Source organism: Dromaius novaehollandiae, chromosome 23 (assembly GCF_036370855.1).
Source record: "Dromaius novaehollandiae isolate bDroNov1 chromosome 23, bDroNov1.hap1, whole genome shotgun sequence".
NCBI classification, from domain to species: domain Eukaryota; kingdom Metazoa; phylum Chordata; class Aves; order Casuariiformes; family Dromaiidae; genus Dromaius; species Dromaius novaehollandiae.
The window spans coordinates 10,699,693-10,840,113 of NC_088120.1; the positions used below are offsets into that span (position 1 = coordinate 10,699,693).

Consider the following 140,421-nt stretch of genomic DNA (forward strand, 5'->3'; position numbering starts at 1 on the left):
TGCAGCGTTCCCCCTTCCCCTGGCGTTGGTTCAGCCTGGTTCCCTTTAGCGCCCGCGGGAAGGAGCCGCCCCGAACCTGGCGCTGCTTTCTGCCGAGCAGAGCATCCTCGGGTTGTGAAACGCTGTTGTATCGCAGTCACTTTGCGAATCTGCAAAACCATTTCAAGGCGCATTGTGTACAGAGCCCATATGTTATTTCAGTGCTGCCAGAAGAATTCTTGTTTACTAAGATCCTGCTTTCGCTCGGTGTTCGGAGCGTACGAAATGGCACCACTGACGCTGCTCGCAGTGAACGGTGTCGGCACCCCGCCTGCCCCGGCAGGTCGCTCGGCACCTGCAGCGCTCCCAGCACGTCCCCCTGCCCCAGCGCCTGGAGCTGCTCCCCTCGCTCGGTCTGGAGGAAGCGGGGCCGATTCCTCCGCGGTCCCGGCTGCATCCTCGGTGCTGCCTGGCATCGTCACGACCGTCCTCACGTGCCTCCCCCGCCGCCCTGGAGCTGAGCTCCCAGGCGCCGCAGTGCTCGAAGCAGGAGTGGCGTTAGGAAAGTTGTCCTCAGGGTTTGTTTCTTTTGTTTTGGGTTTTTTCCCTGTCTTAGTGCTTTTCAATGTCTGGAAATGCAGAGGAAAGCCAAAGCCGTATGTCCGCAGCTGCTGGTGCTGTAAGCAGCTGGCAGAAGAGCATCTTCTCCTGGGGCGTGAGGAGGAGCACGGCCCCAGCCCGGCGTGCGCGGACCTCCCGCCTGCGCTGGCGGGGAGCCTGGGCCAAGCTCCCCGCGCTGCCCTGTCCCCTCGCGCCCAGCCCGCCCTCCCGCCGACGGCCCGGGACTGCTGCTCCCCCCCCTCGGCACAGGATGAGTCTCGGTTCCCCAGTGCCTGTTCTGCTTTTTCCCCTCCGCTGTTTACCTGGGCTGCGGGGAGAGGGACAAAAGCTCAGCTGCCCTCGCCAGAGCCCCAGGTTTTTCTAGAGGCAGATCTTTAACGTACACAGCTGGCCCCACGGATGGTTTGATGTTTCTGTTTATGGCTGAAGATATTGGATGCGGTCGCTTTACTGCTGTCTCTTCTCTGTGCTGGGGGGTTGGAGGTGCGAGAGCCGTGCTACCTCCTGGCAGGCTCAGCAAGCCCCTCCGAGGGTGAAGGCAATGCTGCTTCTGAAAATCCCATCGAGATCCTGAGATGCAAGGGCTTCTCCAAGTGGGAAGTTACTCTGTTATGTGTAGTTACAGCTCCCTTTTTCCACGGTTGTTATGGGCTATGGCTGTTACCTGTTAATGATGCATACCCAGTTATTCTGTCTCTTTGGTCTGTTGAACCTACCGCATTGTAGAGGAGAAACGGGATTTTCCTGCTGCCATATACTCTTCTTAAATAAACTGCCTTTGTTCTCCCTCTCCCCTCCCCAAATTTCCCTTAATAAAATCAGATCTGTTTTGCTCATGGCAAAAACCTAGGGCTGAACTTGACCCGAGGCCTCGGTTCGGGCTGGGGAGGCTCGGAGGAGCTGCTCTCCGTGCTGCCCGGGCAGGGAGCGGGAGCGGCACGGAGGAGTCGGGTTTGAGAGGCGCGGTTGTGCCGTCGCTTCCCTGCTGGAAACCGCAGGAATTTTCTCCCGGCCTCAAAATAATAAAGTAGAATCATAAAGATTTCAGGCTAATAAACATTGGCGTCTAGAGTCCTCTCAGCTTTTATCAAGCTAATAAGATTTCTGACCTGCATCAAAGAGGAGAAGAGGTAAACGGAGCTTTTCTGAGCCTGGGAGCCCGGGGGGACCTGCCGCCTCGTCGGAGGGTCTCTGTCGCGGGCACCTTTCCGCGGTGGAAGGACGTGCGCAGCCGCGGCTCGGTGGTGCTGGGAGAGCGCTTCTGCGGATGGCTCTTCGTGGGAGAGCTGCCTCAGCTGTTCGCTGGGCGCATCGCTGCCCGGGGTGCGGGAGGACGGGGAGAGCTGCTCTGCGCCGCGTCCTCCGCTCCTGCCCTCGCTGGGGTGAAGCGAGCGGGGACGTTCGTGCTCCTCTCCCCGATGCTGCTCGAGTCCATCATCGTCCCCAGGTCCCTCTGCTCCTTCCCGTGAGCAGGACGAAGGACTCGAGGTTTGGGGTTAATTGTGACTTGTTTTGTCCCTGGATTTTTGTGGCTGATTATCAGGAGAGGTGGGGGTGTCACTAAACAGCTTTCGAGAATTACATCGCAATATGGGAAAAGGGAGTCACTGAGTATAAACAGGCACAAACTCTTTTTTTTCTAGAAATTATTTTATTTAAAATTTAAAACCATATTACTTCATACAGCAAACTGTGCACTTTGATATATCACAGTGTCTTAAAAAGGAAAATAATCAGAATTTTTTCTGTTTTTTTGGAAATTTTATTTACATCAGCCTAGAATGATCAGCAAGTAACACAGTTACTATGAAACCAAAATTGTTACAAAATGTTTACAAAAAACTATATTCATAGAAATTCTGCATGTCCACAAAGGAAAATCCCCTGAATGTCACGGAGACCAGTTTTTTTTCCTTTTTTCCCCATTCTTTGTTTTTTGTCTTTTTTTTGAGAAACATGTCAAAGAAAGGTACAGACAGCGAAGGGCTCCCAGCGTTGGTGCCCAGGCCGGCCGAGCCGTCGCCTCGCCTCGCCGCGCCGCTCCTGACCTTGGTCTCGTGCGGGCGGGTGCCCGGTGCCCTGCGCCCGGCGGGTGCTGCTCCGCGGGGTGCTCCCGGGGGCTGCGGCTCGGCCCCCGCCTGCAGCGAGTGCCGCGAGCTGGAGCTCTCCCCTTTGCACGTCGTTTCTCTGCGGGTCCCTGGTCTCGGCGTCTCACCCAGCGCTTGCTGCTGGCTCTTTTAGAAGGAAAAGCAAACCCAGACAAACCTATCCGCCGCGTCCCTGCCCTGTCCCGCAGGAGACCTGGAAGGAGAAGGCAAGCGCTGTGAAAGAAGGGGACCCTGAACTGAAATGGCAGCAGCTTTGGTGCAGTTTGATAGCCAAAAGCTGCCTGGGTTTTGTCCCCTCACTGCCTCCGCCTGCCATGCAAAGAACCGAAGTGATTTAGGCAAAGTTGGAAGTTGGGTGGTTTCTAAGGTGTGAGTTGGTAGGAGGCACCGACAGCTCACCAAACGGCTTGCAAAAGGCTTCGGGGCTTTGCCGTGGCCCCTGCCCCTCCCGGCAGCTCCCCGTGCAGCACCGCTGGGCTCCGGCCCTCGCTCCTGGCTGCTTCGCTCCCGCGCGAAGCCCGCGGGCTGGTGGGAGCGACAGGAGAGACTCCGGTCCCTTAGGGCATCGCGGCAATGGAGGAAGCTGGAGCCCGTTCTGGGGGAGCCGCCGCTGATCTGCAGCGGGACGGCAGCGGTCAGACCGTCCCGGCCCCCCCGGAGCAGCAGCTGGCGGGGGGCGCGAGCAGCCCTCCGAGCGCGTCTGCTCCCCGCGCGGCAGCTCTCCCGCCCGGACGCGCGGCTTTCGGCTGTGCAGAACGTTACGTTGTGGTTAACTGTGTTAAGTGTTTAATAATCAGGATCTTAAATATAAAACCATAATATAGATGTATGAAGCTGTCTAGTATTTCATGGCTGATTTGCTGTCAGTGCAGAGAGGGAGGAGGGAAAAGGTCAATCTGCAGAGGTTTCTCTTGCTGGCTGGTAGCACTGGCAATTCCAGATGCTCACCTGTCCATCGGGGACACGAGTAAAACCAAATGCAACTGGCGTCAAAAGTGAAGAAATGGTGTTTAGGCTGTTAATAATATTTGTGTTTAAAAAAAATCAACTAAGAAGCAAAATGGATGCAATCCTCCATGGTATTTTACTCCCAGAACATTTAAAGCCGGTTACAGGCTTTGTTTTTGTTTGCCTTGATTGTAAAAATTTGTTTTTAAGAGCTTAGAAATTTGTAAAGAAAACAAAGCCTGCTACTCCGGCAAGCCTGAGGATCTGCAAAGAGGTGCAGAAAGCAAGCTGTTAGTTTTGGGGAACGGGCCCATTTTTTCCAATCCATACTCTGGGATTGTATTTCACTGAAGTGGCTTTCAGGCGTGGGTGCGGGTGGACTCCAGTCTTTGCAGCAAGCCCAGGTCTGAATTCAGCTGTTTCTCTGGGCATCAGACAAAAGGGCTCTGGACTCAATCCCAGGGATGTGGGAATGGACGCGCGCGGGGGAGAGCTGCTGGGGAGCGGGGAGAAGGACAAAGGAAAAAATCCTGCTTTGTTGCAGTTAAACTTTTGATTTTGGCAAGCTAGCAGTTAGTATTGGGAGCTTAAAATTCGAGCTGAACTTCTCTTTTTACATTGCAGGAGTCTGTGAAAAGACTGTGCTCTGTGCCTGTCCTGCTGAAAACCTGTCTGAAAGTTGGAAGGATATAAGTGAGCTTTATTTTTTTGTCAGCAAATTATTAGGAATATGATGCCCGTTGGTGGCAGCTTTCACCTCTAATTTTTCATGGTTTATATGAAAGAAGGTGAAAATAAGCATCAATTCCCTGCATGTCGTTGCTGGAGTTAAAATGCAACAAATCCACCCTTATGTTTCAGATCACTGTGTTGCTTGTTGTCATTACGGAAAAAGAAAACAAGGACAAATTGTGTTCCCTGATGGAAGCTGTCTCCCCTTGAGCTAATTTGCTACTTCTGAGAAAGAAACAGGTGGGGAAAGAGAATCTTAAACAGCTATGAACAGGTTTGTCCCTTTGGGCAAAGGCAAACTTTCCAGAAAGGCCTTGCAGTTAGGGGAAGGCAAATTAGGTCAGTTGAGCTGCTGATTGCTGCGGACCCGGCCGACGGGGCGATGCTGCGCGGCCCGAGCGGGGCTGGTGCCCGGGGCTGCTGGTCCTGCCGCCGGAGCGGGCGGCCGAGGCGTGCGGCTGTCGGGCAGTGCTGCAGCCCAGCGCGGCTCAGTTGCCGCTGTGTTTGCAAAGGAAGGAGGGTGCCGTCTTCTTCAGCGCCAGTGTTTAAATCAGAACTTTTAAGTGCCTTTACAATACTGTCCTCGTGCTGTTCCGGGTTGCGATACGCAGAACTATTTCCCTTTGTTTCATTTTGCAAACGTCCAGGAAGAAAGCTGTCAGCGGGGTGTCCCGCCGGCCCCGGGTGCCCTTGCTGCGGAGGGGTGGGAGCGAGCGGCGGCAGTCCGGGACTGCGCCTAGCTCAGCAGAGGGGTCTTTGGTAGCTCTGACTAAATCCATCTGCAGGACCAGCCTTCTGGGTTGAGCAACCTGAAAATAAGAACAGTTCATGGAAGATTTCTTAGAAACGTTTTCGCGTGCGTTTGCCTGAATCCCCGTGGGAGGCTGCTGGAAGGGCTGCCGATGCGCCGGGCAGAGCAGCCAGGGCGTCGGGTTTGGCTGCCACAGTGCTGCTTGTCCCAGGGCCGGCCCTGGCCCGGCAGGCTGAGGCTTCCCCCCTCGAACCTCCGGTGCCGCGAGGAGCGTTTATTCCTGCACAAACACAGTCCTCTCCTGATCGAGCGCGAAAGCAGCAGAGCCGCAGTTCAGCGCTGCTGAATTTCATGGGAATCAGTAGCGGTGGAAATGGCTCGCTCGGTGCTGCTGAAGCCTGTGGACGTGGCTCCTTTACGCAGCTCTGGGCAGAGGAGAGCGGCCTTTGCAGAGACGGTGAAGGAGCTGAAAACCTGGAGAGCGTGGTGTCACCGGGGGCTGGCGTTCGGTGCAGGGCGTTTGGGCGGTTTTGCTCAGAGATGGCAGCAGTTCCCACGCGCCCCCGTCCCGTTCCCGTGGCTGGGAGTTGGTCCGCGTCCGAGCTGGCTCGCCTGCCGCTCCGGTTGCTGTCTTGGAGGTACCTGCGAGCCTCCTCCCGCCCCGCGCCCACGCGGACGTCCTGCTGCGGGCGGCCGCAAGCCGGCACAGCCCGAGGCGAGGGGCCGGGGGCTGCTCGAGAGAAGGCACGGCTTTGCTGACAGCATTTCACAGATATCTTCCCCTTCCCGGACCGTGTATGCTGCACGTGCCGCGTGTGTCAGCTGGGAGCGGATGCTCGGACCGTTGCTCGTGCCACACCTGCACGGACGCAGCGTCCCTGTTTATTGCCATGCTGAAGAAGCCTTGCTCTGGGGCTCCTGCTCCCCTGCCGAGGGGCGGTTTGGCTCGGTTCTGTCCTGCCTCCATGTGTTTTCAGTATGTAAACATTGGACTCGTGGACAGTGATGTGTTTGGACCCCATGAGGCTTGTAGGGTCTAAGCTTTAAAAGAAAAAAAAAAAAAAGAAAAATAACAAAAATAAAACAAAAGCCCCAAGACCCACGGTGCAGTCCATGCTTTGAAGTTCTTGCTTCTGTGCCGGTGACCGATGCAGGTGTGTTCTAAAGGCCTTGTTCTTGAAATGAACCAAACCAGGCTTTTTTTTTCTTTTTTCTATTTTTTTCTTTTTTTTCTATTTTTAATCCTCTCTTCCCTAGTTAAGAGTGCAACCAGCCTCGTCTGCAGCGATTCCTTCCCACCCACCCCCAGGTCCGACTCCCTATGGGAACACGGGCGTCAGTCCGGTGTTGCACGCCATGTTGTCCTTCCCGGGCAGTCGGCGGTCGTTGAACGTGTGCATGTTGATCACCGCATCCGTCTTCACCATGACGGGGGGCTGCGGCTTGTGTTTGACCCGCCGCTGGCAGGTGAGCGACAGCCGGAGCTCGTCGGCCATGGCGCTGCAGAAGGAGCGCTGCGGGGAAGCGGGGACAGCGGTTACCCCTGGCAAAAGCTTTAGCAACCCGGCCTCGAGCAGGGGCGGGCACAAGGCTCAGGCTGCGCTGGAGGCACCAGCTGGGCTTGGTTGGCCTTCAGTGATGCCCAGGCCTCTGAGCCTCTCCCCCTTAGGAAGCACTGTACCTTTGACATAATAAACCTTGCAAAAAGAGCCGTGGGTGACTGCCGGGGGCCGGAGCTCTGTGCTCCCTGCTGGCTGCTTGGGCAGGGTGCTGGCAGATTTACGTGCTGGGGTCAGGGGGCTATTGCATCCCGTTGGGTTGCTAGCGGGCGGTTTATCTATCTAGTCCATCACACAGCTTTGCTTTCTGGTCACGCACGTGAATGCAGTGTCCAGTTGTTGTACTGTGACACACAGGGAAGAGGGAAAAACGGCAAAAGCAGCCTCATTTTGTGGGCACTCATCAGCCACTGAAGGTGGGATGGGCCATTTGCTAACGGTGCTGTGAAAAGTGTTGAAAAGTTGATAGAAGAGCATGAGGCTTCCTGGCCGGTTCCTTGCTGTTCTGCAACAGTCTCGTAACGGGAGTGGGGACATGAGGACTTAATACTTCTATACGTTTGTTTATGCACTTATGCATAGAACATGCAGCACGGTTGCCTGCGACAGTAGGATGTACCAACTTGGGTCCTGTCTAATCCTGACTTCCAGTGCCACTTTTTTCCCCTGTTTCCTTGACTTTACGCGTAGGTTGCTCAGAACTGCCCCTGCTAGCGTTTACTTGTCCTTTTTCGGTCTAGCTGCTGCGGGAACGGGCCCCCCGGATTAGGCTGGTAGCGGGGGGCGTTTTGGTGGTGCCGCGTGTCAGCCCCTACCCGAGCTGCGGGGGCTCTGCCCGAGTGCAGCCGGGACGGTCAGTGCTGACCTCCCCCCCCCCCCCCCCCCCGAGTGGCTCCCTGCCTCCACCAAGGCGCGAAGCACCCCGTGCCGGGGGGAGCCCGGGAGACCCTGCCCGGCGGCGGTGCGGGGACGCCGAGACGGTCGGTACCTGCTCGCGCTCTGCCGTTTTGCGCAGCTTGTAGATGAACTCCACCACGGCCACGAAGACCGAGAGCACCAGGCCTGCGGCCAGAACGATGAAAATGCCCCCGATGTTTTGGATGCCGAGAGCGCTGGCCTCCTTGGTCTCGTCCTCGGGACAGCCGTTGCCCCGCCACCACTTCTCCTTCATCACGTGGAGCTTGTCCTCCTCTTGGAGCTGGAGGATGGCGATGGTGATCTTGTCCCTGTACGGGGACCCTGGGGAGGGGAAACCATTGCACAGGGAGGGGGAAGCGGGACGGAAATCGCACAAAGCAGGGAATGCGCCCGTGTTAAGCAGGGCTGCTCAGACCTCTCCTCAGCAGGCTGGCAGGTGAGCCGTGTTACTCGGAAATACGCCGCTGGGAGCGGGTTATCTCGATCCCATCTGGTGTTTGTGGTAGCCAGCTCCCCTCCCGGGCCACCCCAGCAGCGTCACTCACCCATGGGAGTGCCGATCCCGTAGCCTTTGGTGTCGATCAGCCCCCCGATCTGGGTGAGGTTGCAGTTCCTCTGCGTGATGTACTCGATGGTGGTCGACTCCATGAGCAGGGCGTAGTCGGCCGTCAGCGTTCGCTGGATCCCTTCCTCGTTGTTTTTGACAAGCGCCGTGGGTTTGCTGCTCATGAAAGCCCACATTTTTTCAAAGGTGGAAATTTTGGATTTCTGGAAAAACAATAATCCCCACCCCCAAAATAAGAATTAATCTTCTCATTGCTGCCAGAAACACCCCCAAAACCTAGCATCTTTATGGCTAGTAAATGAAAAACATCAGTTTGAGAGCAGGTCACGTGTACAACAAAACTATTATCAATTTGACCATGTCTCAAACATCTCTCAACTTCTGCCCAGCGTTGTTTGGCACTAAATTGCCATAAGAAGAGGAGAAGATTCCATAGTGGTTCATGTTGTGCAAACACCGGACAAAAACGCAGTCACTGCTCCAGAGACCTTATGTTTTAAGTGGAGATATTCGTTCCCGTCAATAAGGCGCAGCGAGACCCTGCCTCGATGCCCTGCAGGACTTGCTGAGTGACGGGCTATCAGTGTATCTGCTTAAACTTATTAGTTTCCTAACTGGAATTTTGTTTATCCTGTAATGTTTCTGCACAATGAGAGAGGACAGAGAACATTGCAGAGGGCATGTTTTTCCTCTTCTCACACTCTCTATTATATTTTTGTCTATCCTCCAAGCGTCACAAGGAAACGTGTCTCCTCTGAGATACGTGCAACTGCCAAACAAATTTAACATATCCACATAAACAGAGGCGTAGAAGTATTCAAGAAGATTTTGTTACAGCTAAAAATAAACGTGGATATTCTTCCACTATCAGCAGTCTATTGAAAAAAGAGGAGCATGTTTTCTAGGTTACTATTAATATGAATGCTTTTTCATTTTTCATTTTTCATTAGAAAACATGTTGGGTGAGATGATATACAGCTGTTCTGTATCTTTCCATAACACTTCCAGTACACCACTGGCCGCCTGTTGTGGGATTCAGCCCCATGGCCGTGCTGCCGTGAAGCGGCTGTTTCCTTCCCGAGTGGTAGGAAGCTGCTCGTGGCTGTCCAGCCCGGCCGGGGAGCCCCGTCGGCGCGTGAGCCCGCGGCTGCAGCGGGTGCCGGGCGGTGCATCGTGCCACCCAAAGCCACCGAAACCGGCAGCCCTGCGCCTCGGAGCTCATTGTGCTGCCGCTGCAGAGGTTCCTCCAGCAAATCCCCGCTCAAAGTAGACAGGAGGAGGCAGGAAGGAGCTACTGTCGTTTGTGTTTGTCCTTAATTTCAAAGGAGAAGGAGCCCCAGCAAAGGTGGTGATGCCGGGACTCCCCGCGGCTGGGCCGGGAGGGCAGCCCGGGCGGCTCTGGGCTGCGGGGGTGTGAGCCGGGTGCACGGTGCTCGCCTGGGGCACAGTCCTCACCCGGGGCCCTGCGGCATTCAGCCTCGCCCGGGCCGTACCCAGCGCGGACGCGGCCCGGGAGGGGAACCGGAGCGTCGTCCCCTCCGCCCCCGCCGCGGCTGGAGGGGCACTCGGGCGTCGAGGCTCGTGTTCACGCTGCGGCCTGCGCCTTTACGAGCCGGTCTTCTTTTCTGCCTGAATTCTTGTTTTTCCTGGATCTCCTTCTTCCTCCTGGTTTAGGAAGAGGCCGGCTTAGTCAGCCAAAGCATCCTCCCCGCAGCACCGCTCTGCGCGAGCCTGAAGCGGGCTGATAAGTCGGAGGGGCTGATAAGTCTGTGCTTTGCCTGGAGTAAAGCCAGCGGCTCACCTGCGGCTGCGGGAGGGGCTGCGCTCTCCGTTTTAGCCGTCTTTTATCTTCCTTTTATGTTTGTGCTCTCATATTTAAAAAAAGAAAAAAACAAACACAGAGGCCCTGGAGCCCTAGCCACTCTCAACGGCTGTTATCGCATCTCCCCCTCCTTTTTTTGGTATCATCTCAAAGATGCCAGAAGAGGTTTTCTGATTAAAAACTCTCTATAATGCATGGTGAATGAATTAAGATATAGTTAAGATGAAAAATCCCTCATAACATTTCATATTTCAGATGCTTTGCCTTTGTTGTCCTCCTTTTTCTATATGTTCAGTGAAAGTTGAGCAGTTTTTGTGGCAGTTGTCATGTAACTTAACGTCCCAGATTTGGTTCGTATTGTGCAGTTAAAAGGCTATTTCTGTCTTTAACCCTGTTGGCTCGTTCTCCTGACTCAGATATCCATGGACTGACTTCTTCGCAGTTAAAATTCACGCTTGCTATAAGCCACTCGATGAGCTCTCTGTGGTGGAGGCTCCGGAGCAAACTCCGTCCGCGAGGCAGGATAATCCCCTCCCGCGGGAACCTGGTCCGGTGCCCGCAACGGGGATTTGTGGCGTCTGTCAAACCTCAAAGAGCAGCAAGAAATGTAGCCTTCAAAAGGATTATTAAATATCCGCGCATTACGATGGGTAATTGAAATGACTAACGCACTGGACTTGCTGATAACGACTTGTTTAACATTTATACAGTTCACATCAGAGGCCTGGGAGCTGGCTCGCCGGTCGCTCCTCCTCTTGCTGCACTTGCTGCTCCTCGGGTGCTGACATGACACACAGCTCTTAGACAGCATCGCCGTTCCCCCGGTTTAAAGCATGGAGCAAAACAAACTGGCAAAAAATCAATAGGCTGCATTTAGTGAAGCTAATGGGACTTGCATGAGGCACGGTAGCTCTTCAGGCAGCTTAAATTACATGAGACAGGGCTCCCTGGAACAGAAAAAACCACTTTTCTCCTCTCGAGTCACTGCTTTGGACCGTCCCAAAGGGGTCGATTGCGTTAGAAGTGCCGGGACGACCCCCGCTTTCTGCAGCCTTGCTGCGCCCCTTCAGCCACCCGTCGCGGGCGGTCGCACCTGGACCTGCACCGCTGGACACGGTCCTTGCACCTGCACCGCTGGACACGGTCCTCCCGTCGGGGCGATGCCCGGCTCTCCCGGCGGTCCAAGACCCGCCGCCGGCTCCCGGGCGTTGGTTTGGGTTGCTGCTCTAACGCTCCCTCTCCCAGCGCAGACGCGCCAGCTGTAATCCTCGGCACGGCGCTGGCGGTTTGATAGATTTGGTTATTTGTTAAAAGTCCAATTTAAAAGCGACTGTCAGTCATCGTGAGAGCACTCATCCATCACAACGGCGGCGCGGTACCCGGCTCGCGCCAGTCCCCACAGCCTCGGCCGCGGCCCCTTTTCCTTGTTAGGAGGAGAAGTTGCTCACTTCTGGAGCTCATTGCTGCAACTGCACCTTCCTCACCCTCCCTGGCAGGAGGGACCAAGGCGGCAGCGCTGCAGCCACGTGGACCTGATCCTCCCTCCCCTTCTCCGGGGAGCCTCAGCTGTGCTTCACCCAAGGCCGGTCGTTTATGGGGAGCGGGACGATGCCGCCTGGGAATGTGCAACTCAAAGGGGCAAAAACTTCTCCTTAGGCACAATAATTCGTTGGTAGTAAATTAATAGTCGGTAAGGAATGCACATGATTGTGTTTGTTTTGCTGGACCTTTATCCCCTCTGGTTCTATATGTAAAGTAGTTTACCTTAAAAAAAATCTTTGCTGGGGTTAATTACTGGTTTGAACTGATGTTTGCTGTGCAGGGGCTGGGTGCAATTTTTTTTGTATGGAATTGCCATTTTACCCTTACATAGGGGCTGCATAAAACCCCCCTGGAGCGGTGGCCGGGAGAGGCCGTCCTGTGGCCCCGCGTGCCCCGGGGGGGGGGGGGGGGCGAGGCAGAGCCTCCCCCAGGTCCACGTCTCCGGGTCCCCTCAGAGACCTCGGCTCTGCTGCAGAAGGCAGAGGAGGAGACGCTGCTCAGCAGCTCTGGAGCGCTGAGACAGAGACCATCACCCGACACCGACTCCTGCCCGACAAATCCCGGGGTGCGTTCAGCTCCCGAGCCCTTGGGATGGTGGAGATCGCTGCTAACAAATGCAGGCAGTAGCTCCGTGCCGCTGATGCAGGCACAGTGCGCGTCGGGGGCTCGTGTCTCCTGCTCGCGCCTCCCCTCCTGCCCGTGGAGCTGCTCTCGTTTCGGCCGGGGCAGATAACGTCAGCGCCTGCTCCGCCGGCTCCTGCGTCCTAACGCAATCCCGCTGTCGGGGAGAGGAAACGCCTGCGTGAGCGTCGGCCCAGGCAGCGAGCGCTGAGAGCACCTCTGAATTCATCCTTCAGAGCCAGAGCTCGGCAGCTACCTTTAATAACCTGTGTTTCAAGAGCAGTCGCCCAAATAAATTAATGGAATAGTTTAGAGGAGCCGATAGAAGGCTCTCGCCCAGACACATACGCGTTTTTATCAGTGGAATTGGCAAGAAAGCGACTTGCAGCTTGCGACTTTCAATTCCAGCCGGTATGAAAAAATAAATTGATTTTCACCCACTGAAGATACTCCTGAGGATTTAACATTTCTCTACAAGTGAATATATATGTACACACACGCGCCCGGGCCCAAACTGCACATTAAACCCAGCGTGTGCGCAGAGACGGGCAGCCTCCTTTGCGAGGTGCGAAGGATTTTTGGCGTGGTCCATAGTGGAAGCTAGACGCGGTTCTGAAATTAATTGATCTGTGCTTATTTCTGTAACCCATTCTGCGTTCCCGGGGAATAAATAGGTTCTCAAATGTTCTTTTCAGGCAGTCAAAATCTGCCAGTGCGGCTACTGAAACTCTCACTTCTGGTTTCCATTTGCTGTAGCTGGTTAGGGGAGAGCGGGCAAAAAGCCCCTGAGAAGGAGATCGCGCCGGCTCGATTCCGTGGTAGCTTCTGCCGGGACCGCGGTGGGCTCCGTCTAAGGCCCCAACCATCCAGAGCCCCGACGAGAGGCAGCGGCGTCGTTAACGTTGGGGGCATCTTCTCGGAGAGCGATCTGGGAGGCGTTTGCCTCCCTCTTCATCCCGTTCCCCCGCTCCCGACGCGGCAGCTCCCGGGCTGTGCTTTCCGCCGGAGCAGAGCGGCTGCACCGCGGTCGCTGCAGCGTTTGCCCTGCTGCTCGGTGGAGTTTGGTGGAGATCTGGCGGAGGGATGGAGGGAGTCTCCCGCTCGTTACACACGCTCCTGTACTTGCCTTTACGTGAAGGACGAATGAACATAGCGTCCCACGCGAGCACTCTTGCTGCTCCGGTAATTGAAACGCTTGTCAGAAGGGACATCCCTGGTAATTCATCTCCGAACAACAGTAGTAATAAAAAAGAAAAAGGAAAATACACTGCGTAAATAAACCCTGCCAAATGCCTGTTAGGAGCCTGAAGAATGGCTCTGATGGAGAGTGATATGAAGCAATAAAGATACTGTGTCCTTGATGATTCAAAAAAAAGACAGTTTTCTTTTATTTCTATATAAAACTCTTATTGGAAAGAGTAGTTAAAACACAACAGTAAAAGTCAGTCTTCTCCTAATAGCTTTTCTAGGTTTATATTGCTTTTGAAAGGTGATACGATGCATCTGCCCATGCCAAAGACACAATTGCATGCACCAGCTCCATTGCAAAAAGCGGACTGATCAGTGGCAGCCTGCTGCTCCATGCCGGATTTGCGTTTCCCAGGATTAGTTAAAGACCAAACCAAACAATCTTCCCTGTTTCCTTACCAATCTGCGTTACTGCCTGTCAAAATCAGCATGGGGATTTGGAAAGAGTAATGGCTCCGTACCCAAGTCATAGCCAGGGAAAGTTATGGATCTGCGGAAAAATGCCGTGTTCTTTCTTGTTATTAAAATTCAGCACGTTGGCTCCCTTTAACGAGTCTTGGCAATTAAACTGCTGACTGCCTAATCTAGCTGCCATTATACTGCAACTATTCAACTTATTGCAGCATTCCAGATACAACCTGCTTTTTAAAGCGTGAGCTATGTCACATGTTGGCCCATATATTTCCTTTGGAATTGGGGTGAGGCGGGAGGGCAGGAACGTGCCTCGGTAGAGGGGCGGCGGGGAGGCACCGTGCTCCTTCACCCGGAGGGCTGCAGCAGCTTGGGCCGCTTCCTGCTAGGAAGAAAGAGCAAATTGGAGCAGCTTTTTGGGGTGCGACTGTCTGGTCCGTGCTGCCGGTGCTCCTGCCGCTCTGCTGGCAAAGAGCTGGGGACGGGGGGGACGTCTCGCGTCCCTGCTGCCGGCGCGACGGGCACGGGGAGACGCGGCAGCGGGAGACGCCTGCAGCCGTCCCTCGACTGCGCCGCGGTCGGGCTCCGCGCTCCCCGGCCAGCGTTCGCTCGCCCTTCGCTGGGGGTCGGGCCCTGCACGCCCTGCCCGGCTTATTGCAAAGCCTTTTCTTGAAAGAAACCTTTTAAAATTCATTTTTGAATTTAAATTCCCCTCCAAGCCTTGTGTTTGCCAAGATGATGGTTCCTTAGATTAATCACCCTCATTTCTATTCCTTCATTCTCTCGCTCTTTTTTTTAACGTGTATTTTTACAGCCCAGCTGTGGTTTCAAAGGTCTTTTCAAGTCTCTCGGTTCCTTTTCATTTTTGAGGCAACAGCGAAATGCGAATCCTCTTTGCACCCTCCTCTGCGCTGTTGGTCAACTTCTGGAATTCACTACGCTTTCGGCAGACGCCGGTGATGTGTTTTGGTTCCGATGCCGCGGCGGTGGTACCTCGCGCGGGCTTTTGGAGCGCGGTCCAGCGACTTGAACGCGGAGCTGGCGGGGGGGGCCGGGGGCCGGTTCCTGTGCCGGCTGCCACCCGCCTTGGCTGCCCGGGAGGCAGCCGGTGCCCGACGGCCGCTTGCTCGCGGGGAGGATGCTGCTGCTGCTGCGTTTCTCCCCGACGAACGTGTCTCCGGAGCTGTGCGTTCTTTAACGCGCTTCATACGTGAAAGTGGAAATTGCTTACTCCTGGGCTCTTCCACTCCAAATTAAAGTTTCTCTGGTGTTCCTTTGACTCTAAGTTACTTTGATAGACCTTTTCTCCACTATGTTTGAACATAAGTAAGTAACTATTTCCCTCAAATTATTTATGCTAATTAATCTCTGGTTTATAAGGGATGTAATTCCATTTACGTGTATCCGCCTGCTGTGATCCTGGTACCAGTACAAGATCGTTCGTTTTAACTATCAATGCTGACAAATGCTAGACAAGCCCTACATCAAAGTAGACAGATAACGACCAAAGAGTGAATAAAAACAATGAAGAAAAAAGAAAAAATCTTTCTCTGTGTATAGGCCTTGCCTTTTCTCAGCATCTCTGAGAGAAGATGAGCATGAACAAAAAACAAACCCAACACCTAGTTTGAGCTGTTTGCTTTTTTAATCAGCGTTATCCATTGGGGGCTTTTTGTTTCATCCTCTTTGAATTGCACTGGTTAATAAAACTTGATTACATCAGCACGAATACTTGAAGGAGAAGAAAGGTATTTCAGCTGTAAAAACCACGGGTCAGGGAGCGCGCTTTGCGGCATCGGTACGGTTTTAGTTGTAGTTTTTGTTTGTTCTCGTCTCCGTTTGGATCGCGACGTCCCTGCGAGGTGATCAGCTAGCCGAGGGCTCCTGGGGGTCGGTGCTGCGGTGGGTGAGATGTGGAAGGACGCGAGATACTTGGGGAAGGCAGGATTTTTCTGTCGGGCTCTAATGTGAGATAGACCTGTCCTGCTGCACCTAGTGCATGCTGTGTTTTAGTGTACCTGATCCAACACTGGATACAGTAAGCTGTAAAATCAACATAATTTAATAATTGTGACTTCTGTTAGCAACTGGGAAAGGGGATTTAGTCGCAATGTGAATCTAGGTAAGCTACGCTGATGGGGACAAAGTCTAAACAAAGAGGCAAGACGGACACCTCCTTCTTGTAAGGAGGAGCAGCGGTGGCTTAATAGGCTTTTTGTCGTGGTTTTTGTTCTCGCTCGCGCTGGTCTGGGAACGCCGCGTCTCTGCCTGGGTGGCAGAAAGCCTGCGCTTGAGCTCACCTTGAAGAAGGTCATGGTAGCGCCGTCCTTCACTGCTCCGTACTCTATTTTTGTCTGCTTTGCCAAGTCATCCGCGGAGTCGATGGGGGACTCCATCCTCTCCACGGTCAGGAAGGCGGCGAGGTTGGCCGTGTAGGACGAGATGATAATCAGGGTGAAGAACCACCATATGCCACCAATGATCCGTGTAGACAGCGCTTTGGGCATCAGCTCGGAGCCTGGGGTGGGAGAAGGATGAAAAGGAAACAGAGAAAGGACCTGTTTTACATACACACACACACACACACGCAGACACGTTATATATATACATGTACACATATATGTGTGTGCATATATATATCTATACATATTTCAAGGACTAGGTTTCACTTTCAGACTGTAACAGCGATGCAATTAAAGCCAACTGTTTTAGAGGCAAATTATCCAGACATCTTGTGTGCAAGGAAATCAGTGGATTTTTTTGTAGCATTTGCAGAAAAAGCTTCTCCTTTTATTGCTGACCTTGGGTACAGTGCACAATTTACAGGAAACATTCAGACTGAAGTAATTAACTAGGCTGCTTTTATGAGATTTAAATAGCAAGCCATTTATGAACTTTTATGAGTGTTTTGTTCTGCCATTTAAAAAGTGCTTTGCTTTTTTATGGATTACTTTTCAAAGGACTGACTCTGGGGATTGTGTTCAAATACACAAGGTTTGGGGGAAAAAAAATCAAATGGTGTGAGAAAGGAGCTATCAGGGTCCAGCACTTTGAATAGCAGTTGGAAGTAGGGAAGCAGGGGATGTTACAGCATAAAAGGTGTAACAGGTCTGGAATGACTTTTATTGAGCAGACGTGAAGGACTAAACAGGTTGTGCTATTTTTGTAACCACCCAAGACACTTTTTAAAGCTAGGAAAGAGCTTTGAGTTTGAAACAACTGCATTCAGAGGATATATCCAGCCTGGAATTTGCAACAAAGATTGGGCTTTGCAAAGCAATTTTGAACAGCGTGGTATCAAAGCCTAGCATGGAGCGTGGCTTTTCTGCTATCCGAGTGCAGCCAGGAAGCTCCAGGAAGCGGAGAAGCTGCGGATTTTGAGGGCTGTTTCAGTGCTTGTCGAGATCCTGCTCCTTCCCGTTGCCTCTCTTGTCTTTTGATGCATTAGAAGGTGTGACATCAGTCTGGCTTTGAAATATTCTTCTTAGATGCAGAATAGAGTTAAAAAGCATACAGCTCTTTTCATTTATCAGCATCTGATAAGAGGATGATTCATCCTGCTAAATCATCCTGCTGGGAACCGTCGCTGTCCGTCAGGGCGGCCGAGATCTGGGAAGGATCTTTATTAAACGGGCAGAGCACGGAGCAGCGTTGCTGCGAACGCGGCCGAGCCGATGGCGTGGTCCTTTCGCTCTGTGTCCGTAACTGCTAATACGCGATAGAATTAGTGTGACAAATATTTGACATTTTCCACTTATTGCTATTCCTGAATTTTCTGTAATTAAATCACAGTTGAATTTTGTTCCTTGTTCCGAATTACTCACAAGTTCACCTTCTGCTCTATTCCTAACAAATCTACTCCGTTCCATCCCCGTAGCCCATTTCCACGGTTCCTGTCACTATGGTGTCTTACATCAGTAAAAGCTGAAACATTTGCTCTAGCAGAGTGTGACTGCTCCAGAGAGCTGCTTGCAAAGCTCCTCGCAGCCCGCTTTGCTGCCGCAGCCTTCGTCCTGCTCCGGGGAGGGTTTCGCCGCCGTCTGACAACGTGCAGTGACCAGATGAGGATGAAGGTAGGGACAGATCTAGGGCAGCAGCAGCCTCTCTCTTCTGTGAAGCCGGTTTAAAACGGAGCGGGTCAGGAGGGAGCTCCTGAGAAGGTGCCTGCTCGGGGCCCTCCCGGAGCGGGTGCTCGTCCCGGTGAAGAGCCAGCGTTGCCCCACAGCCGTGGGGCCAGCGGCTGCCGCCGGGGCTTTGACCCGCCGTACGTGGAAGGCACAAATAAAGGCAGGTGCCGAAAGAAAAAGCTGAAGACGAGGCTGATTTACTCAGATGTCCGTGCAGGACGAGGGCTTTGCGGAGGGGCTTTGTCAGCTCCGCCTCTCTCCAGGACGAGGACTTGCCCGGAGAGACCGCGCGTCTTCCAGCGGCACGAACGTCTTCCCTTAGATAATTTGAAACAGGAGCTGAGCGCTCTTCGTTGCCTTGTGCTTCGCGGGCTGGATAAGGTGCAAAGCGGCATTCCCGGTCTCTCTCGTGCTGGAAGGGCAGTCAGCCAGACCTGGCCTGATGGTTTTCTTGGAAGAAAAACCCTGGATCCTTTCCTGGGGTGCCTCGGAGAGGGCTCAGCCCTGGTGCCTGTCCCCTTCCTAGTTCTGCATCCCGGCTGCGTGGGCGAGCCGGCGTGACTCGAATGGACGCGAAAATGAAATTCAGAGCGAGTGAGTGATACCAATACACAGTCACCAGGATGTCCTGAACTCCGGATCGCAGCTGGTTCCGCCGATGAGATTAATCCCTGGAGCTGTGTATCTCATTAACCCTTTCGGGCCCCGCTCCCCCGGGGCCGAGCGTGAGCACCCACACGCTGAGCTGTTAGCAGGGTCCTGCCCGGGGCTGCCGGCCGCGTGCCCAGCTCCCAGGGAGCCGCGTCCGTGGTGGCACGGCAGGTCCCCGGAGCAGCCCAGCTGCCAGGCGGGAGCCACCTCCCCTTCCCGCCGCTCGTCGCCTTTCCAGCCGGGAGACAAGGCCGGTGTTGACAAGCGCTTCTGATTGTTGGGAGCCACCGCCGCCGCCCGGGCCCGCGGCTGTGCTGTCACCGCGCGGCGGGTGACGCCTGGGAGAGGACATGCAACGTTATTCCTTGTGCTGCAGCTTGTTTGTGACAGGCACAGAGATGTTTTATCTTGCTCCTGTCACAAATACAACTTAAGTTTAAAAGCAACAGCGAAAGGTCTGTGTTGGAGGGAAGGCGGGAGGAGGCAGGTGCCGCCGTACCTTGCTGCATCAGCGCTCCCATCCCGAACCAGAAGCTGTTCAGCAGGGTGAAGTTGTTCTCCACGACGTCTGAGCCGGGGTTGCAGGGATGGGCGTCGTACCACTCGTACGGGCTGAACCTGCGGCGGCACGTGCAAAGCGAGAGCTCGTTAGTCCAGATCTGGCATGAAAAGACCCTAAAGGAGCGTGAGGAAGAAAAGCTGTGATACATCTTGTAGTGCTGCGGGGGCTGCCGGCCCCTCAGGTGTGCAGCTTTTTAAAGAAAAAGACAAATTCAGACCGGGTTTTCGGAAGTGACTAGCGTGGCTGTGAGCCCCACGTCCCGCACGGATGGCAGGGAAACCCGGGAGACCAGCTCCTGCTGAAGCGTGCCAGGCTGCTCCGCACGGCTTTCGGTCGCCTCCGGGCGTCTGTGCAACGCACCGTGCGACAGCGGCGGGATCACGGGACCGTGGGGTGGGACGCGGGGCTGACACACAACCTCCAGCCCTGGGACACGGCTGTACAGTAACGCAGGGAAAAGAAGGCCATTTTCTATTGACCAAGGAAAGATGCTGCAGTCTTGGCTAAGACACATTGCAGTGTTTCAGGGCACTCTTTGCACAGCACCCGCAGGGATCCGTGCAAGATTCAACTACAGCGAGAAGCAGATTTTTCCCCCAACCTGTCCGGCAGAAACCCTGCACCGTGAGAGCACCAGCACAGTGGAAATCGCTGTGGATTCACCCTGGGGCCCTGACTCGCAGTAAGCGCTAGTCCTAGCTGTTCAACGCATCTTCTGCCGATTGTCACGTACCGCGCTGGTGACGCCGCAGCAGCTCACAGACTGCCCCTCTTTGGGACTGGTTCTGGGAACTGGGGTAGCTTCAGTTTCCTGGGCAGCCCTCAGCTCTTGGACAAAACGGAGGGAGTTTTCTGTGATCATCTCTCTGTAAATCCTGCCCAAGACTGGTAGGCAAGCACAGCCTCGAACGTAGCTCACTTTGCCGGGATTTGGGGAAGATGCTCAACAGGAGAGATGCTAATATTTTTAGACCTGTTTGCTTACATTTTCTAAGAATCCCAAATTTTGCAGAGACTAAATTAAAAAACTAATTGTCATAATTGCTTTTGAACCAGGCATTAATTATCATCTTTACTTCCTTCTGAAATCCCTGTAGCTTCGCAACAACCCTTTCTTGAAGCCCAACCCACGGCTAGTATTAGGAGGAATTTCTCTAGTTCTCTGCCAGACATCCTGCTATTCGAGGAGATCTCTTGCCGTTTAACTTCACGGGAGTCCCCAGCCAGAGGCAGCTGGATGTATTGGAGAAAAGAGCAAAACTCCCTCCCAGATGCCCCTCCTGGCACAAAAATCTCCCCCAAACAACTGCTCCTAACTTCTGTTCTCTGCACAGGACTTGTAGTTGCAATTAGAAACGTCCCTTCCGAGTACCTCCGTGCCACCTTCTGCCGCCGTTCCCGCGTGCAGGATGCGGGGCGACGGTCCCTTTGGCCATGCCTCTCCAGCGGCCCCGCTCTGCAGCTGGGGCCGTCGCCTGCCACGTGTTTCTGGAGCGCAGGAGCAGGGAGGTCTTGATTTGGCTAAGATTGCGCCCTGACAGCCTTGGTCCTTCGTCTGGGCAACAGCCGGTCCACCCTTACTGCCCGCCTCCCTCTGCTTTTTGAAAGAAGAATCAGAAGGGAAAAACAAAAATTAGGCTGAACTTAAACCTGGCTTTGCATGCTGTCCTGTCCCTTAAACTTGCTGTAAATTTATGCCAGAGGTGTGTAGAAGGTAGTGCCTAAGCCCTGTCAGTTGAATTAAGCCAGAGTTCAAGAATTGGATGAAAACTTTCTCTGCCAATGAAAGAATACGAAATGGAAGAGAAATTGGTAAGATCAGATGAGCCTGACGAGACGACACACTGAAGGACTTCAAGGTCTCTGAGCGAGAACCTACTGGTGCTGCTCGAATTACAGGGAAATATTCAGAAAGCTGCAAAGCGGAGGCAGAGTCTTGAGTGCTTGAGAAGCTGGAGGGACCGTTAAAGGAAGAGGAGCTGTAATGAGGGAACAAGCGAAGGAGCTCGTTGACCCTGCGTAGCTGGAGCCCCAATAACTGGGCGCTGCTCAGGCTTCACCTTGGGCTGGCTTTACTCTTCCTCACATGGAACAGGTTCTAAGAAATATTTAATCAAAAACTAGGATTATTTTCTTGTCTCTTTTTTTTGGCTTTGCTGGCAGGGAAAGGGGAGCATTTCAGAGAAGGTTTAGTAAAAAGATAAAGTCTAACGCAAAGTACTTTTGAGCCTAAACTGTGCGTCTCCAGAGAAGTCTTTTACGGATGACCAAGTGCTTGTTATGATTAAAGCGACTGTTAAGCCCCCCAACCCCCTGTCGTGCCCCAGACGGCGATGGGGTGTAATTTGAAGGCCAGGTGAAGCTGGGGACAGCAGGGGACAATCCCAGCAAAGTGCAGCCTTGCAGCCTCGTGCGGTGCCGCCTGGCAGGTTGCCCCGACGCTGTGCGAACGGCCGGTGTTTGCAGCTCTTTGGGGGCTGCTGTGGTTGGGAGCAGAGGCTCCGTCAATAAGCAAGAAGACTGATTAAAAGAGGAGATGGATCAAACGCATCCTTTGCCTGCCTCTAACTAGGCCCTGAGTTGGTTTAAAGTGGCATTGACCTACGGTTATAGCATCAGCAGAGGACTCTGGTGCCTAGTTCAGGAGACTCATGTCTCTGAATTAAGGCTTTGCTATTTTGACTGTGTTTTTCTCCTGAGAATTGAGTTTTAGAGGCCTTGCTGGGATCAAGAGCAGATATTGTTTCCATTACTACTGAATGCAATAAATATAACCCATATTTTCCTTGGGAAATCTCTTGCTCTCCATCTCTGTGTTAAAAGATCATTCCTGCACAGCCGTAATTACACTGAATACTTGATGTTATTTAAAAGAGTATCTGAAGGCAGAAGAAATGGCAAGAGCAGAACATGATAGTTAGAAAATGAAAGAAAAAGAAACTGTAATTGCAATTTTTTTCAGCCTGATAGGAAGAAAATGCTACATTACATTTTAACGGCTATGATGTAACTAAGACATTAATTTTGCCGCAGAACAGCTCATTTTGTCAGTGTAAAGAAGAATGAAAGAAGCTGAAAACTAGGGAAAGAAAGCAATAAAAATTAAGAGAGGGCGAAATCGGCGTTAGCTGACGTGGCGCTCTGATGGGGGCTGCCAAGCGCTGGGCTGACGTTAACCGGCCGGAACGGAGCTAAAGAAAGGCCGAAGGCTGAACTCGCCGTGCGTCCGTGCGTTTGCCAGCGGCGCGGCCGAGCCCCGGTCCCGCGGGGGCCCTGCCGGGTGGGAGGTGCGGGTACCCCGCTGCGGCTCTCGGGCCCGGGCCCCTGATGCAGCCCAGACGCGGGAAAGCGGTCCGATCGGCCCCTGCGGGCTGGAGCCCCGTCCCCGAACCTGCCTCTCCTGCTCGGTGCCTCTGCGGAGCGAGGAGCAGGCGAGGTGGCCGCGCCGCCGGCCCCGGTGCTCCCCTCTGACAGCTGCTGTTGTGTGTAATTAGGGTGTTATGTCCCACACTCAGGAAGTCATTTCTGAATGCCTTCCAGGACCCGATGGGTGCTGAGAACGGCAGTTTTGTTGTAACATGAGGGTCGGTGGGTTTGGGTTGCTGCAGTTGCATGCTTAGCGCTCCCGTTGAACACCTGGTCGGCGTTAGTGGGTCAGGTAGGAGCAGGTGCCTGAAGGATGCTCCAAGGGAAAGCAGCGCGTGAGCTCCCGGGGAAGGGGCCCGGGCAGCGCTCCAGGCCTGCCGGGCACGGGGGCCGGGCGGGGGGTTTCGGGGTGCTGCTGGCACAGCTCCCGCTGGAAGGCGGGGGGAAGGGAGTGTCTGGTGCAGGCCGTGCTTGGGAGACTTCCCCAGGCAGTGTTTACTCAGGAAAATTAAACATCCAGGAAGCAGAGCCATTATGAAATGAGCTGGCTGGGGATGCTCACCGGGGGGGGGGCTGGGGGTGCTGCACCCTTGGGGGGGCCCATGGACCGGAGAAGGGCCCGGCACCCGCGGGCTTGGCCGGGGAGGGCTGCTGCCCAGCGGGAGGGGGCAGATGCTTTGTTTTGGGTTTGAAGAGGTAGAGTCACGTATTCGAGGCAGCCCTGGACCATGTATCTCATCAAAGACTCTATGAAATTAATAACACATGCAAACATCTGTAAATTCTACTACTTTTAAATATAGAGGTTTTAAACATGTTAATTAGATGCACGTTAATTTTTGTAAACAGATATTGTTAGGTCCATGGCAACAGGTTCTCCACTCTTCCGATACACGGGCAGGTCTGCGGGGAGCTTTGTCGAGGGTTCGGAGACAGGAGCTGGAGCTGATGGGGGACAAGGCGGGTGGTGTGTCTGGGACACAGCAGAGAGACTGGGGTCCTTCTGGAGGAGAGGGGTGAGAAGTGACCTAACCGAAGCATGAGCAGTGATGAACGATACAGAGCAGGAGAGCGAGGTACCCCCTTACCCTTCATCACGCCAGGGAGGTGCTAGGGAAATGGAAAGGCAACAGACTTTCGAAAACCATAAAAGGAAAAGCACATTTTTAGTTCCTTTTTACTGAATGTATACTTAATTTCTGGAGGTGCCTGCCCTGGTATGTCAAAAGAGGCTTACGTATGTATGTTCATAAGGCAAACACACAAAGCTGCATTTAGCATGGTAAAGTAGTACAAAGGGTATGACATGAACTCTAGCTGGCAAAGAAGAAAACAGACTTCCCTGGTGGATAGCCCACCTTTAATTTTCACTGCAGGGTTTGTATCACCTCTGCAGCCACTCTGAGATACAGATCCTGTGCTCAGCAGCCTGCTGCCCTTTGGCAAAATCTATTTCCAAATCTCTTTGTTTCCAGTCTAAAAGGGAGCTTCTGTGTGCTGAGGCCTTAAAATAAAAGTCCTCATGTAGAGCAAGCTCCCAGCATTGAGCCGTTATGGCAAAGCTGGAGCGCAGACCCGCGCGGGAGCTCCCGGTGCAGGGAGCGGAGCAGCCCCCCCCCCGCAGCACACCCGAGGGTCCGGCCACGGCGCGAGCTGGAGCCCGGCGAGGCCTCCTCTTCCTCCCGGCAGCAGAGCAGCTCGCTCGGCTCGGAGCACGACCCGCCGGGAAAGAGACGCTTGAAGCCTCGAACAGCAAACCTTGGCGGTGCCTTTGCTCAGAAGGGAACAAACCGAGCAACTGCATTGATTTGAAGGCATGGTGTATAACCTGTATGCAGAAGGTCAAAACCAGACCCCTTTTAGCTTAATACTCGCAGAGCAACACCACATTTCAGCAAAAAGCCATTTGCGCTCTCTGCAAATCATGACAAACCGTAAGAAACTGTGCTTCATCTAATGCTTTGATTATCCCTCAACGAGCCGGGTAGAAACAAAGCAGAGCAGCGGTGTGACAATCACGAGCAACCCCACGCTAGCAGACCAGCCTGCCTTCGGGTAATGGACCAAGAGTAATTTCATTAAGGAAACAGGTTTAATGCCGAGGCTCCCGCTGGGTGCCGAGATCTCTGCGAGGCACCAGGCAGCAGAACGCGTCTGAGCGGGGGGAAGGCGCCTTGCCGCGGGGCGCGGAGGCCGGCTGGCGACGTGGCATCGGAGGCCCTTACCTGGCTATGACGAAGAGCACGCAGCTGACACCCAGGTAGGCGAGGAGGATGTACATCCAAATGTCGGGAGACAGGGGGTTGAGGAAGGAAAACACGCTGGGGTTGGTCCCGTTGGGCTTCCGGTAGAGGATGCTGATGCCCAGGGTCATGAAGGGCTTGGAGAAGTCTATCGCTTTCTCCCGAACGTGGGTGATGGTGAGAGGAGCCACGGCCAGGTCGGCTTTCTGCGCAGCAGCACCGAGGAGAGACACAGGGAGGAAGAAAGAAGCCGTTAGAAACGGAGGCGTTTCCGTCCTGACAGAAACCCTCTGCCTCCCTAGCACGCCCCGCGGGGAGGCCGAGCTTGCTCTTGGCACGGGAGAGCAGCCCAGGGCAGAGCCTTCCCGAGGCAGAGCCAGCGTTTGCAGGCTGCTCTGCTGCTCCGCGCCAAGCTGTGCCGGCCAGCCGAGCCGCTTCCGCGCCCGGCAGAAACACCCCGGGCTGCACGGCGGGCCGGATTCACGCTTCCCTGCTCTGTCCGAACGCAGCATCTTCCCCAGACCCCGAAGGGCTGCGTGAGCCCGCGGCCGCGTCAGAAAGCGCAGCAGAGACCAGGCTGCATCACTCAAAGGTTCGATCCCTGCTGCTTTCACCCGGGAGCTACAAACCCAGCAGGACCAGTCTACTGGGGTTCGGCTCCAGTGCCGTCCTTTCCTCCCTGCTCCCGTTCCCCGGTTAGCAGGGTGCAGGTAGTTTGCCAGAGCTCCAAGCAGAAGTCAGGCAACGGTAATTAATGTGCTCCGCTAATTAATGGCGATGGTGGAACTGCCCAAGAGGCAGGAGGAAGCTGAGCTGAGCGTGTTCTCATCCTGACTTCTTGTATCAGTTGCATTTCTTTCTATTCTTCTTGTTATTTGATAATTTCTGTGCTAGATTTAGTGAGCAGCCACGTACAGCCGCTTGCTGTTGGTCTGTCCTTGGTTAAGAGCTCTGTTCATTTGCTCACGCTAAATGTTCGTTCAGGGTCTTTAAAAAACCTTAAAAAAGGAAATGCATCGAAGGCCTACCTCAGTGACAGCTGCTTTACTTGGGCTTCCCAAATGACTCTTTTGGTATCATGACTTCAGAGGAAATGTGGGTACATAAATCACGTTGCTGACGTCGAGCTGAGCCCCCCCGCTGCAGGTGCTTAGCATACCCATGCAGGATTTATTTAACATCTGGTTCGGAAAATTAAAATACTAAATTAACCATGGGAGATAATTACCTGGAGATATAGTGGATTTGTCTTTACTTGCAACCTTTAAATCAGTAATAGCTGTCTCGCTAGAACATGCTTTATGTGCACAGAAATTACAGGTTCACTGTAGAAATTGGTGAAGATCTGTGGCCTGTGCTGTGGAGAAAGGTCAGACTAATGATCTCTTCTGACTGTAAAAATCTGTGAACAAAGTCGGTGGAATATTTTTAAATACAGGGATCTGTTTGTTTTTTCTTCTATAGCAAGAGCTTTTATCCATAACACAGAAAACAAATGGTTCTCCTCTCCCAATAACAGTTCTAGAGGTCTTAGAAGAGTTTCAAGAATTTTCTAACAAGGGCAAAAGTACTTATTTTCTTCTAGCATGGTTGTTAAGTTGAGCTGTGGTTGCTTGAATGTTCCCGGACCTTTCTTTGTCGCTTTCCAAATGAAAATAGAATTATATTTTTAAATCAGCTTGGTACAGAAAGTGCCCATTTGAATTGCTGGCGTTTGTCAAAACTTAGAGAAAATAGCGACAAGAATTTCCAAGTGAGACAGTCCGTGCCAGCTGTGGCCGTGAGGACGCTGGTGACAGCCCAAGGACAGTCAGTGCTGCCTGCCCGGCCCGAGACGGGGGGTCCGGCTCCGGGAAGCGGGTTTGCAGCTCTGTTGCGCGTGCCTGGCCGGGGATGCCGAGCCGGTGTGCAGCTCCGTTGCTAGCAGCTCCCCAAATTAGAGGAAACTTGGGATTTTTGGCTTCTGAGTCTCAAAGTCACAATGCAGAAGAAAGGGCAAAAGAAAGGCAGAATCTTAGCTCTGGCGTCGCTTTTCTGTGCGTGTCCCCTGCCTCCAGCAGTGGTGCCTGCAGAAGGCACTGAAGGATTGGGCTACTGATTTTTCTGAAAAAGTAAATAAATGAACACTTACGTGGTGGTAACTGCTCGTCTGAAAGATCCTAGGCCAAATATGTCAAAATGATATAGAAAGTTAAATAACAGAAATTTATGCTTTAACACAGAAAATGAAGAGAGAAGAATCTGCATGGATGCTCAAGGATGAAAATGCTTTTAGTGCAGGAATAAAATTTTACTGTGTCATTTCAGCAGCTCCTGTGATTTGATGGCAGCCCATGTCCTTGGCGATAAATGTCACCCACAGGCAGAGGAAGCCCGTGTCGGGGAGCCCGGCCTGCCGGCGCGTCCGGAGCCGCCGAAGGCAGCGTGGGGCCGCGCTCCGGTGTCCCCTCCCTCCACGCGGGTTTTTCTGAAGGTGGCCTCTGGTCACGCGTCTGCTGACGGAGAGGGCTAGATCGAACGGCACCGAGGGTGAAGCTTGCGGTTGTCAGGCTCCGACGTTACAAACCAGGCAGTCGATTACCAGCCGCCTCCGCTCACCCCCAACTTTTACACTGTTGCACAATAAGATGGCTTTTATTAAAAATGAGGAATTATAGCAAGTGCCAGTGACCGAAAGGCTCAGATCCAGCAAAGCCCCTTAAGCACGTGCTCGTGTCTTCCTGGCCCTTGCAGGCGCTCCAGGTGCCGTGTTGCACCTTCCTGAGCGTGCTGCTGAATCGGGGCCAAAAAGCTGGCTTTTGCCAGGCCGGCGGCACGGCGGGCGAGGCGCTTCTCCAGCACGGCTCGGAGAGGGGCCGGGTGGCCCTCGCCCGGCGGGGAGCAGCGTTCCAGCTCTCCCTGCAGAGAGATTTGTGTTTTATCAGAAAACGTGAAGTCTCTCTTCGGGGTCTCGGTTTTCAAGGGGACGTTGGACGGGTCAGAGACCCCGCGCGCAGCCGCGGAAGCCCTACGGCCCCGCCACCACCGCTGGAGCAGAGCCGCCGGCAGCGGAGCCGGCACGCAGCCTAAGCACCGGGGTAAATATTTATTCAGGAAAATAAGCTGCCTCGGTGCTTGTTTTGTCAGTCTGAGTTAGGTATTTATATAAACTAATTATGTACGTGTTGACTGAGAGACAGGTAAATAATGCATATTTTATGTATACAGTTAAGCGCTGCTCGGGTGCCTGCGTGGCAGCACCGCGACGCTGAGCCGTCGGCGTCTGGCCATTGCCATGGCGGGTGGAGCGGCCATGGCGTTTTCCTGCTTTTCTGCTCCCGCCGTCGTCCCTGAGGTGCCGTCGGGGCCCGGCGTTTTTGTCAACGCATTCGTTTAGTGTCAGCGGTGAGCGAGGACGAACGCCGGGAAAACCCGGCTGTAGGTGCAGCAGGGGAAACGAGGGCCCTGAGGTCCCGCTGGGCTGCTCCAGTCCCTCCCGGAGGGAAGCGGCGGCGGCTGCCCCTCTCGGCGCAGGTGGGCTGCCCCCAGGCCCAGCACAGGCCCGGGGGTCCCGGTGAGAGCGGCGGTGTTTGGGGACGTGTCCCACCCTCGGCGTTGCCGGCGGGGGAGCGAGCCGGGCGGGGGCCCGGCAGGTCCGAGGCGGCCGCGGAGCGCGGGAGGCCTCGGGGTCCCGCGTGCGGTTCGGTGCGCTCCCGTCGCCTGGTCCCGCGCTTAGGGGTGCGAATCCCCCGTGAAAGATGCCGAGACGCGAGGAGGAGGCGCAGCCTCGCGCTGCTTCCCGCCTTCTCCCTGATGCCGAACGTGCCGCACGCCTCCTCCAACGGGAATTGCTGCTGCTTTCCCGGCCCGGTGGCTTCCAAAGGAATCCCCGGCTGAGCAGCGCTGAAACAACCTTCCCCCAGCGCAGGAGCGTTGACGGGAACGTGGCAGCGTGGTGCGGTGTGTAGTTCTGCCAGAATTTACTGTCAATAAATGCCCATTTATTGTGGAAGTGTTAAATCAGCTGTCATAAATTGTCCCTAAGGATAGATATTACATCTTCTCTATACTTACTAGTTGGCAGGGATTTCCATTAGAAACCCTATTATTTTTCATGCCATTCTTATTCCCACGTGAAGTTTCAGACTGAGTGGAAATTTGGTGTGTACTGCCTCAGCACAGGGCGAGTTTTATTTGTGAACAAGTTTGTGCAGAATTTCCCAACAACCCATTCTGCTGGTTTTGTGTCGTTCTGCCCACAAACAACAGGAGAGATTTGCTGGCATCATTTTGCCAGATAGCTACAATTTATAAATAAGAATGGCTGGGCTGCAGAGCACAAAGTAGTTTCACTTGTATCAATAATAATGAATATTCTATGTATCTATGAATAAATATCTAAGTATCTGTGAATAAACAGCAGAGGCAGTTCACTGCTGCTGGAAGGAGGAGATGTGACGGTTGCCGGTTCCCTGTTTATTACGGATGCACGGCACAGGAGCTTCCCTGCGTCGCCTGGGTGCCCCAGACCTGCCCGAAGTGCCGGTGGCTGGGGAGAGCCGAGCCGCCACGGCCTGCTCCAGTTTAGTTCCTCTGCAGAAGTGGCCTGGCAGGGGCGCGAGGAGCCACCAGCTGCGCTGGCAAGAGAGTCCTGTCCTCCTGGGAGCGGACTGAACCCCACCGAAACGGGGGTTTTGCGGTGAAGGAAGAGCGGCACATGAAAAGCAGCGGAGCGGGACGTGCCGCGTTGCATCTCGCAGCACGCGGCCGTCCTGCCAGATCTGCTGCGAGGGACCTGGAAGAGAGGGTCGTGCTGTGCGCTGCTCCGGCTGCCGTCACTTCTCCTGTTTACGCTTACGGCCAGACTAGACATAAGGCAGTTTTACAAAGGGTCATAGCCTACAGCGTTATGCCTATGGCCAGGCGTGTCTGGATGAGAAAGGACGGCGGAAGGAGGATGATGCACGACTCCAAAAGGAGCAGCGGGAGCTGCCCGGGTCCTCTAGCAGCCCGTCCTCCGTCACGTTCCCTGCGATCTGCGCCTTTGCACGAGAGGCACCGTAACCCCAGAAGCGCTGTGGTCATCTGCCTTCCTGGGCTGCCCCGACGGGGACCTGCGCCCAGCTCCCTCGCTGGCCGTTCCACCGCCCCGGCGGAAGGCCATCCCGAATAACGCACCGTCCCCGGCTTTGCCCATCTCCTCCTCCCTGGATCTCAGCCGGAGATCAGTCTGTTCCTGGTGCACAGCGTCCGCAGCTCCCACGGCTCTCGGCCCTCCCAGGCGCTGACCGTCACCGTTTCAGCCTCTTCTTTCCCCTCAGGACCAGCCTCTCCTGTGCGCAGGGCTCGGGACCAAGCCTACCCATCAGCTCAGCCCACCCAAGGTCATGCGCTGCAGCAGATACGCGGGGCTCGGCCTCAAACGCCCGTGAACTAAGTGGGTCTTCAGCAGCGCATCAGACTCTTAGACTGCTTAGATTTAATCCTGGCCTGGGTATTTGCATTACGCTCTCACCTGAATGAATGATCCCAACTCTTTCATGAGAGGACACAATGAATATGGAGGAAAGCCAGTCCAGATATCAAACCGCTGGTGTGGGCAGCCCTGTTTTCATCGCTGCAACTTTGTTTGAGTGCTGCCTTCGGCACCTTCCCTGCCAGGTGTGGGAGAAGTTTGAGCTTCCCCATCGCGCAGCACCGATCAGTCGCTGTGCCTTTCCCCACGTGCTTCGACGACGCTTTGCTGCCGAGGAACGGCTCCATCTGGTTGCAGTTTCACTTTTTAACGCTTTACATAAACACTGCTATAAAAAGCAATGACATGAGGATAAAAAAACCAATGGCTTCGTATGGGGCTTGGGCAATGGCTGTAAATCACCCCCAGACGGGCGCCGAACCCCACCTGTTAGAACGGCGGGTTCGGATTGATGCTACAGCAAAACTTTCAGAAAAAGGGAGGGGGACGCGCTCCTTTCCTGTCGTTGTACGTTAATTAGCCTTTTTAATGGGTAGCCAAGAAATACTTTAGTGCAGGTTGACCCTGAGTTTAGGCTGCTACTTAATGAGGTTGTTCCCCGGACCTTTTTCCCAGCCCGGCACTTGAAGCTGACCACCGCCTTGGGAAGTGCCAAAGCTTCCCGAGCGCCCTGTGACATCTTGCTGGACGTGGGAAGTGACACAGGACCAGCGGCAGCCTAGCCTCTATTCCCTATGTCTCTTTTCTGGCTCTGGAGCTTTTTACTTCTCCAGGGACCTTTTAGGCTTTGTCTACATTGCAGATGCTCTGTGGTAAGAGCCAGAAACTCGTCTTGCAGCACTGGCTGCGGACTGAGGGGATCCAGGGTCTCGGAGCTCGACGTCGCAGTATGCAGGCCGGTCCGTGTCCGTGTACACGTATGTCAGATCCGTCGCTCAGCGGGGCAGAGCACCAGCTGCTTCTGCTGTGAGGCTGAGCGTCAGCTGTCTGGCTTAGCGTGGCAGTTGTGTAGGAAACCGCGCAAGGCTGTGATTTGGGCTGTGTGGACTTCTCCGGAAGCAGAAATGCAAAGGCAGATTTGTGCCGCCCGTGGCATGTTCCCTTGCGGGAGCAAGTGTCTCGTTCCCCCCCCAGGGCTGTCCTTGCTCGCCCTTGCCGTGCTCCCCGCTTCCCCAGGGCAAGCTGTCCAAGGACGGCAGTGCGCCTCACAAAGCAAGCATCACATTGTCCCTGTAAGGGACATAATCGTTAGCATCTGCATTTTACAGATGGAAGAAGTGTTGCGCAGAAGCAACTTGTCCAGTGTCGTTTAGGGGAGACGAGCCGAATCTGGAAATGCAGCCTAGGCTCCCGCGGCCCCCTGCAAGCAGCCCTGCCTTGCGCCGTCGCGGGGCCGCTCGCTTGCCGAGCGACTCACCCCGCAGATGCGTTCAGCCCACGCGAGCTGCCGGAGCGTCGCAGCTGCTGCGGACGTGGGGCTGCTCTTGTCTCCTTTCTGCTGCGGCAACGTTTTCACGCTGCGGCCAGGAGCCTGGGAGGTGCCTCGGGGGCCGCACCGCTCGAGCAGGGCGTTGAGGAGGAGAGCGATGTGCTTCAGCTCCAGGTCTGCATATGCTGCTACCCGTGAGCTGTGAGATGATAATAAATTTTGCCCTGATCTCTTCTTCTTGAGCCTTTTTCTGGGAATAAGGGATTCAGAGAAGCGCCAGCTTTCCTCGCCTCCCTAAGTGGGCTTCTGGGACCCCAGGACGTGCTAGAGGCGAAATATCTCATTAGGAGGCTGAGCAGCCTCTGGCCGTGAGCGGAGGGTTCAGACGATGCGACTCGCTGGCAGCTGCGTGGGTAAAGCTGCTGCCAGAGTTTCACTGGTGTTTAACGGGCTTTTATAAACGGCTGTGGGAGGAAGAGCACAGCTGCTCTGCGGAGGGGCGCGAGCTCCCGGTCTCAGGAGACCTGAGAAAATAAGCTGCATTCTTGAAAAAAATATATGGAACCGTCCCCTGCACACCTGCTCTCGCGCCCTCGCTGCGGCGAAGGGTGGGCGATGAGCGGGGCGAGCGCGTCGGTGAGGCGGGCGATGCCGCGGGGGCTGCGACCAGACCGCGGGCCGATCCGTTCCCGGCTGCCCGCCCCGGCGCGTCTGCTGGCGTGGGGCTCGGCGTGGGTCCGCTGCCGCGGCGTGGTCCGGGCGGACCCGGACGGCGTTCCTCCCAAATCCCACCACAGTCGTCGCTCAGCAGAGCCAAGCTGTGACCTCGGTGCTTTGCGCTCTCCCGCACAAATGTGTTGGTGGATTCCACGCCAGGAAAATAAGGTTAATGGCCAAGCTGTGCATTACACGGTAATTTGTGATTATTAATGGAGCGTCACTCTGCAAACCAGCCCAAATGGCTGTGCAGAATTTCAGGAGACACAACCACACGTTGTTCTCCTGCGTCATCTGTATGGGGATTAGCAGGGTTTGCTAAGGGGGGGGGATAGGGGTGGGGATCTGGGTCTCACCGGGGTGGGCAAAAACAGGAGGGAGTCTGCATCCCTCGGCAGCTGGGTGGAGAGACATGGGGGAGAGCCTGGGGAGCCGGAGCTTCGGTTTTCCCCCAAGGAGAGCTTTCCCTACGAGTGCCCCCGCATCCCTTCATCGCGTGCGATGCAGCTGGGAGGTGCTGCCGGGGAGGGGAGGCTGGAAGAAGAGAAGAACCCGGTAATGCGGGAGGTGGGTGAGGAGCTTTTGGAGAACTGCCCGTCTGGTTCCGTATCGAATACTTCCACCGCCTGGGTTTCCGGGGCTGTCCCCCAGTCCGTCCCGTCCGTGTGCCTGCCGGCAGCACGCCCGCGTGCTGGCCTCGGGGCACGAGGGGTTTCTGGGGACACAGCCACCCTCTCGGGCTGCAGGAGTCTTGCTCCAAACGCGGCAGAGCGGTGGTTGCTCACGCGCGTTGCAGTGTTTTTCCCCGGGATCCGATCAGCTGAGACTTTCCAGTTACCGAGCGGTTTGTCAGGCATAACTGTCGTGCGTTAGGAGCGACGGCAGCGCTGCACAGAAACACGTGCGAAAGCCGGGAGCTACAATCCGAGACCAGGTGGGCTGAGCGTGCTCCTCGCCTCCCCCCAGCCGGTGGGCGACGGCGGGTTTAGGCAGGCTTAGGCAGGCTGTGGGCCGTGGTGCTTGGGCAGCAGCAGGGCTTTGGTGGACTCTCGTAAAAGATCTCTCATTCTGGCAGGGAGAGAGACCAGGCTTAGATTAGCTTTGTGGCTGGGCCCCAGTTCAGCCAAGCGCTGGCTGAGCAGCTGCCTTCTGGCCTCCAGCACCGGTTCTTGCGTGCCTGGTTCATGCCAAGTGCAGGTCTCACTAACGCCGTGTGCAATGGCCACGAACCCCTGGTTTCACAGCAAACACCTTTCTTGGTGCAGCCTAGGGCCATCTGGACAAACTGCCTGTGCACATGCACCTGTAGTGGACCGTTACTCTCTGATACTCTTCTCGTTATGTCAGCCAATGACTTTATATAAACCAGCAAAAATTCAGGAAAAAAGAAGTAAAGATTTCCCAGGAACTGCACTGCTCAAGCATTCAGCACAAAGCTTCTTCCACCACATCGGGGACAAGGTCCTGTTTGTTCAGATGGGCAGAGGAGACCTCTTGGACTCCATGGTCTCACAGCAAGCAAAGCGGACACGCAAGATTTGGGTGTCTGTGTCGAAACGCACAGAGCAGCATCACTTGTCAGCCAGAGCGTTGCCTGGCTCTGTCACCGGGATCCAGCTGAGCTGGGCCTGGGACACGGCTGCTGTCCCGGAGCCCCCTCGACGCTGCGCCCGGCCCACGGCTGTGGGAGCAGAGCAGCAGCTTCCGCGGGGCGCGAGCGGACGGGCTGCTCCCCGGCAGGAGCCCTGCCGCCGGCTCGCGGCACCGATGGGCAGCGGCCCTTGGGGCAGCCCCGTCCCGCGTGCCCGTGTGCCCGCGTGCCCCGTTGCTGTGGCGGGGCAGCAGCAGGCAGGGACGGTCCGTGGCTGAAGCTGCAGAGCCCATTTGCGTGCTCTGAAAACGTCCATTCTCAGAAGACTCCCAGTGAACATTTGGAGTCAGAAATGGCGCTGGTGACGGGGATACACCTCTTGCACGCCGCGCAACATAGCCCCCGGGCCCGAGCAGAGCGGATGTGAGCTCGCTGCAGGTATCCCGAGCCGGAGAGCGGTCCCCCCCCGGGCAGAAGGCCGCCCCAGCTGCATGCGTGTGCAGACGCGCCTCACTCACGTGGTCAATGAGCTCCTTGACCATGCCGTTCCACTGGCCCTTGTCGTCCTGCGCGCCGTACTTCCCGTCCTCCACCAGCCGGATCTCGTAGGTGAAGCCCAGGATGATGGCCAGCTCCTTCAGAAGGTCGATGCAGTAGCCCTCGAAGCGGTCGTTCCCGAAGAGGGCCGTGTCGGACTTGCGGAACATGACGAAGGGCTCTTCCTGGACACCGGGAAGCAAAGAGTCTCCGTTACGGGCCGGCCGCCAGTCCCATTTCCACAGCACAGCCCCGGGGCAGGGCCGCTCGGCAGGTCGGCCTCAGCCGTGGGACTGGACTCTTCAGGCAGCGCTGGCACCGTGACACGGTTGGAATAAATTAACTTTGCACAGTGCATCAGCTAATTAGCAACCTTGTTTACCCCACAAAATTTAATTTTGTCTCTTCTGAGCAGCCAACTGTTTTCCATTTGGTGGGATTTCAGGGAGAAAAATAACCATTTCATGCTCTGAAAATGAAGAGCGTTGAGAAACAACAAGAGGGGGGCAGGGAAGGCCAAATGCAGCTGCAGCTCCGGCACAGCAGCAGTGGAGCTGCCCCCACCACGGCACCTCTGCCCACCGCAGCGGCGGCAGGGAAAGGCTGGCGGGTTCAGTACAAGTGAAGGGACCATGCTTGGCTGGTGGTCAGCTCAAAACGTTCCCCGAGTTTGGGTCATTTTTCTCTTTTCCCTGCTAGTTGATGGGACGTGAGAGCAGCTGAGGCAGGGGACAGGAGAGGGTCTGGAGGAGGAGAAGAGCGTGCTGAACGCGCTGTCACCGCAGGCGTCCCCTGAGCTGCCCCCGCCTCTCCCGTAGGTCTGGCGTCTGCCCTCCGCCCTTTACAGTGGGGACGGTCGGGGGTGCGTCTTTAATCGCCGTGGTCCCAAGCACTGCCACATGCCAAAAAATACCTAATAAAGTACTTCACAGGGGCTTTGCCCTATCGGTTCCTGCCTCCCTCGCTGAGGCCGGCAGGCGCGTTGCCCTCCGCAAGCCCAGAACAGCCGTCGCTGTCCTTCCAGCAAGCGTCAGGCAGGAGCGGTCGGAGAGGACCAAGGGCAGGGGACACCGGGGGAAGCCTGAGGCAGAAAACATGGAGAGGACAGATGGAAATGGCAAAGCGTGGCAGGCAGGAGCTGGAGGGCAGGAGGAGCGTGAGAGATCAATAGCAGCTAATAAATGGCCCAAATTAACGGTACTCGCAAGGCTGCGGTCCCTGCCTATGGCGGGGAGGATATGGAAATGGGGTTATTGCAGGAGGCTCGCGGCTTGCCCCAGGGGGGTCGGCTGCATTGCTTGGGGCGAGGGGGCTTGGCAGTCGCGGGACGGGAGATCTGGGATCCCGGTTAAAATACTAGCAAGATGCCCCGTTGCGCCCAGACTAGGGCAGGCACCCCGGCCTGGGGGGCTGCCGGTCGTCCCCCTCTGCAAGGCCGTGTCAGCCCCGCCGGTGCCGTGGGGACGAGCTCTGCCTCCTGCCCGGGGGGCCGGAGGTGCCTGCGTGGCCTCGCGGCGGGGTGGGAGGGGGCGAGGGGGAGCGCGCAAAACCAGGTTTGCAGAATTGCAGAGCAAAGCCGACAACATCGCGCCTGCAGAGTTTGGTTTGGTGCAGGCAGCTCACTTAAATCCTGCTCTCTGGCCTCCTCCTCGGCTTTCTTCCCTGGAATTAGTGCTTTGTTTGTGAATCGGCTGAATCTATGGATCTTGATATAAATACACCGGCTCCAGAGCAGCCATAAAGCACTATTAATTTTGGGAAGCGCTGTAGGGATTACATGCATATTTAACAGCTGAAGCACCGAACATTAGGACGCTGCTCGCTTCAGTAATGTATCTCCAGGTCTCAGACATTTCCTAGGGGGTAATTCTGAACTCTGTGAACCACTTATTCACGGACTATTTCACAATTTATTACTGAAAATGGCCAGACATCCAATTCACAAGCTCTCTCGGTTTGCTAATCGATTTCTCAGTGAAGGTGCCCTCAATTTCATAACTTCACAGTTCCCATATTGCTTGGGGAGAGCGGCACTGGCTGCTGGGGTAATATTTCTCTTCCAACAAGTCACTGCAATGTCTGCAAAAGGGGGGAAAATAACCTTTCATGCTTTTTCTTTCAAAGGTTCCTCCTATGGCTCTTCTGCAATCATTTACCCCAGTGCAAAGGCAGAAAGGGAAGCTGCAACTGCAAATAAAGTTTGGGGTTGTATTTTATTTTTTAGAGTCCAGTATATGAAAATGCAGTTATTGCAAAACTCGGGTCTAAGCACATTTCTTACTCTTACAGGCAACAGGACTGTAGGGCAGCTGTGGCTTCTGGGTGGAGGCCCTGCTGCATGTGTGCAGGCCCAGGGAATCGCACAGTTGATGGGAACCGATATCGCAGTTGTACGTTCTGTAATTTTGTACGTGCTCATGGGGTAGGAGATGAAAATGCTGCCTGAAAGGAGCACGTCAAGGGCAGATGGCTGATAGGTCTCCTCCTGGCTCTGTCATTTTGCATTAACCTTACTCTTGAGGTACAGCAATCGCGTTATTCTAGACCGAGGCGTTTCTGCAGCTCTAGCCGTGTACCTTATGCCTGACAAGATGCGTCTTTTCTGATTCCCCTCAGTCCTCGCCGTTCAGTTCTCACTGGTACCCCGGTCCTGGCTGTGCCTGGTGCCCCTCGGTTTCCCTCTGCGCGACCGGCCGCTGCCTGGGCCGCGCTGCTGCTGTCTCTCGCGGCTGCAGAGCAGGCTGTCCCCGCGCGGTGACGTTCCCGCCGCGCACGGCTCTCGTTGGGGACGGGGAGGGCGGTCGTTATATAACTTTGGGGAGTTTTCTCAGGCGGCGGCAGGGGTTGGGCGATCCCCTTGCAGCTGGTCCTGAGCCTCCACCCGAGTGCGGATTGCTGTGATGTGCTGTTCATGTTGCTCTGAAAATTTGCATCCCCCGTGTACGGGGTCTGGCAGCTTTTACCTTGCCAGAATGACCCGACCCTGGCGGGGTAGGTCTCTCTGTTTGGCCGGTTAGAAAAAACTACTTAAACTTCCTCCTCATAAGCATTTTGAGCACACCAAAAACACTTAAATGCAAAAGGATGAAAAGGGAAGCAAGCCGTACGCGTAGCGTGCCTGCGCAGAGGCTGCTGCCGGGGTCTGAGCCGAGGCAGTTTCTCCATCTGATGCTTGTTGAATTGTTAAAGCGCCTTTTGCTCTGTCATTTCTCTAATGCTGCTGCAGTAACTCCTGATGTGACAATTCGTTTGAATAACCGTAGCCAGTGGGGAACCGCCGCTGCTGACGCATATCACGCTGGATACCGCGCCGGTGCCGGCCCCCGCGAGCGCGACCCGCCTCAGCCCCGCCGGAGCAGCGCAGCCCGAAACTTCGAGGCGGAGAAGGGAACTTCCTCAGTCCCCCTTGCTCATCGGGACGCGAAACCAGCGTGTTGCAAGCCTTGGTCAAGGAGAGCATCCTGTGCCCGACTCTCAGGGAGGAACTCCAACAAAATGTTTCAGTGAACAAAGGCTACGTGATGAGGGGGAAGTTCTGAGTTGCGCTTTTTTGTTAGGTTGGGCGGCTGGTTTGCAAGGAGAGCAGCAGCAGCAGCACCTGTGTTGCAGCGGCCTTCTGTCTGCTCCCGTTTCGCTAGCCCCTTGCTGCCTGGAGCAACACCTTTGTTTCCAGCCTGTCTTACGCCCTGCATCAAGCGTTTCCTCACCCTCTTCTCCTCCGGGTGCGGAGGAGCCGAGAGGAGGGACCTCACAGTCTTGCAGTTCCTGCTGTAATACAAACCCCCTCTATACAAAGACGCATCCTTTTAGGGTGGTGAGGAGCTTTGTAATGAGGGATCGCGGGGCTCTGGACTGGGGAACGTGCCCCCCGGGCTGGCAGTCCTTTACTGTCTCTGCCCTTAGGCTCCCTGAAAATACGGAACGTAAAAGGGCCAGAAAATTCACCTAGGCGAAAACACGGTTCAGCCCCAGTCGCAGGTAAGCTGCGCGAGTGCTGACGGTTTTTGCTGCTTCCCGCAGGCATGCTCTAAGCCCGCGCTGTGTAACGCAGCCGTATAGAAACCAATGCCACTAGTCATAATTCATTAGATGTTAAATAAAAATTCATCCCGATCTGATGCCTGCCATCAGATCCAATAGCGAACGTGAGAACAAAATGCAGTGTGACAGCTGGAGGCGGAGGAGCCCAGCAAAGTACCTGTGGTTTGCTGGATAACTGCGTTACTCTTAGCTAGTTTATCAAATATGTACTTAAGAGGGGGGAAGAAACACGACTGTCACAGCTGAGCCAAGGTGTCTGGCTGCTCTCGGCGTTTTCTCCCGCACCAGGGATGTTTCTGTCCGAGGGAGAGATGCCGACCAGCTGGCGATGCCCGCTGCTGCGGACGAGCCGGACACCCGCGCGCTGCCGGCCCTGTGCGGTTTAAGGGCTTTTTTGGAGCTTGGCATATTGCAACCCGCTGCGACCTCCAGCGCGTGCAGGGAGCGTGGGGCAGCGGGAGAGCCGGGCGGGCCCCTGCCGCGGGGACACACGGCAGCCCGGGCACGGTGCTGCTGGTGCGGGCCGGCCGCTCGGGGGGCAGAAGCCTCTGCCGGGGCGGCCGCAGAGGACCCTGCACCGGGTCACGCCGAGCGGCTGTGGGGCAGGGCGGAGGGCAGGAGCCCAGCCCTGCCCCCGGGGCTCTCCGAGCCCTGGTTCGGCTTTCCGGGGGACCAGCAAATCTGGCACGGCGGGCTGCAAATTGTCAGAGACATCACACGTCCCAGAGATTTACACGTAGATGGAAAAGAGAGTCTGCAGTCTCCTACCAGGACGGTGGTGACAATCAGGGATCTGTTGCTCAGCGAGTCTGTGACGTTAGGCCCTCGTCCCTTGGAAATTTCCGTGATGTTCAAGCCGTCCGAAGGGCTCCATACTCCGACCTGGAACGAAGCAAGGGAAATCAGCACCTGCCTCACATTATTCAGTCACTCTCAGCATCCTGCTGGCCTGGAAAAACGGAGCTGCTTCCCTCGTCTGCAGAAAGTGGAAGCAAAGCTGAAATTATCATCTTGCATCAGCTGAATAGAAGATCTGCTTTAACCCTCAGTTGCAGGTCGCTCCACCTGCATGTGTATAACGACCAGCCCCTGTGCTGCCCTCAGAAGGATGCAGGTGCGGGAGAGGAGATGGTGCCAACTACCGCTTAGGAGCTGAATGAACAGTTTGCAGTGGGTCTGTGGAGCCCAAACAGTCAGAATGCCCGGAGGAGTCAACTCGGGCAAGAGCGAAACGGAACAAAAGTAAATAAGGAAAATACGCAGCTATTTTCTTTCATTTTCATTCTTTTGTTTTGATGGGAAGAATTAAAAGCAGTTTGACCTGCTTTGCACATCACTGGTACGGACCGTTTCTATGTTCCGCACAGAGGCACGGACTCGCTTTTATTACGCGTTCCCCTCGAAGGGCCCCGGTCCTCGGCCCCAGCCTCTCCTGCAGAGGTGACTAAGTGCACCCTGAGCTGCCGTTTGGGGCATCATTGGTTGAGCTCTTGGTGTGCTCGATCCACAGCAGAAACAGCTCAGTGCTGGTCCCTTACGGAGGCCAAGAGGGCGGGAGAACCCCCTCCCCGTCCCCCCGCGGCGGTCGGGGCACCGCTGCGAAGGCCAGGCAGCACCGCGGGAAGGCAGACCGCGCGCGGGCGCTGCGAGTGCTTCCCTTCCCCGTGCGACGGCCTTTACTGTCGTCGTCCCGCTTAGGGACACTGCAGTCCTGTGCCGGGAGCCAGCGGAGCCGTCGGGCCTGGAGACCTGCTCCGGGGGCCCGGGCAGCTACGCTCCTCATCTCTTCCAGGTGCGCTTTTTTCTCAGTCTGTCAATTTTGATGCATTTTTAGACTTGGAAGAAGTCTGCTGACCCGGAAAGAGCAAAACATGTTTCTGTTTAAGAGGAGTCATCTGGGCAGCTGTCGGCCTGTTAACCTGATCCCAGCAGCATCGGGGAGGCTCGGGACAAACTTTGGAGGCAGGACTGGCTAAAGGCCTGCGACAGGGAGATAAAATGCCCCGAAAGCTGCGGGGATGTGGGACTGCTGCCAGCGAGCAGAGCAGGGTGCCCGTTCCGCCAGCCCGGCAGCGAGAAAGACCAAAACCCTGCATGGAAATGGGAGCAGATAGTCCATCGTGGGGGTCACACCGGGAGACGGGGCTGAGAGAAACCTGCAGCAGTCAGCTCAAACCCGCTGGGGAGCCAGGAACTTCCAATATTTTATTTATTCCTATTTTTAAGATATTCCAGCCTCTTCAGCAGTCCAAGGAGAGAACTTGGTTTTACTGCATCCCCCAAAAGAGACTTTGTAATGAGGAATGCTGCCTGGCAAAAAAATTTCATAAATTCTAAAAGCGTTTCCGTGAACTTTGTGAAAGGCTCTAAATATTTCAGGTAAAACCCAGGCAATCCTCCTCGTCTCCCTTCAATCACAGAATAGCTGCAATGTCAAAAGATTATTACTGTGCATGGAAAAAAAGAAGCAGGAATCTAAGAGACGTCTACGAGTGCTGCAGCTAAGTTGCTTTAAGAAAATGAAATATATGGAACTTGAGACTGAATTAATCAGTTTTAAATATTGAAAAAGGAAAGAAAAAGAAAAAGAGTGCATTAAGGGAAGTGTGCGAGTCAGATAGTCAAACTACATGTAATTATGTTTAGTTAATGCTGCTGTAATCCCTGGAACATCCAGGCGGTATAAGGATCAGGAGTTCAATCCTGAAGCTCAGCGAACATAAGCTATTATACATAATGCAGAATCCGCGTGGGATTTGTTTGTGCATTTTGTTATTTCAGATTAACTATTGACAGAAACCTAGTATCAGCAGAGATTTGACATCGATACTTTAAAATCCCTCTAGAGTTGACAGGAAGCTTTTTAAAAAATAATAGTGGGAATTGCGAAATCTCTGAATTGGTGGAGATCAAACAAAAAAGCTGAGTGACTGCACAGAATATGCATCGAGCTTGGCAGCTTCCCGTGGGCCCTACGTGCCGCGCGCTGGTAATAAATACGGCTAGTGCCGGTCCCCAGCACGCTCGGGTAGTGCGAGTGTGACACGTAGGTGCTGTGGTTGCGCAAACATTTGGATTCACACCGTACCCAGATACCGGCCACGTTTTTCTGTTATTTTACCAACACGCAGCTCTCCTGCAGTCGGTGGTGCGCTGTGCCCCAAAAAGACGTAGTGCAGTTTCTGTGGGGTTTCTGAAAGCGAGTAGCTTCCAGAAAAGAAAGAGCCAAAATTCAGGGATGAATTTCCCATGAATTTAGCGTTGCAGATCCGCGTCCCCGTCCGGGGCAGTGCTGGGAGGAGGCACTTTGCGGCGCGCGGTGCTGCGGGCGCACGGCAGCCTAATGCACCCGGGGAGCCTCGCCGGCAGCCGGAGCTTTTACGCTCCCGGTTTTGCTCTATCGATCTCGGCCTGTGGATTAACTTCATGAACTCTTCCCCGAGTGCTGATGTCCTGAGCTATCGTTTTCTGTCCCTTGTATCATAAAAGCACCTGGGTTCATCTCTTCCCGTCTAGGAGGTTTTCTGCTGCTGAACAACTCCGGGGGGGAAAGAAGGAAGAGGACTTTCAGTCTTTGGAAACTGCTGGTTTTTCGGAACTGAAGGATTTTGCACGATAGGGTGATTTTGGTACAGCTTAGACTCTAAACGTTTCTGGTGATTTGATTTTGCGGTCCAGAGCCTGGCTGGACGGCAGCTGGGACTGAAGGTCACGGGGTTTTTTTGGAATAACGTTTTCTTTATTCTGTGTTTGACACCAAAACAGATCCCCTAGGAGAGGGCAGTGGTGACCTTGAGATTTTTTTGCATGAAGCAAAGAACTACCACTGTGGTGTGAAAGCACGGCAACGATTTATTTTAAAGAGAAGGAAAAGCAAACTGTGAGAAAGGGGGATGGGGCAGTCGAGTCCCCAGGCCCGGGAGCCTCGTGGCACGTGCACCTCCGAGCCGGGGAGCCCGGTCGAGCCGCTGCCTCCGTGCTTCCCACCAGCACCGCTTGAATAATTCCCCAGCCTTAGCTGGGAAAGTCATCCGTGCGCCCCGGGCTGCCTGCGGCAGGGCTAATTGCAAGCTCCCTCCCCGCGTTCCCGGCCGGCGCTGGCTGCCGTGCTGGACGCCCGTCTCCGTGCCCGAAGGTTGCGGGACGCAGTGCTCCGTCCGTAGCGGCCAGCAAGGCACTGCACGAGCACCCGAAGCAGCTCTGCTCTGGAAAGGGAACCGCTCCGGTAGCCGGCTTTTCCCTGTGGATCTGCGGGCGGGATGCCCTTCAGCGGGACGCGGACCTGGAGTTATCGCAGGAGGGTCAGACCCCGAGAGGGCTCGGTGGCCCCATCCGCGTTACCTGGAGGCGGATTACAGCAGAGCATCCCTGAAGCGGTGACCGTGGGCACGAGCTGCCACTGCGGTTCTTTGTTCGGTTTAGGCCACTTGCTGCTCTGTTTTGTCTATTAAATGAGTTGATCTCACCTTGAAAGTGGCATTTTAGCAGCTTTAGTGGTTCGCATATTGCTTTTCTTTTGGAAAAGTAATTGAAGGAAAGGAAATGAAATCCTCATGAGCACCTGAGAATCAGATCTGCACATCAGCATCGCATCTGCGTGCCCAGGGCAGAGCTGCGCTAATTGGGAGGGACGGAGCCTGCGCGCTGCGTGCCAGGGAAGGGCGGCCGCCGAGCGAAACCCCGCGGCCAGACAGGCCGGCACAGGCGCTTTGCTTTTTCTCTTACTGTTCCTTCGGTAACACAGAAAAAAAATTGAACAAAAGTACACGCTGTGTCCTCCTCCAAAATCTAGGCTGTAATAAGCCGGTGCCGTTTCCAAGCCTGAGGCAATTTTTATCGAAGGAACTCGCACCAAGGTGATGCTTTCAGGAAAACGTCAGTGTTTTGCAAGCAAGTCCAGCAGGATGGGACGGGGGGGACAGGTTTTATTCCCCCCACCTTCGGCCTGGGCAAGGAGAGGTTAACGGCTGCTTAGGAAGTTTATTCTGCCTCCGCTCTGCCGGATCCCAGCAAAGTGCCACAAGCGCTCGTGCAGCTGGGAACTAATCCCACGCACAGCACTTCAGGGCTAGTGAGTCACAGCCGAGGCATGGAAAAGGATCCAAGAAATCCCACAAAGTAAATATTCTTTTATACATAAAGCAATAAACATGGGAACAGTAAGGCCACCAACCGTTTTCTCTGTTGCCTGAGCAGATCTTTCAGAGCTAGGCCAGCCCGCAGTGCTCTAGGGAGGACAAGCTGCCTACCTTCTCGAGCCCATCTTCTTTGAGGCTGACGATGTCCAAATCAAAATCTGTCCGTAAGCCACTGGTTCTGTTGAAGACGATCCGTCCGGTTAGTCCTTCCCACTGGGCCTGTGGAGGGAGAGAAAGCGGCAGGGCTGTTACTGGGTATCACCGGTAATGTTTCTCCCTCTGCTGTACAGTGCACTCTTTTAATTAGTCCTTGCATCGGTACTTTCTCCCCGAAGAGCAGCATTAATTAATAAGCATCTCCATCACTGCTGAGACTGCAGACTGAGCTGGAGGTTAAAGTCCTTGCCACAGTTTTTGTTAGCACCTTTTGTGTCCAACAGCTGTTCAGGACATGGTGACTCAGTAGAAAACTCCCTGGGTTTATCGCGGCATCCTCGTGTGCGGCATTTATCCTCGTGGGGCTGAGAAATGCTGGGCTGCGGGGAGCCGGGCTTTGGGGCGATTCAGTCAACCCCGTAAAAGAAGAGCCCTTACGTGCATGGAGCTGCTGGTGCTGCCAGGGCGCGCGGGAGCTGCCGAGTGCCGAGCGCTTCCCTCCCTTGTTTCAGGTGGGAAGCCAAGACCTCGTCGCTGCCCGCCGGCTCCGTCCCCTAGCGCGGCGTGGGAACATGGGCGGGACAGCGCTGTGCCCGGGCCCCGTCCAGGCTGTGGCAGTTCAGCTCGAGCCCTGGGACCGGTGCCCGGAGACCACGCGGAAGCTCCGTCTTTGGAGATGTTCAGAGCTTGGCTGGCCGAGGGCCGGGGCAGCCTGGCCTGGCTTGGAGCAGTCCTGCTCGGAGCAGGAGCTGGAGTGAAGGCCTCCGGAGCTCCTTTCCAGCCAGAGCTATCCTGCGACTATCTCCCTTTCCCACTGCGCGTTTTGCAGCAGCACCAGGATCAGCCTGTCTGGTCTGGGAGGTGAGAGGATCCCCGATCCCAGACGCTGGTGCTGGTAGCAGAGTGGCTTCGCTAAGCGACAGCACGGTGTGACACCTGCTCTGCTGGGGACGGGGTGGGACGTGCTGTAACCCCTCCCCAACTGCACGATACTCCCGCGATGGTGCCGGGCTGCGAACAGGGGCTTCTGCTTCACGGTCCTGTTTCAGCAATGGGCAGTTTGGTTTCTGGCTCTGCGCAGAGCAGCTCGGCCGCGGCAGGTCCTGCCTTCCCCGGCGCGGGAGCCGAGGCAGCTGGGTGCCGGTCCCCGGGCTGCCGCGGGACACCGAGCACCCACGGGAGCAGCGCGGGCCGGGACCGGCGGCCGCGCCGAAGCCTCCCGCTCCGCCACGGTGCCGGCTGTGCCGGAGTTGAGAGCGCGGCTGCTGCGCGCCGATGCGGCGGGGGCGGCTGGTCCCTGCGCCCGGCTGACACCGCGCCGGCGAGGGAAACAACAGCCGGGCGCTGGAGTGGGAGGCTCAGGGTGATTTGCCAAAGGAGCCAAGCAAACCAGTCATTTACACTGTCTTTTGGCAGCCAGCTGGAGCAGCTTTCCGCAGAAGGGAACAAAACATGAAAATGGAGAGAGAGAGAGAGAGGCAGAGGGAGAAGAGATACAGTCTTCAGGGCCTGTTAAGAAAAAAGTTCACGCTCGCTCTGCAAGGGGAATAGTTCTTCCTTTCTGCTGCCCGGGGCCGGGCGGCCGGGGAGGCCCCTGCGTCGCGCTCCCGCTGCTCCGTCCTGCTGGGCTCTGCCCGCGATGCTGCGGCACGAATCCTAATGACAATTAGCAGTGTACTTCTGCTCTTTCATGTTGAAAACTTCAGGGGGTTTATGGCCAGCTGTTTCAACGCGGCCTCCATCACGAACACCACGCTGCAGCCGCTCTCATAACTTCCCGCACGAAGAGCCGCAGCCAGAGAGGTTGAAAAGGGCCTTAGGGTAAATAGGGCTTTTCCATCACAAAGACGTATCTGGCGGGTTTGCAATATCCTCCTGCAGCTCTTGCTTCCATATTTCTTTCTTTCTTTCCGCGGGCGGAGCAGAGCGCGGGGTGAGCGCAGGGTGGGCGTCGAGGGGCCCTTCGGGAGGGCGAGAGCTCCTGGCCGCCCCTCGCTGCAGCCTCCCTGCTGCGGCCGCTCGGGAGCTGTTGCTCGGGAGCACCGGTGCTTTGCGCCTGCTCGTGTGCTTTTGCCAGATGAAACAAACAGTTACGTGGGCCGGACAGAGAAAAACCGCAGTGACTCGAAGCAGGGAACGAGGCCGCCTCCTCGCTGCCCGGCTCCCCGCTCGCTACCTCCGCCGCTCTCTGCGCCGCGCTGCCGGTTGTGCCACCGGGATTTAGCTGTGCCGAATGCCCTCTGCGGACCCCGGGCAAATGTTCCTGTACAAGGCAAATGGCTGTTGCTCCGCTAAGGACCGGTGTGAAGAGAGTGGTCCGGCTGCTCCTGATGTGCGAGGCGGCAAGGGCAGCTCTCGGTGACAGCGTGGAGGAGTTCAGCTTGTTTTCCGTGTTTGCTGTGGCTGCGTGGTGTTGTTTTGAAGGCAAAGACAGGGAGTGGATGGTGCAGAAGCCCAGTGCTGGCCCTTTTACGGAGGGCAGTTGCTCTTTATAGCTAAATACGTAAAAGATACTAAGCCCCCAAGTCCTCTCTCTTCTTTAGACAAACTAGTATACAAATACAATTAAATAAGCAGCCCTAAGCCTGGTCTAGACACTTACTCACATGCACAATTGCTGTAATTCCCTTCAGGGTCATCAGTGAAACCAAACCCGTGCACCCAAGCGTTGCTTCTGCGTCCCGGTTCGGGAGGTGCGGAAGGAGGCCCTGGGTCCTGCAGTGGTTTGGGTGGGAAACCGGGAGCAGAAATCTGGGCTTCTTGCTTCCCAGGTCGAAAGCTACCCCGAGCCACTCCAGCGGGCCGGTGACTTCCCTGTTGGGGACTTGGAAGTCAGGAGAGCTTCCTCACGGCTCTATTTGATCCTGAAAATTTAAGGTTAAGTTTTGGACTATTTCATGTACAGTAGTACCTGCTGGTACGCTGCCATCTTTGCTTTCTTCTGCCACACAGATTTTTTCCCTTTCGGGTAATGTCAGCGGTCTGATGTGTATCTGTGCTTCCATCCCTTTGTACAACCCCGGCAGGGAAGGATTTTATAATCCCGTAACTGCAAAACCTCTCTGCCACGTGCCGCCGTACCTGCGCTCTGAGCAGCTGCACCGCTTCTGCTGCGGGAGTTTTGCATTAGCGGGAAGCAATTACGGTTGCAAATCGTGTTTTTACCTCTTTTATGAAATTCATGAAGCGGCCACCGAACCTCCAGGCTTTGTGCCGATGGCACTGCAGGGAGTTGACGGTCATCTGCGGGGCTCGCTGGTAGCACACCGAGACGATGTGCACTGCGTCGTACAACAGGGCAGCATCTGTCTAAAATAAAGGGGAACAGCATTTGTGTTGGTAACGGTTCCCGTTTTCAGCTGCATCCCAAGGGATTGCCGGGAGCGCGTTCGCTCTAACACCCGATGAGGTGGTTATGGACCTCTGGGCTGGGCTCTCATGCCAGGCACGTTCTCAAAACACGTACCGTTGCCCACGACAAAGCCTCGTGAACGCAAGCGTTTCTCTGTTGTGTGGCTCTTTAGACTAAAAGATCACAGTTCTCCCTTAAAATCATAGATTGTGAAAATGTCATCTGTCCGTGTGCAGCTATTCTGGGTATTTCTAATGCATTTACTGCTGTACTGGCAAACAAAGAAGGCAGCTATTTCTGTATGTAGAGTATGGCCACAGGGTTTTCTTATGTAGTCCTTTTTTCTAAGGAGCTTAAAAAAACTAACGGGAAAATATTATCCGGACTATTTATACATAGAGACATGAGAAACAGAAAAGCCAAATGACTTGTCCATGGGCAGACTGAATTTTCCAGAATGACCCAAACTTTCAGTGACATCAGAACATGCCAGATTTGCAACATCTTTCCACGTTTCAGTGATCTGGGCTGGGGAGAGCTTCCCCCTCCCGTGCAGTGTGATAGTCTGGGATGCAGCTGGAGGTGCCCCATCTCACCTCCAAGCACTGACCAGCGGAGCTGGATTTATTTTTCAGCCCTGATGTAAAGTCCTGCTAATGAAAACACATTGTTTGCTGGCTTCACAGCGCTAGAAAGCAGATGTGAGTACAGCAGCAGCACCATAAAAATAACACAGGGAACAGCAGGGCAAATATCTAACAGCGCGTGGCCAAAATCCTCCAGTGCTGGCAGCCGTCCCCGTGACCTTCCCTTCCCTTCCCACCCAGGCGCGGAGGGCAGCGGCTGACCTCCCTCCCGCAGGCTCCCGTTGGTAGTGCTGGGACAGACGGGTGGACAGTGGTTTGGGGCTGGGGACGAGGGGGAGGGAGGAGGAAGCCAGCTGCGGGGGTCGGACGCGGCCTCGCAGGGAAGGCAGATGGGCGAGCAGGTGCTCTACCTGCAGAGCAGTAGCTCAGCCGAGCGGAGCTGCCATCAGACCCTGAAAGGAGCCATCAGGACTGCAGCAAAGCCCATCTCTGGGCGTGCATTTGGCTGTCTTTCCCTAACTCAGTCTCACCGAATTGCCTGGCCCAGTCTACCATGCGCTGTGCTCCCGGGACCTGGGGCATTCAGCGCCTTCGAGCGATTGCCTGGGGAAATCACCAGCTGCTCTGAGTCGGAGCAGGGCTGCGCAGAGCCGTGCAGCTGGCTGCTCTCGTGGGACGTGAGCACTTCTGCTCCCCCGTGCTGTTCCCTGGGCCTGCGTGGAGAGACTTGCACGGCAGTGACCTGCCCTGCCCTGGAATCCAGGCTGGCGGAAGAGCGAGTTCCCTCTCCAGACCGGGAGCACGGGGTCCGTGGCACCGAGAGCTGGTACCTCTGCAGGTCAGCGAGCGCTCGCTGCATCTGCCCGTCAGGCGAGCGCAGACAAATCCTGCTGCGCTCCAGCACGAGGCACCACATCGAGCTCTCTGCAGCTCCCTCTCCTCTCGTTCCCAGCACAGAATAGCCAGGGCACTTCCCCGCTGTGCCTGCATTCCCCAGCTCACCCTTTCCTGGAGTGAAAGCTTTGAGTTTTGCAGCTCCTGGGGCCAGCTTTTTACTGGGAAGAAGAGGAGGGGAGTGGAGGGACCTGAGAGCTGCATCCTTAAGACGACAGCATCATCTCCCGAAAGTGACGGTCTCTCTGCAGCTGGGTTTGCAAAAGGACGGCGTTAACAAGGCAGTACCGTGCAGGGGTTTCACCAAGGAGCTCGCTGCATTTCAGGGGCAGTTATCAAAGCGTGCAGCTAACCGCGCTGGGAAGGATGCCCGAGATTGGCTGTTACTAGTACGAGAACTGATCAATACGACATTTAGGTCTCGCTGAACACCGCTGCCTTCCCTCCCGGCCTGGTTTCCTTCCCGGGCTTCCCCTGCGCTTAGTTTAAACCTCTCATACCATCATGACGCCGTCCAGCAGCCCCAGCTCCGCCTTGGGCGCGGCCTGCAGCCGCTCCATGGACCACTTCTCGACGATGGAGGCCACGTGCGGGTTCTCCACGTTGAGGATCCGGAAGCCAGTCAGGTTGACGCCAGAGTAGCGGTATGGTTCTAGGTCTAATGCATAAAGATCCTTAAAAGAGAGAAACCAGTTTAAACATTTTGTTTAGCTTTGTTTTGTTTGTCTTTTCTGTGTCGGTTCACGTCTGTGTATTGAGGTGGAGGAGGCAGAGCCCACGGGGGGTGGCGGTGAGGGCAGAGCCCTAACGAGTTGGGTGAATTGTCCTCTCTATTGCCATCAGTCACTACCTGCACAAGGACAGGCTGCACGCGTTGGTGGAATTAGGGTGTCGCGTGTGTGAGCTCACCTGCACCCAAGAAAGGGAAACCCCTGCCCGAGAGCTTGCTGTCTGAATAAAACAGACGAGCGAATTGTGGGGAGAAAAGCAGGATCAGGAGGTGAAACGGTTAGCTTGGGATCACCGCAGGGGAGTCGGGAACCGATCCCCCTGAAACCCGGGGCTGATCCCTCAACGACGCAGCCGGTCGGCTGTCTGCTGCAGCGACTGTGCGTCGGCGCAGGTCACTACCCCTCTGGCCAGGGGGGCCAGCCGTGCCCGGGGCCGTGACTCTTCTGGCAGCGGGACAGCCTTATCGTGGCCTCTGAGGTGCTGTTTCACACGCCGGGGGTGAGGCAATTAATAATGTCAGCAACAGTAAAAATAGTAGTAACAGCCATGATGACAGTGCGCCTGAAACTGTGCAGTGCCAGCAGCGGGACGTGAGCTGAAAGCCTGGGCCGGGGCAGTGACTTTCTGGTGGTATCCTCAGTTCCCCATGTGCTCCCTGGGGCTGGACCATGCAGTCCCATCTCCAGAGCTCCTCGCTACTGAAACCGTGGAAAACGAGGCTTGCAGCGGCGGGGGAAGCGGAGTTCGGGGATCTGAAGCTCCCTAGGGCTTTTCTGTGGAGCATTTGCTCCGCGTGCTGAAGCCCACGAGGTGCTGCAGATGACAGAATAGCTCCAAATTTGGAATGTCAATTTGCAGACTGCTATCAAAGAGGAACTAAGACTCATTTCTTGACATTACGACGAGCCTACGCAGTCTGCAAATGAATGAGTGTGGCCTTTATACAATTCAAAAAAAGCCCCAGCCAGGCAGTGCTCAGCTCCGCTGGCAGCCAGCCACGAGCCATCGCTTGGCAGGCAGCGTGGAAGAGGGCATTTGGAGGCCTGTGCACTTCTTTAATGCATCTCTTGGCTCCGCCACCCGTCTAAGTATTACCTCCAGGTTGGGGAGGTCTCGAACGTGAAGCTCGGTGACTAGTCGGAGTAGTTTGGGGCTGGACAACGCGCCAAGAGCATCGCGCGGCTGTTGTGCTCAGCGAAGCCCGGAGCGGCTGCCCCGGGGAGCCGAGAGCGGCCGGAGGCACGGAGCGAGGCTTCCCGGGCGTTCGCAGGGGGCCAGGCAGCCCGGAGGGGCTTCGTTTAGGGAATCGTTTGCTTAAGGGGGCACGTTTAGTCACGTGCTATCCTGAACGGTTTCTGCAAGTGTTCGCTGGTAGTAAAAGCGTGGGCAGGAGGAAAGGCAGCATCGCTGTCTGTGTGATAGAAGCAGGGGGATGGATACGGCACCTATAGCCATTGCTCTCAGGAGGGACTGAAAACCCGGGTTTGAATACAGTATGAGAGCACCGAGCTGTTTTGTGTGCTGTGGTCCGCGCTGGTGCAGAGGGAGCAAGGGGAATGGCTGGGCGCACATCGCTGCCCCGAGGGGCAGAGCCGGCTGCGAGCCTAACAAAACCAGCGCTCGCTGGCGCCTGGCACCGCATCCTCAGTGGCAGAGCGAGGAGCTCGCACAACTGTTCTCCTTTAATAAGTTTTGGGGTTTGATCTTTTCCTTCAACGCTGGCTCCTGACTCTGCGCCCCCGAGGTGTACCGGTGATGGATGCCGTGTTTTAATCTGCAGGTGCGGCTGGGGACCAAGTCATTAATCACACCCACAGAAGAGTTCAGGGGGTTTTATTGTCTTTTTTTTTTCCGCCTGAAATATTGCAAGTACAAACCTCCATGTCTTGTTAAAGGGCACCGTGCAAACCAAGCCATGACGTTGACTTTTACATGACTTATGGTAACTAAGGGCAAATAGAGTTGGTTAAGCTCAGACAGATGTTTGTATCCTCTGGATATCAGGGGGTGCAATGGGCAGTGCCTGACCCCTGGGGCAGTGCTGTTCTTTCGGGTTTTATATCTTTTTGTCAGACACTTCAGTTTGCTTTCTGGAAACAGCTGTGGGGAATTAATATTTGGTTGCCAAAAGGAGATGATTCCCCCTTAAAATGTAACTGCATGCGACAGATTTAATCTGCAGCGCTCCAGACCTCGCGGTCTGCTCGTGCCGCCGTCAGACTGCCGGCACTGCCACCTTGCAGGTCTTGCCGGATTCTGGGTGCCCTCCCCGCCCGGCTGCTCCCGCTGCCCCTGCCTCTCCCCGGCTGCCCTGGAAGCCAGCTCCCATTAGCTCCCTTCGCGCTTCCAGCTTAACTCTCAGCTGCAGCCTGATTTATCATCTCCTGGAATCAGGGATAATTAGGAAAGCAAGGTGATTTTCAGAAAGTTTGGGGGTTGGGAGCTGCCACATCAGTTTCTGCTGCTGCGCAGCCATGATCTACAAACCGAAACATCTGGGTCTGTTTTCCACCTCATCTGCATTTCCCTTCATTCATTGTTTTTTGTGCTGCAGATTAATTGTCCCCTCCAGCCTGCTGCCTTTCTGGGAGTTTTATTCTCCGCGTTTCCGTGAGGCCCTTCCCCTTTCTGGCCTGTGCTCTCCTCTCTCCCAGCTGCATCCCTAGCTAAAATCCCTAGCTTTGGCTCATCGTTCCTGGGAGGCGATGCTGGTACCCACCCTCCCCACGTCGAGCACCCGCAGCGGCTGCCGAGGCAGTGGGCCCGGCCCAGCCGGGCGAAAGCCCTGCGCGGGACCCCTGCTCCCGAGGCCGGCGGGTCTCTGTGTCCTCAAGCGCTCGCGCGGGCGGGCGGTGCCGCTGGGTCGAGGCCGCGTTTGTGCAGCGCCGTGCGTAACGGCCTCGGACCAGGCCCCCAAACTGCTCCGGCGGCAATGGAAGTTACCCCTGCGCATCGCTGTTTGAACAGAAAACCCACTGATGGACTCAGTGTCGTGGATCTCAGCTGTGCCTAGTTTCACGAGGATGCCTGCTTACCAACACCGGTGCAGAACTAGCCTGTTTTAATTAAGCGCCTAACCGGGAGGAGTCGGGCGGCCGTGTGCTTTCCGAGGCAGCTCGGAGCGTGGGAAGCGGCTCGTGCGCAGCAGCACCGGCTTCTGTCTTTCCGTAATTTGCAGCAGAAGTGACAGCAGGCATTAGGGAAACTTCTGCATTTGTAAGGACTCGTTTTTACAAGCTGCTGAGAAATTCCTAGAAGTGTCGAGCTTAAGGGGGTTGTCACTGCTCGGGACTTCATAGGATGTAAAAGCCGTGCATGTGTTAGACAGGGGCTCAGAAGGGTTTCTCCTCCCCTGCTGGAAAAGGCTGAGATAAGGCCCTTCATGTTGAAGTCAGTGAACTGTAGTCTTGCTGCCTAGCAAAACGTTGAAGCATTTCATGCCAAGTGTTGATACACTGTACTCGGTATTGACTGGGGACCTTTTAGAAACGTTCAGTATAACATAATAGACTAATTCATTAGCACCCCATGGGTCTAGTACTGTAGAAGCTGCAGCACATGCATTGCAAGCTAGGAAAACATCGCCTTAAGGAATGACAGATTAAAATATCTTTCCCAAGATATAACTGTTATTTCAGGAAAGTGGCATTAATTGTGATTGCTTATCTATTAATTTATTATAATTCTTTTTTTTCCACCTCCAGGCTGTACCTACACATGAAATGTACTCTAGGCTCAGCTGGGGCTGATTAATAGGAGGTTATCTGGGAAATGCTTAAAGCTGCCTGGAATAGATAATGGCAGCAGGGGTAATTAAAATGTCTTTTGCATTTGAAAAATAAATGTTGCAGTTTTTAAGGGTTAGTTTAGTCTGTTTCTTTCCTAAAGGCAAAAAGATAAATTGGATTTTCAAAATCACACAAAATTCAGCAGAATGCTAGGCAACAGCATCCTAAACGGAAATAGAAGTGGCATGCCAAAAACCCCGAACCAAAATGCCTCCTGGAGTCGGGGAGGAACTGGCCCGTGTTTAATGAGACCAAAGTTAATTTCCAGCCGAGTTCTTCTCATGCAAAATAAACCTGCGGTATCGAGCTGTTGACCACAGCAGAGGTGGTCCTGGGGTTTAAGGGAGACCTGTGTGAACGCAGTGAGACGCGTACCCAATTCCTACCGAAACTCAGTCCCGTGAATCCTGTCCGTGGGGCTACAACCCTGCAAATTCACACACACGTTCATCTTGCGGGGTCTGTGTAGCTGCACTGGAATCAAAGCGACTGAGGGGAATACAGACATCCCTCTGCCTCGCGTTCCCCCCCCCGCCACCGCCGTGGGTCCTGCAGCCGTACAGCACCCCGGGGGGGGGGGGGGGCACCCGCCAGCCCTCCGGCTCCTGAAGTACCTCCCCGCTTTCCACGGGGGCTCGGCAGGGAGTGACGGGGGTTGCACAGAGTCGATACTTTACCAGAGTGGTGAAGATGAAGTGGTAGTATTCGGTCATCATTCCCATTGCCATGGCCTGAGGGAGAGGAGGGGAGGGAGGTTAGTTCGAGTGGGCGCGAGAACATGGCAGCAATTGTGCAGAATAAACCTCTGAGGAGCTGCTGTGGTGCATGGGGCGAGAGGCGAGCCCGGAGGATGGAAGCCGGGGTCCCAGGAGGGCTGGGAAGCTCAGGGCTGAGCTGAGCTGTGGTCTTCAAACCTCCCTGAGGCGGTGGCAAAGCCGAGTGTGCGGCTCGCCCGGACCCCGGGGATGTTTCTGGGTGCTCCTGTGCCCCGGGAAGCCGGGACGCCTGGCCGCAGCGCAGCCGTGCTGCCGTGGCCTGTGGAGCGCGGGGCCTCACGGGCACACGGGCTCGCTTCTGCTGGCGTAGCCGACGGGGGCTGTGTCCCCCGCTCTGGTACCCAGGCAACAGGCAGTCTCACAGAAACCTGCGCAGAATGGCAATAAGGCAGCCTGTCTCGTGGCTGCAAGACCATATGCTGGCTGGAAAAGCTGGAGTAAAAGGTTTTTTATTTCTTGTGTTTGTACTTCTGTTGCTTGCATCTCCTGTCCCTCAGTGTCCCCGCATCCAACACATGCACATAACTGTGGGGAAGGAAATGTGTGTGTGTCCGTCTGACGTACTGCTTGGGTCAGTAAAGGTGTGGGGAGGCGGGAGGACCTCTCCCGTCCCTCGGCCCTTGGAGATGGTGTCCGTGCCTGCCGGCTCTCGGCCAGATCAAGCTCCAGGGGCGCAGCCCTGGCACGAGGGACGGTTCATGCACGTTGCTGGGACAAAACGTTCTGTTCTGTGAGGTGTATCACAAAATCGCTAGGGTCTAACGGGGCCTCGAGGGGATTACCCTGTCCACAGCTTGACCACGCAGCGTGGAAATACATTTCTGTGAAAAGGGTCACCTGGAAATTGCTCCAAATGAAGGACGTACCTGTGGTTTTGACTGTGCTGCGGATTCTGTGAGCGTGCTTTTTGGGAGAAACACATGCAAGAGTGCTTTAAAATCTCTGCTGATGGGAAAGGAGCTACAAGTCTCCCCAGGAAAGACTTGCTTCCCTTGCTTTTCTGTTTGGTTTTGCTAAAATTACTGGGTCAGAATTTGGCTGCAAGGAAGAAAGTGACAGTCTGAAAAGAAGCAGGATGTCAAAACATCCTGGGAAAAAGAAAGGATCCAGATTACGAGCCTAGATATTGTAGCTCTAGAGTGGGACAGTCCAGTCTCGCTGTAAGGAACAAGCACCAGCTCCCAAGTACTTGCAGTCTGTGTGCAGAATACCGCTGGGTCTGCAGGGGAATCAATAAATGATAAACCCGGTGGATGAAGTACAGGCAAACACCGGGAGGGGAACGGGAGCTCCATTAACGTTAAGGCAGGCACATCTGTGCGGCGCCGAGTGCAGCAACTGCTCAAACCCAGCTGCCGGGAAGGAGAGGGGAGCTGGGAACCCAGAGAGCAGATGTAAATCATTAAAAAGTGACCAAAATGAGCAAGGCCAGAAAAACTTGGATAACATGGGAAGGTCTTATGAGCAGGCTTAGCACTTTTATAAGAGTTTTGTGAAATGATTTATTTGTCCGAGAGGGTAAAATTTACCCCAGAGGGTAAAATAAGGAATAATTTGATATCTCCGTCGTTCTAAGAAAGCCAGACTTGCTGAATTATCGGCACTGTCACCCCTCTGTGCCGTGGAAGCTGTTGTGTCGTGATTCACGGATTACTCGTGTTTAAAAATACTGCCTGGATTACCCGGGAGCGGCCGCGCCCCTCGCGCCTTTTGGGAGAGCGTTACGTGAAACAACGCGGGAGCGAGAGCCGGGGGGCCTCGAGGCTGCGTGCGCGGCCTGAGCTACCCGGACGGCAGCAATCGTCTGAGCAGTTTGCGTTGCCTAAAGACAGACAGTTCAAATCAGTGCGAGGGGTTGGAAATTTTAGCGCACGCCTTGGGAGAAAGTTTATGTTGCCGGTGCTGCGTCGGGGCGGCAGCGCGCTGGGAGGCTGCAGCACCCGCGGGCTGGGAGGCAGCACTGGAGGCCAAACGTTTGGGTGTTTAACTGGCGTGTTTGCTAAAATGTAGCAAAGGGCAAGTAATGATAATAATAACATGTAAACGTTGTCTGCAGGAGAGGATTCAGGCTGGGAAGTATCCCTTCTGGCCAGACAAAACACGGGCCGCTTTCCCTGCTGCCTTTGCGGCTCAGGTTTGCGTGTGCTGCTGCTGTGCCCGCGGTGCAGAGCAAGCGCAGAGCTGCTCCGGTCTGTGCAGAAGCTTTGGGTTTAAGCGAGTATGCGAATGAGGAGACGGGGGAGCGGAGCGTGTGGAGGCACGTCTCTCCAGTCCATCCTGCGGAAAGGACAGAGGCTGTTTCACCAGGGAGGGTGGCTGCTCCAGATGTGCGTCCCTCACTTCAGGGGGAAAAGTCAGGGAAAAGCGAGGTTTCCGAACGTGCTGCTCCTGCGGCAAACGCGGGTGCTCGGAGCGACAGGGACGAGGGTCGGCCCCGCTCAGAGCCCTGTCAGGGTTGTGCCCTAGCTATGCAGATGGGCGGAGGAGCCAGCCGGGGTGGGGTCTGGGTTCATACGCCTTCCAGACTCTGAAAGCATTTAGTAGTTTTTTCTTGAGCAAAAATACACTATATAATACTGCAAAACAGAAATCCCTGGTTTTGGTCCTGAAAAAAGCCACACGCACAGAAACACAGCCAGAAGGCTCAGGAAGACTTCTTTCCCTCTGGTCCCCCCTCTCCTCCGTCTTCCCTCGTTCGCTACTCGCAGCGATGAGCAGAGCAGATGGCACAATAAACTATAATAAACTGCGTAATAAGTGCACAGCACCAAACACAGCCAGCATGTTAAAATAATAGGCAGGAGACAATGAGTCCTTCATATTGCTTCGTTTAATAACCCCTCCTAGGCTTCCACGTTTCTCCGAGCACTTCCCTCCGTTCTGCATCGAGCAGGTTGCAAGAGAAGCCCCTTTCTCTGCGCTCGCTTTCGCAGCCCTTCGGGGGATTCGTTTAATCTGCGCGGCCGTCTCTTGCTGGGCTGATACGAGCAGCACTTGTGCCGGCTGGTTTTCAGCGTTCTTTGCGAGAGCGTTTTCCTGTCTCTTGGTGACCCTGAGCCGTAACGGCACGTAGATACGAGGAGTGGGGTGAGCCACAGACCTTCTGGCATGTGCAGGATGCCAGCGGAGGAACAAGGGAGGAAGAAAAGAGGCCAGTCAATGGAAAATCACTGACATCTGGCTTAAAGTCCAAGAATTGCACAGCGTTCGCAAACGGACGCGGAAGGCAGTCGCCCTCCGTTTGCCCAAGTCTGCGGTTTCTTGCGTCAAGAGACACGAGCGTGCGCGTAACTCGGGAATGTCCAACCCCGATGAAGCGTTGATGCAGTGCCCCGCGCAGGCTCGGGCCTTCACCGAAGGGAAAGAAGGGAAAGAAGATATCTGAAGTCAGCAAGCATAAAAAGCCAGTAGAAGGCTAAATGAGCAGCGACAGGAGTGGCCCAGGGCAGAATTTTCCCTGATCTGTTGTTGGAAAACTTCCAGTTTTCCAATGAAGGCTGCATTCTCTGCAGAAATCCAATAGTATCCTTAAAAAATTAAATTCAGTGAAAATTGCAGGTGTTGACCAAAACAGTGTAGACAGGTTTATTTCCTCACCTTTATTACTAGCTGTGTGTCTGTGTTTCAGCTACACTGCTGAAAAAGCAGAATATCGAAATGGTTGGGGTTTGGGGCAGGGGGTGTTTCCTGGTGCTGATGCCGAGCTGCAGCCCTAACCTTGGCTTTGGTATTTCCTAGTACTCAGTGGAGGCACCTTCGCGTTTTTCTAAGATGGCCCTTTGTTTCAAAACCTGCGTTATTTGGTCTAAAACTAAACGCCCGTGCTGTACATCTGGAATAGCCGTGGAAGGCTGGCAGAGCAGCCGCAGCTCGGCCGGTCGGCAGGGCTGTCCCCAGCGCCGGCCCTGGGTGGCCCCCGTGGTTGTCCCCGTGGTTGTCCCCATGGTTGTCCCCATGGTTGTCCCTGTGCTCATCCCTGTGCTCGTCCCCGTGGTTGTCCCCGTCACCGCCGCCGCCGCTCACCTGCTTGAGGATCTGCGCCGCCATCGCGTGGCTGCAGTCGAAGATGATGCGAAATTCCCGGCCCCGCTTCATCTCCTTGAGCAGAGGCCTGGCGTCGTCCGTGTCCAGCGGCAGCTGGCGGATCTTCAGCCGGATGTTGTAGCGCGACGGGGCCATGATGAGCTCTTGCAGCCGAATGAGGCCTTCGGGCATTGCACAGAGACAAAGCCACAGCGTTACGGGGCAGTCTGCCTTTGCCGGCAGGCTGGCGACAGGAGAGGCTGTTTCTTCCTGATATTTTATGGAATGCGGTCAAGACTTTCCTCCCTCCCTCAAATGGCCATTCTTAAAGATGCATCAAAGCAAAGCTGTCATCTGTCAATCGCTTAAAACCCAGCTATTTTGAGAACAGTTGTCCTCAGGCAGAATGGCTTTTCCTGGCATTTCCCTACTGCCTCTGCATCCGGCTAAAATAGAGCTTGGGTCCCTGCGCTGCTTAGGCGGAGTCCTAATCTTTGACATCTCAGGGATCATGACATATTTTCTTAAGAAAATGCACCCATAGGAAAGGACAGTGTGTACTAACCAGCTATACAGTAAATTAAAATCCATAGTATTTACCATGCACAACAGCAAAAGAAAACAATGGCAGTTTGCTTAGGTCTGTGAATAGCATCGTTTGTGATGGTCACTTAATCAGAACTTGTGATTTTTCTGCTCCCCCTGGAACTGGTTTCTCCCCGGTGCAGAAGGTGCCAAGCCGCGCTGGTGCGGCGGCGTTGGGGCTACCGGGATCTGACGCTGCAGGGAGAAGCGCAGCAGCAGCCGAGCGCGAGGAGCAGCAGGGACTGCGGCCTGTCCCTGTGCGTGGGAGAAGAGACGCGCTGGAACGTGCCATGAGGGGAACATACCGTGACCCACATTGCAAAACAGAGTGTCAAGCCGCGTTTTCATCAGCCCTCGCCTAAAGAAGCCGTGTGGTTCTCTGGAAGTGGGTTGGACAGGATTTCCAACACGTCTTTGTTCGGGGGCTTTTTTCCATCTATAGTGCTGTGCAGCGCTTTGCTTCGTTTCACTGTCAGCACTGTTCTCTATGTGAAGAGCTTTGTCAGCTGTGTTTTACAGAATTAGCCAGAAAACAAAAACTTTCCCGGACTGCTCCTGCCCCGGGCTGGGAACGGCCTCGTCGCCGGCAGCCCCAGGCCGAGCGCTTTGCGAGCGCAGAGGCCGCAGCGGCAGGCAGCAGCGCTGAGCCGGGTCTCGCCGCCGGCAGCTAATGCCCCCCGCCCCTTTGTCGGCTGTGGTGGCGGTCAGGGCTACCCAGTTTTTAAAGCGTTTGCGACAGAAATGCTTTGGAAAGGGTCCCGGGGCCTCTGCAGCGCCGGCCTGCAAGCGTGGGGGCCGCTGCTGCGGCTGCGCCCGGCGGCTGAGCGTGAGGCCCTCTGCTCCCCAGAGGCTTCCGCGGGGAAGCGGCTCAGTGGGGCCACAGCAGACCTCCCCGCTTCCTCCTCCGGAGCAGCCCGGCACCGGCGCCTACCTGTGCTGTCGTCGTAGACCACGGTGGCCGACCTCCACTTCAGGTGCTGCACCAGGTCGAGGATGGCGTGGCTCAGGGAGGCGTAGTCGGGGTACAGGTTGACGTAGAAGGTGTCCTTGTTGTCCAGGGGGTGATGCTTCCAGCGGAGCTGGATGTGGGGGACTTCCAGGGCGTTGCAGATGGACTGCACGGCGTTGGTGCAGGAGCCTTGCGAAGGTCCGAATATCGCCACGACCCCGAGAGCGAGCTGGTCGCAGGCTGCGAAGGGGAGGGAGCGGGGCCATCAGCCAGGGCCGGGGCGGGGAGCCGGGCACCCTCCTCGGCCTTGCCCTGGGGCATGGAGCAGGGGGGTCGGAGAGGCCGGGCGCTGCCAGCGGGACGGGTACGGGGTGACTCCGGGAACGACGGGGAGCAGGGAGAGGATCGTGGCGGGTGACGGCGTGGGGCAGGGTGAGGGGCACAGGGCGGTTTCCAGACCGAGGAGCGACGGCCACAGCACGTTCGAGATGGCTGAGCCCCCAGGGACGTGCAGGAGACACCTCCGGGGCCTGGCGCTGCCCCTCTCGCCCGGCCTGAGCCGCGCTCGGGCAGCCTTTCCGCCGGTCCTAACCGAGGTGCTCCAGAGAGCAGCGACCGCTCAGCGCGAGCACGGGCACGGCCTGCCCGGTTGGAGCGGCCGAGGGGCCGTGTTGGGACACACAGGTCATCAAAATCGCCCTGGGAAATGCATTTCCCCCATCAATTTTAACAGAAAATGTTCTGCAGCGTAATGGTTTTCACAGCACCGCTCGAGCTTTCACTGAGGAATTAGAACAACTGCGTTTGGGGCCGAGGCATTTTTAGGGAGTCCCGTTCCTGCCCTCCCCGCCGGTACTTGGCGCACAGGTAATTCGAACGGGCTGTTGCCGTGATAAAAAACGTCCGTCTGTCATGCAGAGAGGGGGGTTTTGCCACGGGGGACGTGGGTGCTGCTGGCTCGCAAGCCAAACCCTGCAGGTTTTTTGCTGAGTAAATGACCACAAATCCGGTAACAAGTGCGATATGCGCTTACCTTTCTTAGTTGCTTCAAAGCTGTCGTGGAAGTGTATCCTCTGAATGTCGTAGGTTAACGTCGTGTTAGGCAACAAAGTTCTGTTTCTGTTAATGATATTGGCAGAAAATCTGAAGGCTTGCTCTTCGGCACTCATAACCTGGGCGTTGGGGCCGTCTGCGTACTCAAAGATTCCTCCTGAAAGACAAGACAAGACAAGACCGACGCAGGATTAAACCTTGCATTATGGTTCATAATCTTGTGCAGCAAGGACCAGAAAAGACTTGGACCGATCCGTGACATTTGCAAGCCGAACGAGGCCCCCTCCCAGGACATTTCCTTGACCAACGTAAAGGCATGAAGCATTTGGCTGAGCGGATCTTTTTTGTAACATGCAAGTTCACAAAAGCACTCAGGATGCTAACTTTTCAGGGCAATATGGGAAAAATTCTACAGTCTTGGAATATTGAGAACAGGCAGAAAAGGGGCATCCCGTAAAACTTCGGGACCAGATCTCGAGACCCGAGTACTATAGCTCAGCCGAAGAGCTGCTCCGGCTTTGCGCCGGCAGCGTTCCCGCGGTGTAACGCCGTGTCCGTCGTCCCCGAATCCTCGCAGAGGACGCAGGCAGTGCAGCAATGCTGCTCGCTATTTTTAGTGCTGCTTTTAGGGCCTTTCTCATTTTTTATTGTTCCTCATGTTTAGTTATCCAAATTCCTAATTCAGGCCAGCAGAGACTTCTGAATTTGCCTCCCCTGCAGCTGATCTGCTCGGTAATGCACATCTCCAATGCATGCTTCCCCGCGCTCAGAAGCCGTTAATGCCATTACACCTCCCCAAGGGCAACAAGCTCGCGTCACGGCATCGCTACCGTTCTTGGCTCTGTGTCTGCAAGTCTTGTCCTCCGTTCCCCACCGGCAGCCTCTCTAATTGAAGTGACTCAGTGCACACTTAAATTATGCGATTGTATATTCTTGTTTCTGAGATGTGGGAACGATCTTATGCCCCTGACGGAACCATGCAAAGTCACACAGACCTTGTTTTATCTTATTAAAAAGCAACCCAAAATTAATGGATGAGTGAGATAAGCAAGTGCAATTGGTAACAGATGGTCTCTGGGTTCATTAGCAGAAAGAAAATCTTCCTCTTCAATTTAAGGTAGCCCTAAGATGTTTTGTTATAGACAACAGATGTGTAGTCAGCCCTCCTGCTTTTTAAGCAACCGCATGAATCCACCTCCATCGCTCTCCCTTTCCTCAGTGACGGGGCAACGGAGGGACCACGCGTACCTCCAGCCTTGTCCGAGGCTGGAGAGTGGAATAACTCTGGGCAGTGTTAAAAGCCCTGGGAAATAGTCCCGCTTCTGACTTTTCTACTCCCCGTGGTCTTGGCCAGTCACTTCCCTCCTCTTTTCTTGCAAACTTTGTGCATCTGCATCCCCAGTTGTAAAGTGAGTATAGTCATTAATTTGCATTTGTAAACATCCAAAAGAAAAACCAAGCTAAAATCCAAGTAAACATTTGAATTATTAACTGCATGTCTCTGGTAGAAGAAAATATTTCTCATCGCAGTGCTAACATGGGTAAAGGGGGGGAGAAAAGGTGCTGAATGCTCCTTCTGGAGGGGCAGTTCAGCCCTGTAATCTTCAGCAAATCACTTGTGAGCAGATTTTCAATCTAGAACGCTTAAAAACGTAGAGAAGAGCCTTCAGCCCTGTAATCTTCAGCAAATCACTTGTGAGCAGATTTTCAATCTAGAACGCTTAAAAACGTAGAGAAGAGCCTAGCAAAATTGTCCAGGTGCCTGATTCTCGCTGGATCATGCCAAAATACTCAGTCATTGACCGGTGCAAGGGAAGTTGTTCCTCAGAAAAGTTTGTACAGTCTGGTGCCACAGTCTGAGTTTCTCAGAGCAGGGGAAGCTCGTACCCAGTATCACACCAGAAACAACGAACGGAAAGAAGGTGAACGCAAGAGTCACCCGTGTCTCCCTGCTCCACGGTTCACTGCCCAGAACATTTTAGCAAAAGTTTTTGTTTTCCAGCATCATGCTGCAATACCTGGGCTCGTGTTGCACGGGCTGTCGAGCAGCCGACCTTGTGTCTCCTCCTTGCCCAGAGCCCTCAGGGCTGCTTTTGAGCATGTTTTATTATGATACGGTGGAAGGACGGGGTATGCGGATTGCTGGTGTTTGATCCCAAATAAATCAACGTTCCAGACACCCGACTGGGTGTAACAGCTTTCTTGACAGAACAGGATTTTCTGTGCAACCACCCAGCGCCTTGAATTTGGTACCAGGCAATGAGCAGGCAGACGGGCGCAAACAACGCGTTTCTGCTTACGCTGCTGGCTGCCGAATGCACCGGGACGAGGGGAAAGCGCCCGCGTCGCTGGGTGTTAAAGAGAAGCCCCCGCGTACAGCAGACTGCTCTTTTCCGTGGAAACTGCAGGAAAGCAAGCGGCTGATGGCAGGTCTCTCCGTGGCGCTCAGATGCGCTGGAAAGAGCAGCGCGGCGGCACTTGGCCATGCTGCCTGCCGTCTCCTGCCAGTCGCTCCCTGCCTTTCTCCTAGCTGTGCTTCTCCCCTTCAGATATGTTTGTTTCAATCATTAGTTAAAGAGCCTAATAACCGGCTCGAAACAGCTGATTAATGCATGATCTCCATCACGATTACATGGCGTAGCTGGCGTTAATTTGGAAAGGCAGCTAATTATGAAAATAATTGCTGCAGCTTTTCCATCTTGGCAAGATGGAGACGACGAGCTGGCGCTAGGGAGAGAGCGGGGGACGCGGCATCGGGCGGCTCAGGAGGCCGAGCTTCCCGCGCCGTGCCGGCCGCAGCGCCGGGAGGTCGTCGCACGCTCTGCGATCCGGCCAGCCGCCCCCAAAACGCCAGCCCTGGGGCTGCTCCGGAGGACGTTTCCCCGGGTTGCGTTTGCATGGGAGGGTGCTCCTGGGCAGTGGTGGGAAGTGGCCCGTGAGCCCACTGGAAAGCCAAGCCTTTTCGATTCTGCCCTTGTTTTGGACTTGGTTCTTAAAGTACGTAAACAGGCCTTTTTATTTCCAGGTAGAAAACTGTTTTTTCCTTGAAATAAAAGACACCAGATACCTGCTGTTTCTGGCAGTGAACACCACCAGGCAGTTACTGATGAATTCACCGTTTCTAACCACAGATACCCTCCCTCGGCTCTAAACACGGCGCAGTGCTGCTGCGAGCGGAGCGGGGCGGGCGCGACCTGAACGCAGGACGCTGCGGGCTCTGGGCCGTGCCGTGCGGCGCGATGCCTCTGCTCAGTTAGTATTTGGTTGCGTGGCCCGAGCCCCGGCGCAGCTGGCTCCCGCATCCGAGGCGGGAGGGACGGCCCCTGCCCAGGACGGCGGTGTCCGGCGGGCGAAGCCCTTTGCCTGGCGGCGGGGGAGCAGCGGGGCCGGAGGAGGCGCGATGCTGGTTTGCCCCAGCACCCGGGGGCTTTTGGGGGTCCGTGTGCTCAGGGTCCCTGAAACGCGCCCTCGTCCCACCGTACAAGCGACCGTGTCGGCTCGGGGTGGGGGCCCGGCAGCGTCCCGGTGCGGGGGGCTCCCCCGTCTCCCCGAGCGAGCGCGTCTCCGGGTCGCCTGGCAGCAGCTTCCCTGGGGCTTTGCTCTTAGAAAGATACAGGGAGTCAATGGGCTATAAAAAGTCAACAACAAAACGGTTTCTGCTTTTATATGCTATCCATAAACAAGCTTCATCTGAGATACTAAAACTAAAGGCCCTCCGGTGTTGGCGTATTCCTCTAAACCGCTTCTACCTCCACTCTGTGTTTAAAAGCATTTCTAACGTCTCGGAGATTAACTGGCACTGCTCACTTGCTGCGGTGCTAATGACCTTTCCCGGTGTCACCTCCGTGTCTGTTCAGATCACAGCGTCCTCCTCCTCCTCCTCCTCCTCCTCCTCTGCCTCCCGTAGCTTTGCAGGCAGAGGAGAGGCGGCTGCGCTGCGGCCTCCCGGGCGGCAGCTCTGCTCTGGGCTGCCGGGGCGGCTTTGCGACGTCTTCCCGACATTCACGAGAGTCCGAGCCCCGGGTTCATCCGGGAAGGGCTGCGCCGTTCCCCCGAGCAGCGGATGAAGCCTGCAGCTCGCGTACGGCAGTGCCTCCTTTAACGCATGCCGAGCTCCAGCCGCTTTGGGTTGGGTCGGTTTGCATATCCGCTTTTCCCTTGCATATCCCCTTTGCATATCCACTTTTCCCTGGAAAACTCCATGTTTGCACAGTGCTTAGTGCAACGGGATCCAGACCTGGGAATCGGCCGCCTGGGAGGTGCCCCAGGACAGACCAGGGATATGATCTCAGGCAGAACAGGGTCAAACTCAACCAGCCTTTATCACTTAAACTTTACGTTTTGGGTTGACAGGATCGTCCACCCGCTTGATTTTGGCAGTGGAAACCGAGAGATGCCCCCGCGCGCGGGGCAGCGGCTGCGAGAGGTGCCCAGCCAGCAGCGCCCCGGGACCCGCCGCGTCAGCGGCTTTTAAAACAGGAAAAGGAGGTGTTTGAAGTTGTCTTGGGTAAAGATCTTAAGGCTGGGCCTGCGCAGCAGCCTGGAGGCTGCGCACTTGGTGTCCTCGCCGCGCGGTGACGCGGCTGGCGTCTCCGCACCGAAGGGACACGTTTCACTGCTGCACGTCGAGAAAACGCAAACACGCTTTGATCCCGGCAGCCCCCTCCGGGCCCGGCAGAATTCAGTCTGCCTGGGAAGTCGAGGGCGGGCGGCGCTCCTAGCACGCTTGGGGGAAAACAGAGACGTCGGTGTGTGTCCGGTGGATGATCACGCTGGTTTTCTTCCATCTTTGGAGTTATCTGCTCTGTGTTTCCCAAACAGACTCAAAGCATTTTAGCTCTGGTGTTTTCCAAAATGTGTGGTGGAAGGCAAGGGGAGGAAAAGCTCAGTCGTTGAATATTAGCAGTGAAAAACAATATGTATTCTCAATTATTATGTTGCTTTAAAGCAAGCTAATTGCTCTCTGGAGAACGTCAATCAGCAAATGAGAAAGCACGCTAATTGGAACCAACTTCGTGTCTTGTTATTTTATATTGTTTTATTTTATTTTATGACCATTGAAGGTGCTGTGGAGGTGGGGGTTTTTTAAAATTCAAAATGAAAATCCAAAGCAAATGTCTGAAGCTATCTTTAGATCTCAAATCATTAAAGGAACAGTATGGCCAGGCCGCCGGGAATGAAGCGGGAGCTGCGCATGGGGGGAGATTTAGCTGCAAGACGCAGGAGATCTCGCTCTACCGGAGCAGCAGAAAATTAGTCAGGGTAAAATCCAGATCCCATGAAAGAGCAAAAATCCCTCCGATGTCAATCAGAGCCGTCCCAGGTCTTTCTGCATCCAGCAAAGATCTGCTGCGTAGCTCCCGCTCTTGGGGGGATGATGCTGGAAAAAGAGCTTTGAACCGGCCCCGTGAGCGGAGCCCGGGTCCCGGCGGGAGCCCCGTCCTCGGGGCTGAGCCTGGCCTGGGCTGTGCTGCTCGGCCCGAGCGCGGCCTCCGTTATTTTCAGCTTTGCAGAAAGCCAAGTCGAGCGAGCCAAGGTGTTTTAGGTTTTTGCTTTCTCTCCCCTTCCCCTGTTTAACAAAACAAACATCTTCAGTCTCGGAAAGGAGATTGTGGTGTGATCTGTTATCCTCTACTCCTCATAAAATCACGGAGTTATTTAGCTTCGAAGAACAACTATTTCTGATAACGCTTTTCTCTCCCCCGCTGACAGTGTTGTTAACACGTTTAGACAGCTTTCTGACAGTCACTTTCCGTGTGACATCCGGGAAGAAGTGCTTGTTTTGAAATAGCTTTCGGTGAGGATGCAGCGAGCCCGGAGGCGGCAGCGAGCGGTCCAGCGGGTCCGCGGCCCCCGCACCCCCGGGTCTGCTCCCGGCGCCTGCCTGCTCCGAGGTCCCCAGACGCCTGCCGCCCGGGGGGGGGGGGCGGGGGGGGGGCTGCCCCGCGGCGGTGTGTCCTCTTCTCATCTCTTCTGCTCCTGGGACGATGTTAGCACACAGGGCCCAGCTCCCCGGTGCCGGGGTTGCTCCGCCCGCAGACACCCCGCGATTCAGCACCCAGGAGGAGGATCTGGTCCACAGCTCCCAGAGAGGATCCACCTCAGAGTTAGCGTGTCTGGATTGCTGTATGCATTATCCTTTTCTTTTACAAGAATTGCAAAGGAATTGGGCTTGTCCCTGGGCGGCCCGACGTTACTCTGCTTTAGCGGTTTCTTTGGCTTGTGCGCGTGGGATTTCCCGAGGGCTCCAAAGCGGGAGCCTTGCTGCCCCAGGCTGGAGAAGACCTGGGAGGACCTGGCCAGCGGGAAGCCCCCTCCGCCTGCACCACGTCCCAGCGCCGCTGCAGCCCCGCCGTGGCCGGCCGCCCTGGCAGGGCTGCGGCGTTTCCCGGCTGCCCGGGCCCGCGTTGCCGGGTTTGTTCCCCGGGAGCCCTCAGAAGAGGCGGGACGTGGCGGCGGGAGGGCAGGAACCGCAGACCGCGGCGGGGCCGTCCCCCCTCCAGCCCGCTGGCTCCTCCGCGGCTCCCGCGGCATCCGCACGGCCGAGGGTGGAGCGGCCGGACGGGAAGAGCCATCCCAGGGCCTCTGATTTAACCCCGTTCTGCAGCATAACGAAACACCGGGTATTTGCTGAATAATGCCAAGAAAATGATTTGAAGCAGAAAATGGGATATGCCAAATGTGTGTGTCCTTTAAGGATGAGTTTCCTTGTTTGCCGGGACAGACGGTTCGAGTGCAGGCTGATCCGCTCCAACGCGTGTGCTCCCCCAGAGGCAGCATCTCTCTTTTTTTATTTTGACATTAAATATGCAAAATCTGATTTCATTTGCACTGTATTAGGTACTTCATGTCACAAGGGGTGACATTCTGCTCTACGTATAAGCTGTTTAACAGATGAGCAGTCAAGTGGCAAAGAAATACATTATTAATGTTTCTGGTTAAATTAACTGATTAAAAACACTGTAGGTAAAACGTACGTATCGCCGCTTTCCTCACAGCAAATGGGAAATTAATGGAATGAGGTGGCCCGGTTTTGATGGAAACCGGGGGTCAGGTCCGAGGCGCGGCTGGGGCAGGCTGGCCGGGAGCCTCCCCGCGCGACCCGCGTCCGGCCCTGCCTGCGATTCGCAGGGTCGCATTGCTCCGCCGTCCCTTCGCACGAGCCCTTCTCCCGTTGCACGTTTTGCATCTGGGAAAGCGTGTTTACGGCAGCAGCAACGCGTAACCCTGACCGAGGGAGCGGATCAAAGCGCTAATCTGAGATCAAAGGCCCTCAGCAGTGCTACAACAGAAATAAATTGAGTTAGCAACAGATTTGTTATGATATTTACATTTCTAATTTGCATAATACATGACTAAAATGAAATGGGCATTTTTACTTTTTAAGCAGTCTCAATTAATTAAAAAAAAAGCTGCATCATAATCTCCTAGGAGTAGATTCCCATCAAGATAAGGGCAGTGAAAATGCGAAGAAACTTTCCAAGGATCTTTTTTGCATGGGTTGCCACCAGCATAGCTAAACCGTAGTGTTTACTCTTGCCTCTGCTTTCTGCTAGCTCCCACTGCTGGGGGAAACAGCTGGATCTGGTGACGTTGAGACCCGGGTTAGGTCGATTCCCCTCTGCTCGGAGGCGTTTCCGCCCTCCTCCACCTCGGCCGAGCGCCCTGAGCCGGCGGCGCACGGGGGGAAAGTCGCTCCCCCAGATTTTATTCTGATGGTGTAAACTCAGCAGATTTGTCCTGGTAATCACTGATAACAGAATAAATCAGGCACGCTCGGATGTCGTTTTTATAGTCGTGTTTTGGGCTATAAGCACGTTATAAGCTGTAATGTATGGGAGGAAAAAAATGTTTGAAAGCTTAAAATTATTGAGGACCCATAACACAGGTTTTAGGTAGCACAGCTGTAAATATATTTTTCTACAGCGTTTTATTGGCCTGCAGGGTAATCCGGTGTCGTATGCGATGTCCATCTGGTGCGGAGCTTAAGCGAAGCGGGAGGCAGGAGAGCAAGGCCGCGGCTGGAGTAAAGCCAGGCTTAGGCCTGCGGCTGCCGGGCGCGGGGCGAGGAGCGCGGGCCGGGGGATGCACGGTGCTGCCGAGCGCGGTGCGGGCGCTGGCCACGCACTTTTAAGTTTTCCATTGTTTTTTTCCAACCACCTATTACCTCCCATTTTGCAGGTAAAACCTGGTATAAATACAAACTGGAAGCCACCCTGTACCGAAATGAAGCCTCAAATAAAAATTCAACCCAAGTTAAATTAAAATTAGTGCGTGTTAATTAAATTCTACTTAATTATTCATTGCTAAGCCACAGCTAATAAATGTTAATATCCACCTGGCATATAGCATATAATGCTAGACTTAAGAAATCTAAATTAAATCCTACAGTTCATTTACAATGTAACCAAATACCAGCAGCAACTGATTGTTTCTCATTCTTGTGTTGATGCCTCCAAAAATCAGGGCTCTAAGTGAGACGATGCATTGAATAGCAAATGCAGTTCTGCAAATATTATGACATATTGTTTGTCATCTGCCCTAAATATTTAACAGTTCGGTTTTATGAGATTTTTACGCCACATGCTGTGAATTTGCTCCTGATAGATGGTGAATTTTCAAACCGGCTCTGTACTGTGATTGACAAAATGGATTCCTTTCCGAGCCGGCAGTGCTGCAGCCTGTCAGGGTCTCGCCTGTTAGCACCTTGTCTCTTATTCCCTTTCTTTTGTAACAGAAAGCAAGGAGAGAAAGGGAAAAAAAACAAGTCCCGTGGAAAAATTGTTCCTGCGTAATCCCGTCTGCAGGAAGCCTCTGTGCAGGGGGAGATGCGGGGCTGCAGCAGCCCCCGGGCTCGGCGGGGCGCAGGCGCTGCTCCATGCTGCGGGGCAGCTGCAAGATGCAGCCGGGCCGTTGGGATGCCTCCCTTAGCCTCTCTATCGTCTATTTTATCGTAGTTAAACAGAAAGAAAAGGCGACCGCGCTGAGTCGGGGCCCGGTGTGCATGCTCGAGTGGGGCAGCCGTGTGCGCAGGAGCATCGCGGAGCACCAGCAGCCCTGGCCCCGTCCGCGCCGGGGGAGAAGCAGAGGCGCTGGGCAGCCCCCAGCCCCGGCACGGGGAGGGAGGGGAGGGCGCCCGGGAGGGCAGCGGCTCCGACTCGGCCCGCGTTTGTGACAACACAGCTCGGGACTTTTCAGAAACTCCTTCGCTGTCCACCTCGACCAACAGGTTTTATTGTGGGAAGGTCTCCCTGGGGCAGGCGTTTCGGAACCGTCTGAGGTTCAGCGTTTTTTATGAATGGTTCTTTCTCCTTCCTTTATTTTTTGCATTTCTTAATTGTCAGCTCTGAATGTCCAGTGTAATTGCAGCTCAGAGATTTGGTGACCTAAAAGCAGTGCTTTATTCTGGGGAAGCAAATGAAAAAAGGGACAGATAAAAGCGTTTGCTCTGAAAAACGTTTTCAGTATTTTCCTGTCGCCTGTATTCTCGATTTACAAACAGCTACGCAGAGAGCAGGGAGTGCAAAGGGATGTGCTGAAAACTGCCCAGCGTCGTGACTGAAAAATGAGAGTGCGAATTTTAAATTCCCCTAAATGATCAAATATAGCTATTAAAAATCTTTGCCATCTTTTAAAAGATGATGATGCACATGGAAGAGCAGCTCGTGTGGAGCTGTGATCTGCGTTCGGCACGGCTCGCTGCTCCCGCTCGGCGGTCGGCGGGGGCCATGGCCATGGGGGCCCCGGGGGCCGTTCGGGCGATGTGTCCCATCGCTTCCGTCCCCTCTGCACGAGGCCCGGGCTCGGTGCCGGCTGCGTGCGGCCGGGGCGTTTGCAGCAGCGCGAGACCCGTCCTGCCAGCGCCTGCCGCTGCTGGAGAGGAGGCGGCCGCGACGGCTGCCACGTGCGCGATGTGCTGCAGGGGACCGGGAGCCGCGGCTTTGCAGCCATCCAACTGTCACATTGACAGAGCTGAATACGTTTAAGTATGAATTGAACCAAATATGTGCTAATGAAGCTGAATATTCATTATTATGACTAAACAAACTAAGTGAATCACAAATTAAAGTGGGTAAATTATTAGTTTGGTAGCTCAGAAAAGGGGAAATTTCAAGAACATTCCAATTATAGAGGAGGTGGAATGGGAAAACTTCATTAACAGATTCAAATCCAATTAAAAACCAAGTGTTAGTCGTTGTATAACGCTTCACACCTTTGTCATAAATGACAATGGCTTTAACTGCACCACTTTTATGCTCAGCAGTGACCTAAACCCTTAATTGTCCATGCTCTGCCCAAAGAAGCTTTGATATTTTGTGATAATTCCAAGATTTACTGCAGTGATCGCTGCCTATTTAGTGCTAAGGCGCTGTTTCCTCCGCTGCAGCATCGTGAGCTCTACCAAGGGTTATGGATGCGGCACCTCGTGCCGGTTCCCGCGGAGCTGGTCGATGAGGTCCATCGCCCAGGGCCAGCGCCGGAGCAGGACCACGTGCGGCATGAGCACGGCGCGCTCTGTGGAAGGGTTAATTGCTAATACCTACTGATCGAATTCAGACTGACTTCATAAGCTTCTGAGTAGCTAGCGGGAAGCAGCATCTCCGGCGGGACCTGCCCTGCAGCTTGGTTGCATCTGCCTCCCGGTGCCGCTGACCGTGGGTGGCATTTGGGCCTCCCCTGGCCTGGCGGAGCCCTCCGGAGCCGTGGGAGAGGCTGAGGACCCGCTGGGGCTGCAGGAGGGTAAAGCAGACCGGTGGCAGGAAGGGACCTCTCCTGAGCTTTATTTCTGCTCTTTTGAGCTTCTTTCTGCTATGAGGAGCCTCTTCTGTAAGAGGTACAGGGATCAGCCCCGCTTCTTCCAGCTCTGGAGCGTGGCTTAGCTAAAACAGCCTCCTTAGGAGCTGGGTTTGGTCCGGGCGCTTAGTAAAGGCTGGGAACGTACCTCAAACCTGGGAGCTTGCTCGTGTCAAAAGCAGAGTTGGGAGGGTTCAGACCCAGGCTGAGGTCTCTGCACTTCTGCGTGACCATCAGCCCGGGTCTCGCAGGGAGAGCGTGCAGGGAAGGAAGTTGCAGATGCGATCGTGAAAGGCGAATTAACCGGCTTCCCATGGGGCATTAAATAACTCGGTACTTCCTTGCTCTTTCATGGAATTGGCTCTTTCTGGAATTTCCTCCATTTTGGGTGAACCGGTCTCCCCTGTGTAAAGGTTGCGTCATGTGAAGTAAACCGGGGGCTAAGAACTGGCAGTAGTACGGATTCAGTGAAAAAATGGTTTGGTGATGGAAGTTCAGAAAACCGGGGAGGAAGGGATGCTTGCAAAAATAAATGCAAATGGGGCTTAAAATGCAGCTGAGCTGAGTTTGACCTTAATTAACATGAGTATTCAAGGAAAAGGTTTCTGACAGACAGGAAAGCTGAGGAGTGAAGGTTTCCTGTTTACCGCCCTATTTATAAATCGCTGAACATAAGCTAACGTTCCTCCTCCTCTCCGCAATGTGTCTACAGAAAACAGATTGTCTGTGGGGAAACCGCACAAAGTTAGGCAATATGATCCTCCTCCTCCTCCTCCTCCTCCTCCTGCTCCGGCCCGTGGGACGAGCAGCCCCGGGGTGGTTGCTGCCACGATGCCTGGGCTGGAGGATGAGGCCTCGGGTCTGAATCCCGGGACTGTGGCTCCAGCTTATCCTCCAGCTCACAGATTAGTGGGGCAGACTGCAAGTGAGATCTGCAGTCTCAAAGAGCTAAGCCAGAAAACACGCGACGAGTGAGCAGAGCGGTGGATGAGCAGAGCGGTCCCCTGAACGCCGGGTTGGAGAGGGCAGAGCGGAGGGCGAGCCCTCGCCCGGACACGCTCCCGCCTGGGCACGGCGAAGGTCCTGCCCGGGCTGCTGCCTCCCGGCGTAGCCGGCTGGTTTGCAACGACCACGTTGGCGGAGGTCTGTGCCCCGCGACGTCTGCCCGTCCGCCCCGCGACGTCTGCCCGTCCGCCCCGCGCTGGCAAAAGCTGTCCCGAGCGCCGGCGACGCGGCGCGAGACGCTCTGATCGCAGCGAGCGACGCGGCCGATGAAGGTAACAGCATGTGGCAGCTGCGGCGCGAGCTCGCCGTCGGCCTCGCGGCTCCCCGGGGAGGACGGGACTCAGCTCGGCGAGGTGGTGACGGAGATGAGACGTGACAACTGCCTGTGAGTGTTTAGACGGCATCAGCTCTTATTTGTACGGGTCCCAGAAGGGTGAGCCGGGATTGCAAAGATCAGATGGAAATCTCAGGCCGGACCTCAGAAAGAGCTTCCTTGCCAAAGCAGGAGGCTCCGAGCGCGGCCCCGAGGACGGCGGTCTTCCCGCGGCCGCAGACGAAGCCCCACTGCTGCCTCCTCTGCTGTGTCCTGAGCCCGTGTCCTCGGCAGCGTCCTGCCAGCGACCAGGCGGGACACATCAGGCTACCGGGAAGCGCTGCAGCCCTCCGCTGTCGGACAGCCCCAGACGGCAACGGGTGTGTTGCAGACTGCTTTGATTTAGACTTTCACTTCAGCAGAGCTGTGTCGGGAGGTCGATGGAACGAGGTATCTGCAGGGCTGCAAAGTCCTGCTTCTCCCTTGCAGACACGGCGACCTCCTGGGCTCGCGGAAAACCCATCTCAGGGCCACCAGGTGCTTCACAACTATGAAATAAATCAGCTTTCCCAATTCCCTGTCTTTAAACCGACCACGAGAGAGGATTAACCTAACAGCCAAGCCGGCTACCTTGGATCGTCCCAGTCACAAAGTCTGGGAATGACTGTGATGTCTGAAGAACTGCCTCCTCCTCTTCCTCGGCATCCTGTCCTCCTCGGAGCTCCCGCTCGGATCCTCCCCTCTCTCTGCCACCTACAACAAGCGGCACCTTCCCGTTTGATGGGTGTGCACACATCACACACACCCGTTTGATGTCTGCACGTGGTGCCGCGGTGCCGTGGCCCCAGCCGAGCCGCCTGCGCGTGCACCCAGCGCAGCTCCCTCCGCGCCCTGCCCTTCCCGCAGCCCTGCCACTCCTGCGTCGTGCGCATCCTCCCCGGCTGGAAACCCTGGCGATTACGGAGGCTGCAGGCGGATCCCTGCCCGGCGGATCGAGCACGGTCAGACTGGCAGCTCGCGCTTCCCACCTGCGCTCCCGGTTTTTCCCCTGCGCCGGGCGGCTGCCTGTCTCCCATCTCCTAACACCTCACCCCGTTCGCTGTCACTGCAGCTCGGCAGCCCCGTGGGGCCGGGGGGGCTCAGATGGCTATTGCAATGGGGGGGTGCCTCTTTTAAAAAGCAGTCCCTCGCTTCACAGCGAAAGAAACCCTAACTTTTGCATTTTACAAGAAAGGAAACTCTACTGTTAAATACCCTCCTGAAATACTGCAGAGTAAGCGGAACAAACGGGTCCCTTTTTGTCTTAAAGTGTTGTTACGACATGATGCTTTGCCACCCGGCAAGGCACCTGGAGAGTCACTGGGAGGAAAATCCCGTGTGTACGCTGCAGGAAGCCGGGATTTTATGCTGCTTTTGAGTTAATATGAGGAGCTTTAGGACACCGAGAGCTACACTCACTTGAAGAATGGACAAATATTCCCAGGGCAGAAATTGGCTCCACTCATCCATATTCGTAAATTTAGAGCTCCCTTCCCTGCGTTTCCCGTGCTGCTGCCGGCAGTGACTAAAAACGCAAGGTAGCATCCGCACGCCCGCCACGGCTGAGCCGGGCTCGCTGGAGGCAGGCTCCGGAGAGGGTTTTGCTCTAGTTGTTTGGCTGGAGATGAAGCACCTTCGTTAGCAAGTTACAGCCGTGCAGCTGGGGACGAAACGTAAGGAAAGCTTCCCCAGGACGAGAGAGACAGCGACGCGGAGAATTTCTCAGCTGTAATTGCTTTTTTCAGATGAAATAGCAATGTGAACTGGGAATGAGAGTGGTGCCGTGTTAGCACGCTCAGCAGCTGGGGGAATCCTCCCGCGCTCCTGAAACGCCGGAGGAGACGTTGCAGGGGGCTTTCCCCGGGCGCGTGGGCAAAGCTTGCAGCGCGTCCGCGTTCCCGCAGGAAAGCCGCAGCCGAGGGAGCCGCTCTGCTCGGCCTCAGCTTTTAGCTTTAGACCACAGCTTCCTCCAGCGGCTTAGTGCTCCGCGGGCATCTCCTACCCTTGAAGAGCACGGAGCCAAATGGGGGGGAGCTGGGCTTGCCCCTGGCAGCCCGTTCCGGAGGGCGTTTCCTGGGCAGGGAGGTCTGAAGGCAGCGAGCTGGTGATGAGATGGGGAAACCAAACACCGAATGGGCACAACAGGGCTCTTGCTCAGTACTGCTAGGACGTGGAGATGGGTTTGCAGTTTCTTTTCCCTTTCAAACCCTGTTTGGAGATGCCCGTGCGATCCCTTCAGATGCGATGGCGTCCTGACTAGGTCCTCTCATGACAGATGCTTTGCAGACATGAGCAGGTGACTAGGCGGCAGCAGAAAGTGACTGTTTCTCTAACTAAAAGCTTTAGCAAATGCATCATAATTTCTGTGATTTAATCCAAACTGAAGTGCTGGACTCTGTGATCCAGAGGAATGCGCAAGATTGTAGAGGTGGTGCTTTCTTATACCTTCTCGACTGCTCTAGGCGTGCCGAGGCTAACGCTAGGGCCTGCTAGCAGGAGTGAGCTGTCTTTGGAGGACCTAGAGGAAAGCAGGGTGAAGGCTTGCAGTTTAGTGTCGCGTAATCCACCTCCGCTGAGCCCGGGCGAGCCTCCTGCCCAAGCCGGAGCCTTGCGGAGCGGCTCCCGGTGCACAGACAGGCCTCTCTGGGCCGGCGGTTTGCATGCGATGAGCTCCAGGAGACCTGCCGCCCCTCTTCCTCCTCCACACTTAAGCACAGTAAATAACTTGCAAATCTTCCTCTGCAAAACCTGTGGCATATCTGCGATTGTACCCGTCCGTGCTCACTTCAAAGACTTCTAATTGCCATAATCCTTCTCCATATTGTAGTAATAAAGTGCTTACTTCCACAATAAACATGAGTTAATTTGGGTGCATTCACGCTCTGCATTCAGGTTTTTGGCTTTGGGAGGCACTTCCTAAAGCACTCATGTTGAACTAACAAATTTTTATTAATGCTTTCAAATGGAGATGAAAATGATGCGTTATCTCAGAGAGACGGCAGGCTCGACGAAACCAAAAATCCCACTGGCTCAACCTCTGCTCTTTCTCTTTTGCGTGGCTGAGCCTTAATGCAATAATGATATTGCACTACCCTCTCCGAGATGCATACGGAAACCTTAACTGGATTAGCATGCTGAACTGTTTATTCCTGCTGAGACTTTGAGCTCGCAAGAGCTTGTCTGAACTTCATTCATTAATGTGCTGCTAAAACAAGCGAATAGGTGTGAAACGTAGCTCTGTTCTTTTCATCTCCCCACCTGTGCGAGCACAGGGCTGTTTCTTTCCCCTCGCCGGCTCAGCCCGATGCAAACCCTGGCAGTGGCCGGGTTGATAATCATAGGCAGAGAGCTGCCTATGGCGACGGGTGTGCTTAAGTATTACTTCTTCCATCTACGCAGATCTGACTGTTAATAATGCCATTTTTAGCTTCCCCGTCCATAACCCATGCAAGCACATATTTTTGATTTCTTTCAAACACGTCTTGCTAGCAAATTGAAGCATATGCTCACAAGGGCAGTTTACGCTATGAGAATGAGAAACTTGTTTGGGTTTTTTCCCAAAGAGCTCTTCAAATGATCTTTGCTTGTTAAGTGCCAAAGCAAAGATACATAAAGCCCTATTTCTGCAGGAGAAACATCAGTTAAAGGTCACAGGGAGAACATATGCGGGTTGCATATGGAGCTCAGGGGATAAACACTAATGCCTTTCTTAACCTACTCTTTCATCCCCTGGATGCTCACCCAACACTAGAGGAAGTAATGCAACCTAATCTGTAGGAAAAAAATTCCTCTGCTGTGCTTAAAGCTACATATTCTGAACCTCTATCTGCAAATTTTCATTTTTTTAAAGAAGGATCCAGTGCTAATAACAAAGGCTTTTCCAAGTTTAATAACAAGGAACTCTCTCCCTTTTCCGAAAGTTGTATTGGAAACGTTGGCACCAATTAACTCCCAGAGTTTTCCTGTGACCTTTGAATTCTGCACTGAGATGCAATTCGTATAAAAAGACTAAAACAATATTGAAGGATGAAGGTTGTTTCTTCAGTTTAGTAGCAAAAAAGGCTTTCCTTAAGCAAATACAGCAAGTGTCTGCAGAAAGGTCAGCAACCTGAGTCACATAGCCAACGCTAAGAGCTTGGTATTTAAAACCCAACGTGTTTCGAAGCCTGAGCACAGCTGTGATGGGGGTAATCCTCTTGGACGTGTCCCCCACCGTGTCCGCGTGGCGTTTGCTTGTGCCTGTCAACCCCTCTGCGGTTGTCTCTGGAGAGCCAGGCTCCGGGGCGGGGAGCGGGGTTGGCGTCTTTGTGATGCCTGGCAGGACACATGCTGCGCGCTGGGAGTGTCCGTGGATCCTGTCAGTTTGGTCTCGGTGGCATCGATCGTGCCTCCACATCCACCTGCAATGCGTCCGCTCGGGCGGCGCGCTGGGCCGCCGGTCCCGCAGGCTGGTACCGCCCGCGCCCTGCTGCCCCGCGCTACGGAAAGCCTCGAAACGTTCTGCTCTCGCTCTGATTATTCCCATCAATCTGCCACACGCTCCTCTGAGGGCTTCGTCCTGGCCGTTCTCCAGGGCCCAGTCGTCGCAGAAGACTGAGGGGTTTCTCCAAGGAGACGGGTCTGCGGGGAGCCGCCTTGCGCGCCGGGCACCGCGCTCTGCTCGAGCCCCCGACCCGGGATCGTTCCCCCTCTCAGTCCTCCTTTCCCAGCCGCTGGGAGAGGATGCAGGTGTTTAGGGTCACCATACCATGAGGGCTATCTACCCAGCCTGAACTGCTCGAGCAAGCTGGGGCACAGCCCTCGCGGTGCCACGGACGCAGGCGACGCGTCCCCGGCTTTGTCCTCTGCGGAGCCGCTGCCCGATGTTCTGCTCCGTCCCGGTTCTGCGGGACTAACGCAAAGCTCTGCTCCTCGGCACGTGGGTACCTCGTCTAACCGAGCGTGCAGAGCAGGTACGCAAGGTCTCTCTGAACGTCTGCTCGGCCGATACGCTGCGGAGTGGTCGGGCACGGGGTTTCCCCAGCCGAGAGCTGCTCCACCACAGTGCACCTCCTGCCCTACTTACGGCCCGGCTGCGGCTGTGCTGCCTACGCCAGTTAATGAGGAGGCATTTTAGGGCAGAGCACTTGGGAGACCGTTTAATTGCCAGCTTACAAGGTATCCGTGCCGAAATTAACCGTGTCTCGTTCTCCTGCCATTACACAAACTTCGTTAAAACACCCCTCAGTGGTGCAGGCGTCTGACGATTTCCCTAGTAAGCGGCAGCGGCTTCATCTCCTGATTAATAACCACAAGCTGGATTGAAGGTCACGCTATTATGTTCTGCCCGGGTGCACAAAAGGTAACGCGTAACGTGTCCTTTCGGGACTGCTGTGAAGGCGTCGTGCAAAGGGCCAAGGGCCAGAGCAGGAACGCAGCCGTAAAACCATCGTAACGTCCCCCAGCTCAGTGGCAATATATTCTCTAATTATGGAAGTCTCAGAGACACCCGCGAGAAGATATAAAGTGGAAATACAGCTCTACGGATGGATCCGAGATGAATCCCTAGGAGAGTGGATAAAAGAAATGAACATTAATGGGTTGCACAGAAATAAGGATTTGAGGAAATTCACCGAGAAGAAGATTGGAAAAGAGGAGGTGTCTGTACAACCAGGAAACAACTAAAACTGCACACCGAAAGGGAAACATAAAACTGGAAATTGGGTAATAAATCTGTGCCCTCATCAAAGAAGAGATAGTTCTGTTGGAAAATAAAAATAACATTCTAAAACACAATAAAGTAGAATTTATAGTCCAATTAAAAATGCACGACATAGGGAAAAAATCTCAACTACTTTTCTTCCTACTTCTCGCTTTAGGTAGACTGCAAGGAGAATACAGCATATGCAGAGGGGGAAGAGCCGTGGGGAGCTGCAGGAGATGAGTACCTTGAACGCACAAGGCACTAAAGACGTCTCTCTGCCTCGGAGACAGCCCGCAAAGCCACGAGCTGCTCCAGAGCTCCTGACTGCAGTGGACTTGGATGATTTATTTGCTTTGCACCGGTTACATGCCTGGCTGTGATGCTCTGGCTCCCGGCTGAGCCCCCACGGAGCCGGAGCCTGCGCGGAGCCCTTCCCGCCTGTGCGGGACCCCGTCCCCAGCGCCGTCTGCGCCGGGCCTGGGAGGGCTGGGGGGGATGCACAGACGGAGGGTTTAAACCCGGCACATTTAAGCTCTTGGGAGAGGGAGTGGGAGGCGAGGGACAGGGTGGCAGCGTCGGCAGAGGAAGCCCTCACGCGAGACCCGAGTTCGGAGGCTGCCGGCGCGGCTGCAGCTCCGGAGGAAGCGCTGCGTCCCGGCGTTAACGTGGCTGCAAAACTAACGAACGACTGCAGCTCAGCGACAAGGGATTGCCTAATTACAGAGGCCACAAAAACACCTGAAAGCAGCAAATAAACCAGAGGCGCAGGTCTGAGCACGCGTCTGTAACTCCCCGGGAAACGGGAACGGGGCGGAAGGGCTGCTGGGCCGAGCGGGAGGACCCGGCGTCGGCGCCGGGGGGAGCGGGACCCCCCTGCCAGTGCACCACGGTGCCAAGCACCCGCGCGGGAGAGGAGAGAAAAGCAAACGCCGTTGTTATCGCCGACGTTACCGAAACCTCAGGGCGGGTTTGCGGGAGCAGCGGGAGCCGGGCTGGCCACACAGCCCGTCTGGAGCTCCCCGCGGGGATTCAGCAAACCTCCTCAAATTGCTTCAGACACTTTCCACTCTCTCCACTCGTTTTATGTGCAGAGTTCAGCCAGACGCTGTTTCTCATTCGAACGCTGCCTGTCACTTGTGTTTGGATCATTTTTCTTCTCCGTGCCAGCGCTTTGTCCCTCTGGCTCTGGAGTCCTTACCGCCTTTCCCCACGGCGGCTCTGCGGGCGGAGGGGGCCCTGCCCCGGACGCAGCCCGCGCCCCTCCCAGCCCGCTCGCGCCCCTCGGGCCCCCGCCAGCACGTGCCGCCAGGGAGTCGGCGGGAGCCCAGCTCAGCTGCGCGCCTTCACCCGCAGCACAACCGCAAGCGTTTCCGCTCTGCACGTCGCCGTCTCGCCCCGCTCCCGCCCCGGCCGGGCCCCGGCGGCAGCAGCTGGTCGCCGCGTTTCTGTCTGCGTGCGGCTTATCGGGAGGCAAGCCGCCGACGCGCCCGCTCCGGCAGTGAACTGCGATACGAAAATAAGCGCAGGCCTGATTATTGGCTTTGTCTGCTTTTTGCAGACAGATGCTCCGTTGTCCGTGGAGCCCGTTCTCCAGATCCGCTGGCGCGCACACGGTACGCGGAATTTCAGACTGGGAGGTGCTCCCCTGCGCCTTTGCTGAAGTGCACCCGTCAGATCCGCCTGAGAGGTGCACAGTGCACGCTGTCTGTCCCCACGACCCTCTGCGAGGTTTTGGGGAGGACGGTACATCCAGCAGTGACCCAAGGGCAGAAGAGCTTTGTTACTAACCCCATCAGAAAAACAGGTCCAGCCAGAGCTAGGTGCAAAGAAAGCATTTACGTGTATATCGTAGCCTTCCCGCACAGAAGCCCAGAGAGAAACCCCACTACGCCGGAGCTAACCCTTGGCTCTCCAGGCCTCATAGTCTTCTAGACAACATGAAAATAAGATAAGATAATGGTCACTGATCCCTTATCATCCCATCTCACGAGGTATAAAAAGCCACGAACGCTTAGGAAGTTGCCCAGTGCATGTACTCTGCTCCGTAGGATGACAGACCGAATCCTTAGGGTGTCTGTATAGTCTCAGTTTTGCTCAAATGCCAGTTTTCTGTGAATGTGTGAGTTTATGTGACTGTAGAATTAGCTTGCCTCAAATATTCTTACCTGTAAAACATTACCTCTTGTATGAATATACGGAAAGAGTAAGCACAATGGCAAGTCGATTCATTTATAAAAGTCAGTTTTCCGAACTGTGCCGTTTTGCCTAGCCATGGTGTTGTGCACGCGCGGGTGCAGGAGGGTCCCTGCCTGCTCGTGGTCCCTGTGCGACATCTTCCAATCCCGCCCCGGCCCCGGCCGACGATGCTGCCCAAGCACGTCCCGAATAAGGGATGTGGTGAAACTCTGCAGTACTCAGCAGTTTTGGTTTCCAGGGATGCGTATGAGCGGTTTTTCTCCTCTCACGCTCCCTGTCATTTTAAGTTTCATGTTTGAAAAAACTGAATGGAAAACTCAGCCAAAATTAGTCTATATTTGCCTCCCACCAGAGCAAAACTATATGACAGCTTTTACGTGATTTCTGCATGAAACTCCACGTCTGACTTACTGTCAAGTATTTTTCGTGTTTATCGTGCTAAACAAATAAACGCTCCGTGCTCGAAGCAGCCCCAGCCGCCTCGCGTCGCCCGCGCCTGCGCTTCCCGCGGCACCAGGGAACGGGCGCTAACGGCTCCTCAGGGCTGTGGTGCTGCTTCGTGATTGCAGACGTTTTTGTGGTGGGAGAGAGGATCCTCTGGGACCGTAAGAGTGCTTGGTTTTTTTATTTTGTTGTCTTGGGGAGGGAGTTGGCCAGCGCAGCTGGGCCTGCGGTGGTGCCTGTGGGCTTCATCCGAGCTGGCAGACCCGCAGCGCTGGAGCTGCGTCCACCCGGGCTCCGTGCTGCGGGCACAGGGCATGAGCAAGGAGTGCTGACCTGCGCCAGACGCTGTGGCGATGATGCAAAATCTAGGTTTGTTCTCCTGAAACAGTGAAGAACACGGCAAAGTTTCTAAGCATCTTGGTCACAGACATCTCCTCCCTCAGTTCTTCAAAGGAAAAAGCTCCTTTTTTGTGTCTCCCTGAGGTCACTTGGCTACATCACAGCAACACTGCACGGCTTCTAAAAGCATTTCAATTAACACCAAAATCTAATGAGAATACGTAATCACAAGTAACCGTATCCTGCTGATGCACAGGATTGACCGGAGACGCAAGGTTCAACTGCGGCGCCTTCGGAAACCCGGCGAGAAGCGGCTTCCTCGCGTACCGGTGTGATACGTGCTTCTTCGCTGCTGCGTTTCGGCAAAGGGGCAACATTTGGTGAAGTCTGTTAAGTTACACACGGGTTTTGCTGGTGCCGGGAGGAAGGCCAGGTAACCGCTGGGAAGCAGAGCACTTCCACCGCTGGCGAACCTGGCCCTTGCTTCTCGGCGAGGCTCTGCGTACTTCCTACTCTTTTTTCCTACATTAGTACTTTTTTATGATTGCATTTATTATTCATTATTTTGAACTGTGCTTCAGACACTCAGCGGGGCAAATCGCTAGACAAGGTCATGCCCTGCAAGGCTTTGAATCTATTATGCAAGTGTGGTGCAGTAAGCAGGGGACCGGGAGGGGCAGATAAGGCGGGGAGGAACAAGCGGCTGCATAAACACAGTTCGGAGGTGCTTTGGGAACCTCCCTTGCATCCGAATTTGTTCCCGGCCTTGCCATTGACTGTGCGTGGAGTTAGCACTTCTGGATGTCAGTCTGGAGGAGCCGGAGCCTTCGTACTGTCGGCAGTGATTGCGGAGGTATCGCCTACAGTCTCTCCCTCAGGAGAACACGGTCTATATTTTGCAAAGTCCATTCAAGCCACCAGCCAGCTGTTGGGTCATTCCTGTGTCTGAGCCATGACCTTCATCCTTCACAAGGTCTTGTAGCAATCACCCATTTTGTTTCTCCTCTTTGGTTCTTGACTTCTGTAACCCCGATGGAAATGCGGCGGGGGCTTTGCCCGTGCCCGTGCCGGGAGCTGCGGTGCGGAGGGCAGGGAGCTCCCCAGGACTCTCTCCTCCCTGGGCCCTGCTGCCGGCTCGGGGCCGGGTGGTGCGAGGTGCGGGGCGCCGGGCCCGTTTCCAGCGCGTTCCTGGGCGGGGAGGAGGGCTGCCGGGAGCGCAGAGCCGTGACTCGGCCCGCGGCTGGAGAGGACGTGTGGGGCTTTGCTGCGGAGTAGGGACCGGGCCGGGATTTGAGGGGGGAAATGCTTATTTACATGGTTTTTGAGGCTAGTGTTGGCAGCTGCTCAGACTCTCTCAGTTTCACCTGCCGATCATCCGTTCTTCTAAAACAGCAAGCAAAGAAAGCAAGCGCAGCTTTGCCTTGCGGGCCAGGCGTCGAGGGCTTCCCCGCGCCGGTACTGCGCGCTCCCTGGTAGCCGCGACGGGCAGGAGCCCTCCAGCCCGCGTCTCCTTAGCGGGTCCGCGAGACCCCCTGCTCCTGCGTGTCCCACCCTTGGGAAGCAGCCCAGGATCAGTCCGGGCAGTAGGACTGTGTGCGACAGTCCGCGCTTGTGCAGCATCGGTAAATGCGGTTGTCTGGAAACCAGTCCGGCATGTAATTTGTTCTTCGAGTTGTGCAACGAGAAAAGACAGACCAAATGCGTAAGGGTCTGGTGGCAGCAAAACAGCTCTTTGCTGTGCATCCTTCTCAATCTAACGCTTCATGGGGAGAGGACTCCTCCTCAGTTAATCTGTACTGATATCCACCAACCCACCCGAAGCGACCGGTGCCTCTCTGTGCAGAAAACCCTTCCTATTTTCAGTGGTGCGAAAGCTGCACCGTGCTCTCTGAACAACGCTGTTAACAGTGTGGTAGTTGAAACATTCAAACATTTAGTAGTGGCAAATTTTAACAATTAAATATATAGGTTTTCCAAGAGGAGAAAACATTAACTGATTTATTTGCTTTCATTTTTTCCCCTGAAAAATAACAATCTCAAGCCTTTTTTTGGAAAATGTTTAGAACAGCAGAACTGCATTTTGTTTGGGAAAATGCTAGTTGCAAGTGTCAGGGGAGCTCATGATATCTTTATCTAATGCTAGTTTAAACTGAAAAATTAACACTTGAGTGATGACACTATGATCAGGCAACATTAGGTGTGCTTCATGGATTTAAATCAGGTCCAACAAATAGTTTTACCTTCTTGTGAAGGAGTATTTCAAATATCTCTGGTGGACCACAAATTAATATTCATTGTACTGTATCTCCAGTAATAACATGGGAAGTAAAACATTCACAAGCCTTTTGAAATGAAGCTGCTAGTTATTTTTGATCTGGGAGCTACAGGTTTTCTATCTCTGGTTTAAATGATGCGCAGATCTGCTGTCATCTCCGAGCCCAATTGATGGGAAACAGCTGGATTCTTGGTGCCTGGGAACATCTGGGTTAGAGGGGGAATTTCCTTGACTTCTCCAAAGAGCCACAAATTATCTGAGAGGCTGCAGCCACTTTCGTTGCTTTTAATAGTCAGGAAAAAAGTCAGTGCAAATTCAATAGGGACCAGAGTTTGGAAGTCTCATATTAGATTTGTGCCCTAGGAAAGCATGTAAAGAAGAGGAACCTTTATTATTAAGTGTCCCTATCGCGCAGACCATCCGAAAGTGAATTTGCCTGGCTGATTCAATTGGAAAAACGCTTTCAAAAACAGGATGCATCTGTTCTCACCTCCCCTAATGAAATTATTTAGCACCTTACCATTATACTGTTTCAAGAAATAAGATTCGCTGGATGATAAAAATGACACAAGAAATTGATCCAAGAATGGGAAGCAAGTATGGAGCAGCGCAGTAGTAACCCAAACAGCTCTGCCACACACCAGTACATTTTACATAAACTTCTGTTTATAGCAGAACCATTAACAGCTTTAAAAATGTGATGGCTTCTGCTTTATTCGCAGTTAGCTAAAGACGGCGCATCCTTTAGAGTCCTTCATCCAAGGAAACACGGGGCGTGTGACTTTCCAGAGACGGGAGGGGGTGAGGGGAAAAAAAGAATGATTAAAACAAAAGAAGTGAAGAAGCAGAAATTTTCAGATATCGAATGTAAAAATATAAAAACCTTCATCCCTTGCTCTTAAAATTGTATGAAATCTCCACTTGTGTAACTCTCCAAGGGGATGTCTTCTCCAGGGAGGTTTCAGAGTTACTCTTACAGTGACTTTTTCTAAAATTTGACTAGAATACAAGGAATGCCCGAGTAACCGTGACCCGTGCCACGCAAGCCCCTCCAGATCCCCCTACCAACCTCTGTGTCTTTTCACCATCCTCTCAAATGACTTCTTGTGTTAGTTTTTGCCAAGCTTTCTCCCTAGGCCCTGCACGGTGATGTACCCCCCTTCATGCTAGAGTTAAACTCCAACACGGAGTAGTGGCGAGGGCTGGATCACGCAGGTCCAAAATCGCATCAAAGAATGAGTCAGATTTATTTGACAACTGTTTTCAATAAAAATGCGTTGACAGGCATTAAATTAGTACTATTTTTAAATGCTTCATTAATTGACTCTTCTGTCAGCTCTGCCAAGCTTAAATGAAGTGGTTTATCCTGCTTTCTTTTTTATAACACTGCCATCTTCCAGGCTTCTGGAACTTCCCTGCTGTTACACGTTTCGTTAAAAATTGGCCTTGATTAACCGGAGCTGTCCTCAGCCACCTCCTCGGGGTCCTAGGGGAAGCTTTTCTGGGGGTGCTGGTATTTTGTAAAAGTCTTTTAACAGCAGTCCAGGTTCCCCCTAGTACCTAATGGAAAGAAATACCCCTCATCGTCCCAATGGTACAAGAAGCCGTCCTTCCTTTCATACAGAGATCAGAAATGTTTATTAAACCTTTCCGTGTATTACTTTTGCATGGTTAATGATAATTATATCATATTCTAAATTTTCTACATTGCATAGCTTCTAATTTATCTTTATTGTCACCAATTTCATGATTTTCCATTTCTTTATGCCTTTGCTGTTTTGTTTCTGGTTTTTAATTTACTGGCTTCAGTTCAGCAGTAATCCAGAACAGGCTCCTCGCCAAAGCTATCTTCTCCTCTGATTTGCCAAAGAAAATGTATTTCCATATTCGAGACGGTTCTCTGGAACTCGCAGCCTTCGTGCACAGTTCTTCTGAATTCTCCCTAAGATCTGGGGGATTAAAGTATTGCTCTTGAAGCACCGGGTCGACGTGTCACTTGTTGCAAATGTCCCTTCCCACTCGTACGAGTCCCTGAGACCGGCGAGAGCTGCCGCCAGCGCTGCGGTGCCGGTGCCGCGTAAGCAGGTGCCAGACCCGGGGAAGTTACTTAGAAGTATTAAAAGACTCGGTGTGCTGCATCTCAAACGACCTGGCGCATCAGCGGAGACACAGCTATATTTTAAACCGACAGAATCCCAAAGCTGCACTGCAACGACGGGGGCTTCCAGCTCCTTTGGGCAAGGTCTTCTGCCGGTGTGACTGGCCTTCGTTCCAGAGCCCAAACACAGCTCACAGGAGTAAAAAGATGCTGCTTTGCTTTGTTGTTATAAAGAAATAGCCGCTTTTGTGATTGCGAAGGACCTGATCCATGCACTTACGAATAGGTTTTCTTTTCTACCCCGGTGAGAGCTGAGCCGAGCCAGCCTGTATCCACCCCTGCGGGTGCCCTAACCAGCCTGGCTCCGAGCTCTGCATTGCTGCGATTACGTTGCCCGGCGCATTTGCCCCAGCTGTCCCAGGAAAAGCAGCATGCAGCACAGGCTCGCTGCAAGGCGGGGGGGAGGAGGCTGGCAGAAGTGCTGCCGGGTCTTCCCGGGCGGTAACCGGGTGGTGTGCGGAGCGCTGGCTGGCAACCTCCGCGCTCACGCCTCAGCGCGTGTCCTTCTGCCGGGTGCAGCCGCTGGTTTTTGCTGATGGGAATTATCAGCGCTCTCATCTGCGCTGCGGCACGGTGGCTGCCCGGCTCCCGCCAGCCTGCAGCGCCCGGCGGGGAAATGCCGGAGAGGAGCTGCCTGCGCTCCCGGCAGCCAAGGCCGGAGCCAGCACCCATGCACTGGCCTGCACGGGACCCTCTGGGATTCAGATCCTCTCCAGACCTGGTCCTGGCTTAGTGGAGGGGTTTGGGAATCTCAGACACTGCAAATCACCCTCTGAGACCCTGCAAAAGCATCTGCTGTGGTCCATTTTCTCCGCTTTTAAAACTCCTCCGTGATGTCTAGAGCATCTCCTGCTGTTTAGTGGGAGCTGTATGAAGCTGTTCAGCAGCCCTGGTAAATTCAAAGTACTGGGATCTAAAACCAGCAGTCACAGGGGTCCTGATGTATCTCTCTAAGAGAAAGCACCATTTTCTTTGCTCTCTCTGCAAGCCCACTCCAGCACTGCTATTCTGGATAACGTATCAGTTCCTGGAATCTAAGGCACAGGCTGAGATTGCAGTATTTTTAAGATATAATGAAAAAGGTAATTTTCCCAGCCTCTCTGCAATCTTCATCATTGGGGAGGTATTTTGTGCAATTTTCAGGACTAGCTATAATCTTGCTTCCAAAGATGATAGCGTGCCGTTGTACTGCCAGGGGTTCTTTGAACCCTGCCGTGCCCTGGCCCCCACCACGTGCAGGGAAGGAGCAGTGCGCACAGCTCGTAGGTGCCCTCCCTGCCAGCCCCGAGGAAGCCAGACACAGGCTGGCCCAGTGTCGGGACTTGAACCTCCCTCCACGAGATGAGAAGTTTAAGGAAAAGAGATCAAAGGTGAACGAATCCCTTAAACGTGCTAGTACACAGAACATACGTCCTGTGGAGGGGACACCGGCATGTCCCGGGGGATCTGTTATCGTTTGTCGCTCTTCTGCCCTGCTGTCACTTCAGGCAAGAAACCCACAGCACTGAAACTATGACAGTCATCATATTAATTTTGGCAGGATTAGTTGCTATTCCATGAAAGGGACACGAGGACCACATGATGTCCAGCATGTTAGCGGGAAGAGGCTTGGAAAAGACGTGGGAAAGCTTCTGGGATGGCAGGGAATTTGTAGCCTCACTTTCTCCGTAATGGATTTGCCGACGCCGGGGGCGAGGGGACAGGAGAATCGGTCTCGCGGGGACGGTGCGTTCTGGCGTCAGCGGTGCCGCTCGGACGGTTCAAAGCGACCCAAGTGCTGGTTCTTCCTGCCCCCCGGGGTCTCTTTGGAGGCAGCCGCAGAGCCTGGTCGCACGCGAGCCGGGATGCACCGGCACGGCACCGCGGAGCGCAGCGCTCTGCAGCCTGGGCGGTCGTTGCCTCCGGCAGGACCCGGCGCAGGGAGCGGCCAAGCCTTCATCCCGCTCCTCTCCTTCGCCCCGGGGAGAGGGTCTGTGCATCCAGAGACCCGGCTTCACAGGTGATGGTGGGGATCGGAGGTGTGGGACAAGAACTGGGGAGGGCAATGAGGAGTGTGTTGCTGGTGTCTGAGTGCGTAGCTATATAAAGTATTAACAAAGGGACGGTGCTCCCGACAGCGGCTCTTTATCTAGACAGCTCCCAGCAGTAAAACCGGTTGAAATGAGCTCCGTCTGCCGACACCGCAGCCCTGCTGTGCGCTCGAGGGCAGCCCTGCCCCGGCGGCGGCGGCGGTGCTCCAGGCCGGTGGCACCAGGCGAGCGGGACGCCGAGGGGTGACGTTAAATAGCGCGCGCAGGGCCGCGGTGCGCTTAGGGCCGCGGTGCACTTGCAGCCGCTGACGGAAGGACGGTGCAGGGCAGCCGCCGCGCCCGGGGGATACAGAAGTGCCTCCTGCGCTGCTGCCAGCAGCCATTACCCAGAAATGAAATCACGGCGAGGAAGGGGAGGGGAGCACAGCTCAAAGACGGGGTGCTCGGCCGCGGCTCATCTGCCATCCTTCGCCTCATCGGGACGTCTCTGTCGCAGCCTCGTTGCCTTGTGTCTCTGGCGTTAGGGCTTGCGATATATATTTGCAGGCTTAGGACGCAAACAAGCTGTAATACTCAATCAGGTGATGTTCGGGATTTCGAGGAAAACAGAAATGAAAATGTCAAAGCTGTTAAGCTTTGGAGAGCTTTCACCCGAACACGGGCAGAACGGACTCCGGGAGGCGGTTTAAAAATAGGAGCCAGAGGGAAATTGCTTTCGCAGTGGTGACATTCTGGTGCTGATGCCCTGCTGGAGCACTTTTCACTCGGCTTTTTATAGATCACAAAAGGGAAAAAAAATCACATGCTGCCTAAATTATGATCCCACTCAAAAAGCAGGGGCTCAAAATTCAGCTCAGTCAATTTAAGATCAACCTTGACTGTGTCTGTGTCATGCCTAGGAGTGACTGACTAAAGAAGCAGAAAAAGGCAGCAGAAAACATTCAATTCTCCAAGGCTTGGGGCCTCTTGTCATCTGTTTTTCCAGTGCAAGGGCAGCTTAAGACACTTCTACCTCAAAATGGCAGTATTTTACACCTTTTTCCTGCATCTCGAGTGCGATCACTGCTTCAGCGCGCAGCAGCACAACAAGCAGGTCAAGTGCCTCCGCTGGTGCTCGGCTGCGCCCGGGGCTCTGCCAGGCCGGCGCGCGGCCCCAGCACAAAGCCGTCGAGAGCTGAATCACCTAAAAGCACGGGGGAGTAATGAGTGCTAAAAGAAATTTCAGGAACTCTAAGTATTAAAGTAACATAAGTGCTTCTCCTCTGTGAGGGCACCGTGCACGTAAGTCAGGGAAGGGGTTGCCGATCTGGAGTTTAGCCTGCTTGTGCCAGTTAAAGCCCATTTCGTGCTGCAGGTAACTCAAGCTTTCGCTCCTCTAAAAAGCACATATGTGGTAGTGTAAGTCTTTTCTTGTGCTTATTTACGTGGAGTCCTTTGTTTTGTACTATACCGGATGGGAGACGGCATTATTAAAAAGCTTTTCATTAGAGTAAAAACAGTGCAGTGACGAGGTGTAAAGGAAAAAAGATGGATTTCCTCGCTCTGCGGTTCGTCGACGACGCCGGGCCCGGGGCCTGGAGGTGCCGTGGGGCGTCTGTGCCCGCTCCCCCCGCGCCGGGCGGGGGAAGCAGACGGCGCACGGGGAGGCGGGACGTGCACTGAGCGGTACAGAGGGCGAGGCAAAAACAGAGTCCGCTCCAGGCACGCGGGTGTGAGACGGCAGAAGCAGCAACCGCGACCCGGCGCCTGTACGTGAACTGCAATTCGGGCGCCCGGCGGGCAGAGCTGGCAGGCCGAGCGACGGCTGCGCTCGTCGTCTTCTCAGTACCGCCGGAAAGCGGACCTCACCGCGCCGGCACGAGTCACCGGCCCCTACAGAAAGCAGCCGAAAGAGCAGCGCTGCCCCTTTCCCCGGGAAAGGTGAGGGATGAAGACCAACGCGGGGGGTTTCCGAGTGCCGCGCGGGGCCCCGGCGTTGCCGGTTGTGCTGCCGCTGCACCGAGGGCCAGGGAGGAGCCGCGGCCGGAGCCTCGTGCCGCCGGCGCCCGCCGTGCTGCGGCTCTCCCTGCCGCCCCGGGGAGCGGCTTCCCCCTGCACCGGCCTGCGGCCGCCCTGCACAGAGCTCGTACTGATGTGCGTGCGTGCAGAGATTGCTTCCGTGCTGCTCGCGCGAGGAAAGGGAGCCACCGTGAAACGCTGGACGGCAAGTCCGGTGTTTGTCAGGCTGGATGATGTGCGTGGAGTTGGATAAGGCGCAGGGCTCTGAGTCCGTCAGAAAACATCTCCTTTATGCAAAAACCCTGAAAAAGTAGAATTCCTCAAATATTCTTGCCACACAGAAAAGCAGAGAAAGTTGTTGTAATGCAGAGACTGTGCAGATAGAGAACAGGAGAGGGAGGGAGGAAGATGGAGCGAACGGATGGATGCCGTAAGGTGAGAAAAGCTAACTAGGGAAAGAAAAACTTTGATCACATAAAAAGTCGTAACATTCACCTTATAAAACCCACAAACTCAGTGATTTAAAGGGGGGGAAACTACTATTTGTTTCCAAATTTACAGGCAATAATACTTGATTTAGAGCCCTGTCTGCCTCTTGTATAGACTGCAGTATAATTTAAAGGACAATAAAGTCTGGGACCATAATACCATCACCACAATAAATCAAACTAGCTACCACTACTCAGAACAGAAATTATTAATCTGTGCTCCAAATGATATGCCTGCATATTGCTTATTTTAGCTCTTTATGCAGCAAGCTGAGATAGCACTTTCCCCTCTTATTATTTTTTACTTTTGCAATGAAATACTGTCTTCCCCTAGTAAAGGGGCATTTATTATCCAATATATATGGGGGCAGCCTAGTGTGTTGTGCACACAAAGCATCTAATATGAGGATACAACCTTACAACGTACACAGCACCAAGCTACTCATTTCTGGGTTGTTTTCCGTCCTGAGTGCACGCGTTCCCTCCCAGCCGGCAGCCGTCGGCGTGCGGCGAGGGCCGGTGCTGGGCCGATCCGGGGGCGTCGCAGCGAGGTCGCTGCGCGGTGAAGAACGGGACGGTGCCGTCCGGAAAGCCTGTCCGCAGTCCGGGACGGATAACGCTTAGTTCCCGCTTCGAGTGCCAGCCACTCGGTGTGGAAAATCCTGGGCCGTTTTCCCTGCAGCGGGGAGCGCACGGAGCTCCAGCGGTCCCACCGGCTGCTCCGGGCGTCGCGGGGACGCCAGGGGATCGGAGCCGCTCGGCCGCAGCGGGGCTGGCCACGGGCCCTGCTCCCCCAGCGCCTTTCCCTGGCCCTGCTCCCCCAGCCCCTTTCCCTGGCCCTGCTCCCCCAGCCCCTTTCCCTGGCCTCGCTCCCCCAGCCCCTTTCCCTGGCCCTGCTCCCCCAGCCCCTTTCCCTGGCCTCGCTCCCCCAGCCCCTTTCCCTGGCCCTGCTCCCCCAGCCCCTTTCCCTGGCCCTGCTCCCCCGGCCCCTTTCCCTGGCCCTGCTCCCCCAGCCCCTTTCCCTGGCCCTGCTCCCCCAGCCCCTTTCCCTGGCCCTGCTCCCCCAGCCCCTTTCCCTGCCCCTGCTCCCCCAGCCCCTTTCCCTGGCCTCGCTCCCCCAGCCCCTTTCCCTGGCCCTGCTCCCCCAGCCCCTTTCCCTGGCCCTGCTCCCCCGGCCCCTTTCCCTGGCCCTGCTCCCCCAGCCCCTTTCCCTGGCCCTGCTCCCCCGGCCCCTTTCCCTGGCCCTGCTCCCCCAGCCCCTTTCCCTGGCCCTGCTCCCCCGGCCCCTTTCCCTGCCCCTGCTCCCCCAGCGCCTTTCCCTGGCCCTGCTCCCCCAGCCCCTTTCCCTGGCCCTGCTCCCCCGGCCCCTTTCCCTGGCCCTGCTCCCCCAGCCCCTTTCCCTGGCCCTGCTCCCCCGGCCCCTTTCCCTGCCCCTGCTCCCCCAGCGCCTTTCCCTGGCCCTGCTCCCCCAGCCCCTTTCCCTGGCCCTGCTCCCCCAGCCCCTTTCCCTGGCCCTGCTCCCCCGGCCCCTTTCCCTGGCCCTGCTCCCCCAGCCCCTTTCCCTGCCCCTGCTCCCCCGGCCCCTTTCCCTGCCCCTGCTCCCCCAGCGCCTTTCCCTGGCCCTGCTCCCCCAGCCCCTTTCCCTGGCCCTGCTTCGCAGCCGCGTTCTGGGCTGCAGCCTGCCCGAGCCGGCCGCTAAGCCCACCGCCCTCGGAGGGGGCGAAACACGGGCAGAAGGGACTTTGCAGGGGCACAAGATACAGATGAGCCTCAGGAGACTTGGCCTCTCCCAGCTCCGGCGGGTTTAGCTTCTCCTCCTCTCCTCCACCCCGATACCGGCATGATGCCCGATGCCCGGGCGTGGGCTTGTTCCCAGCCGTGGGACTTCAGGATGTCCCTCTCCTCCCGGAGAGATGATCTGAAGCATTTCAAGAGCACTCGTGGCACTTCACAGGCTCAGGGGGAGAAACCGTGTTGAAGGAAGACTGTGACAGACATTTCAAAACTACGTTAGCACGCTCCCTTTTCTCTTTACATTTCTCAAAGCAGTCCAAGCCTCATGAAAATGCCTTGACTGTGTAACCTCACATTTAGCCGCTGCTCTCTGTACAGTCTGTTAACGTCTCATCGTTCTGAACACCGCGACCAGCATGCGCCCACTCCACCCAGTCCATGTGCCCGCGGGAAGAGGCGGCTTTGGTGGAAGTGAGACATGTACGTTGCCGCAGAGCCGTGAAACGATGGGGGTAGCAGCAGCTCCCTCTCCTTTATCGGCGTCTACCCCTTCCCAGCAGGCTCGAAAGCTGCTTCCCTCCAGCGTCAGCCGTGCTGGTAGTCACTGAGTTACGGGAGACATCCTCCAGACGTCTTTACTTGGTGTTCCTTTGCCCTTGTATCATTTTATTTTCTTTCCCAGATGCTAGAACCATAAACACACTTTGTGAGAAAGCTGATGAACACAAGCTAGGGATGATATTGTATTTGGTTTATTTTTTTTTCCAAATAGATGATATATGTCCCACTTTCCTGTACCAAATACCCTGTGATAAATGCCGGGAACACAGGACACGGCATCCAGGTTTTGAGGTCAGTAAATCAATGAGACAGCCCTCGCTAGGACTAGATGTATGGATCCTCGGTAGCTGAAGTACTTACTGGGAGCTCAAAGAAAAGCTACTAGGTGAAAATGCACTTATTTTGAGAAATAGTCTTTGATATCCAGATAACAAGCTGTGGGGGAAGTATTCTTCTTTCACTAATCTAATGTTTAACATTCGTACAGTTTGCAATTATAGACTATCAATAATTTCAGTAAATTCAAGTGAATTCGCAACACAGTAAGGTACAATTTAAGTTTTAAAAATGCAATTTTCTGGGGATTTTTAACAATACAAGGGGAGAGATGGAAGTTTGTTAAATTTTGAGGATGAAAACCACACATTTTTGTGTAAAAGTACCCTCTAACGAAATGACGAAACTTGGACTTATTCCCAAACGGGTATTTTAAGCAGCAGGATCGGTGTATTAATAAGCTGCTACAGCAGGAAAGGCTGTAGTAGGTGCTCGGCCTGGTCCTGGCTCTGCCGACTGGGCTCGCTCTTCAGCAGCACCAGTTCTCTAATCGCGAAGGAAAGCCGTGTCGGAAGAGGATTTGTCCCACAAACAGATGCAATTGTCTCTGCGAAGCCGCTGCCGAACAGGCACATTATCATTTTCTGATTATTATTTGACAGTCGACAATTTGAGCAATAGCGTGATTCACCCCAAGTAACAAAAGGAAGAATGAGACTTTTCAATTTTCTTCCCTTGGGATAGAAACTAATTAAGTTTAGTAGTCTGTGATCCCTGCCTGCAGTCAGCCGCGGCTCGCGTGCCCCGCTGCTCTTGAAAAGGTAGCGCAATTAATATCACGGCAAATGTCTCCCTTTCTTTTCGTAAAATCACAATTACCACTGGGAATTTCCTCATCCCTCCAGACGTGGGTTAAGCAACAAAAGCTATCCAAGAGAGCACGGAAGCGGCAGGTAACCTTGCGGCAGCTCCTTCCCGCGTGCGATGCCGTTTGCCTGCTGGAGCGCGGTGCGGGGAGGCCAGAGGCCCGTCTCGGAGCAGGGACTGTCTTGCTTTGGTCATGCCGGGGCAGACCTTCCTCTTTGCTTTGCTCTATCTCAGCTGCTTTCAGAGGCTTAGGAGGGCACTTGCTCTGGGGGCAAGAGGAAGGATCTGGGATTGCACTGGCTCAGCCCGTTGTCAAGCCCTGCTGTTCCCCACTGGCCCGAGGGGCCTCCCGGCCCCAGGTCTCTCCTGCCCGAGCAAGAGCATCTTCTGCCGTGGCGCCTTACGGAATCTGCTCGGGGCGAGCAGCTCTTTTCAGACATCCCACATTTTCAAGCTTTCCACGTAATAAACCAAAGGACCAGGGTGTTTCTGAGTCACGAGCCAGGCTTACAAAGATGACAAGATTGGATTGAAAATCATGAGATTTTCAACTTTGTAAATTTTTGGACTGTTCTTGCATCTTTACTGAGATTTGACCAGATACGGTCTAGCTTTCTCTAATAAAAATTACTAGAATTGTACTTCTTTTTAAAAGAAAGACAAGGTTGTCCCTTGAATAGAGAGCACCTCCACTTGTGGTTTTAGCCTGAACCCAGAATATTATGAGTTTGATGTTTAAAATGAGCAGAATGGCCAACTATTCTGAAATGGCTGCCGTTCTTTGAGAAGGGAGAGCACTGCCGTCATGGGCACCACACTCACAGCTATTAATGATTTTTCCTACATTATCAAGGGGTTAGCATCAGTTTCATTTGCAGAAGTGGTCTGTTTTCATCTGGAGTATAACATTAAGATGTTAACATGAATTTTAACATGTTCCTCAGGACTACTTAAAAACCCATGTTTTTAATAAAGCCCAATTTATTATTAAACAAACAACAGACTTTTTTTTTTCATTTGCAGCCTCCCAAGTTGTCTGCAAACCACATTCTGTCTAAAGCAAAGGGCTGAAAGTTACATTTGTACATAATGACATATTCAGCACTGAAATTTTCCCCAGGAATGTCCCCATCTGCTGCTAGATTTCTCTTGCAGGCTAATTATTAAATATATCTGAAGAGAGATGAATAATAGATTTGTTCTAAAGAAGCAGAAGTAAAACTTAATGAGTGTGTGGTGTTTGGGTGTGTTTTTTCTTTTGAAGTGGAAGGAGCCTGAATGCATCCTGACTTGCAGGCAGGATTTTTTCCCACCGTCAGTGAAACACCGGAGTCCTGGACTTCGCCGGCCCTCTCGCTTTCACAACTGTTCTCTGTAACCGGTTTTCTCCATATGTGCTTGTTTCTGGCAGCCGTTTGCTTTTGTTCCCTCTCATTAGTAATCAAGCTCTTCCCCAAACCCAATCCGCAGCTGTTAAATATTGTGTTTTTTTATGACTATTCTGGATCAAAACGCGAGACGTGGAGCTGCCCGGAGACAGTCTGCATCTCCAGAAGTCCTGAGCCCGCCCCAAGCCCCGGTGCTGAGGTGCCCGTTCCTTATCGCGGGCTCTCCGGGGGGAGCGCGGGTCGGTCCTTGATAATACGGAAACACAGGGATCGGAAGGGATTATTTCCTTCCTTTCCTTCCAGCTCCCTCCTTGTCTCCCAGATGTCTTAGACGGGACAGGTCGGATCTGTTCTTACTCATTTCACGCTTGGCTGGGAGGGCTGGTCAGGAGTGACAGCAGCGGCAGGCGGAGTTCACAGAAAATCCCGCGATACGGTGCCCTAGCTCGGCTTAGCCTGTGCTCCTAAAATACAACTTGTCGTGTTAAGTGTACTTACCTGATTTATATTGTGTAGCGTTAAACGAGAGCTAAAAATTATACCGACACAGATATGCAGAAAAGCCCTATCTAGGTACGGGCACAATTCCCGCTGTTGTTGTCTGAATAGCTTGAAACTCGCCAGAAACCTTTATTTAGCTCCAGGAGGCTGAGATTTCTCTGATAGTACCAAATTCAAGAAAAGCTTTGGCGGAAGGAGAAACAGGTTTTCCGATCTCGTGCGCTGCAGACACAGGACAGTCCTTTCTCTAGAGAGCGTTTTGGCAGAATTTGTTGTTTCTTCCCTCACATTTAAAAAATTGTACTGAAGTTAGGAAGCGAAAAAAAATGATGAATGAAAGAACAACAATGTTATACTACAGTTCTAGGAAATGGTGTTTTGTGGAAGAAAGAACAGGAAAAATTGTATTTCCCCTGTGAGATACTTATTGATGCGCTCCTAGAAACGCGGCCAATTTCCCAAGATAAGGATGATAAACTCTTAAATCTGTGCTGAGGCTGAAGGGAGGGGAAACTCTTGCCTGTAGGACCAGTCATTATCTCCCATATTACATGCTAAATCTGTATGCATCGAGTGAGCTCCTTTATTCAACAAGGTTCTTGCCCTTAACTGTGACTTCTGGAGACTACAGTAGCACAAATAAAAAGTACCAGTAATGCGATTTCTTAGAGGAGGCCTCGCATCACACCAACTAATCAGTTCCCTGTTGGAAACCTGGTGTGTTACAACAGTGCTGAAACATATAACGTTGACCCCATAATTATGCTCCGTATTGTTAAATTTTCTCTCTTATTACTGGAAGCAAATATATCCCTAACACTGTAAATTGCTGCAGAAGTGTTAATGAAACACGTTGCGACTGTAAAGTAGGAAGAAATCTGTTACTATAAATTACATTTCAGTTTCCTTATTACCAGTTAGACTAAGGGAGTCGGCCGGGTCGTGTTTGTGTGTAGCTCGTCAGAAAGCAGCTTTCGCGGCTGCAATAACCGGAGCAGGAGCTGTCGGACGGTCTCCTCCGCCCCTGCCCGGCGGCAGCGACGGGGCGGCTCTGGGTTCGGGGCCGGCGCTGGTGCTGCGTGTTACGGAGCGGTTTTGGTCGTCCGCAGAAAGGGATCTTGTCTGGAAGATGAGCGTAACCCCCCTTGGCACCCACCCTCTTTACTCCGTAACGACCTTCCGAGAGGGAAACCTGAAAGCCGCAAATGGCAGGAAGATTGAGAGATCTCTGTGAATGAGGTTGGACTCCTCCTGCCATCGTTCTGCGGAAAAATGCATTGAACTACTCCGAGTGTGCTGTAGGTGCGGCTTTCAGATGAAATCCTGAAACACTTAAAATGTGCACATTTCTGACAGAAACTGCAGGTCAGATAGTTGTGCTGAAAGTGCGTGCCTTTGGTCTGTGATTTCCCTTTTTTAACATACTTCTGATGCAGAGAGGAGTGGTAACCACGTGGTAAAATGAGTTGGGATCCCCTACCAGGAAAGCCTGGGTGTAGTCTGATCCTCTCCCACTTGGTCACGGTGGATAAAAAGCTTTGTCTTCCCGCGTGCAGGAATATTTCATTCTTTCTCACATTTGTTTTCCCCAATTTATTCTAAATGACAATGGAATTAACATATCTAATGGCAAGCGAAAATATCACTCAAAACACTTTCAAACGCTCTTTGCAAAAGATTCAGATCTGTCCCTTTCAATTAGCGCTTCAGTTTTCCCTAAGTTAATTGCGAAGTTGTCATTCTGACAGTCTGCCGCAAAAACGGAGGGAAGGAAAGGACGAGGCAGCAGCCGCAGGGTGTAAATTATTCAGGGGTGTTACGCGTCCCCGGAGGGGACCCGGGGCAGAGCCGAGAAAACGGGAGTACATCCAGACCCTGCCGCATTTTCCCGATCGGAGAGGAGGGGCAGGGGAGAGTCTCGGAGCCGGCCCGGGAGGAGCGCGGGCTGCGCGGGGACCCGGAGCGCCCGGCCCGGGAGAGCACAGCGGGCTGGGCACGGGGCGCCCGCGGCTCCACGCGGATCTCTCCGCCTTTCCGCAGCCCCCCGTCTTTTACGGGTCACCCGAGGAAGCAGCGGCAGGGCAGCGCTGCCTGGTACAGCACAAACTAACGCGTTATGTCTTTGTTATGCTAATGCCCTAGCACTGCACAATTTCAATAGCACTTCCAGAAAAATTAAGTATGTTCATTGACACAGTGAAATGTTTTCACCCTCCATGTAACCTTCACAGTTTCTGTACAAAATCTATCAGTCAGTAAACTATTCATCTGCGAATGCTTACCAATTATTATGCTAATGTATTACAATACATTACAGTGAATTCTTTCTAAATGCCAGGAAATGCAGCTGTCTGGCAACCTACCTCGCCTGTATTATGGAGCTATCAGTAAGCAGCGTAGCGTTTGCAACTGCATTTTGACTGCTTTGTCAGAACTATGCAAAATTTTTTTTTATCATTTAATATTATGAAGAAATTCAGGAACTAAAGTGGTGTGATATATTCTGCATGCAGTGAACTCAGGAGTGGCACCAGATGCAAAGCAGGTAGCTGTTGCACGGGTTTGCACTGAGCGCGAACGTGAGGGCATGCAGCACAGAAGGAGCACTGTATGCCCCTGCGACCCACTATATGCAAATGCATGTCATGGAGCGTAGCTGCTCACTAAGTTATATCCCTTTTCTGGAACTGAGGGATACCAGAACTTGCAGTAGCATATATAGGCTGCAAACAGAGATACTGGGCTATATGCAGAGTACTGAATATTAATAGTTTACACTGAGATGATTCCTTTCATGGATTGCAGGTACTGCTTCCAGATACCAAAAGGCACTATCTTTTGTGTTGCCTGATAGAGGAAATATTCAATATTAATATGAATTTGGCTGTATTCTTAAGTCACTGAAGAATGATATGATAAAATTCCTTATTTATTATCTAGAATTAACATTTCTTATTGAAAAGAAGAAATTACTTAGTCTGAGTATTCTGAATTTCAGTGCGTTTTTACCATACTAACTGTGCTGAGATTTGCTCATGCAGAATACGTGCCAGGGTTTAGGTTTGCTTTCCAGGTACGGCGTTTTGCATGCCATTGAGTGCGCGTACAGATACACGTAACGGCAGATTACAGCGCGTCTATACACTCTATTATGTAGGCTTACATAAACGTACATAGTAGGTATTTTTAAACATTCACAATTGCATAATACATCAATGAACTCATTTATTCCTCTGAGCATGAGGCAGAAGACTGGAGAGAAGCCGTGCATACATTAGCAGGGCTAAAAGCTTCTCAGCTCCCCGGAGGCCTCTGGCTCCGGCTCGGGGACCGCGGGCCTTTGCGGCGGGTGCCCCAGGACACCGCTGTCCTGCAGGACGAGCCGCGGCGGCTGTGCCCGCTCTGTCCGCAGGGAGAACCCGTCCGTCCGTCCGTCCGTCGGTCGGAGGCGGGGGGACACCCTGTCCCCGGGGAGGGGACGCGCGGGGCCGGGCCGCCCGCCCAGCGGAGGCCTCCCGGGGGTGGTGGCCACCGAGAGCATCTCCTTGGCACCTCCCGCGTGCCCCGTGGGCGAGCGCCGACCCGCCGGGTGCTCCCGGCCCTCCCCTCCCTCTGCCCGGCGCCTCGGCACGCCGCTCGCCGCGGCGGCTGCCCGTCCTCGACAGCCCTGTTCTCCCCCAGCCTCGTTGCCTGCAAGCCACCCGGCCCTTCGGGACTGGGGTGAGCTCTTCGGTACGGCAGCCGTTTGAGAATTTTTAAATAGAAAAAGAGACGCAGCTAGGGGTGTCCGTCAGGACTTGCCTGGTTCCTGTACTTGTCTTTTCTCGGAAGCTAATATCCATGAATTTGGTTAGTAATGTCATAATGTTATAATTATTTCATTTAATACTCTAATTATCCCTTGTGATTAATCCTGACCATAACAAAAATGTCTGCGAGTCCGGAAGGCATGTTCCCATAGGTTTTGCATTGTGCATGTTAATTCGAGTTAACAAGTACAATAGCTAGAGGAGAAGAAACCGAGGAGCGCGAGGACTCTTTGCGTCTCCTGAACGAGAGCGGGGTCTTTCCCTGCCCGTTCCTGCCGGGAACTGGGCCCGCGAGCGAGAGTCGCTACCGAGATGAAGTCCTTGACTTCGCTGCAGCGCTGGAAAGCCGGGTTGGTACCTGGGCGGCTTTGCAGCAGGCCGCAGCGGGGACGGGCGGGAGCTGGCGCTGGTTTCGAACAAAACCGGGTGCAAGCGCTGGCCTGGGAAGCCCCGTGCTGCCGATGCCACGGTTCGCGCTGTCGGCCCGCCGCCGCCGCTCGGGCAAAGCAAACACGCCATGAATTTTCCCGTTCTGTACCGAACCCGTGGGGTTGCAGGGAACAGCCCTTCTCCGTCCCGCTGTCGAGGTGACTGCCGGCCACGCTGCCCCGGCCACAGCGACGCTCCCCGCCGGCACGGCGACCTCTCTGCTCCGGCTTTGTTTTGCCGAGCGAATTACCAGTGATAGACAAATTACTAAAATTTACTAAACAGCGCAAAAGACCAGGAGACCCGAGGTCACTTTCCCCTTACACAAACTGCTGCTCCTACGCCCCCGGCACCTCGCTCTCGGAAGGCAGAAACGCCGCTCTTTAAATATTTTTTCGTGTGTTCTCAAATATTTGCATGCCGGTCTGCCTAAAGTTAGGCACCTGAATGACGCAGAGAGGGAGCCAGCTGTCTAGTCTTGGGCAGTGCAGCCGAACGCCCGAGCGGTCGCAGGGCCAGCGGACGCGGTCGCCGCGGGGTTGGGACGTGCCGGGCGGCACCGGGGAGGGGGGTCCTGCAGGGCAGCTTCGGGTGTAGCCGCACTAAGTTCCCCACGAGGCAGAAACCTCATCCTCTGTGAGCAGAAACGTCCTCCAAATTGCCGAGGGAAAGCCGGTTGCTTGTTTTGTCGTGGGGAGCCACGGGGAGGAACACACGCAGCGGGAGCCCCGGGCAGCACCACGCAGGGAGGCAGGGAAGGAGGCAGGGAGGGAGGGAGGCAGGGAAGGAGGGAGGCAGGGAAGGAGGCAGGGAAGGAGGGAGGCAGGGAGGCAGGCAGGGAAGGAGGGAGGGAGGGAAGGAGGGAGGCAGGGAAGGAGGCAGGGAAGGAGGGAGGCAGGCAAGGAGGGAGGCAGGCAGGGAGGCAGCACTGCCCGCTCCTGCCCTGGCTGGATGGACACGCGCGTTGGGCAGCGTCAGCGCGGGCCCCGTTGGCAGAGCAGCAGCTGCCGGCGCAGCCAGGCCAGGGCCCCTGCTTGTTTGCGGCAGCCGATGCCAGGTCCGGAGGACGCAACGTTCTGAGAGACAGGAGCAAATTAACGCGAAAACGTGGTGTTTACACCACCCTGGCACTGTCCCCGCTTGAGGGACTGGCCATTAACACCTGCTTAATAACCAAGATCTTCCTCTAAAGATTTTTTTTAGAAAGCGTTAAGGATGCTATTGAACAGCATGAAAATAATCTGATTAATACGACGTCTCCCAGGAACGTTTCTGAAACGGGCGAAGTGTTACTTTTACTGCAGCTTACTTTGCTGTCACAAAGTGAAAATCAAAGCGCAGAGCAACAGAAAATGCAGAAACACTTGCTACATGGAATAATGAGGCTGTAAAACCAAACTATAAAGTTAAATAATTTACCATAAATATCTAAAACTCCCAAATTATTCTCTATATTAACTGCCTATGTTTAAAATGATCTTTGCATTCACCATGTCACAGATGGCAACATCAGACAAGAGAGTCCTTGACAAAATCTCGCCGTAATTATTCTTTCCACAGCTGCAGTTATTTTAATGCCTTTTCAGTTAAGCTGAGAGAGACGCACACATTTTATAAATAAGGGCTTTTAACCAGTTTGACAATGAAGCATTTGAAAACGTACAGTGCAAAAAAAAAACAACCCCCAAAACTTTCACTGCGTCCTGAAACCTGGGAGAGCAACTGTGCAGACACGGCGCAGGAGGACAACTGTTCTTCCTGGAGCAATATTTTAGCAAAATTTCAGCAGTTAAGCTGAAATTACGCTGACTGTAGCGGCATGAGGTAGTTGTTACTAGCACCTTGGTGAGTGGCTGAGGCACAGTCGAGTGAGTACTTCCATTTCGGCCAGCAGCTAGGAAGAGGTCTGTGCTGAGAAGCTGCCTGTCCAGGGCAGGCAGGGACCTCCGAGACCGACTTCCAGGAGACGAGGAGGACGTCAAGGAGGTCGAGGTTAGAAGCTGGTCAAGTGTTTGGCTGCGGTCAGAGTTTGGTTGTTTGCTTGCTTGCTTTTTATTGCTTTGAATCGGAGTGGCAAGTCCTTCTGCTTGAGGAAGGCGGTGAGACGCTGGGCTCTCCCGTCCTCGACGCCTGTAGACCAGCCGAGGGCAGCGGCTCAGCCGGTGCAGCGCCTGTCCACGACACGCACGTCCCCCCGACGTTGCTCTGTTTGCACCCCGTTCCCTCTGCCGCTCGCGTGCACTGTACCTAGCAGGAGTATTCGCAAGGCGCCCTTGTGATACAAATAATAATTAAAAAGAAGGCCAGAAACACATGGAAAGAAACAAGGACAAGCAGAGCTGACAGAGGTTGCACCCGGGGAGATAAAGTCAGGGCCTCCTCAAACCCAGTTTCTCATCCTAGTGACCATCGCGTCCTTCCCCAGCACCGGGTTACACTGTCTTCTCCAGCGCCTTTCCCGTTTCTTCTCGGGTAGACAGAAATACTCGTGTTCATACCGTCATCCTCCTGGCACAGCCCTATGCAGCAGTACCGTTAACAGCAAAGGGACTGAGACCTGGGGTTTGCAGCTATTTCCCAAATCATTATTTGATAGCCAGATTATAAAGGCCTTACCCAAAACGATACCTCTGCACTGATGTCCCTGATGCCCTGCCCTGTGGGAACTTCTCTGTTGCAAAAATGAGGCACGAGAAAAATGCCTGGGTATGCTGAAAGCCCCGTACATATTTAGGCACCTAAACAGGAGCAGGCTCATCTTCCAGTGATCCTATGCACTGCAATTTCTTCTGCTTAGAGGAGTCAGTGAGTCTGGGAGGTATCTAAAAACACAGCTATGGGCTCCGAGAAAGCTATGAAAACCTGAGCTGAAGCACCAAAATTTAGGTTCCTGTCGGAGTTTGTCAGAGCACTTGAGAGCATGTTAGCACAACTGTGTGACCTTCACTTGTGCTTCTGAATCTCTTGAAAGCCTTCAGAAACACCTCTCCCCTGAATCTGCGTTTCAGATATCTGAATAAGTGGTGATATTTTTTAAAGCTCAGAACACTCAACAGCTCTTGTGAAAAACAAAAGAAGCTGAATTGTCTTTAAGCAAAGTTCAGGCTCTCACATAAAGTTGCAGCTGCTTTTCCCTCCCTGCCTTTAAGCTGTCTATAAGTTTAAAAGAAATAAAAATTCTAGCAAATTGGAGATAAAACTGAAATGATGGTAGTTGCACTAGGAGGATATTTTTCCATTTAAGCCAAATAAAGAAAAAAAAGAATGGGAGATCAGTGGGAGCTTTTTCAAAGTGTAATCCTAGCAAGCTTTGACACACAAAGACGACATCGTGGTCTCCAGCGCGCGCAGCCCGGAGAGGGCTGATTAATGGGGGTTATTGTCGGGGAGGCCTGGCTTTTATGCTCAGCGCTGAAAGACACCAACCCTCAAAGTATTCACCATTACACAATAACAGATTGTGTGCAGTTAGCCTTAGAAAACAAATGTGCTCTCTCTTGTTTAAGATGATAGAGCATCCATCACTTGCTGGCATTAAATAATGGAGAATACTAGCGTGTGTAATTAGCAATACATGAAACCTACACGTTATTTTAGAGGGGCTGGAATGGGAGAAAAGGAGTGGCTGTTGGTGCTTCCCTCTCACTTTGAAGCTTTTTCTCCCTCCTCACCGAAGTGTCATTTTCCCGCGAACTCGCTGCGGTCGCCCTCGAAGGGGTGCCGCGTCCCTGGGGCCCGCTGCTCGGCGTGGACGGCGCGGCACCAACGGGAGCTGCTGCCGCCGTCAGCGCTCCCAGGACAGCAGCGGCTCCCCGGCCAAAATCCCCCCTGATCCTCTTATTAGACTTAGACTGCAGCTGAAATACTGCTGTAGAGCTGGAATGGGCAAACAGGGTTTTTATGAGACACAGTATGCACTCTGCTAATGGGCTGCTCATAAACCGTGGCTTGCCTCAAATCCTCTGCAAAATCCAGCTAGCTGCCACATCGCAGATCTGTCAGTACTTATTTTATCTGCCTACAAAAGGAAACAGGAGCATCAATTCTCTCTAGGAGAAATGACACCGCGGCTGTAAATCCATTTGGTTTGCTCTGTAGTTCGCTAGCACCGGGCTGCTGCAGCCCGTCGAGACCAGCAGCACCGGGGCAGCGGCGGCCGAGAGCAGCGGGGTCCCCGCTCCCGGCACGTCTGCGCCTGTCCACACCTCTCCTCCGGCTTCCAGTACAGTGTCACCGCCACGGCTTTGAGACGGTACCGGGCCGGCGGAGGAGCTCTCCCGATGCAACGTGCATCTTAGAGACCCGCGAGACCTCGAGTCTCTGGAAGAGTCTTTGTATGGGGTGAGAGGGAGGGGTAGTTACGTGAAGAAGCACCCATCGTCAGGTGGTGGCCCACACCACTCCGCGTCACGGGAACGCTTTCCTTGTGATGCAGTAGCACCTCCCTCGTAGCCTTCCCACCACCTGCAGAATGGGAACACCACGGTCTTTGAGTACCTGCCCTAAGGCTATCTAGGGGCTCTGCGGCAGAGCTGGGACTCGAACCTGAGGCTCCTGGATCCCAATCTCGTATCCTTCCTCTTTTCTTGCCTTGTACTGCAGTATCAGCCACACAATTAAGAGCTATATTTAAGCATCTGAATAAACAAACAAGCTTCATCTTTGAAACAGTAAAGCATGCCTCATGGGGTCCCCATGTTCCTTACTTTTGAATCTCAGGCTGATAATTAAAAACAGGAAAAAATCACTTATACAAATTAACATCACATCATGCTGTGGAGCTCGCACAAAGCTACTGTCACTTTCCATTTCAAACATGCTTGAATTAGGGCCGGGCTTTCTTGAGAGAGACAGCGACAAGTCACTTGGCCGGATGGCAAGCGGCTGGCGTCACGCGGATGTCCCGAGGGCTGCTCCTAACGCGGGCTGCCCGCGAAGGGCTGGCGCGGGACAGGGTGATGATGCAGGGATGTCACTGCTCGCCAGTTCGTTATTGCCAGCTGCAGAAGAGAGGGGGGCAGCGCGCTGCTGCGGCGCCCGGCAGCGCAGGGCTTCCGAGGCGTCCATAAACACCGCACCATGCATCGGCCTTGGATGAAGCTCCGTCACGCCAGAGCTTCTGGCACAAAGGGGCTGCCAAGCTGGTGGGCGTCTCCTGCGAGGAACGGCCTCACGCTCTTCCCCACTGCAGCAGCCAAGGCAGAGCTGCTGTCGCGGGCTGCGCCGCTGCGGAGCATCCTTGGCTCAGTGGAGCGGAGGGAGACGCCCGGCCCTGGAGAGCTCTGGCCTCCGGCGAGCAGCACGCGGCCTCGGTGCGCCTCGGCTCCCCGGCACCCGGCGATCGAAGGCGCTGCCTCCCGCGGCCCGGGGAGACCCCGGTCACCGTCGGACGGCGGCACGCCGGTGCCCGGAGCGGGCACGTCCCCTCCCAGGACGCGGCGCAGGCACGGGCTGCTGCCGTCGGCACGAACGCGCCGAGTCCTCCATCGCCTGCATCTGACTAGGGAGTCAAATGATCAGGAGCTTATTATAGTCTTCTTTTCAATTAAGTGTCTCAAATAGGGATTTAATTGGGATGTAATAGCGCACACTATTGTATGTTCGTTAAATACCAAGGGATTATTAGGAGTGTATTTTTAAGGCTTTACAGTCCCATATTGAGTAAACAGTTGTTAAATTTCAATAAATAACTTTTAAAATCTACATTAAATAAGCAGTTAAGCGTATTTAGGGTTTTCAAAATGACTCAAGTCGGGGAGTCCCAGGTTGTAATCTCGGCGTCTCGCTATCTAGCAGGGCCGTGCCTGCTCGCGCGCTGGCTGTGCCCCGCAGACCCCGCGTCGCGTCTCAGCCGTTTACGTGCCCAGGTCAGAGTCCTTAAAACCCGCACCGTTACAGTATCCCAGAGAAGCAGGGAGTGCTCTTAGCCTCGTTTTATGGGTAAGAAATTAAGGCACAGAAGAGTGAAGTCATTTGTTCGGAGCCACGCAGGGGGTCTGCTACAGAGCGGAACGGGAGCGTAAGAGAGATCAAAATTATTTTTCTAAAAATAAGGCTTTGAAAGCATGTAAAGGGAAAGCAGCTCTAGCAAACTGTATTATTACTGAACAACACAATTAGTGATGTGCTGTTTCAGTCAATGACGTTGGTAATGAACACACAGATGTCCCATGATTCCCCCAAACTAACGCCTGTGCAGTGCACTCGCGACGTGTCCAGAGGACACCAGGACGGAGTCAGGGGCTCCAGGAAGGACCGGAATCACACGGACCGCCGTCGAGCTTTGATCCCCTGACAGGTCGCTCTCACTTACGTCTTACCAGGAGGGTCTTTCTAAGACAGCACATTAGAAACAACAGGTGTAATCATCCTGGTAACCATGGCAATGAATAATTTAGGAGTCATTTAACCTTCATATTAAGGTTGATCTGAGCTTCCTGCTGCTTTCTGCAACTATGGTGTTATTACAACGAATTATCAATGTATCCTGAGAAGTAATTGGGTAAATTGCTGCTACTCTGCAACCTGCGTCTTTGGTGCAGATTGAGCGTTTCAGCGTTTGGAGGAGGAGAGCGCGTGCAGTGCCTGGGGGCAGTGGACAGCGGTGGTGGCACCGGGGTGAGCAGGGACCCTTGGCCAAAAAGCCGGGCAGGACAAGGCACCCCACGTTCTGTGGCCAAGGCGATCTAAGCAACAAGGCGCTAACAGCGCTCAGCTGGGCATGAGGGCTGAGAAGTCTAAAACCATGCCCGTGCTCCCGCTTTCTGAATGGAGCTGCCTGTAGCTTCCGTCTGCCCTCGCTGCTCCTGCACAGCTCTGCGGTCACCTCGAAGGGCCCTGGGTTAACGTACGCTTCTCCCTGACGTGCGTAATTATTTCTGGGCGACTGCCACCATGTTGTGAGTCTAACGAGCACTTTAACAGAAACTCCATTTGTGGAAATACAGTAAATGTGGTATTTTGGGGCGGGGAGCTCACCCTGGGCCGTTCTTCCTGCCCAGCTCTCCCATCACGCCGGCACGGGAGCACACGAGCTATTCAGAACCGAAAAAGGAGCAGAAGGTGTTCAGAGACAATCATTGCCACTACTCTGCCTTGTTGAACATGTAATGCTAGTAAAGAAAACCAGAAATCAGTAATCTTCAACCCAGGACACTGTAAAATTAATGAGACGCTACTGAAGAACACCAACAACCAGTGCTCTCCACTGAAGGCCGTTAGCACCAGTTGTAGCAATGCAAAGAAGAGCTGTACAGACTCCTAACGTTATCCTTTTGGAAGCTGTTACCGTCAATGTCTAGTGCTTGTCAGCTGAAATCGGAGAGCGGTTAACCCTTTAACATGCTGTCCATTTAGAAATACTCACTGTTATTATAAATCAACTGTGATAGCTTAAACTAGTCGTAAAGATGTATATATGAAAGAACAAATCAAAGCATGGCCGCCAAGGAAAAATCATTAGTTCCCTAGTGGGTTTACAAGTAATTTGCTACCAATAAAAATGCAAAAACACATTTTGTTGGGTAATGATCATAAATAATCCTTGGGCAAGAATTCTTTCCAGGACTCACAAGTCCACTCCCTCGATGGCAAATTTTATTACCCTGGTTTCTCTGTGTTTTCTTTCAAAATGCAGCTGTCATAACAATTTACGAATTACAGTCCTGTTGGCATAAACTTTCATAATTCATATGGAAATAGGTTTTCCCACCAACTCTCACAAAACACAAAAAGCCATGTAGCCACATAGTGTGACCTTAATAATGCAGTCAAAAAATATGTATCAGACTCATGGGCCAGTACTAGATATAGATGGTCACGTGGTTGGGGGGAAAAATCCCACATGAACTTGCTTGAGTGGCAGGGAGGAGTATTTTGTGCTGTGGCATGCTTAGAAAAGCTGCGCTCTCGCCCGGGCTGATGGGACCTTTCAGGGCCTTTAGGACGTGAGGGAACGTGCTGAGCCATTTATTTCCAAGCCCTGGCACTAAGCAAAAATCCCAGCCAGCTGCTGAGGAAGCCTGTGAACACAGTTGATTCTTAAAATAGGAGAAAGAACAGCTTGTCCAGGACTTAAGCTATATTAATTTCTTCCCTCCACTTCTGAGGCGTGAGGTTGAAGAGTGGAGTTCAACATCCAAAATGAAGATAGCGTTAAGGGAGGGAGCTGAGGCTATTATTTAAGCAAGAGTAAATGACAAGTCACATCTGCCAAGGTTAAAAGCTGAACAAGTATCGTGTGGTTTTCTGGTGGTTCATCTCCGTGGTTCAGTTGTTGCTTCAGTCAAAGGGGGGGAAGTGTCAGGTTCTTGGAGTAAGAGAGAGAGGGAAAAGGGGAAATTTAATTAGGCTAGAATTGCCTCCAAAAAGTACTAAAATTAAATGTGAATTCATAATGTAAAGATAATGATATGCAAATCAGGCTGGGTTTCAGGTTTTAGTATGCCATTGCTCTTCTTCTAATTGGAAGAAATGGATCCAACTACTGAAATTGCCGCACTTAACGTATAAAATCACACTGCAGAAAGGAAAATATTTCATGTTCTTCCTCAAGCCTCAAATAACTACCACTGCATTAACATCTAGGAAAATGAAGGAAACAGGGATATAACTAATTTTTTATTGATCAGTTTATAAACAGATGTGCACGTGTACAAAAACAGTCTTGTCTATTGAAACATGTCACTGAGATTGAAAGTAGCTGCTAAAAGAACATGGGATTTTTTATATTTAACATTTTTATTGATAACTTTAATCTTAAATGAAGTTGAGAGCTGTACAAAGACAAGCTCTGCATCTTAAAAACATTATCAGCTTCATCTGAGATCATGAAACACACTTGCTGAGTAACCCCTTCCCCATGATGCAGATGAATGGGAGAAGAAACCAAAGATCCCATTTCCGTTCAAGTATTATGAGCTAAACCTAGATTCCGCCCTGAAGCTAAATGTCCATTTTGAATTTCTTCAAAGTAAAGACGACAAAAACTGATCTTGCAGAAATAAAAATTTGTAAGAAGAAAAGCACACAAAATGAGGAAGAAAGTGGTTTTCTTTCCCTATAAAAGAACAATGGATCTTTAAGAATTTATAGACCAGAAATTCAGACCAAGGGCCTCCTTTCGAAAGGTCCCTGTTACGGCTTAAAATTGTAATAGCATGACAGCGAAGAAAGAATTGAACAGCGATTGCATCCAGAACTGCCGAAGGTGAAGCCCTTTGGGCCGAGCGCGGAGGGGGCTGCGAGTCCCCTGGAACCGGTGTCCGGGAGCAGCGGGGTGAAGGTGGGGGGATTCCTCCCCCCAGGATCCAGCCTGCCAGAGATGCCATGCATTCGAGATGTCTTCTGCAATCTCTGAAAGCGCCTTGCAGGAAAGGTACCGCTGAAACGGGTGGGAGCGAGGTGCCGGCGTGGGCCCTTCTGCAGCGCGGAGACACCAGTTTGCTCCTCCACCTCCCTGGCTTCCCAGTCCCCATCTCAGCTCTCAGCTTCTAACGCGCGGGTTCAAATGACAAAAATATTGCCTCCGTGCCAGAGAGTTAAAATTGAAAATAATTAAGGCAAAATTTTCTCCTGCAACAGAAAGTAGTGAACATGTGGAGGTAGCATAAAAATCAGTGTTTCTGCCCTTGTAAGCCCACAAAACAAATGAGATTTTGAATGAAGCACATGGCACAGTGACCCGTGTGAAAAGCTCAGCTTGACCTCCGAATGTAATGACATTTTCTCCCCAATTCAACTTATAATTAGACAAGCAGAATTTTGAATATTCAGATTAGAGAAGAATTCACTGAATATTTAAAAATTTTAACAACAGTGAGACGCTGTGACATTTATCTCGTAATACAGACAGGCAGTTTCCCAAAGTTCCCCGGCCCATTCGCGGGCACAGGTTCAAAACCGGGGAGCGGGTTTGAGCCCCGGCTCCTCTTCCCCCTCTGGACTATCTAGGAGCTTCAGTCTTAGGGATTTTCCTTCCTTTGCTCCCTGCCGTGGTTGAGCCGCTGGATGAAGCTTTTCCTGATTCACAGATGACAGCAGAACGATCTTTTATTTATGGAAGTCCTTGAACTGGCCAAGACCAAGGTGCCACTTAAATGCTGCGAAATTACGTCCTCCTTCAGCCGGGGTGAATCGGCCTGTCCCGGGCACGGGACGCAGCGGAGAACAGGCCGTATGCGGGGGCAGAGACCACAAATTAGACAAAGAGCAATTTAACTGGCCTGTAATGCAAAGCAGAGGCAGAGACCAGGGCAGGAGTGACCTGCAGCATGATTTGCAGCAAATGCCTTTTTCTCTCATAAATAGGAGCGACACTCTGGAATGATTATCCCCCCAGATTTATCTCTGCAGCTCCTTGTGTATCCTTCTGTGCTTAAAAATGTCTCACTGCCCTTTGTATTATTGCATTGCCCTTTACATTCATACCGCATAAACCTCTCAAGTACCGTAAAACTTACAAGGTGTAATATAACATCATGATTTCCTTTTATACACCATAAACAACCCTCACTGAGGAAGGAGCAGAGAAAGGGAGACTTTATTTAGCTTGACAATGATACGGTGTGATTCGGGATGAAAATATATATACAAGTACACACACACGCACTCTTACACACTTAAAATCACAAGCTGGATTGATTATCTGGCACTGATGGATCGCTGTAATGTATTAGGTAGATAAGGAAATTGATTATTCAATCAATCATAGTCGGCACTAAGAATCCAGTATTAAAAAAGAAAGAGAAAATACGATAAATCTGTCTTGCACAGGCAAAGAACAGCTTACACTTTTAAGGTTAATCATTATGTACCTTTCGCTGCATGTCCAATGAAAGACTAACCCCTTGGATTTCTGCAGCATTAAATTACCAGTTTTCCTGCCCAAAGCGCTCTCGGGAGCGAACCTTCCTGCAGCGGACAGGGCACCGCGGCCGTCCCCGCGCTGCGGAGGTGCCAGGGCACGAGGAGCCTCGACCCGCACCCGAGGGGTCAGAGGGAGAGGAGGGGCGGAGGAAGCAAGAATAGGCGCAAAAAAGGAGAACAGAGGAAAATCAAAATGAAAAATTGAACGTACAGGTCTCAGAAACAACATGCGCCGTGCTGTCACCCCGGGGATCCAGCCAGTGGTTTTTCTGGGCCTCTTTTGGCAGGTTTGCCTCACGTTTGTTCCCTGACCTAGGTCTGTCGGTCAGCAGAGAGCTGACTGCTGCTTCCCAAAGGAAAGAAACGGGAGATAGGTGAAGTGACAGAATTTTTTAAAAGTCAAGCGAGGAATGCATGCGTTGGAAAGCCTTAGAGCAGCATTAGTAAGTAACAGCAAAAGCTAAGGTAACAGGCGTATTTCAGGAAGGCAAAACCTCACGACTGGGTGCCTTCTCTGGGGAAGAGCATCAGGAGTGGTCTGCGATGAACCTCCTGTCACCGGAGTCGAGAGAAGGAGCTCGGGTGTTTCTGCCAGCTGGGACCGCGGCAGCGCAGAGCTCGGCCGCTTCCAGAGCTCCCCGGTCACCGCGTGGTGCCGACACCAGCGCAGCGGCTCCGGGTCCCGGTCGGCACTGCTGGAAGCGGTTGGGAAATGTTGTTTGCCTGGTGTCCTACAGCAGGTCTGACCCTGCCCCAGAAGGCCCAGCCCTGAATTTGCTGGAAAACGGGATTCTTGCCCAAGAAATTCTGCTAGTTACACTGCAAAGCAGAAGGCAAAGGCGGCAGGGAGGTAGCAGCTGATGCTGTGCTCTGCTGGGAGTTTTCCACTCTTCCCTTCTCCAACGTGGAGGATCGAGACTCCTTTGCTACCAGTGCTATGGTTGGATTGTCAGCCATAAAAAAGGAGTCCTGTTGCATTGTCGTAACTGTTTTCATTTGTATAAAAATGCAAATGGGTAGAGAAACCATTAGGAAACAGTTTTGATCTGCTCTGATTTTTACTAGAAGATATACCAGCCATCTTTGAACAGAATATATGGGATGAATAATTTATCTAAGGTGAGATATGAATCAAAGATCTTCAGACTTAACAGCGCCTGATTGGTTTAAAGGAAAACTTTATTTATACTGGCAAAGAAAACAGCCATCTTTTTCAGACTCCCCATCGCTGTGGAGATGCGCACACGCACTGCTCTCTATTGATGGCTTAAAAGCCATCTTTTCACTGCGTTTGCAGCGTGTCGTCCCGAGACGCTCCCAGGCAGGCGAAGCTGGTTCGTACCCGGAATGCAGAAGCGGACCTGCAGCTCGCGCAGGTGTGGCGTGCAGCCCCGAAAGCAAGGGCGAGGTCTCTCCGTCTTGGGAAAACCGATTCTCAAATCCTATGCTAAGCGTGTGCTGTAAACATTTATTCCATTCATAATAAAATCAGCCCCGTTTCTAATGTACAACTTCTGCTGCAGCCAGTGGAAAGATTACATAAGCCCGTGTACCCGAAGAGCTGCTGTATCCAGCAGGGAAGCTCCTATTTTACAAGCAGAGGGTGGAATTTAAAATTACTGCTGAGACCTGCTTCTGAGTGCTTTGAATCCACCACAAAACTACCCAACAAGTCTAACACTTCAGTCCCAATAGACAGTCATAACTCAGCTAAATTTGTGGGTTATACCAGATTTTATTTACTGTTTCATCCTGGAGATAAGTAAGAGATGACAGCCATCTATTCATTAAACTGGGGGAACAGCCGCCTACAGTAACGCGGTTCTCTCGCCTCTCGTACACTTCCACATCTTCAAGCGAATTTGGATTTTGCTGTGCTAGCTCTGTTATTTTAAGCACGGCGTACGTTCGCGTGCACCTGGGTGCTGCTGCGTTCGGGGAGCCGGGCTTTCCACCTCTGTCCCCTTGGAACAAAGGACCCGCTGGAGCAATCAAGTGTCGTTACCGGCTAACGAGTACCCAGCGGCCGTGCAGGAGCCGTCGCTGGCCCGATCCCACTGCTCATCGGACACACGACCCGAACCGCCGCAGCGGCACTAATGAACGCTCCTGAAGCCGCTGTTTGCAGACGTCGAGGACGGGAGGCTAATTTAAATCAATCGGTCTCGGAGGCCTCTGCGATGGGCTTGGTGCCGGGTGCCCCGGGACCTGCACGCCCGTGATGGGCGATGCGATGAGCAACGTGCAAGTCCCGCATTCAAGAATTCATCTGAACATTTCTGTAACTCTAAGTCTTCATTTTATTCCCCTGGTATTACCTGCTTTATGTGGATGCCTAAAAGCTTCCCCAAACGGGGCTGGTTTCTGCCCCAGGACTAAGCAGGCAGAGCCCCGGCCAGAGGCGGGCGACCCAGCGCCGCCAGCGCCTCTCCCGTCTTCCCATCTTGGAGCCACGATATATCTGAATCCCTGCTACGTCAATGCAAAATACAACCGTCCCTGCCCCCCAAAATAATACTCTTGAATTTTTAAGGGACGCAGAAGCCCACAATATTCAATGGCAGACTGTCAACGCAGTCAGTACAAACAGGACACGGAGTCACGGTAACTCTAATCGCTTGAAGACCACCAGCACTCCTTATTTCACATTTATTCCATTCGGCAACGTTGCCGGTAGCACAGTTTTTAGCCTCGCATCCAGCCCTCTGTTCTCTACCACGCTTGTGTCCCTCCGTCCCCCTGTTGCGTTCTCGTGCTTTCAACTCGTTATCTGCCTTACCCAGAGACTTTCACCAGTCCGAGTGTGCAGAGAAAAAAGTCTAGGCAGCACCAAGTTAAACCGCTCGCCAGAAAGGAGGGAAGAAGATTGCGCAGCATAACTGGAGGAGAAATGCAATACGTTGGATTATGAGGCTGAAAGCTTGCTCCGACCGGGCTGCGCGGCGTCGGGTGCATTCGGTACCGTGTCTCCACGAGAGGCTCCAGCGCGGGAGCGACGCTGTTCGATGCTATTGCTGTTCCATGCAGATGCTTGGGAATTAGCGGGGATAGCTAATGCAAGGAAGCAGCGTTCAGTAGCTGGAAGGAGAAAGGTGCCCAGAAACAGGATTTTCCTTGCACCGACCAGCGCCGAAGCAGCCGGTGAAGAACACTGCCCTCTGCTGCTGCAGGGAGCGAGCTCCGCGGAAACGCCGGGCCGGCACGGACTTTCCGGCAATATACTGACAATAGATGAGAGGAGGAAAGCGGTATTTCATTTCCTATTGCTAATTCAGTGCAATTGCTGGTCTGTACCAAAGAAGCACTTCATTTACCAGGACAGGAGAGACCTGACTTTGTTTTAGGCTGAATTATTGTTGTTGTTGTTCTGTGCATGACTGCATCGTGAAGGCTTTTAAAAATCTTTCCATAATATCAACCCTCATTTAGTTCTGTCAATAAAAACATCCAGACATGCAGAAATTAAGCTGAAAGTAGTGGCAGTGGGTTTGCACCTGCGGGTGATAAAACAAGAAGTGGCGATGCACAAACGTAACACGCTGCCTTTACCGCCAAGAGGTTTGCGCCGGTGCCGAGCCCGGTGCGGGCGCGGTGAAACCAGCCGTGCACGGAGAGCCCAGGCAGGGCTCCCCCCGCCCAGGCTCTGCCCAGATCCCCCGAGCTCCCCCCGCGAGGGGCCGGGGCCGGGGCGCAGGCGGCAGCGAGCGCCCGTCCCGCCGCAGCAGCAGCCCCGGCGCGGAGCAGGTCTGTTTGCGTCGCTGCGCGCCTTCGCCGTGATGAATGAGGGTCTGGTTTTTTCTGTTTGCAGTTTGATCTTAATTTCCTGTATGAGGTTCTCGAGAGGATGCTAAGATCAAATAATTAGACTTTTCCGCGATAAAGAGGCAACATTGTTATTCAAATGTATTCCAAATTAATTTACCACCAAACAATTTATACTGCCATCCGTACATCCGGCTGAAATTACTGGAATACGTTATCTGACACACAAAGCGTCTCGTGACCTGAAATAACTTTATCAGCCGTGAAATGCCTGAGCCGTGGGTGTGTGGTCACAGAAATACAAATGGAAATGCAGAAAAAGCCACAGAGGCAATGGAGTGATTTAAAACCAGGGGAAACGGGAACAGGTAGCGCTGGGCTTGCAGCCGTGCAGACGGACGGCAGAACTCTGCCAAAGCCACCAGCCCCGTCGCTGCCGGGTCCCCAGGAGATGCCGGGTCCCGTCCCTATTTCGTCACCCCTCCCACGGGAGCCGCGGTGCCGCTGTAGCTTTTCCCCAGCGACACGAACAGACCAGAACCCAAAACCCCTCCATTTTCTGGTCGGCGAGGCGCTACGTAACGTGTGCCGGCTTGGCCGGGCGGCCCCCGAGTCTCCTTCCTTTCTGCTCCTGCCCGGCGCGCGGGAGCAAACGGCAGGCGCGGGTGCGGCCAGGCGGCCGGAGGGCAAGAGTCCTCAAGTTAATGTTTTCTGTGCCTGTGCGCTGGTCTCAGGTGGCGTGAAGCCGCTTGTCTAAAGCTATTTGCTCTGGGGGGAGAAGAGACGTATCGATCTAAGTTCAATTTCTCTCTGCTCCTGCCCCGCGACGCTTCATCGCCTCACCAGGCACCGAAAGAAATTTCTCATCGTTTTACACTCGGTGGCTCCCCAGCTCGAAGAGCAGCGTTCGGCGTGCCGGGCTCGATGACGCACGGAGCCGGGCGCCCAGCCTCGTCGGCTGAGCCTGGCCTAGGGCTCATCCCATCCCGCCGGGCGGAAGCATCCCCAGTGGGAGCATCCCCGCTGCAGCCACGCGGGAGCATCCCATCCCGCCGGGCGGGAGCATCCCTGGTGGGAGCATCCCCGGTGGGAGCATCCCCGCTCCCCCCCGGGCAGGAGCATCCCTGCTGCCGCTCACCGGCGGGTTTTTTCCAAACAATTAATCAAGCAGGAGCAAAACAGAAAAATACCTGACCCGCCTTTTCGAGAATTACCTTCTCCAGTGCCCACAGACCGCATAGCCACGTGATTCCCAGCCCTTACAACGCTGCTTTTTTCAGCCTAGAAGAATTTCTGCTTTTTTTTTTTCAGTAAAAGTTTGCAGAGTGTGGGAAGGTGATTTCAAAACAAAATCCAAGACAGACATAATAAGCCCCAGAAAAGCTAGTCATACGAGGAGGATAATTATCCACAGAATTTGTTTTCTGTGTATTTATATAAAATAATCAATGATTTTTTTTTACCTGGTCTCCAATCCAGTTTGCTTCTCTTTTCTGTGTTATTTGCAAATCGCACAAACAGTCGATGCCCTGACCCCTTCTCTTGGCAAACACAGTTTAAAAGGCAACTACAACAAATAAAATCCGATAAACTCCTCCACGCAAGACTGTTTGTTTAAGAGCTTAGTTGGAGCCCGGTCCTGCTCACAGCGACCTCAGTGACGTAGGACGGGGATTTCCAAAAATGCTCAAAGTATAATAGTCTGCTGACACAAAAAAAATGAGGAATATAATCTTAGGGTTTTTTTTGAAAAGGCAAAAATCCAGAGGTGGAGGTGAATCTTTTTATAAATTTGGAAATCCAGACGGGTCTCCTCCGAGCAGGGGTGGCCCCTGCGGAGGAAGGGCCCAGGCGTTCGGGGCGCCCCGGGCTGTGACGGCCCGGCCAGGCCCCCGCCGCTGCTGCCTCCGTTCGCAGGAGGCCCCGAGTCCGGGCTGCTCACGCGAATGGTGACGGCCGCTAGTGATTAATCTCGAGCCGTTGGCACGTGTTTGACCCGCACGCGTGTTTTGCGTCAAAACAATCATTCCGGACAATTCCCGAGGCGGCTGCAGCGAGGCCCCGCAGCGGAGGCTGCGGCGAGGCCCTGCCGTGGAGGCTGCGGCGAGGCCCTGCCGTGGAGGCTGCCTGCTCTCAGCACCAGCCCGCGGGGCTCCGTGGGGCCGGGACGGTCCGGCTCCGCCGCGAGGCCCTGAGCACCCGCCTTCGCGGGGCCGGGAGCTGCCGCTGCTCGCTGCGCCCGGAGGAAGGGGCCCCGGGCTGCCGGAGGCCGCCCCACCCCGCTCTGCGTGCACGGTGCTGCACACGCCGGCGTGCTCGGCAACGGGTCTGGCCTGGCCGATACCCGCGGGCAGCACCGCGGGTCCCCGCTCTGCCCGGAGGCAGCGATCCCGGCAGCTCCGCCTGCTTCGCTGCGGCTCCCCGACTCGGGACCAGCCAGCTCGGAGCGGCATCGGACGCCCCAAGCGTGCAGCAGGGCTCGCTGGGATTTTCTCATACAGTATTTTCAAATATTTAACAGATTGCATAATAATTAAGCAGCTGCTGAATAAGCTGCAGATACAAACTCCTACCGAATAAAAAAAATCCAGTAACGAGGCACAGATTTCTTTTATACATATATATGTGTAGATTATGTTTATATGCGTAGATGAAATATTTATATTTTACTTGTGAGAGAAAGAGTGCTTTTGGCTCTTTCTTTCCTTTTCTGGATATCTCTGCTAGAGAAATAAAACTGTTGATGTTAACAGTTTTATACAGAGAAAAGGGTAGCTTTGAAAGTTACTTGTTTTCTTTCTGGTCTGAATTTCAGTTTAGAAACGGTACTCATTTCAGCGTTCTCCACTTTCGGCATAGCCTATTAGTTAGAAGCACTGCTTGGAAGCCAGCACAGCTTTGCACAAATTAATGCAGGGGGGAAAAGCTGCAATCTTCCATGAACTGGAAAAGAGGTCAGAATTATTCCAGTTTTAGCAGGGAGCGAAGGTAAACGCAGATCCCCTCCAGCCTCCTTTAAAGCTTTTCCTGATGGTGAAGTTTCTGCTTTTACTGAGCTGAGCGAGCTGCTGAATTCGGGGCCGGCTTGGCCGATGCAGAGGCAGCCGTTGCTGCGCGAGCCGCGGCAGCGGAGCAGCCGGGAGCTCCCGGCCGCGCTGCCTGGTGCCGGCGCCCGCAGAGGAGCAGCGGGTGCCCGGCCCTGCCTGCGCCGGGGGCTGCCGGAGGCTGCCGGGGGCCGCGGCCGGGAGCCGGCAGTGCGGGGCAGCAGCAGCGAGCGGTGCCGGTGGGAGGCTGATGGCAGCCTCCCTGCGCCGGAGGGTCCCACAGCCCTTGGTGCTCGAAGCCCCGTCTAGAAAATCCGTTTCCAGGGCCACGGAGGCCGCCCGGACCTGAGGCTCAACGCCTCCGCGGCAGCCGGCCCAGCGACGGCGGCGCGTTGCCCTGCGGGCATCTGCGGGCAGCTGGCAGAGCGTGGAGGGGCTGCGCGGCTCGGCTCGGCTCGGCTCGGCTTAGCTCGGTGCGGCGCAGGCTGCGGCAGGGTCCGGGCCCTGGGGCTGCTGGAGGCTGCAGAGCCCACGGGGCTGGGGGAGGCCGGCGGCTGCAGAGACCGCGGGGCCGGGGGGAGGCCGGCGGCTGCAGAGCCCGCGGGGCCGGGGGAGGCCGGCGGCTGCAGAGACCGCGGGGCCGGGGGAGGCCAGGGGCTGCAGAGACCACGGGGCCGGGGGGAGGCCAGGGGCTGCAGAGACCGCGGGGCCGGGGGAGGCCGGCGGCTGCAGAGACCGCGGGGCCGGGGGGAGGCCGGGGGCCGCAGCCCTGCCCGGGGGAGGGAAGCCCGGCGCTGCCCCGCCAGCCGCAGCGGCGGCTCTTTTGGGGGTGGGTTTTCCCGTAGCACAAAAGACGCCCAGCGGCTCCAGGATGCGGCTGAGACGCGTTTACCCAACGCTAAAGCTCTAGTAAAAGTTCAACGGCCCCCAGGGCCCAGACCCCACCGGCAAGTCCCGTTACCCTTTTCCACCACAATTTGTGGTGCTCGAGCGTGCACCGCGCCGCATCTGCCGTAGCGTCCGTCCAGAACCAAGCCCCGGGTCCCCGGGATGCTCGGGCCGTGCCGCCACCTGAAGCCGTTGCAGAGGTGACAGTATTTCACTCCAGAAAGCAGCTATCGCGCAGGACTAGCGTTTTTGTCTTACTGGCTTTCACATTGCTGCTGTGTTGTTGCATTGGCACAAACAAGACCTGTTTTTTCACTACAAGATGTATGCAAACCTATTCCGTTTTCACTAGTTTCTCTGGGTTAGAATTTGTTTCCTGAAAAGGCAAACCCGTCTAAACAGTTTTTACTGAGCAAACAGCAAATCCCTGGAAATGTGTACCGATGGCAAAGTACATGGGATGTAACAGGAAAACAGAGACTTTCCGTACATGATATACTTGAAACAAGCATCTTCTTTAATTACAGAAAGAAAAATCATAGACTCTTTCCCAGTCCGTTTTCTGTGCAATTACTTTATGTAACATTATTAAAAATTAATTTTCCCCAGAAGCTCAGCTCTTTAATGAAACCTGCCTGAGCTGCAGCAGCGGGTGCCGTGCAGCCAGCCCGCCAGCACCCTCCGGCCGCCAGAGCTCGGTGCCTCGGGCTCCCCGGAACTGCCCGTCCCTTCTGCCGGCACCCGGGGCCCAGGGCAGGACAGCGGGGTCTGGCCGTCCCCCGGTGGGAGCTTGCCCTGGGCCAGAGTCCGGGCACCTCTATTGCACCAGGCAACGCATCTGTCTTTGCAAAGGGCACAGCATCCCTGTTTGCACCACACCGCATCCCTCTCTGCACCCTCACAGCATCGCTCTTGCATCAGGCACAGCATCGCCCCTTGCACCGGCACAACGTCCCTCCTTGTACCAACACCGTATCCCTGCTCGCGCCGGGCCGGACCCCCCGCACCGGCACCGCATCCCGCCTTGCACCGTGCCGGACCCCCCCCGTCCCAGCACCGCATCCCGCCTTGCACCGTGCCGGACCCCCCCATACCGGCACCGCATCCCTCCTCGCAGCCGGGCCGGACCCCCCGCACCGGCACCGCATCCCTCCTCGCAGCCGGGCCGGACCCCCCGCCCCGGCACCGCATCCCGCCTTGCATCGTGCCGGACCCCCCCGCACCGGCACCGCATGCCCCGCGCCCCGCGCCGCACTCCTCCTCGCTCGGGGCGCAGCAGCCCCGCGGCCCCGGGCGCCCCGTCCCTGCCGGTGCCCGCGGAGCTCCCCGCCGGCCCCCCCGCCCGCTGCCCGGCGCGGCGCTCACCGATGCGGATGACGTGCGGCATCCCGTGCGAGCAGGGGCCCCAGAGGCCGCCGAGCAGGAGCGCTGCCCAGTATTCCCAGAGCAGGCGGCGGAGCGGCGGCCAGAGTCGGGGCATCGCGGGGGCGGGCGGCGGCGCCGGGCGGCTCTACGGCCCCAGGGGTAGCCGGGGAGCGGGCTGCTGCCCGGGGGCTACGCGCAGCTGCCGGTCGCCGCCGAGGCCGGACCGCTCATGGCACATCTTACTGGGAGCCGCCGCCCGCGCCGTCCCGCCGAGCCGAGCCGCGCCGAGCCGCGCCGAGCCGAGTCGAGCCGAGCCGGGCCGGGCCGAACCGGCGGGGCGGCACCCGCGGGGCCGGGGCTGCCGGTGCAGCCCGAGGAGCGGCTCTGTCCCCTCCTCCCGCTGCCGCGCGCCGAGCCCCGGCGTGGAGCCCTGCGCGCGCACCCGCGCGCACCCCGCCCCGCGCCCCGGGGCGGCCGGGGCAGGGCTCCGCGGGGGCCGCCCCGCTCCGCGCCCCGCGCTCGGGCAGCGCCTCTGCGGGCAGCGCGACGCCGGCTCCGCGGGCGCGGGGGATGCTCTGCCCCGTGCGCGGCCAGCGCAGCGCAGCGCCGCCCCCCCCCCCCCCCCCGGCCCCGGTGCGGCGCGCAGGCTCCGCCGCGCCCCGCGCTGCCCCGCTGCCCCCGGGGTGGCGGGTCCCGCCGCTCGGCATCGCTCGCGTTTGGGGACCGTCCCGTGCGCGCGGCCGGGGGGTCTGGGCCGGGACCGGGACCGGGACCTGGACAGGGATCAGGACCGGGATCAGGACCGGGGCCCGGGACCGGGATTGGGATCAGATCGGGACCGGGGGACCGGGATCAGATCGGAACCGGGACCGGCGCCGCCGCGGTTTCAGCACCCGGGAGCGGCCGCTCGGGGCCGGCGCCCAGCCCGGAGCTCGGCACTCGGGGAGTTTAATGACCTCGGTGACAGAGACAGAGCGCCGCGGACGCCCGGATCAGTAGGCTGCTTTGTCAACTTGCTGGGCTAGGCGAGGGCGAATTTATTTTTTCTCATTTAAATAATTTGATCTATTCCATCATTTCCAATCGCTCCCATTTGCCAGCTGTCTGCTAAGTACATCGCCTGGAACAGCCGAGGAGCAAATCTTTAATGTCCTTACAAACATACTATTAGTCCTGCCTGCGCCTCCTGCTCGCTTCCCTTGTCTGCTGCGAGAGCTGCTCCTCCCTGCCCCGTCCGCGAGCGGCTCGTCCCGCGCTGGCGCAGGGCGGCCGAGACGTCACGCCTCGAGGAGCGGCAGCAGAGGCTCCGCACAAATCACCACCTGCCTCAAAGTCGAGGAGAAGCTCCTGGACTTTGCACGTGGCAGAGGTCAGCGCGTGCACTGCTGCCGCGAGGCAGAGCCGGGGGTGGGGGGTCCCTGGGTGCCCGGCCCCGTGGTGTCCCTCTCCGGCTGTTTCTGGGCCGCAGGAGCAGTGTCTGCCTTGGGCAGGGTATCGAATACCCTGTTGCCATCACAGCATCCTAGGAAAGAGCTGGAAGATCCTGGGGGATCTGCAAGCCCACGGCTCTGTCCCAGGGCAGGACCAGCGGTCCCCAGCCCGTCCTGGAGGTCCTGCTGTCACTCTTCCTAAAGCCTGCAGTGATGCCTCCCCAGGCAGCCGGTGCCTGGACTTAACTCTCTCGTGGTTCTCCTGAGGCGATGGGAAGTTTCCGCTGAGGATGACCTTGACTCTGAGCATCATTTCATGGTGGAGGAGACTTCTCCTTACTTCTACCTAGGAGTCAAGTGAGAGAGGCAGGGTCACTAAGTAACACCTTCAAAGCACTGTGCAGACGTCAGATTGCAGAGTTCCTTCATCGTTATTTGTTGTGAACAGACCGAAACCCTGACTTCCAGCCGGAGACCTGCTTGCCCGTGTCAGAGATGAGGGTGTACGAGAGGATGTCTCACGCTAAGGATGTTTTTATCCATCGTGGCACCTAAAGGGTTAAGATTCAGCAAAAGGGCATGGAAGAACTTCTCTTTACTTATTGCTTAAATGAAGGACAGCTGTTGATGTGAATTTATTATAAAAATAAATGTCACAACCTGGGGATCCTTGGCACCTGAAGATAAAGAAAATCTCTTGGCAGGGTGCGAGCAGAGGGGGCTGTTTCCACTCTGGCTGTTTTTCCTGGCTGTTTCCAGGCCCTGCAGCAGGCAGGGAAGGTTTGCTTTTCAGTAACTCAGGACGGGAAGTTCTGATTTTTGTAAACTCGCTGCATTAAAAGTAGCTGGGATGATGCATTCTGCTAGTTCATTAGTAAGAATATGCTGCTGCTTCCTGGCACCAGGCACAAATAAGGCTGTAACCTGTGTTCAGGGTCTGAAGGCTCCTGCAGCAATAACAGCAGAAGCAGCTTGTTTATCATCATGTTGCGTGATTAGTGTCTGAGGGGCACGCAGAGGTCGTGGGCAGTGCTGCTTCCGCGGGTCGAAGAGGGCAACCTGCGCTCTTAAAGAGGGGACAGGAGGCGATTCAGCGACAGCAGAGCCCCAACCGCATACGCGTGTTTGGACACAGGGCAGAGGTGGCTGCTCTCCCTGGGTCTGCGTGCTCTTCCCCTCCCCGCGACACCGGAGAGCTGCGTGCAGCGGGACAGCGCGTCTCTGCCGCGTTTCCCCTCCCGGCTTCCTTTACGGTCCCCGGTTCCCACGCGTCTCCCGGCCTGGGCTCCCGCGTGCACCGTGGCGGTGCCGCTCCCGCCCTGGCAGCTCCCCGCTCCCCTGGGAAGGGCTCCCAGGCTTGGGCCACGTCTGGACTAACAAACGACACGGCTTGGAAACTAATCTCAGATCTCGCGTTGTATTCGCCTTGGATTTTTTGGGGGGAAGAGTATTTGACTTGGTGTATTACGTATTCCTGTACCGCTGTGTGATCTCCACACCTGTGACAGATGATTTCATCAATTAGGCCAAAGTTCTCCATCAGCTGTGGCAGAGCTACATCATTATCCTGTAATTATAGCAATGACAAAATGACTGGAAAAATGAGAAAGTATCTGCAAAATTAATGGAGCACCTCTTAGGAGCAGAGCTCCATCTTAGTACCACTGTTATTCATTAAGTTCTGCTACATGTAGGGTGCTGTACAGAACGCACAGGCGCTCGTATTCATTGCCTTAGTGTGTGGGCAGTGCAGATTTCTCTGGGAGACTCGGAAGAGGGTGAATTTACATCAGTGCAAGTCATTCAGGCCTTTTTCAGATGGTTGTGACTGCTGTTGTCTTGCTGAAGGACAACCCAACCGTGTGTTTGCCCAATTCACAACCTCAGTGAAAATAGTTTCACTGCAGTGATTTAGCATTTTGCAGTATATCTGTGATCAATTAGTGCAATTTCTGTGCTGTGTTAACGATTTATGAACCTGGTATGCCATTTATGAATTAAGTCGTTTGGTTGCTCCTAGTTTATTATGAGGCTACTCAGATATGTTAGATGTTCTTACTGCATTTTTGTTCAGTGACTACACACAGTATTTAGAGCTCCATTTATTCCACGGATGGGACTTTGACACTCATGTACATTTTACATTTTTTATATACATAAAAATCTCAGTTCTGTCATCCTCAAATAAAGCTGTGGATTTATGGAAGTTCTAAAGGCTATGAATTTTAATGCAGGGCTTTTCAAGTATGAAAGGGGACTGCTTACCAAAATGAAAAAATGTAGAAATTATTTCATTAATATCTAGGGAAAAATGCTGATTGTCTAAGGACGATTTCAAACAAGATTCATGTTTCAGAACAACAGATGAGAGATGACCCCCATGGAAAGAGACGTGTTACAAGCCTTCGTATAGCCACATCTTTCCATATTAATGAAGAAAAAAGGCTTTTTTCTTAATGGTATCTAAACGGGTTTATTTGGATTAGCCACATCCACATGTATTTTGTTTAGATTTATATGCATCAAGTGCAATACAAGTACAATCAACGTGAGTTATGAGGCCCAGCGCTCGCATTACTGAGATTCATGTGCTGAAGTCGTCTAAAGCACCAGCGAGTAAACACGCAGGGCCTGGCAAACCCGGATTTCTGGGCCTCGGGTGCCCTCTGCTGAAACGTCCTCGGCTGTCCCCGAAGCCTGACACCCAGCAGCTTGATTGATGGCTTGCTAAATTAAATTTACTCCTGCAGTTTACAGGTTCACCCATTATGAAAAATGCCTCCTTCCTGTCTGTCCGCTCCTGCCTCGTCGCACGCTCCTTTCTTCCTCCTCCTTTCCGTTTAACTCCGGTTTTAATTCCGACGCCTCCTGTAGCTCTGTATGTGCCACAGTCTGGGTTTTTTCGGCGGTGAGTTTGGATACACTCAGGATTGCTTCTGAAATAATCATTTGGGGACCGAGTAATTGCACTGATCAGCGCCGGGGGCTCCATCGCGGCGCTGCCGACACCCATGGGGAGACGCGCGCTTTGCCCCCGCAGCGCTTGCAGTCTGCTTCAGCGCCTCGTTACCATAAACGTAATTAAAAAAAGGACGGCGGAAAAATTTCCACTTCCTGCTCAGCGCTTCCTTTGCGAAGGGGAAAACAGGCGGTGCTCGGGGTCGCAGGACCGTGGACACGGTGGAAGAGCCGCGAGGGCAGCATCCCTCGACGGGCCGCGGCTCCCTGCTGCGCTCGCCTTGCGGTGCCGCCGGCTTGGCTCGGCTCGGCTCGGCACGGCACGGCACGGCACGGCACGGCACGGCACGGCTCGGCTGCATGGGCACGGCCGGGGCTGGCACAGCGGGCACCGCACCGGGGAGGGGGACGCGTGTTTTCTGCAGCCCGCCTTACGGAGTGCTGCTCCTGGAAGAACTGTCGCTGCACTACGCTGCATATATTTGCGTTGGAGCAAACTGTGGTGTAACTGTCGGCTTGAAACCTGTCCAGTTCTGCTGAATATATTACCGCGAAAGTCGGGCAAACGCGCTGGGGGAGCGCGAGTTCCCGTCAGCCCGGGGATCGGCGGTGCCTCTGCAGAAATGGTGAAGGCTGGAAGGGCGTTCGGAGCCCGTTTGCCTTCGCCTGGGAGGAGAGAGCGGACATCTGGGCTGCTAGCGTGCGGTGCGGGTCATGGGGGCCTGGGGCAGAGCCCCTCGGCCACCCCGGGCGGGCAGCTCTGGGGCTCCCTTGGGAAGCCCGTCCCCGTTCCCTGCCACCTCCCCGGGGCCGTAGTCGCTGCTTTGCTTCAGCAAGGTCTTCTGAGGCAGCAGAGGCCGGGGAGGTGCTGCAGAGGCCGGGGAGGTGCCCGGTGGGCCCGAGGGTCGAAGCATCGCGCGGGGCTGGCGAAGCCCCCGGCACAGCTGCCCGCCGGCTGAGCAGCCCTGTGCAGCAGCAGGCGGGTCTGTAAAATTGTAGCGCGTCTTGTGCCCTGAAAAGGGCAACAGGGAACAAATGAATGAGTAGGATCAGTTTAAATTATCATCTTTATCACGCCACATGTTTGTCACCTGACAAGACGGAGCCGTTCTGGCCAGTTGGTTGCATCAAGCGTTCGCTTTTCCATGCTACAGTATAATCTTTTGAACTAGGCTGAGTGGAAATACATATTGGTATCAGACAGTCTTTGCCTGTATTTTTCATCCTCTTTCTGCAGAGGTAGGAAATCATCTTTTTTCCCTTAGGAAAAAAAAACCACTCTATCTTTAGGATTGGTGGGAGAAGCCATTTGCAACTGATGGGTGTAAATTATGCCTGCTTAGTCAGACAAGAAAATTAGGGACTGCAGAATTAGACTCTGCTTGCAATTATCTTTACATGGAACCAGTTTACAAAAACTACTTGGTATGCTCCTGGGCTTTCTGATATATTCTCAAGTGATTTATTTTCGACCTGTCAGCTTCAAAGTGTGGTCCATTGTGTGAAACCCGGGAAGGATATCCTTTTTTCCTGCAGAAGTGCACCAAATGGCTGAGCAGAAGGTTGGTCACCTGCCAACCTGTGGGTGCACAGGGCAGTTTGCTGCCCACGTGTCTAATTACCCATGCAAAGATTTGGAACGAGTCTTTAATGCCTTTTCTTTTTTTCCCCTACATGCAAAGGGCAAGAAAAGAGCATGTAATTTCAACTGCTTGGTAGGATCAGACTTCAGTGAAATTATACTGGGGATTAATTTGGCCAGCTGCATCCAGTCTTTTTTTCCAGTCCTCTTGCAAACTCAGGCCTATTTCCAAATCACAGTAAATCTCCCATTTATTCCAGCACACTCGGAAAAAGTTGGTGTTGGATGGGGAAGCTGGGACCAGGTCTGGCCTTACCTATTAAAAAAAAAAGAAAAAAGGAAAATGCGCGCCGGTGCGAGGGCTGCAGCGGGCACGCAGCTCCCCAAGCCCCGGCTGCTTTTCCAGCGGCGCCGGGTGCCCCAGCTCCTTCGGGCACCCCGGCCGTGCGCGGCACCGCTGAAAATCAAGGCGCCTGTCGCGAAACATGACTGCACGGATCCAGGCAATCAGAGAGGGAAAACCTCTCCGTCGGCGGCTGTCAGCAGCACTTGCTGCGTAACTTAGATCATGAGCTGCAAGGAGCGCCGTCCGCACCAAGCCTCGGCAGCGAGGATTTCAAATGGCCTTACTTTAAGCTGATACAGGAATCCTTTAAAACCGGTGCTCAACCAGACCATTGCACCACTTAAATACTTGTTATTCATGCCTGTCAGTGCCTGGGCACGGGGTTAATTTGAGTGCTTTTCAGCTTAGCTGGCAATAAACAATTTCATGTTTTATCCTGTTGAAAAGGATTGTGCGGCATGTAGTATTTAGGGATTGAAAGCGGCGTGTAGGAGGCTCCCTGCATACATTGTGCCTCCGTTCACGGGGAAGAGAGGAATGCTGCCGTATTATCCTTTTTTATCTGATATTTATTTGGTGTTGTAGAGGTGTTAAGAAAACAGAGAAAATGAATTTCAAAAGATAGAAAACTAATTGGTTTCTGGGATCTAGCTTGTAAGATCCTCCCCGGTTTTCCTCGCTCCCCCGAGCTGCTCCGGTGCCTTCGAGGAACCGCCGTACGCGTCGGGTCGCGGCACGCGGGCTCGCACCTTCCCGGCGGCAGCGGTCGGCGGGCGGGCGGGCGGGCGGGCGGGGGTCCCGGCACAGCCGTCCCGGCCAAAGTGGGGCGAGTAGAACTAATACTATTCGTGTGAATAACAAACTAATGTACTGTTGTGATGAGTAACTTGGAATAAAGCTGCTAAGGAGTGTAATTTCTAGCACTGAGGGCTCTCCTATGCATTTCGTGAAATGTCCATAGATATCACCTAGCTGCTCCTTACCTCACATCAAAACGTAATCCACTGCTTATATCATTTTCATAGCTAACCAAAAATATTATAATCTAATCCTCGCAGAGGATGATGCTCTGCTCTTTAGGTAAGGAATAAACAGCAGGAGCGTATTTACTCTTCAGACAGAAAAGATCACAGAGGCTCTGGCAAAGCCCGCCTGTGCTCCTGTGCCGTAGCAATGCAACTGGAAGGCACTTAACAGAACGGGCCAGAGTTTCGACCTGGTTCTGCCTGGGCAACGAGCTGTATCGGGGACACAATGGGTTTCGATGGTGTCATTGCTAATTGGCAGCCGAAGTGGGCTCTGTGGTTACCGGAGTGTCACATCCCTGGGATTTTCCCTGGTCCGTTGCATTGCTCCGCATTACCTTGGTGGGAGAACGGGGCTTGCAGAACCAGGTGCAGCTACCCACGAGATAACAGATGTCATTCATGTCAGCAGCTCCCTATTGCTTTTATTGGATGTACCCTTTAATAACTGAGACTTAGGGAATACAGTGGGATTAATTGCTGGCTTGGAGAATAAACAACTCTAGGTGAAGTCAAGGGTGATCAACCTCAGCCAGACAGTCATTTCCCGGGAGATGCTGTGTGCCAAGATACCTCTTGCTATAAATTGCTTTGGAGATACTGTATGCCAAGGGTACTTCTTGCTATAAATTGCTTTGGATGTTTGAATATAGACCTCTTATACTTGAACACTGCACTAGACACCTGTGTCCTTACACTGCCATCGTGCCCTCAGTCACTATGTGAATTGTTCGTGGTCCTAAGAAAAGCCTATAGTAATTCAGAACTAAATCCAGATTGACTACCATAATTTTGTTTTATGTTTGCGCACCCGCTTTTCCCACTTTTCAGAGTGTTTCTTCCGTTCTGCCGTGCGGGGCACTGCCGGGTGCGACACCGTTCTGGTGCATCAGGAGCATCTGGAGCGATATGCAGACACAAATCAGTCGTTTCTGCAATGTGCCCTCAGAGCTTGCTTAAAGACAAATAGCACAGTGCTGAGAGCCCGCTGGCAAGGAAAGCACTCAGCCCCCTATTAAAAACAGCACAACAAGTTTAATCTCCGGATGGCAGGGAAGTTTGCATTGTCAGCATTGTTTGATCCAGGTTTTAGAGGCAAAATTGAAATCATTCTTCACTGGGCTCAACGCGTTGATCTCTAGCAAAACAGCACTTGTAAATAACCTCACCGGGAAAGTGTCACCCTCTTTCTCCTCCAAACCATACCCATCCATGAGAAGGGCAATCCCCAAGGATGCTCAAAACGCAAGAGAGAGACTGAGCAGAAATGGCTTCAGGGAATTTTTCTCCCTCTCCTTCCTCCTTGGCCAGCCCGCCATCAAATGCGCACATCACATGCTCCAGATCACAAGCCGTGAATGAGGAAAAATACCGAGGCTCTCATTTCTCAAAGTTAAAAAAAAAAAAAAAAAAAAAAAAAAGAGGTTTGCTTGCTTTTCCAAAATGGTTCATCTTCTCTGAGGTTCAAGGAAGTATTGGGCAGGACAGGTTGTACAACCCGTGACAGGGAAATGACCGGCTGTTCGGTGTGTGTCAAGGTTGGTTTTCAACCAGGAGGCCGAGGGTTGCTTGACGTGCAAGTGCCGTGTCTCGTCCTTCTCCCCCTCCTTCCCAGGCTGCCGGGGAAGCAGTACAGCGTCGGCTCTCCGCTTCTCTGGAGTCACGATTCTCCGTGTCCCGCTTCAGCGAGGTGTCTCTCATGCTTCCTGGTAATTTAAGCACTCTCCCTTCTTACTCCTTCACGCAGCTCTGCTGCGTTTCGTGCTGATTTTATTTTTAGCAGTGGAAGGTGTTCCTGAGACAGCCAGGAGGGCTCGATTCTTTCTCTCTTATTCAGGTCAATCTTTTTTTATCTTTTTTTCAACTTGTAAAACAAAGCGTACAAGGCACAACTTCTGCGCACCTTGCCAATTATCTAAAATTACCAACCGCGTAACTAGAGTTTAATCAGTGTTCCCCTCTGCCAGACAGCAGTTCAAACCTCCACCGCCAGCTCCTCTCCAGATCCTCGTCTCTTTTGGTGCTTCCAGAGGAAACCTCTCCTCCCTGGGGGTCCTCTGTCCGGCGGCAGGTGAGCCATCACCGTGGCGTCTGGCGCGGGGATGGCGGGTCGCTCCGGGACGCGGCCGGCCGCAGCAGCCCTGCCGCCCCGGCGCAGAGCGGACGTGCACGTTTCCCGCTTGCGTCGGCAAGTCGGGTCTCTCCAGCTCTGCCTGCGGGGGAATGAGGGACCCTTCTCTCAGGATCAATAGCACGTATTTGGGAATATCTTCAGCTGAAAGGAGAAGCAACTAATGTTAGACTTGCTCTAAGCATGAGCAGATATATTTATGGGCATTTAGCTCCCAGGGAATTATAAAGTTTTTTTTCCTTCTTCACCAAATGAGGCATAATGATCACTTTAATCATTTGTAAATTGCACTGAAAATGGCTAAATTTATAATTTGGAGACTTAGAAATTGTTATTTTTGAATTAGCCCACAGTAAGCTTAAGATACTTTGCTGGAGCGGCTTGTGGGGGTGTGCGTGCTCTCTGCAATGTGTAGTGTAATTTCCATTAACATCTGTAGGAGTGGCTGTGACTAAGTTGACCTCTTGAAGGATTTGATCTTGCAAGATGCTGAGCACTTTAGATTTGATCTTCAAAGACCTTTAAGTATCTTTGGACTCCAGTAAGTTGATTCATTTGCTTCAAGTTAAGAACATGCTTAAATGATTTGCAAAATTGAACCCAGCGAACGTGGTTTTCAAATTAGGTGTATTTCTATCGGTCTTTTTCCTTAGGTTTATTAGATATTTAACAGGTTGGAAGGAATTGTGTGACAATTACGGTGACCTAGTTCCGAGCAGAGCCTGGGTGCTCCCACCCCGCGAGCCCGCGCTGGTGCACGGATTGGCTCTCGAGAGGAGCACGCTGCCGTTTGAACGCAATCTTCCTTTAAGAAAAAAATAAACCCAGTAACGTGCAGCTGGAGCAAATTCACAGGAAAAGTATGTTTAATAGTGACAGGGGTCTAGTTCATGCTCTCTGCTGAACAGGAAGGAGCAGTGTTTCCTATATCGTACTCCGGGGCAGAAGTAGGATTGTGTTCATTGACTATTTTCAGTGGAGACGCATAGTATTTGATTACATATCGGTCCAAAATTAATATATTCTAGTCTTCCTATTGACCTGAAAAAGACTGTTTCAGATTGATTGGGGGGCAGGGGATATGGTACGAGGAGGAAAACAAAATGTCTCTCTTATTTTTAACAAAATTAACCATATATATATACGAAAGTAGAAGTGATCAGGAGACACTTTCAGAACAAAATCTTAATCTAAAGCGGTCCACGTGTGAGAAGTGTTCTGGCTGAAGCACTTGATACGTGTCAGATCATTTCCTGAGCTTCCGGGCCCAGCGCTGAGGCCGTCCCTGCTCTCGGCGCGCGCCGCAGCCACCGGCGTGGGGAGAAGTCCTGCTCGTGGGGCCCGAGCTGGTTTGGGTCCGGAGGGTACGTGGATACGTGGAAGTGCCTTTGGGCAGCTGGTCCTCACTGTGTCCGCTGGGACCTTCACGGCAAGCAAACTGCCCAGCTGTCTGCGAGCGCCCCAGAAGCCACCAAGAAACCTTCTGCCTTTGTGCAGCTGTGGATCCATCCCTCTAAAGACCGGAGGGAACAGACCTAGCGAAAAGCAAACAGCAGATGAAAGAGAAGGATGCGTGATTTGGAAATAAAATGAAATCATCTTTAATGAAGGACTTCAAAAATAGCTATGTCATTTTTACCTACAAAGGAAGTTATTGTGGTGAAATTATATTATCATCTCGTGCTGGTTTTAAAAACCAGGCAGTGCCTCCTAGAGAAAAGTGATTCTGAAAAGCTCTTTGTTTTTTCCTTGAAAAAACAATGCCATGAGGATGAATGTTTTTAATCAATGAGGTCTCATAACTAATGGATCAGAAAAGTTTAGAAGCCAGCATCAAGCTGAAGGCATTAATAACTGTTGCTTTCAAGTCAATGGAATTGATCAACAAATTCAGTTTATTTCTGAATGATCATTGTAGAAAAGTGGAAAGCAAACCAATATTTAAAGATGTACCTGCAAGCAATAATACATGATTGCAGGCTTTGGCAAGCTGGGTAGTAAAAAAAGGGCTGGATGACATAACATCATTCATAATTGTCAACCAAATTGCATAGTTGGTATTGAGCTTAAAAAAATGAACCCTAAGAAGCATTTCTTATTGATTTTGTTTCGTGAGAAACAATATAAGGCTGCCTTAAAGAACTGGGAACAGGTTGCAATTGATTCTCTTTCCTTTTGAACAACTTCCAGCAGAATTTGAGATCTGATTTTAATTTAGGGTTTATTAATGCCTTTTCTTTCTCTCCCACTTGTCTGTGACTCTAGGAGAGGCTGGGAGGCACAGAAGCTGAGCTGAAACTTGGGGAAAGTTTGTGCCGAAAGGTGACAAGCTCCTTTGAAACTGGCACTTCACAGATTCTCTGGAGAGCAAAAGAAAACCCTGAGCCCGATATGTATTTTACAGGGCAGATACTGCTGGTTTTGGCAGGTGTGCAAGGTGTCCTACCGCCAGGTTCATTTCTCCACAATATAATTAGACTCACCAGTTCCTGCTCACTGCCCTTCCTCTGCAGCAGAGCTACTATCATCAAACCTTTTCATCCTGAAATATTAACCCGTATTTCCAAACATGGGTGTCAAAGTATAGTTCCCAAATGCTGATGATTATTAGTCTGCAGAAGGGCAGACTTCCAGGCTTTTCGTCAAGTCCTGGGCAGAGTGGGCATGTCCTGTCTCAACAAGGACAAGCTGGCAAGTTCGGTGAAATACGGATTTAGGCTTTGCTTTACCAGCATCCCAAAGCCCTGCGATCTCTCTAGCTAAGGGACAGTGCTGTGTTTGGAAAGGCGTCCTGCTTGATGGGAAACGTTTGTGGTATTAGTGGATCAAGCTCTGAGCAGGGCTTAGAAAACCCAGGTTCAAACCTTGTTCCTTCTGCAGGGTTTGAATGTGGGTGTGAAGGGGGTCCAGACCCCCAGGGAAGGGTAGGGGCCTTGCTGGCATCTCCAGCTCCCTTTCTGTGCTGAGGACCATAGAGCTCTTTCCCCATGGTGTTGCGACGCTGGCAGCTTTAGTGACGGAGGTAGTGTCACACCAAGGGTCTTCCATCAGCTCCGGCAGAGGAATTGAGGAAGGTCGTCTCTGGTGTTCATCGGCCGCGGTGGATGTTTGTGCAAGAGCGCTCGGCTTATTTCGCCTCCTGCCTGGCCCGTTAACCTGACAGCAGAAACAAAGCCAGTCGCAGCCAGGTCCTGCTCGCCGGAGCTGACAGCTCTGCCAGGGCGATGCTTGTGCGTCCGGCCGCCCCGGCCGCGCGCTCCCGTGCCCAACAGGGCTGGTCCCGGCCACGCTTCTCCTGCGGCGGCACTTCGCCCGTCACGAAGGGGTGATGTTGCACAGATCCGGCGGAGAGGCTGCAGGAGCGGGGCCTGCCCCACGCCAGCTGTGCAGCAGCTCTGGGCGTCGCTCCGGCCCCGCGCGGGGGGCGGCGGGGCGATTGCTGCCGGGAGGAGCCGAGCTGGGCCGTTCCCCGGCCGCGCTCTGCTCGCCCTCCCCGGCCTCTGATAGTATTGTTATTGCTTCCGTTTGGGTCTGATTCATTTCACATGCCGTTCTTCTAAACGGACCTATTTGCTCTCCAGCCCTCTGCTGCCAGATAATAAATACACAGCCCCTCATCCATGAAGGATGCACATCTATTCTTCCTCCCACCACCACAGGCAAAGCCTGTAAGACCTAATGTTATTTAAGGTCCTTCTTACATGTGAAAGAGATGTAATCACCCTTCACGGGTGAGATATTCTGTGGGGATTCATTTCACATTATTCTGCATTAAACTGGTTCAATTCAAATTTTTAGTGCCTGCTGTTAAAAGGAGGAGGCAGGTGGGGAGAAGGGAGCCCTGGTGCCCCGCGCCCGCGTGCCCGTGCAGCACGGGATGCTCGTAGGCGTGCCCGTCACAGCGGCACGGGTCCCCGGACTGTGGAAGTAATTCCTCACTCGTATCTGTACTGAAATTGTTTCTCTGAGGAAACATAAGAGAATCCTGCAGAAATGAACAGCAATTTTCCAGAATTGATTTAACCAGCCGTTTGTATAATCTCGTCACATGAGACAAATGGCTGGAGCAGAGGCGAGCGGGAGGAGCGCCGAGGCCGGGGCCTTGCAGGGACCCCTCACCGCCTGCTGCGGTTGGCGGAGGGCCCGGCTCCGTGCCTTCCCAGGCGTGCCATCCCGCTCCCGGGCTCCCGACGCCGTGTGCTGGAGCCGGCGCGGTTACGGCGGGGAGAGCTGGCACGAGGGGCACCGAGGTGGCCCCCGCGCTGCCCCGCACCGCAGACACCTGCCTGCTCCCGCGCTGCCAGCTGTGCCGCACGCGGCGTGGCTTTGCCCAGATGTGCTTAATGCGGGGCATGAACTCAGCTAGGCCTGCCCCATCCCGGCCCGCCGCGAGAGCCGATGCGTGCGAGAGCCCCGGCGGGGGACGTCGACGTGGCGCGGGCGCTGCAGCCAGCCTGCTGCCGAGCAGCCGAGCAGCCCCCGCAGGGCGAGCTCCGGCGCGGATGCAGTGATTTTGCATGATTGCAGTTGCTGGAGGAGCTGTGCTGGTCCGGGGGCAGCGCGGGAAGGAAACCTCGGCCTCGCTGGCCAGCGACGATCGGTCACCGCCTGGCTTTGGCAGGGGCCACGGCCTCTCTTGGACACCTCTCTGCTTGCAGGCGGCCAAGAACAAAAGCTCCGGCTGTTTCTCCTTCCCCTGCCGCCGTCCCCGAAGCAATCCCGTCCTGCGTTTGTTGCAGGCTCAGCTGGGCTGAACTTTGAAGGGGCCAAATCCCCCGCTGCCAGAAAGCCACCTCCCTCCCATCTCCAAGTCGGAGCCGTAGTCTTAATGCAGAACGTTTTAATGTTATGCAAATATCACCTGAAGCTGCTCCAGCCCCGCGCCGTGCTTTGCCTTTGGGTGCGATTAGCCTGCAAAGGGCCGGGAAGGCAGTTTTCACGAAAACATAAAATAAGAGCCGGTTCTGTTCTGTGCAACACTGGTATGAAGCAGGAATAGCTTCAGTGGCTTTGGGAGGGTTGTTCTACGTTTACGTCCTTGCAGCTTGAAGCACAATTTGACCTTGCAATCTTCTTTAAAAATTTCCTTCATTTAAGCACTTTCAAAAAAGAAATAGTCAAAAAATGAAGAACCATTCCTGCTTGGAAATTGAGGAACTTTTTCTGAGAACACTTTCTGTGTTTATTGTTAATTGTCAAGAGCCCCGTAAGCGTGTGAATGTTGTTAAGAAAACAGCGTTCGTTCAGCACCTCCCGTGGCAGCGAAGGTGCTTTGGCAGCTCGTGGCGGCGCGGCTGAGCCCGTCCCCGCGCCGGCCGTCGGTCCTCGCCCTGCCCACGTCTCTGCCGCCGCGGCTGCGCGGGGCCGGGATGTGCGTTACGTGGCGGCACGTCCAGGCGTGTCCCTGTCCCCGGGGGGTCCCGTCGGGATTGCCGTCTCCCAGGTGATGGGACAAACCTGGAACAAGGTGCACATCTTCCCGTTTCCACCATCACAGGCCAGATGTGCGTCGGCTCGGGGCCCCCCGGCGACGCCGGCTTCTGCTCCGAGCACCGCTTTATACGGCTTTGTTCTCCACAGCCTCGCGTTGCATTAGCAGTGACGGTTCAAAACTGCAAAATAATTGCAGGATCAGAATGATTCACAAACTTTTCAAGGCCTGGAGCTGCTGCAAGATGGTCAGATTTACATTTATCATCTGGCTAAATAATTCCAGCTAAACAGATTAGCTTGTTATGCTCCTGACAGAAACGATCCCTGAGTATACCACGGCCTGGTGCCAGGGCGGTTACGCGGGGGGAACAGCCTCGGCTGCTGACGTGACGTTCCAGCGACAGCGAAAGCTGAAAACACCTGGAGGTGATGCTGTTATGGGTATTAAAAAAAAAAAAGTTGAGATGTCAGACTCTTATCTTGAGCCAAGGAAGGAAAAGCAAAGAGAGAGATTCTTGTGGTTTTTGGCTTAACTCCTGACCCAGGGCAGCGGTGGAGGACAATCAAGTCGTTCCTTTTAGTGGTGCGTTAGCAGGTGGCTGGGGTCTGCTGGTACGAATTCTGCAGCCTCTTTGGGGATGAATACACAGCGGTCGTTACAGGACAGAGATTATGTGTCTATCATGGTTTATGCGGGCAAAAGCAAATGAGTTTTTGATCCCTGTGTGCTGATATCAAATGTAAAGAGCTATTCATTTATAGGCTTTAAGGTCAACCAAATGTGTCTGCGTTTGATTAATATAAATTGCGATGCACGTGACTTGAGCCCGAAGCTTGCATTTACCTTTGTCATTCCAAAAATAAGCAAATAACATTTTTGTTGATTTTTCATGAATGTCACTTCACTGGCATTGCCTGTCACAAACGTGGCAGTAAATGCCCCTTTATACATTCATGTTGGATTTGGATAGATTTGATCTGGATGAAATAGTTGTACGGGCAGAGGGATAATACAGACCTCCCAACAGCAGGAAAGGCCGTGGAGCTGCTGCCTCCTCCCACCAAGCGGATGCAACTGGGAAGCTGAGGACAGTGGGACGGACGAGGGGGGCAGTAGATCCTGCAGTACTGTTGGAAACTGGGCAGGGGATCTACCCCAAAAGTGACATTCCCAGCATTGCACCTGCAGCTGGTCGGAAGAAGCAGCTGCTGTTGTTTCATCTAAGGGAATCGCGCCTTGACGTGGAAGCGTGGCCGGTTCTCGGCATCTGGAGGGGGGCCGCCACGCCGGGCAAGGGCATCGCCCCCCCGCTCGCAGGGCCAGCCCCTGCGTCCCCGCATCCAGATACGCCCCAACCTCGGCCCTGGCCTTGGGCCAGCTTTTCCTTTTCTGCCGGAGGAGACAGAGCTTAGCGACTGCAGTTGGTGCAGGGAGGGCAGTGCCTTGGCCCCCGCGCGGGAGCCGTGCCGGCCGGGAGACGGGCAGGAGGAGGATCTCCCACCCCAGCTGCAGCCCTGCCATGGCTCTGTAAACGCGGCTTGCTGTTAGTTCGCGCTGTTTTACTTTGCAAAGAGGTTTTTGCTGAAATGTTCTCCTTTCAGCACCATGACTTTAATACATTTTATAGGGAGTTCCTTTATGTGTCAATAAAGAAAATAGTGCTGTTGTTACATGAGGCTGTAAGTGAGATGGAGAGCGTGACGGCGGCTGCTTCGGGGCTGCCGCGGGTTTAGGGCGAGCAGCGGCTCTCTGCAGAAACGGCCCTTTGGCCAGTTCGGGGCTGGATCAGCTGCGCACGCTCCTCTCACAGAAAGGCACCGTCTCACGGAGCTGTCAGAGAGAGAAGAAGAATCTCTAGTTTTTCCAAGCGTTAATGCAATGTTTTTGGCTCTGGGAAGGACTGCGTGAACTTGAGGCAGCGTGCGGGGGGACGGGAGGGGTTCAGTGCGTGTGCTGCAGACGCGCTGCAGCCCGGGCCCCGCTGCGCCCGCTCGGGAAAGGCAGGGAGAGCAGCGGTGCCGCCTTCCTACGGCTTTGTGGTGAGTGCATTAATATTCCTGTGGTTATCGCGGCCACGGCATCTGGAGAGACACGGACATATACGTACAGCGCTGGCGCAGAAATCTGTTAGCATAAATTACCGATGAATTCACCTGAAGAGCCAAGTCCCAACTCCATGATTAAAAATAGTAACAGAACTTCAAAGGGGCAATAGGCAGTGTGATTTATATTTAAGATAATACGTATACTTTCAAGTACCGAAGGGTCTTGCATATGCTGCTTTCCTTGGTATTCTGCGTAATATGCTGTGTCCAGCCAAGATTAGATAAAAGCACAAGCAGGATCATTTTTTTTCCTTTCCAGCGTTAACTGTTTTCCTTCTCGTCCTGACCCAGAGATGAGGTCTCAGAGCTGCAAGCTCAGAACTTTGCTGTTGGCTCTAGGCTTCAATTCCAGATGAAAGTTTTTGGGTTTTGCTGCTTGGAGCTGCGTATAGTTAAATACGCGTGAGCATCGTGGCGTTGCTCTCGGTTTGGCACGGCTGAGCTGGGCTGGGAGCGCGGTGCAGGTGCCTTGGCAGAGCCGGGCCGCAGCACCTGGCCGCAGCCCGCCGCCCGCGCCAGCCTTCCCCAGCTTCCCGGCAGAGCTTCCAAGTGCCGCCCAGCCGGAGAGCTCGGGTTCGGTTTCATCTGAAACTTTTTATGTGACCACATTTAATGCAGCTGAGCCCTCCGCACCAGCATTAACAAAGCAGGTTTGCACTGCGCCGGTCATCTTCGGAAGTCCGTGTGTTTCACCAGGCCTCTCCTCGTTTGCACGTTGTTATTAGTGAGACTCCAAAAAAGCAGTAACCACGTTTCTAAAACTGATGTGATCTTGCTGGGATGCTCTCATTCGTTCTGTTGAAAAATATTCCCACACTTAATTTATGTTGCTGTTAACAGCAGGGCAATCTTGCTATTAACAGCGGGGCAATCTTACTTCCAGAAACTCCTGGAAAGCACTCGCGTGGTAAGCGAGTCCATCCTCACTTCAGTAACCTCCTCCGGGTTGCTGTTACTGCTAAAATGCAATAATTGTGCATTTCCTAGCAGAACGTTTCAGGCAGCAACTGTTTGTTGCCAGGTTTCTGCCGGTGGGTCTCAAGTGACAACCAGTTGGGTTCAACTTGCGCTCGGATGCTGTAGGACATCTTTTTATTCGCATGGCAGAAAGGGAACTGAACGTGCGGGGTGAGCCTTCGCCGCGGGCACTGCCCTTGGCCCCGGCGGTCCGGCTCCCCGCGCCCGTCCGAGCAGCAGAGGCGGCTCGAAGGGGCGGATTTGGCACGCTGCTGCGCGAGCGCGGTGCTGGAGCCCAGCAGATCAGAACGACTGAGCCACTCGAAGGTCAAAACTAAGCAGACAGCAACTTCCAGGAGCGATCAAGCCCCAGCTGGAAATCTGGGCGCGTCGGCGCACGTGAGCAGCCAGCCCTGCCCGGGGACGAGCGGGCGCCTCGGTGCAGCGTGATCCTCCTCTGCTCGTGTTTCTTTTATGCTGGGAGTCGCGGCGAAGGGAGGATCGATGCTTTCGGTGTCAAGCCAAGACAATGTCTGTGCATTATTGCCATGATATTGACAGCTTGGCTTCTTTTCTTGTATCTTCTATACTTCATTTGTGAAAAGTACTGTAATTATCCCCTAGCAGTCATTTCAGGAATGGTGAGCAACTTGAAAAGAAATGAAAATGGGTACACCTGATTGCGAAGAAAACACTTTAAATATTGAACAATTTTTCTAAAGGTCTAAATTTTCCATTTGCCTCAGCACTTAGTGTTTGTACAGCCATTTTGTACCGGCTTTAACAATGGACGTTTCGCATCGAGGGCATTTATGGTAACAGAAGTGAAGAAGGGATCTTCCCCCACACCCTTTCTTGCTATTTTGCATCTCTCCTTCCATGTGCAGTGAGGCAATTAATAAAACCCTTAGATCTGTCTTTCCCCCCACAATCCATTCAGACTTTCTCAATCTAATTGTCAGACTATCTTTCATTAAGCCAACTGCAGACTTTTGATCTACTTCTTCGGAAGAGCTTTTGTGTTCAGCATTTGAACAAACTAGTCCCCTGTTTACAAGATTTACATCAAAATAAGGTTTCTGGGAAAGAAAATCCAGCTTAGCAAAATAAAAAATTGTGCAAAGCCCCTAGAGAACTAATTCATATGCATTTCAGCAAAAATAATAATAAAAAACAGCCTGAGACAGCCTCGCTTAGCTTTGCCGAGATGCAGTAAGACCGTGCTGTTCTCCACCTTTTAGGTGCTGGGTTATTTATGCACGAGGCTAGTAATGACCCCAAATCCTCAGGATTCGAGTGCTGCTTGGTATTCCTTTACGAACTTGCCTTGCTCCCGTCCTCCTTATCGCAGTTCTCATTATCCCCGGTTAGCGGGACGGCTCTCCCGCGCGGCGGCCCGGGTTCCTGCCCGGAGGCAGTGCAGTGCCGCGGGCCGGGCCAGCCGGTGCCGGTGCCGGTGCCGGTGCCGGTGCTGGGCAGCGATTACCCGCACCGCGGCCCTGCCGAGCTCCGTCTGTGGCTGGCACAGAGCTGGGGGCCACGGTGAAGCTCTCGTCTCCGTCCCGAGGCCGTTCTCCGGAAGGGTGAGGATGAGCACAGGGCCTTCGGCGTCCTTAGAGCAACCTTGCATGAAACCTTTTGGAAATTTTGTCAGCATTGGACCAGCTCGTAGGTTTACATTCAAATAATTCGAAGTACCAGGGTAAGTTTCCATGCTTAGCGCAGCGACGAGGGCGGGAGGCACCGCGGCAGCCTCCGCGCGCCTGCGATCCATCAGCGGGTGGTCCGGGCACGCCGTTCTGTCACCATCGTGTGCCCATACTGGTGCTTTCGGCTCCGGGGTGAGGAAGCGCTGCCTGTTTTCCTCAGCTGCTCTCTGTTTTATGCAAACACCCTGTAGCTTAGAGAAAAAGTCATTGAGCAGCCAACAGCAGCCGAAGCAAACTGCTGCAATTAATTAATAGCCCCATGGCTTGTGCGGTGGCTGCTGCACATGTCACGGCTCGTCGGGGAGTCAGTCCAGGTCGTGTCCTGCAGGACGTGTCCGTGTTAATGACAAGTGACTGCTGTGTTCAGGGGGAGTTGTTGTTTAATTCCCAGTGCTTTTTTTTGGCCAGCGAGTAAAATATTCGTGAAGTATCGAAACAGTCTGTGTAGCTGAGTAACAGGAGCATGAGGATGTCATTAAAAATGAGCCCAGCTGGATCTGGATGCTGGCAAAACAACTTCAAAAGTATCCCAGCCACCTGCGGAGGAGGGAGCGCCGCTCTCTCAGGATGAAAGTGCATCCGAGAGCAGTTGAAGGGGAGGACTGGTCACCGGCGAACGGCCGGCTGCTCCGGGATCCACTGGAAGACGAATCAACAACACTCTGTCTCCTTGGTAGAGATGCTGTAAAGGACCCGCGGGTGCAGCCGCGAGCTCAGCCGGGCCTGGGTGTCACCTTCAGGGAGGAGCGCCGGGAGCCGCAGGGCTTTGCAGTCAGGACTGTGCAGTCAGGGCTTTGCGGTCAGGACCGTGCAGTCAGGGCTTTGCAGTCAGGGCTTTGGAGTCAGGACTGTGCAGTCAGGACTGTGCAGTCAGGGCTTTGCAGTCAGGGCTTTGGAGTCAGGACTGTGCAGTCA

The 140,421-nt window shown here is 54.0% G+C and overlaps 1 protein-coding gene across 1 annotated transcript; it reads right to left on the reverse strand.

The window, feature by feature from the left end:
* Positions 1-2,777: 2,777 nt before the first annotated feature.
* Positions 2,778-120,276, reverse strand: GRIK3 (glutamate ionotropic receptor kainate type subunit 3). Its single transcript, XM_064525249.1, has 16 exons — positions 119,830-120,276; positions 60,558-60,734; positions 59,507-59,764; positions 57,991-58,172; positions 53,869-53,922; positions 49,172-49,345; positions 47,004-47,147; positions 43,794-43,901; positions 39,313-39,426; positions 34,485-34,688; positions 24,757-24,980; positions 19,103-19,221; positions 16,126-16,343; positions 8,162-8,384; positions 7,687-7,937; positions 2,778-6,653 (listed from the first exon to the last, which is right to left on the reverse strand). The coding sequence occupies exons 1-16, from the start codon at positions 119,942-119,944 to the stop codon at positions 6,459-6,461; spliced, it is 2,760 nt and encodes a 919-aa protein (XP_064381319.1). The 5' UTR covers positions 119,945-120,276; the 3' UTR covers positions 2,778-6,458.
* Positions 120,277-140,421: the final 20,145 nt, after the last annotated feature.

Excerpts from the sequence above, each read along its gene's own strand:
- GRIK3 (XM_064525249.1), bottom strand. The coding sequence starts at position 119,944 with ATGCCCCGACTCTGGCCGCCGCTCCGCCGCCTGCTCTGGGAATACTGG. Across the intron at positions 43,902-47,003 it reads TCATGAATTTCATAAAAGAG|GCCCAGTGGGAAGGACTAAC; the intron begins GTAAAAACACGA and ends CTCCCTCCACAG. Across the intron at positions 8,385-16,125 it reads CTACCATGACCTTCTTCAAG|AAATCCAAAATTTCCACCTT; the intron begins GTGAGCTCAAGC and ends TTGTTTTTCCAG.